This window comes from Gallinula chloropus (assembly GCF_964237585.1).
Source record: "Gallinula chloropus genome assembly, chromosome: Z".
Taxonomy (NCBI): domain Eukaryota; kingdom Metazoa; phylum Chordata; class Aves; order Gruiformes; family Rallidae; genus Gallinula; species Gallinula chloropus.
Genome location: NC_140089.1, coordinates 75,178,754 through 75,322,932, shown reverse-complemented (window position 1 = coordinate 75,322,932; position 144,179 = coordinate 75,178,754). Strand labels below are relative to the sequence as shown.

Genomic DNA, 144,179 nt, shown 5'->3' with positions numbered 1-144,179 from the left:
CAACCAAAATCTGTGTCTGACATTGCCCACAGAACTCATATTTAATATGGGAACTTAACCCAGTGTACAGTTGACTTTGCAAAAAGTCAGATGCTGGTCTCACTGTAAACTGAGAGAACAAAGGAAGGACTCAGTGTTTAAGCAAAACAGCTACCTACCATAGGACATGTGCAGGCCTTGCTGGTGACTTTTTCTTTGATACTGACACACACGCTAAGACACATCGTGGTGAGTATTTCCTCTATGAACAGGGGTCAACGTGTGACACAGCTGGGTGGGGATGGGCTGCAGTTCTGGAGTGTGTCTCTGGTAGTTTTTTTTATTTCAAAGGCAATGCTATAAGGTACAGACAAATTATCCTTTCTTGTCCTGGCTGCAGAACTCTAGAATGACCACTGTCCCACTCAGGGCCACATGTGCAGATGCCATTGATTAAGGGAGCACAAATGAGGCCAACAAGCCACATCTGCTCTGTGGAGCATGGGAGAGGCCGTAGCTCTGAGCTCAGTTCTGTGAGAATCTATTGTATAATAAAACCCATGTGTATTTCTGCAGTGGGGGATAGACATCTAACTGTCCTTGGTGGGACTGGATAGCCATGATCCTTCAGAATACACCAAAAATGGGAGGAACTGGGGCTAGTTATTTTAAAACATTCTGGTGACTCAATCTCTTGGTCTTCTGTATTTTTCAGAAGGTGGCCATGCACTGAAGGTGCCTAACATGCTCCAATTTTTGTGCATTCTAAGGGTCTAGCAGCAAATGTCACTATCCCTTTGATTTACTTTCTCTCCTCTTTCCCTTTTCTGAGTCTCTGTCATAGGAGTTGCTTTAGGTTTTAGTATTACCAGCTGCAAATAAAAGGTAAAAGGAATTGCACTTAGCCTTTTCCTCAAACTTCTAATATAATTCTTAACAGGGATAATGATTAGGGAAATATGAAAAGCAAAGATTATAACCACAAATAATGTAGGCAGGTACTTGGCAAATATCATGCCTGTCTATCTCAAACACCTCCAGCTCTCCTGCTCTTGTCCCCAGATTATTTTAACCAGAGGTATCCAAGTGTTCCAGCTATTTCCTTCCCTAAGAAGGTATGCAGGGGAGAGCCAACTGATAACACAGTGCATGCCACTTGTCAGCCTATAACTAGAACAGCATTTCCAAATACCTTGTTATTAATAACTTCAGCTTACCTGGGTGTTATAAGAAATGCAGAAGTCATACTACGTTCAAAGCTTAGTTTTCAACAACCTGGATATAAACTCCATGTTAAAAGTATCAACTTTTCTAAGAACCAGAAATCAATCAATTCATCATTGTCTTTTCTCTATGAAATCGAGATCTTAAATGATACTGATGATAAACAAGACAGCTGGCAATATCAAACTGCTGTTTCAATTATACTATTACACACCTTCATTTTCTTTTGCTAAATGTTAAACATTCATGGAGTATTGCTACAGTGTTCTGGTTTGTTCCTACTTTTGGCAAAACACCACGGCCATTCCTGAAAGTAACATATGGAGAAAAGGATTGTATTATATCTAATAATTAATGTTTAAAATGTCAAGATTTTGACCAAATCTTGAGTAGGATAATGGGACAATCCAAGAATATAAGGGTTTGTATTGCTTGCATGAATACAATCTGCCTATATTGGCCAAATAATGAACTAATGAAATACCATTTATAGGAAAGTTAAGGAACAGCTAAGCTAGGTCTGAAGAAAATGGAATAACATGCCAACATGGTTATTTGGGTCCCAGTCCAGTGTCTCCAAGTGGTACTGCATTGTATTTGCACCCTTTCATAATTGCTTTCTACGCTTCTGCACAAGCTAAGCAAAGCAAGCAAGCATCATCCCATTGTACGCCTTCAAGCATTTCTTCTACTCAGAGCTGGTAGAAAAAGAGCCTTATTAAGCAAAAAATCAGACTATTAATTAAAAAAGAAATCATAAATCTGCATCCTGGGGTCAGAAAGGAAATGGAGAGACAGTGCCAGACAAACAACAAACCCCTTTATCACAAGTACTAAAATTGCTGCCTCTATTCCCCTCAAATATGGGATGTTTAAAAAGGTTGAGAGAGAAAAAAATATTCTTCCTAAGCAAAATGTCCAGTGCAGCTCTCTAAAATAAAGCAGTCCTAAAGATTAGGAGAGGTCCCTCATCAACAGCTTCTAAAGTACAGAGCTATCTGATACCTCTGTGTATGACACCACCACAAAAGTTACTGAAACTACTGCCAGAAGAGGCCCTCTAGGTCATCTCCCTGCCTATCTGCACTACCTGTGTCACTCAGTGATCCTTGTCTTATTCATTCCTAGTTTCATTGATGGGGATTCAATAGTATCCTAAGCAATTTAATGGAGAGACAGATACTAAATGTACCTAACCCTTAGCACGTATCTCCACTGTTGCAATTTATGCCCACTGCTTCCTATTCTCTACAACATTTTATTCCTTTCCTCTTTTCTGCAAAGATGGAGCTGTATAGTGCCTCAAGGAGTCTTTTCTCCTCCAGACTGAACAACCACTTTTCTTTCCATCCTTCCTGACAGTTGCATTTCAGACAGTTTGACCTGTAACTTTATTGCAGTACTGATCACTCAAGGACAGTATTTCCTGAAAGGATGCAACTCAAATATGCCAAGGTCAGGCAGGTTGCCCAGTGGAGGCAACGAGTTATTAGGCTGGAACCATTCTCATGTGCTGCTGATTCCTCACTTCCAGACTGTCAGTTTATTTTAATCATCTGTTGCATTTCATCATAAGCTTGTTAATGCTTTTCTCAGTGCGTCTGAGGGGCACATAGTAGTCAGATTACGCATCTCCAACTGGGACTCCCCATGGTTCTTTGTGTAGACCCCTAATGCACTCAGAGTTCCAGATGAAGCACTTTGAGGGTTGACAAGTTCCAAATATGTCCTGACCTTCAATGAACCTGGATTTATACCCTGTTTGCGTAAAAGTGCTCAGCAGCAGTCAGGTGGAAAATCTGATCAAAGGATCTGGTTGCATTTTTTTTCTTATCATTTCTCACTGGCATCTTCCCTGCTCTCCAAGAGAACAGTTCAACCTCACTGTTGTGGTTTGTCAAGTTCAACAACTTGTCCTGAAATCCTTGTCCTTTCCCATATTAGCACACTGGCATTTCTCATTTTGGGTAGAGATCAGAGTTGATCACTGCTACCTGTATTAGGTAGTTCTAGTCATGCATGCAGTGAGATCAAAAGGGATGAAGAGGGGAAAGAGAAACACAAGAGAATTATGAGAATGAAGCACAGGTAGTGTTGTGTGAAAATGAAAGCAAAGGATTTGCGGGGGATGTCTGATTCAGCCCTTTGACTGCTCTAAGAGAACAAATAGTAGAGACTACATACACAGAGTATAACCAGAGCCAAAGTATGTAACATCTTTATGTTATTTCAAACACTGCCTTCTGATTCATGTGTTTTAGGCTGTCTGTGCACTTGGAAAATGGGAAGGCTTCCCTTGACTTTGAGATCACTGGGAGAATAGGTGGGTAGAAGATATTTTCACCTGTGTTGCATGGGTGAGATCTTACCTGTGCAATTCTGTGTCCTCGTACGTGACTACAATGCAAAGCCAAGTAAAATGGTTCTGAGACAGACAGCTGCTTTTCCTTGCCACTCAGCTGAACCATAACATTTTCTAGAGGGGAGCCATCCCAAAGGAAAGAAAATATGTTATTATACATTAAAACAGTATTTTACTGTATATACACTATTATACATTAAATACACAGAATCACAGAATCACAAGGTTGGAAGAGAACTTTGAAGATCATAGAGTCCAACCATTCCCATCCTATGCTAAACCATATCCCTAAGTACTTCATCTACCCATTTTTTGGACACATCCAGGGAAGGTGACTCAACCACCTCCCCAGGCAGACTGTTCCAGGCCTTGACAACTCTTTTAGTAAAAATTTTTTTTCTAATATCCAATCTAAACCTGCCCTGGCACAGCTTCATGCCATTTCCCCTTGTCCTATTGCCTGTCATCTGGCTGAAGAGACTATCGCCCACCTCTCTACAACCTCCTTTCAGGTTGTAGGTGGTGATAAGGTCTCCCCTCAGCCTCCTCTTCTCCAGGCTAAACAGCCCCAGCTCCCTCAACCGTTCCTCATAGGATTTGCCCTCCAGCCACTTCACCAAAGTTTGAAGTTTGGCAAGCACATCTGACAGCTCTCTCAGCACCCTGGGGTGAATCCCATCATGTCCCATTGACTTGTTAGTGTCTAACTGGCCAAGTAGGTTGCTAATCATTTCTTTCTTAACCATGGGAATTAAGCAATTCTTCCCCTCTCTGTCAGCCAGTTCCTGAGGATGAGTATTCAGGGAATAACCATCTCTACTATTATAGGCTGAGGTAAAGAAGGAGTTAAGGACATCAGTCTTGTCCTTATCCCTTGTCACTTATGTTACCTCAGCATCCAGTAAGGGATGGAGATTCTCCTTGACCCCCCTCTTACTGTTAATGTACCTATAGAAGGACTTTATATTATCATTTACAGAACTGGCCACTCTGAGTTCCAGTTCAGCTTTAGCCTTTCTGATTTTCTCCCTACATGATCTCACTAAATTCCTATATTCGGCCCAAGACACCTGCCCCTTCTTCCAAAGCTCATATTTTTCCCTCTTTTCCCAAAGATCTTCCTGGATGTCCCTACTCAGCCAAGCTGGCTTCCTTCCTCACCGACTCCTCTTCCAACAGACTGGGACAGCCTGTTCTTGTGCCGCCAAGATTTCCTTCTTGAGGAGCAACCAACCCTCTTGGGCTCCTCTGCCCTTAAGGGCTGCCTCCCATGGCATCTTATTGAGCAGCTTCCTGGACAGACCAAAGTCAGCCCTACGGAAGTCCAAGGTGCTTGTTCTGCTGTCTCCCTTTCTTACTTCTCCCAGCACTAGGAATTCTATCAACTCATGATCACTGTGCCCCAGGCGTCCTCCAACCTTCACATCCCCCACTAGGCCTTCTCTGTTTACAAACAACAAGTGCAGTCAGGGCACCTTCCCTGATGGGTTCATTCACCAGCTGGGTCAGGAATTTGTCTTCCAAACACTCCAGGAACTTGCTAGACTGTTTCCTCTCTGCTGTATTGTACCTCCAGGAGACATCCGGTAAATTGAAGTCCCCAGTAAGGACGAGGGCTGGTGATCGCGAGACTTCTCCCAATTGTTTAAAAAACAACTCATCAGCTTCCTCCTCCTGATCAGGTGGTCTATAGTAGACTCCAATCACTATATTTCCCTGGTTTTGTTTTCCTCTGATCATTACCCAGAGACACTCAACCCTGTCATCACCATACTCCAGCTCCAGGTAGTCAAAACATTCTCTGACATACAGGGCTACCCCACTTCCTCTCCTACCCAGCCTGCCATGCCTGTATAGTTTGTAACCAGCAATTGCAGTACTCCAATCATGTGAATTGTCCCACCACATTTCAGTGATGGCAATCACATCATAGTCTCCCTTAGTAACAAGGGCTTCTAATTCCTCCTGTTTATTGCCCATGCTGCGGGCATTGGTGTAGATGCACTTCATCTGGTCTACTGATCTTGTTATGCTCCTCAGGGAAGCCTTGTTTCCCAAGTGACAGCTGAATACATTACATATATATATACACTGTATATAAATTATTTACATTATTATACATGAAAACCGTGGCTGGAACAAGTTTTTCTCAGGACACCTTAGGACCAGATGTCTTCTCTCTTACAACTCATTTGCTCATGATTTTAACTTGCTTTGTCTTGGTATTTCTGAGGAAATTATTACTTCCAGGTTTTCAAAATAGAAACATTGTTTCCAAAGGTGATGTTACTTAAACCCTCAAGCTTGGTTCTCTGCTACTCCAGATGCTGAACACACTTGGATAAATATATTTATCCTAAAGGCAAATTAAGATCTTCCCATATAGTGGCTACACCATAATAAACACAATCATATATTGTAAGGTTTCTGTACAGCAGGAAATACCCACTGTTTTATGGGCAATTTCAAATTTCTCCTAAAAGAACAATAAACCATGTATCTGAGCTTTCCAGAAAAAGGAAAGGGTCTTGAAAAGCTCTAGCTTTTTGTCATGCAGGAGAAGATCATCCTAGCTTTATGGTGTGACAGCTCTGACAATCCTGACTGACAACAGTTCTACATGTTTGGGAAAACACCTCAAGCTTCATGCTTTTGGAGGGAGGAATATGTTCACAGAACTGAATCAGTTTTGAAGAACTGGTTCATTCCATGAAACTTTGGAAGCTTCCTGAAGCTGTTTAAGGGCAAGACAGACTTTTACTGGGAGTAGAAACCTTTTACCAAGCATGCTCTGACTCTCTTGGTTATGGCTAGAAGGGCTAAATTTAAAGTTCAAGTTGGGCAAGGCAGTGCTGCTGAAGGAAGTTGCATTGGGGAAAAAAAAGCAGAAGCCAAAACCAGATCAGGAATCAAGAAGAGTTCAGAAACAGGACAGAAAACTGTGGAGTCTAATGCACATTCTTCCTTCTAAAATGGAAATGTTTTGGTGTTAAATTTTATTTTCACCATCTCTTAGTCCTCTGTAGTCTAAAGGTAAAGTATATGAAGTGTCTGAGCATCAACCCCTTTGTATATACCTACTGAGTGGAAAAAAGCTAGAATTACGGCTTATGGAAATCATCAGGACACGAAAGAGAGACCTGTATTAGTAGCTAGTGGAGGGCTCTGATGAGCCTTGGAGGAACCATGAAATACTACCTTTGTGCAGGAGTTATCAGAAACTTTCAAGTGCTCCTACACATTTTCTGGCATGCAGAGGCACCTGAAGGGATAAAAGCTATGCAGGTGCCGACATGCAATGGGAGGACATGATCCTTATTGCACCTCTGCCCTGAATTTGTATGCAGGTGAGCAACACTAGTATTAGCTTCTCTGTGCTTTCTCTACTTTTCTGCACTAGGATAGAAAGTGGGATCCGACAGAAGACAAAACAGTCTCTGTTCAGAGTTTCCTGAGTGAGACATCATGAGCTCTAAATTTTCTGGGGGAAAAAAACAGTTCTTCAAAGTCGTCTTCTCCAAAAAACAAGGAGCTTTTTATTCTTCATTGTGGCCAATTTCCTGGGGTGAGTCAGTTGTCAGTTAATGTTAGTGTCAGTGCAGCAAGAAAAAGAAGGGGGAGTGGTGGTGGTGGTGGTGTGTGTACCTGTACTTATCAGCTGTAGTTTAATATGCTGCAACAATACTTGGAGAGCCTCTGCTTATCTACAGCCAAAAAGTGCTCCAGGAGATAAGTATCATTATTTGATGTTTCTGCCAAGCTCTTTCACTTTTCAAGGCAATATGTAGATGCTTGCATTAGTTGTGCTCTACCATGGGGTCAGAGCTATTATCCTGAACATCATGCTCAGAAGTACTTAAGATTTGTCTAATTATACTTCAGATGTTTGAAAGATGGAAGTGGTAGTTGTCCCTAAACTCTGCTTTATGAAACTATCATTTGGCAAATGAAAAGTCCCCCCTTCTTGCATCAAACATTTAGAGAGAGATTAAGGCACTGTTATTTCACAATGTCAACAGTAGCATTACTGTTAATCATGACAGTGAAAAATGATTTCTTAAAAGTCGCCTAAGACTCCTAAAAGTGTTTAAAAGTCTCTCAGAAATAGAATATTCTGTGCAATTTCTTCTCCAGCTTGTGCTGGTTAGCATGCCTGGAAAATAGAGAGTATTGGTGTTTAGCCCAGCAACTAAAAAGTCATGACCTGAGCTCTTAGGGCTTTTTGGAGGTAAGCTGCATGACAAGCTACTGGTGTGCAATGAGTTTTGAACATTCAGATGGCAGTCCTGATCTTGAATATATGGTTTCTTTCCTGGCAGACTATCACAAGGTCTCCATCCCTAGAAACATTTTGTGGAAAGGCAGAAAGCATTTCTAAGTCACCAATCTGAAAGAAAAGTCTCAGTTCAGCTCTATAACAAAATGAAATATAGAACTCAAGGTTTGAGCAATGTGTCTGGATATGGCTTCATGATACAGCTGCAGTGGTTGATATACATGAGCTGATACAGCACTCTGCAGTTGTGTGCATGAAAAAATCGGGTTTCAGAAATTATTTCACACAGTTACTTCTTTGATGTGCTCCACAGAATTGTGGAGTTGCTGAAAGCCACAGAAATCCCACATGTGTATTGAGTAGCAGCTTAATATATAAAATGTCCCGCAGAAGCTAATGGGACAAAGTGGCTTCTGTGGTACTGTAGCTTCCTAACTGAAGGTGTTACTACTTACATGGCAGGGCCTCTCTATTTCAGATGGGTATCAATGGATATGGATTGTAAATTTGGAGTGTCCTCAGAGCTCTAAACGAGGTCCAGACATTTCAAGAAATTCTAAATCCGATGTTAAAAACCTGAACTCCACCTTCTCTAACCAGCTGGGGAAGTAAGTTACATTCCTGTACTGAATCACTCCCTTCAAGGCCTGCCACGATTAGCCCAAAACCAGCTGAGGGATTTCAGCAGATCCCACAGCAATAACCTTCCTTTCATTTCTGTCTCTGGTCTTCTTGGGAAAATCTAGTTAAACTCCCCCACACTTACCAGATTGGGGTTTTTTGTTTGTTAGTTTGTTTTGGGGGTTGGGGTTTTTTGTTTGTGTTTTTTTTTCTTCTTTTCAAGCTAGGGTACAATGCTTATCCTCAAATGCTCAATCAATTCTGAAATAGGACAGTAGTATAATTTTACACTGAAAGCCTAAATTGAAATATTATCCCCTTGTGAAGGCCCAGTCTAAAGAACAAACCACTGGTTGATTGTGCTGAAAAGGCTGTATCCCATCTCCTCTCATTTACAACTTTGAGGCTGATGATGCTACCTTAATCCCTAAGTAGGGCAGCCACAGCCTTCAACAAAAGACTAAGGATAATTTTCTTCTTCAACTTTAAATTAATTTTACACAATTAAAGAGAATTCTTGTCTTTATGGGCAAGAAATTCTTTGCTTTTGGATGACAAGGCCAAATGATGAGGCATTTTGCTGCCTCCAAAACTCCACTCATTATTACTTGGAACCTAGCTTTAGTATCAGAACTAAGCTGTTACATCTTCTAGATCACGTACCTTTGTTTGCGTATCATGTCCCATTCAATACTATTCAAAATATACCATAGAATCAAAGAATGCTTTGGGTTGGAAGAGACCTCAGAGATCATCTAGGTCTAACCCCCCTGTCATGGGCAGGGACACCCTCCGCTAGACCAGGCTGGCCAGAGGAGAATTTTAAGTAGCACCGTCACACCGCACACAGGCTGTTTCTGAAGATCTGAATTATGATGTGTTCACTGTTGAAAGCAATGTGTGTTCTGTTGCTGTGTTATGATTAGCCAGTAACTCAAAGCTAGAGTCAGGGATCCCACCAACTGCAGGCAAAAAAGGCTCTTAGAAAACCCCCTGTTCTACCCCAGGTGTTTGCTGTATATGTATCGTACAAGCAGACTGCTACCAGGCCCTGGAGAAGCTACACCACTCCACATACAGCCCTTGCTCTGAGAAGCCTCTTCAGTCTGTTCCCAGGAAATCCACTGGGATTTTTAGCATCTTTCTCCAGGTCATCCCTTTGTAATGACCTCTACAGAGCTGTCCCCAGCATGATGGAGCTCTTTTTAACACTGTTTAGATACATTCAGGACTCTGAACATCCCATTTCACCCCATCCCACCCCATCCCATGTGTTTTTTCCACCAGTTCCCTTCTCTTCTTTGTGATAGTAAACTGTTTCTGATCACTTCAAAGGCTGTTCCCTCCTTATTTATCAACATTTTTCAGAATCTAAAGGCAGACTAGTTTGAAATACCAGTTTCCATACCTCTTGCTTTACTTTCAGATGAATATTCTGACCTTACAGGCAAGTCAATTCCTTTAACCTACTTGCAAATCCCTTTTTAAAGGTCATCTGTTGGTGCTGTGTTTGTGATTACTGTTCACCGGTATGAGGGAGCTTTTCAAGGGATAAATAATCACCCTATTATAACTAACAGCTATTGTGTTAGCTTACTTTACTGCTGAAAATTGTATTTAATTGTCAGCAATGCATAACTAGCACAGCTATAGAAAACAACACTGAATTCTGTTCTGCCTCATATATCATTGATAAAGCTGTCATCAAAAGCTTTCCTTTTTGACTTTTGTCCCTGGAGTTCATGACTGACCTAATAGGAACTTAAGCTTGGCTTTTAGAAATACTGGTATGTTTGAAGTCATGAGGGGCAGATGGAATGAAAAGAAAATCCCACAGAGCCATTTGCAGAAAGATTTTTCTAATGACAGCTGGATTTTAACCAAGCCATTGTCCTTGTTTCTGAATGTTGACAGCAGCAACACTTAGCAAGTACCTATATCTGCTCAGATGACGACTTAAGGAACAAATGCTGTTGGACTCAGATTCAGCATCAAAAAGAAAGATGTTAGATATTTATTACTCCTTTTTCAGACTAACATCTGTGCTTCACTTCAAGAAAAAAACATAGTAGAAAGAATAAAGCTGTATTAGTAGGAAAAAAATGCAGGGAAAAGGGGATGTGCTTGGGATGGAAACTCAAAAGCATATTCCATAAAGAAGATCTTGTTGTATAAAGGAGAGTGAGTTTTTGCTTAAAATCTCCTTTTCCAAACATTTATTGATAGACATTTGGCTACTGCCATGCAGGCATCTTTCAGGCTGCCTTCAGATGCACAGAACGAAGCTTGGATTTGAGGTCAGGCAATTCATAATTCTTTTTTTTAATTCTTTTGGAATCACAAGGATTATTTATCTCTTCAAACTTGAATGGATCCCTCTTTGGAGCTAATTTGTCTCCTCTTCCCTACCACTTTTCTCTCCTCTTCCCTATCACTTAGGTGTCTTCCTACTTTTAGTCCTTATAATGCATTTTTAGGCCTCCTCTCCTGTCCTTGCTTTCTTATGGAAATGCAAAGCATATCTCTCACTTGCTACTAACTGCAATTTCAATTAAGCCACAATTTGTTGAAACATTTTCTCTTATTTCTTTTCCTTCAATTCAGACTTCTCCCAAAGACTCTCTTAAAAATAAGTGGAAGATAGGATTTACATTAGGGAGTATTAGGATCTATACTGCTGCCCATGAGTTTCACTGACTATTTGTCCTGTTTTGAGCCTTATGCGATACTCTTTAAGGGAATGCTGGTTCCTTGAAATCAGTTCAAACTGAGAGATACAAGAATGCTATCAGAGTGGCTGTGAAAACCTATTTTTTCAGGATCTTTGTATAAACTTTAAACTATTTATATGTTCTAGATATTCACAAAAGATCTTTCAAAAACCTAAGAAACTCAAGAACCTCATTTATTTCATTTGTGTTTACCCTGGTTGTCTCTACAGATAAATGTAATGATTTTGCTGTTCCATAGAATGTTTATAGCCATTTAAAGGTGTTACCAAATTTCTTTCTTGCAATTACACTCATGAGTAAGGAAGGCCACCTCCTTTGCCTAACAATTTGAGAAAATAGGAACTGTGACACAGCCTGAACAAATCTACCCAGCTCCTCTTAACAGTGAAATGAATGGTGCTCATTATATCTAGAGTAAATTGGCAGGACTACAGCAATTTCCATTAACAAGTTTATCCTTGCAATACAGTTAAGCTGATGGAATGTGCATTTTTAAGCTATGTTGCCAAAACAAATTACACTCTGGTATAAAAGTCACTATTGTTTTTTTCTGGTACTGCAAGAGATTGAAACACTTCAGAGCTTAATGATCACAGTCCTTTTCAGATAGAATCATAGAATCATAGAATGGTCTGGGTTGGAAGGGACCCCAAGGATCATAGAGCTCCAACCCCCCTGCCACAGGCAGGGCCACCAACCTCCAGGCCTGGATATACACAAGGCTGCCCAGGGCCCCATCCAACCTGGCCTTGAACACCTCCAGGGATGCGGCATCCAGACCCCTCTGGGCAGCCTGCTCCAACACCTCACCACTCTCTCTGTAAAAAACTTCCCCCTAATATCTAATCTAAACCTTCCCTCCTTTAGCTTTAGTCCATTCCCCCTTGTCCTGCCATTATCTGCTCTTTTAAAAAGTTGAATCCCCTCCTGCTTATAAGCTCCCTTCAGGTACTGGAAGGCTGCAATGAGGTCCCCCCGCAGCCTTCTCTTCTCCAGGCTGAACAAGCCCAGCTCCCTCAGCCTCTCTTTGTAGGGCAGGTGCTCCAGCCCTCTAATCATCGTCACAGACCTCCTCTGAACCCTCTCCAACAGTTCCACATCCTTCTTGTATTGGGGGCCCCAGATCTGGACACAGTACTACAGATGGGGCCTCATGAGGGCAGAGTAGAGAGGGACAATCACCTCCCTGTCCCTGCTGACCACTCCTCTTCTGATGGAGCCCAGGATACCATTGGCCCTACGAGCTGCAAGAGCACACTGCTGGCTCATGTTAAGTTTCTCATCCACCACAATCCCCAAGTCCTTCTCAGCAGGGCTACTCTCAAGAAGCTCTTCTCCCAGTCTGTATCTGTGTCTGGGATTCTTCCGGCCCAAGTGCAACACCTGACACTTGGCAGTGTTGAACCTCATTAGGTTCCCCCGGGCCCATCTTTCCAGCCTGTCAAGATCCCTCTGGATGGCTTCCTTTCCTTCTGAGGTGTCGACCGCACCACTCAGCTTGGTGTCATCCGCAAACGTGCTGAGGGTGCACTCAATTCCATCATCAATGTCATTGATAAAGATGTTAAAGAGAACCAGTCCCAAGACAGACCCCTGGGGGACACTGCTTGTCACCGGCCTCCACCTGGACATAGACCCATTGACCACCACCCTTTGGCTATGGTCTGTTAACCAGTTTCTTATCCAGTGGATGGTCCACCCATCAAATCCACTTCTCTCCAATTTAGAGATAAGGATGTGATGGGGCACTGTGTCAAAGGCTTTGCACAAGTCCAAGTAGATGACATCAGTCACCTTCCCTTTATCTACCGATGCTGTCACTCCATCATAGAAGGTCACCAGATTGGTGAGGCACGACCTTCCCTTGGTGAAGCTGTGCTGGCTGTCCCGGATCACATGCTCTTCCCTCATGTGCTCCAACATGTCGTCCAGGAGGATCTGTTCCATGATCTTCCCAGGCACAGAGGTGAGGCTCACCGGCCTGTAATTCCCTGGGTCTTCCTTGCTCCCATTTTTATAAATGGGAGTGACATGACCTTTTTTTCCAGTCCCCAGGGACCTCTCCTGACAGCCACGACTTTTCAAATACGATGGAGAGCCGCTCAGCAACCACATCAGCCAGCTCCTTCAGGACCCTGGGATGCATGTCAGACATTCAGTCTCATGAGGCGGTCTCGGACTTGCTCTGCTCTTACAGTGGGGGGGGATTTACTCCCCCAGTTCCCACCTTGAGTTCTAGAGATGCAAAGTTTTGGGATTTGAGAATTATGAGAATCCTGGCTGCCAGAGAAGACCGAGGCAAAGAACTTGTTCAGTACCTCAGCCTTCTCCTCACCAGTTGCAGCCAATTCTCCTTTCTCATTTACCAAGGGGGGTACGTTCTCTTTGGCCCGTTTCTTCTGGCCAATGTACCTGTAAAATCCCTTCTTGTTGTTTTTAACATCCCTTGCCGAGTTCAGTTCCATCTGCGCCTTGGCTTTCCTGATCCCATCTCTGCAAGTCCGAACAGCATCCCTGTATTCTTTCCAGGCTACACACCCTTGCTTCCAGAGGTTGTATTTGCCTTTCTTTTCCCTCAGTTTGACCAGCAGGTCCTTGCTTAGCCATGCTGGCCTCCTGCCCCTCCTGCCCACTTTCTTATTCAGAGCGACAGAGAGCCCTTGAGCTCTCAGAAAGGCATCCTTAAAGAGTAGCCAGCTGTCCTCAACATTTCTGTCTCTAAGGGCCACCTCCCAGGAGATCTTGGCCAACAAGTCCTGTTTTATTACAAGAGAGGGAGAATCTGAATTGTTGTTCTGAGAAAAGGCACAGAAAAAGGCAACGTTTGAGGACTTCAGATCAATCGACAACTCTTTTAGCAACCCGTAGTAAGTAATTTGATCTCTTTTCCAGACAATTAGAGTGCAAAACCCAACTCTTTAAAGTTTGACATTTACAACATTTCTAAATCCTGGTTCCTGATGTGTAGCAACGTTTTTTAGGAATAAATAGAAAAATAATGTGTAAATTCCGAAGAATCAGAAGCTGGAGGCTGTTTATCAGGGCAAAACAAACAATTCTCATGCTGAGAAGAACATGCTTGAGTCTTCATGTTCATAACACAGACAACCATTGAGGGAATGTCAGAAAAAAAAGCAGAACTTGCTGAGACATTCATCAGCTGGAAGTTCAGTGTCAGGCCTTGTCATAAAACCTTTACTCAGTGATTATCAGATCAATGTTCCTTTCCATGAACGCTGAGATCCCATGACCTAGGCACTCTATAGAGATTTTGTGAGTAAGAACTACGTTATAAAGTACCTGTTACCCACAAAGATTAAAATTGAGAGTGAGAGCAATTTGCTCAGGGTCATGTAGGAAAGACAACCCATATATCCTAATTAGAGTTGAAGCAAATCCCAAAATGGTCAGTGCTTAAATATAAGACTGATTTCTCCCTCTAGCCATAAAAAAACACAGACAGCAGGGAGGAAATAAAAATATCTGCAAAAGCATAACTGAAATCAGACTTTGCTTATTCAAATATTGAAAAGGTATTGCATATCCTAGTCAGCACCCAAAAAGTGCTAATATGTTAAAGGAACAGAGATAGATTTATTTGATGAATGAAGACCACAGTTTTACTGCAGATACATTTGTGCTGCATAGTCAGGTGTAATATTTTAATGTTTTTACAAGGAAGAATATTAAGACCCTGGTGTCCTCTTTCTGTTGGGGCCAGAATTGCCTTCCCCAGGCAGCCAGCACAGGTGAGTCAAGCTGGCCCAGGCTGTTTTCACACCACCTGACATCACAACCACCACACTAGGAAAACTAAAACTTTCAGTAATGTTTACTACCAAACAAAGGCTATATCTGTATAGTCAAAAATAAAATGTGAAAGAAGTGCTTTTAGAATGAAGATACAAAAGAAACTGTTGTTTCTGAGGAAAACAAAAAATAGAGGAGTATAAATTAAAAATTACCTAACTTCTGCTATAAAGTATTTCCTACATGCATTTTCCTGAAAAAAATCCAAACCCAGATGAAGTTAACCAAACTCATGTGACTAGTATATTTGCACTTTTCTCATTCAAGTCTCAAACTGCTCCTGAGTTCCCAATCTGAGTGCCCACATGCTGCCCTTCTGGAGTGCCCACGTAAGTACCACCACAAACATAGGAAATTGACTCATTGTAGTAGGGTCTGAGGTGCAAAAAGACTTTCCTTTTGTCTTTAAAACCCTCAGGCCTACACTTTCAGCAAATTTTAAGGGGTTCATAGCAACATACTGTATGACAAGCAGGGAAAGAGACCAATAGAAGGATTTTGTGACTAATTAAACAAAAGTATATAATGACCCTGCTTGGTAAATTTTACAGTCTTGAAATCTGCTTGTTTAAAGATAACCTGTGGTTGCAACAAGGAACATTTCAAAAGACAAGCTGCATTTCTTAGAGTGGGATTGACTCATGCTGAAAAAAATCTCAATTCTTTGCTCAGCCTCAGAAGAGAGAACAATGGTGTGGCCTCACAGCTGCTCATGGCAAGAAATTCTGCATCTTAGTGCACAGCACACTTAGAAGAAAAAATAATCGCAATAATTATAATGATGCTATCAGAACAGGGCTGTGGGAAGACTTTGTCCTATGGTAACCTCAGACCTGACACACAAGTCACGAACATTACACGTACTTCTACTGCACGTGCTCCTAAAGAAGAGCTCCAAGCACCGCAGTGAAGAAAAACAGTCTTTACAAAAAACATTATTTTCAAATCCATTTTCCAAGCATAAAGATTGGACCAATAAAGACAAAATTGGGTTTATGCCATGTGCAACTTTGACTGCTTGAGCACTTCATCCTTTTTCCACCCTAAGAATCCCCTGAGCTGGCAAGATCTGAGTATTCAGGAAGAGGCTGCTACCATTTCTTCTTGTGGTGAAGATAGATGACAGCAGATGTGACTTTCATGTCTGCACGTTAGCCTTCTACCTCTGGCTTTCCTGCACGCCTGTGAATGAAACTGTAAAGAAAAATTACGGAGGCTTCTGCCTATTGCTGGAGGATTGTGTGCTGCCCTAAGTATGAAGCTGCGATTTCATATGTACAAAAGCATTTTGTTCTGAAGCTGAAGTTCTAAATTTAGGTCAGTGCTGAGCTAGGCAGTCAAAGAGCCGCTGTGAAGGTGCAAGTTTTGAGAGTTACTGAGGAAATCTTATTGCAGAGGACAAGGAATCCATTCCTGCCTGTTCTTAATGTGACTGCACTGAGTTGTATTTTTCTTAGCTGAAAGTCTGCAGTGTCCCTGTTGGACTGAGATAAAGATTGGAGGCAATTGTCAGAAGTCTCCAGAAGCTTGGTCAAATGCACAGGAATACTGCTGAGACAGGACAAGTTGTGAAAGTCAGCTAAGTACACAAATGTCATACAAGATCCACGACTTTTGGCAGCACTGCTTTTCTCTCTTAATGTTTTCAATTTAGAAACAGACAGGATATTTAGAAATATCCTGTAGCATCTTTACATTTGTTTTTATCTCTCCTACTCACATATACACACACAGATAAAGACAAGACTTGACATTTTTGCAGTAGAGTTTTACTGCAGATGAAAAATTCAATCATTTCTGGAAGGCCTTACCATTCCTAACTTCTCAGAAGATTTGCAGGTGACCCATTACACGTCCTTCAACCCTACTCTGGCAAACAAACTGACGCAATACTTCCCGCTTTAGCCTGGAATTATTAAATGCTTGTAGTGCTGGTTTGTGGAGACAGGGCTGTTGTTATTAAAGTTCAAATTAATGTCTGATTTAACAAGCACAAACAAGATGCTCTCTGTTTAAATTCAGATTTTCAACGCTTGAGGAAAGTTGATCAGCTCTAATACCACTTCCTTCACTATTACCAAGCTGCCTATGTTTCATAGCACAGTATGTCCACTGCAGAACCCTGCTTCCCTTGTCACTGCATCTGTGCACTCAGAAGAAGAAAATACAGTGTTGTTTTCAGTTTACCATTTCTAATCTCACACAGCACCCTCAGATTATTGTTGACAAAGTTTTGACTGTGGGCACCTTTAGTTTGTGCTTTAGTTTGTAATTACAGGCAAAACCAGTTTTCCCTGTGCTTTTATGTTCAAAATGTCTTCAGTGAAATCCAAACACAGCTGCCTTGTTCCACTGTGCTTCTTACAAACCCTTCTGGTCCAAACTGCTGGTAACACCTGAGACCTCCAGTAAGCATTGAAAAGGGAAGAGATGTGGAGAATAGGGAATGGGAATCAAGTAAAAGCTGTAAAAGCTAAAATCTGTTTTAAATAGAGAAACTGAATCTGTGTAGCAAACTATACAAATAAAATTCTTCATTGTTCGCATGCTAAAGCAGGAACTACAGGTAACTAATAAACTGGATGGGAAATTCTCATGGATGAGAGGGAACAGGACAGCTTCCATTGTTAATTTATATGACTGAAATGTAAAACCACCCTTCAACTGGCAGAGCCACTGTATATGGCCTGAGCAGAAGAGATCAACTTCTCTGGAATTACTGAAACCTCACACACCAAGGAATACAGATACCAATCAGTTCACTAATACAAAACCACAGAAGGTGTCAGTGAAGGTACATAATGAGTGCTTATCCTGAAAAATTATAATGAAACACTTTGTAAACATTCAACTTAGTAAGAAACTGTTGTAATGGTAACGAGATGTGTGCTGTCCTAGAAGATGCATGCTGGATGCCTTCTATAGATGCAGAGAAAACACTGTTAGAATTTCCAAATCTCATATAAAACTGCTTTAATCATGAGCTAAGATTAAACAAGATTGAAGATTTTTCAAACAATAGAGAAGATGAATCACTGAATTAGAAGTTCAGACTAGCAGCTGTTATCAGACCTGCTTATGTTCCATTATCACAAGCATTTGTCGGTGAGTTTTATACCTACAGATATACAGAGAGCCATGTATCACAAGTATTATTTAACCAAACCTATATAAATTATTATTAGAAGAAAAATATAAGACTAAAGAATAAGAATAAAAATTAAAAGATTTTGAGGAGGTTATTTATTTTGTAGCAAGCCTCTCCCCCCATCCTGCAGCCAAGCTCAGATAATCAAGAAAGATGAAGTATTTTGCTAAAAGTTTGGTTTACCATAATGAAGAATGAGGATAAACATTAACAGGGGACTAATTAATATAAATTACCTGAAAGTAAAGCAGATTATAGAATAATGTATAGCTATCAGGATAAGATAGAAATGGAAAAGATTTCACAATGGTATTTGGAACAGAAGGAACCCTCTCAGTGTAATAGTTCTTCTGGATGGCTTTAATCTTTCTAGAAGACTGGTTGAGGACAAATTCTGCCACTGACTTGTTTCTAATAAAGCTTGGAAGAACAGGGACATTTCAGAAACTGGAAGTGAGAAAATGTTGAGCCAAAAACACTCATAAAGGATATACTTATCAGGGATAAGAACTAGCTACTTCCCAGATTTCTAAAAGCCACAATCAGTAAGAATCATAGTTGTTTGATGGCTTCTCAAGGGAAAATCATCAGTCACCAGCTTTCCAGGACTGGGTGTTATCCCACATTTACAGAAAGAAGTTTCATTTGAAAATAAATATAACATTACCTTTTTTGGATGAAACAAAATTAGGAGTGTCACAAGTAATAATGCAGGTAAGCAGAGTACATCCACAAGTAAGTTGGGTGAGTTGGATTGCTTCAAACTAGAAATTTAATCTGGTTCAGATGAACAAAAGGAGGGAGAGTTTCCTAGAAAGAGCAAGTCCGAAATGAGCATGGGACCAAGTGGACAAGGAACTCCACGGGAATGTTACAGTGATATAGTGACAGAACAGTAAAGCTGATCTGACAAGGAGGAAGAATTCAGACAGTGGGGAGTAGTAGTATTGCCTCTACATGTAAATTGTTGAGATCGATTTAAAACCAAAACAGTTCTGTAGTCACACATTTTCAAAATTTTTCTAGGAACTGACAGGCTATAGATCTTAAATGTCTTTGGTGGTGGAAATACCTCATGCTTAAGGAATTATTATACTATCATGGGGCCATCCAAAGCAGCCCAAAAGATGGATCCACTCACCTCTCGCTCCCCAAGGATCTGAATGTAGCCAGCAAGCCATTTACAGATAGCCTGAGTACCCATGGTAGTAATAACAACCTTATGGTTTATTCACATTATGATAACCAGAAGGGGATTCAAATGAGACGGGAAAAACAACATAGGCAAAATACTTTGATATCCTTAGATAGTACCTGGTGATTGTGACAGACGAAGACGTGTTTTACTCAAAAGTACAGATCATACATCAGTGAAAACTGGATCACCACAAAGTTCAGAAATGTAAGAGTTTTTAAGCCATTAGGTCATAGATTTTGAAGTTTGAATACAATTGTGCAGAATAAAAACTTTCAGGATATAATGAATCTCCTAACAATTTTTAGCTCAAATACCGCATATGTTGTTTTCACTGTTTGCTGGTCATCTCACAGCGTCTTTATTTTCTCCTCTCTCTCTTCTCCTTGCCCAGTATTCACACAACTACATTTGGTTTTCACTGCTATATGGTGAGACATCCACCACTGGGTAAGTCACCAGGCAAATTTCGTAGCAGCATTCAAGGCATTTTATTACTTCACGTTACCACAAAGAAAACGTGCAGCTATGGGCAACCACAACAGAGTTATTGTGCTCGTCTGATCCCTTCCTGTGAGTCAAAATGAGCCAAACCCCGTGCAACCACAAACTCTTCAAAGTACATCTAAGCATCCACAAGAGGCTCAAAGGATTAACAACATCAACTACACAAGAAAGAAATAACTTCTCTCTCACCATTCCTTTTCTCTTCCCACAGAGGACTTTTGGGATAGCTACAAGATAACATTCACTGAGGCCAAAACAGAAAAACTGATACCATCAAGCTGTCATTCATTTATTTACATGAAAGGCTTATATATCCTTCAGAAAACTTTACGTGTGGGTAGAATGGGTGAGAAAGCAGATGAGTTTGCATTATGGTCAGAAACAGGTTTTCTGAGGAGTATTTCCTTTTATGTGAACTGATCAAATTAATAAGTTCTTGTTTTTTCTTCTGGGATAATGTCTCACAAGCATAAGTAAAGGAAGTAAATATATTTTTTATACAAAACCTATCACTTGCTATGGTCTAAAAAGGCATTTACATTAAATTGAGGGCACGTCTTAATTTCTTCTCTGTGTCTGCCTGGAATAAAAACATATTATACATGTAAAGTTATCAGCTGTTAATTGGAAGGTTATTAAGTGTCTGGGATAGGAGACAGAAGTTGATAGGACAACACAAACAGTTGTCCTAACTGATCAGAAAATCACATGTAGTAGCAAAGAAAAGAGGAGAAAGATGTTGAGTGGGACTGAAAGAAGAGAATCTGCCACATGATTGTGTCATCAGGAAGTAAGACTTAGTGTTTCAATTATGTCAATGGGTTTAACAGGCAAGTTTTGACTTCGTATTTTTCTTTCTGTATCACATCACTGAATTCCCTTATTTGTGACATCAAATACCTTGCCTTTCAAGGCCTTTCATGTTCTAACCCAAGCATAGACAACCTTGCTGACCCTTAAAGCAGAAGGCAAGGAACTGAAAGACATTCACCATATCCCTCAGAGAGCTTAGTGGAGAAAGAGGATAGTTCTACAAAGATGACAGTGGCTCCTGAAGAGACCCACAATTCTATCTGTGGTTTGGGGTTAACCTGGGTCTTAGCATTATCTCACAGTACCAGCTTCAGAAACCTTGCTGATTTTCTCTCACAGAGAGGGGCTGAGAAAAACCAGCAGCCCGTTCCAGCCCATCACTGGTGACATGACACAGACCTAGAATGGAAATTACACTTGAACAACTTGAGAAATGCATGTAGTATGTTTGCTTCCCCAGCACACCTTCACACTCAGTATCATAAGGCTGTTTAAATTTCAATCATAGCTAGTCAAGTAATCATATACTGATTACATATACAGTCATAACTGTCATGTAATCCTGCTACTGCCACTTATAAGAAATTTTGTGGTTTTGTTTCCCTTTTTGCATATAGTTACCAGCTGTCTTATATTTGAAATTTCCAAAGGTGTTTGGAGTTTACATTCATTTTATGCAGTACTTGTGCAGGACCTGTCATAGAGGAGATGGAAGTTCCAGAAGAGAGCTTCCTCAATAATTTAAACACTTTTCTGACTTTTCCATCAGAGTGCCTTACCATGCAAACTAGGAATATTTCCTCATGCAGCCTTCTGCACATATCTCTTATGATTACACTGTACAAAGTATGTGGACACTGGCTCAGTAAAAATTCCTAAGTAGGAGATATTTGCTGTTCTAAAACAGCATCACCACTATTTACACTTCTGTATCCACCCAGTTTCTTTCAGATGCTGTTTCTCTCCTATGGAATACTACTGTTCCTTTCCTTCTGGTCTAAACCTGCCAGAAGAGTTTTGTAGTGGTTGGAAATATCACAAAAATTGGAACAGCTCTGGCAATTTTAAGAGTAGGAAACTTAACATAACACTACCAAAGTGGATCTACACCAGGTCCTTCTGTAACCTCATGATAGAACAAGAAGATTATCCTGGAACAAATTACAAATACATAATATCAGCTGATGCTTATAGGAGCTGGATGCTGTGATTATTGGGATTTGTGCAGAATTATCTTATTAAGCAATTGCATTTCTAGCTCAGGGCAGAGCCTGGCAGCAGAGAGCAAACACCATTATGTCTGCACACAAAGGGGTAGGCCACATCATGCTGAAGCTATGTTGTAGCAATAGAGTGTTGTGAAGGTCTTTATTCTATTACATAAAGGTTTTCATGGCTTCTCACTCTCTTCAATTTCCCTCTGTTATCTTCAGCTTTTGTGCTTATCCCGCGTCTCAGGGCAAACAGAAGGTATTTGGTATTTTGCTTGCAGGCAGTCAGCTCTCCGTCTGGTGCTTACAGAGTGCTGGTAACTTCTGCAAGCCACTTCAGGAGTAGAAATTAAAAAAAAAAAAAATTAAAATTGAAAGAGGGAAATGGATTTTTCCTATTCTCCATTACTGCCTGGATGCTAATAGCTTTGCCCTGCCAGTGTCTGAGAAGCTCCTGGAAGGAAGTGAGTTCCCTCATTGGTTTAATGTAATTTGAGTGCACTCAGTGCCGTGCAAAGGCACTTGACACCTCACAGGAGCAGATGCTAAATGCTCAGTACATTAACCATCTGACTGTTACTCTCAACCTTTTTGATAATTGGGGTTATTTAAAATGCCACTACTGCTGCTCAAATATTGATAACTCTTCTGACCTCTTCTAAAGAATATAAATAACTCATTAATCATCACTTACTTATCTTCTGCAAATAACAATACATGAGACAGTAAGTTATCTTGAGCTTTTTATGTAAACAATATTCTCTATCTGAGAAACTAGCTGTCTGTTACAACCTAATTTGGCAACAAAAAATTATGCCATTTAATGCTTACTAAGTAGCTTTATAAACCTTCCAGTGAGTTCTTCTGAGATTTTCCAAGGAAAAAAGCAACTTTTCACTACTAGACTCAAATTTCTTTCTTATGGTACATGGAAGAAATATTGAGGGCACACTAATAATGTATTTTCAGAAACTTTTCCTTTTCTGTGGAGGAAAAAGCTGACATTGAGGATTTCTTTAATGTTTGGTAAGTATTTGGAGACAGTGGTTTATTGGTATACAAAATATCTATAAACACACCCCTGTGGTATTCAAGAGGGCAGTAGGAATGAAATAAACTCTAATTTTCCCAAATTAGAAGCAGCCAGTCTCTGTTTACCCTCAGCTATGCTTCTGCTTGGAAGGCAACATACAAAACTTGTATTTATGTTGTTTTGTCCAGAACGTACCTTGGAAGCTTTTCTATGTGGACTTTTACTTGGATGAGTATGAAAAATCATGAATCAGGAAAGCCACAAAACCAGTGAAGTTCTCCCACGTTAATCAATGCATCGATGTGTCAATAAACAGATGAGGCTGTGGAAATTTACAGGAATGTGCAGACATTAAAATGTCTGGGAAACTTTAATATGTTAACCTATTGCGCCACCTAGCCTTGCCCGGAGGACATTTCCCCCTGAAGTCTTGTCGCGGATTAGTAGTGTACTGATCAAGAACTGTGTTTAAATATTGAGTACAGACTGAATTATTTCTCTGGGTGAAGCACTCTAGTATGCAGGTGGTATTTTTCTAACGTGTTTCTTGCCATGAAAAGCTTTATTGCTAAATCAGAAAGGTTACCCTTGTAGAAAAAGACTTGATCTGCAAGCCAACACATGTATGTCAGCAGAAAAAAAACCCCATCATACTGCTAAGTGATACGAGTCCAACAGAACTTTTCTCCAGCAGAAGCTGTATCTCCAGAACAGGCTTGCTGGCACAACACTGGGGCTGGAATAGCTGCTGCAGGAATGCCCATAATCCCCTAAAGCATAGACAATACTTGTGAGTGTGCTCATAAACGCCTCTAATGACATATTCTCTGGGCTGTACCTTCCAAAGTCTGCCTCCTCCCTTGTTAATGGCACTATCAGCCACAAAGATCCCAACTCCTGGCACTCCACACAGTGTCTAATTGCTTGGTGCTCTCAGCCCGCTACTCCCGGATGCACTCCTAATGGCTCCTCTTCCACAAGCCAGACTTCCTCAGCCTTGCCTAGACACGCTGCTCACTGCAACGGGCTTTGACACAGAGATTCTTCTACTCAGGAGGACAGGTAGGGAAAAGCTGCATTAAATGTTAGCTGTCAAATCATTGAGCCTAACCATCCAAAGAATCCAAACTACAATGTTCTTTCAGTTGTATACCCAGCCTTTTACACAGTACATTGTGCAATCACATTATACCATCTTATATAGTGAATTTAGGATGGATTTCTGATTTATTAATCACCTTATTCATGCACTAGATAAAAACTGAAGTTTCAAATAGTAGTTACACTATTAATGGTATATAACAAATATTTGAGAATATAAGCTTAGTGAAGAATAGTAGGCTACACCAATGTACCTAAAATTTCAAGATCTTCTGCACTCCAATTTGTTGTTTCTCTAATTTTATGCATCCTAAGCCAGAGTCTAAATTTTGGGGGGAAGAGGAAAGAGATAACTCATAACTTACCAGTGCTGGGTGTTTGGGTTTCTGCCTCTGGCAGTTCCACATAACACTCAGCATTTTTCATTTTTCCATGAAATGCATTAGTTTTGTCATCCTTCTAAAGAAAGGCTTCTGCTTGTTGCTGAGGTACTGTCAGTTACACGGCGTCTGAGAAAACTTACCTCATCTTCTAGAGCTTGACTTTGCTTCGCAGGAACAAGACTCCAAGACTGCTGAACATGCAATCCAAAGCCATGACATGGGACAAAACAGAAAACAGACTTTTCCTGCCCACCCTACCCCCCCCACCCCCTGCCCCCAGCCCCCTTTGTATCATCAAAAGGCTCATGAAGCCCGTTTTTCAATTCATTTTATTGACTACAGTGAACTGACATGTAAGCACATGTAGAGAGGTAGCATTACCATTTGAAGATGCTGCTGTTACTTGTTTATTCAGATTAAAAACTCAGTTGGGCTGGAATTTTCTATGCCAATTCTCTGCTGTAGACAGCTGTGTGGTTTTTTTCTTTTTTTTTGGGTTTTTTTTTTTTTTAACTTCAGTCCAAATGACTTATCAGTTTCTGAGAATGATATTTAAAGGAAATCTGGAGACTATTTAGAGCTGTTCTACTACCCCCGGTGTTTGGTACAGTGGAAATCCCCACACTCATTTGAAATAACTAGCATAGAGGCCTGAAAGCATCTGGCTGCAACAAACAAAATTTAGCCTTTTAGTCCAGATTTCTCTATTCAGTCTACAGTAGACATGTCCTGAAACTGTGTGTAAACTGAATAACTCTCCCATGGGTTAGAACAGCATAGTCTTAATTTGGGAAAGTGGAACACCTATGGAAAAACCATTTTTTTGTAGCAAGCCAACACTTAGCCTGTGAGAAACAGTCCTTTGCCACCGTCTCACTTGTGTTGATATCTGTCAGAGAAGTATGCCTGTACTCCATCAAGTCCTGTCAGTGGCTTGTTGTGTTCCAGAACACAGGAATGGCCTTAGGCTAGTCCCATGCCACCAGGACTTCTGCAGACAAGTAAGCTACCTATCATGTCTTGCTAGCTGCTATCTCCAACTGCAATGCTGGATCTTGCATCTGAAAGTATTGTTGTCCATACATTGTTACAGCCCCAGAGCTCCTTGGTTTTTGTTCTGCAAATGCTGAGAAAAAAAGGGACCTTATCCCACCCTGTTACTTCTTTCTTGCTCCAATGCCTTGTCTGATTCTCCTCTGGTACCCCAGTGTTATCTGTGCTGTGCAACAATGGGTATGAACTAGAGCTCCTTTACTGTTACTGGCTTCAGGGGAATACCCATGATTTCTCCATCAGGTACTGGATGTTAGACTTCATATCTGTTCTTACATCAAAGCGAAGGTCAATATCACAGCAAGAATCCAGAGAATCCTTCTTGTCCTCTTTCTGAATATGCCCAACTCCACTATAAAATCACTTAAAATGACCTGGTGTATCTGGACATAAGAAACAGTGCTGTATATATGACCTGAATAAATGCAGTCTAATGTAACCATAAAGGTCATCAAGTAGCCCTGTTAGCACTGTAACTAATGTTCTGATCACACAGACAGAAATCCTCGACCCCTTTTTCATCATAGCAAACTTTCTCAAAATTAAAAAAAAAAAGGATGTGTCTAGAATATTTGAGCACACAAACTCAGTATATGGCAGCAGAACAACTACTTCGTTTACTCACCTGACACTCAATAGTTTAGTAGTCCAAAGCTCCAAGTACGGACTCCCACGTAAATAAAAATGATGGCTCTAGATGTCTTTTCATCTAGTTTACCACAAGAAGGTAGCAGAGAGTTTCCCCTAAGAAAAACTAATCTGAAACTGTTACTGCCTCTCGAACTGGGGACCCAGAGGATGTTTTCGATCTTAATCTCGTTTGGGAAGAGCCAGTAAACCATGCAGTCATCTAAAGAGGATCTCAGGCAGAAGCTAATTCCCCGCCTGGAATCCCATCTATCTAATCATTAACTTGAAAGTCTTAATACATCTGGCATCTTTTCATACAAATTCCATGAGCACCTTGACTTCATATGTACAGAATTGTTCCAGTGTGAGGAGCATACAGCCTGCACAAATGCTTCCGGGGTGAAAGCTAGGTGAGAGAATTCCCAAGGAGTTAATTTCTCAGTGTATGCAATATATTGCACATACTTGTTGAGGACATCCTCTTTTAAAATGTGAAAGTGCATGGTCCTTTTATAATAGCCTACTGACCAGAGTACTCAGTGCAAAAGTAAGGAGAAGAATTCAATTCTCTGCATCTGAAATAAGATCAAATACATTCTTGAAACACCTCCTAAGAGTGACTAAACACACAGATTTAAGGAGGGTGTAAATGAAGACAGGTACTGCCCTCCAGTTAAGGCTATGTCATTGTTCAGAAAGACACCAGAGCTCATGGGAATTGGAGAGGCGGTCAGTCTATTTGTGCTTCATGTAATCCTATGGGGAAGAATAGTTCTGGGGCATGAGCAGATTGGTATTTATCTACTGAGAGGTGAAACTAAGACTTTTAAAGGTACTTGGAAGCTGCTGGTCTCTAGAGCCAAAGAACCCGAGGGGTAAATAAGTGCCTAAATGGTGTAAGTACTCATTAACTAGTTAGTGATGAATTTATTATTGTGCTCAGCTGAATCCGCATGCATTTTTAATACAACTAGAACATTTTGGTTACTCTGACATCTTTAGTTTCCAAGTAAGTCAGCTTAAAAGATGGGATATTATTATTAAAAGGTTTACAGAAATTTTGATTATATGACATCATTGATAAATACTGTAAACAAGAAGAGTATGGAGAATAATTCTGGTTTGGCTTATGATCTGGGTTTGAATATTTCACAATAACTAAGCTACAGCCTTTCCACTAGACAATTGAGAGAAACTAATATGGAAGATCTACAGAGTAAGTGAATTCTGTGTTCAGAATAAGCATGTCAGTGTCCACTGGGGAAACAGACATTTTGAATAAAACCAGAACTGAAATAATGAAGTGCTATATAAGCATGTGTGTGTTTTTGTGTTATGAAAGTGACTTGAAGTTACATATTTCCTTACATTTCACTGCTTTTTCTTGCTAATTGCTTAACATAGAGACTTTTGTGCAACTATTAGTTAATGGGAAATAACTGAACTGAGTGATTTCTTTAGTAATCCCATAAATTATTTATGCTACTGTGCTTTTGATTTTTTTAGAACAAACCTACATGTGTTACTTATTAGCTGAGATCATACCAGATTATACTGGTATAATATATATATATATTATATACTTCTTGTTGGCAAGTACAATGTGTTGTTTTCACCCTGGCTGGAAGACAGACGCCCCCCAAAGTCACTATCACTCCACTTTTCAGTTGGACAGGAGAGAAAATATATATTGAGAGGCTTAGGGGTCGATGTAAGGGCAGGGAGAGATCATTCTGCAATCAGCATCATGGGCGAAACAAGCTCAACATGGAATAAGAAAAGAAAGCCATCTAATTTATTGCACTACACTGCACACCCAGTGACATCAGAGTCGGGTAATAAGAAGTACAACCAGACCTTAAAGCACCAGCCCCCCCCTCCCCCCCCCCCCCTTTATGGACTCAGCTTAATTCATGATTTCCCTCCCTTCTTTCCCCCAGGTGTCACAGGAAGAGATGGGGAATGGTGTTTCTGTCAGTTTGTCAGGAGTTATTTTCCTTCTTAACTGGAGGGGCATTCCTCACACTCTTCCCCTGCTTCAGCATGGGGTCCCACCCATGGCAGACAATCCTTCACAAACTCCTGCAATGTTGAGTCCCTTTCCATGGGGCTTCAGCTCTTCACCAGCTACCACAGCGTGGGTCACTGCTATGGGGTGCAGTCATTAATCATAGAATGTCTCTCAGTCTCTCAGTCTCTCAGGCCCAGACTACTGCAGCCTGGTCCTCCATGGGGTCACAAGCCCTGCCAGAGAACCTGCCTCAGTGTGTGTCTCTCTCCAAGGGCTGCAGGTCCTGCCAGGAGCTTGTTCCAACACAAGTCACACAGTCATCCATATGTCTCCACCTGCTCCAGGCTGGGGACTCTCCATGGGCTGCTGATGGGCTCTCTGCTCCGCATCATCTTCTATGGGCTGCAAGGAGACAACCTGCTCCACCACAGATTTCTCCATGGGTTGCAAGGGAATCTTTCTCGCTGGCTCCTGGAAGACCTCCTCCCTCCCATTCTTCACTGACCTTGGGGTCTGCAGAGTTTCTTACTTCTCAGTCCCTTCTCTGGTAGCAAAAAGCATCAGCTTGTGGGTTTTTTTTTCTTAAATATGTTATTAAAGAGGTGCTGTGACCACCACCGATGGGCTTGGCCTTGAGCCGGCTGGTGTTTGCTCTGTGGTGCCTGCAGAGAGGTTCTGTCTGCTTGTTGCAGAAGCTGCCCTGCACCCCCTCATCCGCCAGAACCCATCCACACAAAACCACAACACACAGTTATTCCTTGGTCAAAGAGGCATGCCTGGAGGAGAGACTGTTGCTGGAACCACACAAGTTTGTGTACAGTGTATTGCAATTCAACACAAGCTTAGGCCTTGTCCTTTACAATGACTTAGGACAGGAACAATGGAAATGTTTATGCAAAGCTCAAAGCTTCTGTGTGTAGGACACTCAGGATGCACCTGCAAAGACAATTACAGTGTTCCTCCCCTTACATTTAATGAGACAGTTTAGGTTGGCAGTGAGGAACGCTAGCTTCCAAGCTAAGAGGCCTGTAGAGAAGCAAAGAATATTAGCTCAGTCCAACACTAATATGACTATACAGTTTCAGTGACTTTCTTCTGAAGTTGCAGGATGACCAAACTTGCTCCCAGAGGAGCTGTATGAGTATTGCTGAAAACCTCTTGTCTTTCTGGCTACACTAAAATGTACACCTGGAATTGTTCAGTGCAGTTTAGATCAAGAACACTTCACAGTCCTTTGTTCCCAAAGAGTATTTTTTGCAATTACTGACTTTAAATAGAAGTTGTTTGTGGCTAGGAATTAAATCTTGCATGAGGAATACTGTTTATGGAAAACAATGTTTTTCCTTACTTTGGTTTTGGAAGTTGCCACTGTGCAGTCAGAAAGCAGTTACCAGTGGCTGACTACTAAGAAGTAACAATGTCCTGAGTGGAGTTGGAAAGATCTGTCCTGGCTGTTAGTGGTCAACAGCTTTCCTGATAAAACAGAAGATGTCTAGGATTCCCAAATTACCTGACACTATAAGGAATCACAAGGACATCAGAAAACAGGATTAAGATTTAAAAGCATCTTGACAAATTAGGTCAAATGCTATCTTAACAGGGAAAGTGCAAGGTTGTATTCTTAAGCAGAAATAATTGAACAAGCAGGAAAGAGAAGATTTGGCAAGATGAAATGATCTGTGGCTAGCAGAACATCATGGGTGGGTCTTAATTAAGCAACAATCTGCTTCTGAGGAAACAGCAAATACACAGATGGGTAGGAACAGAGTATCATCTGTATGTAAATATACTGTTGATGAGGCTCCTGTTGGGAGTACTTCTTCTTTCAGAACTGGGCTTTAAGAGAGATGTGAATAGAGGTGACGAGGATCAGTGCTTTTTAAACCACTGAAAGAATTGAGCTTGCTTAGCCTAGAGAGGGCTGAAGGAGTCCTAATCTTCAGTATTTCAAAGGCTGCTGCGAAACAGCAGACTGTCTGTAGGCAGACAGTGGGGTAAAAAGACCTAGTAAGATTTTTTTATTATATACGTGAGATCCTTTTACTACTAAGTACAGTTAGGTTCTGGCAAGAGGTCAATGTGGAAGGCAGTTTCTATCAGTGAAAGTTCTAAAGAAAAAATTCTGAGAATCAGGATGTGGGTGTGATTCATTCTGCTTTGGGGCTAAAGATTGCTCCTGTCACACTATGTTATTACAACTGAAGAACTTCAGCCTTTTTCGTACAAATTACTGACTTTAGTAAGAGAGTCAAGATCTCCAGTAAACAGTCTGGGAACTCATATGAATGATTACTAACTAACTGAAATCAGAATCTCTTGAAATACATGTTACTGTTTCTGCATCTCCTTTCAATAACACAGTAAAGGAAAGACTTTCACTGCATTGGTTAATCAGGAACTTTCAACTACCCCAGTTCTCTTGTTTCAAGTCTTTGATTCAGTACCTGACAAAGGAAATTATCTTTTTTGAATTCTGTTTGCAGATTTTCTTTGTTTTCTTTTCCTTTGAAATGGTCCTGTTAACATAGGTAACATTGTTCCAATCATTTACTTTCTTCCTGAAAGACAGAGAAATCAGAAATTTATTTTTTAATTACTCATAAGGGGCACATTTACTGCACCATACAAGTCAGTGTGGCTAAAAATCATTAGTAGTCATTAGTAATACCAGTGATACATTTTGTGAAAGTTGGAAGTAAATTATGTAACATCACAAGCACATTGTGGAAGATAGATCTCAAAAGAAAAAAGTTAAGTTTAAATGCTGAGAGGCTAGAAGAATCTTGTGTGAAAGGAGAAATACTTTATTTTAGGCACAGCTGACACTAAAATATTGAAAATATATAATATAAATAAAGCACTAGTAAAATTTGTATGGCTAAAACTGGGAAAATTAAAATTGAAAAATCAAACCTTGCACCAGCAGCTCTAGCCTTTCTCTTCTCTGCTAGGGAATGGGCTTTTCCCATCCATCCATCCATCCATCCATCCATCCATCCATCCATCCATCCCTTATTTACTTATTAATGAATGCATTTTTTAATTTTCAAATATCATAAAATAATATCTAAAATATTTCCCTGGGATTCCTGTCCAGTTATATTATGTAGCACAGCAAAAAAGTAGAGGCAGTTGTTGGTCTGAAAACCAATAAGTTTAAAAAAAAAAAAAAAGCAAAATTGATATGTTATTACTTCCAATTAATGAAAACTGACTCATGGAGGTTAAATGACACAATTATTTTTCTATTCAGAACACTAATCAAGACAGTATTCCCTCTTAGGCCAGGTTATTTTCTCTCTCTAGCCAAATATCAGCAAATAGGATTTACAAAATATAAAAAAACCCAAACCAGCAAAACCCTGAATACTTTCCCCTGACTTGTTTAGGTCTTTTACCCCAGAATTCTGTGCATGTGAATTCTTAGTGAGTACGACCCTATGTTCTGGGCAGACAGTGTGGACTACTGCTAGCATAAACATTCATATCAACAGTCCCTGTCTGATGAAGACACAAATATATGCAAACTCCCACCCACTTCTCTTCATGTTCCGTGCTTATTTATGTGATACATTTAATCTTCCAAACAGCATTGCTGTTGTTTTACTACCCCAAATTTTGGTGTGTTGCCAGTTTAGATTTCTTACACAAACCCAATAGGACGCTGTAGTTTCCTGAATGGTAATCATTTCAGTACTTGCCTTCCTAAAGCAGAAGTTCTAAACTCTTAACCAAAGCTTTCTTTTGAATGCAAGTTGTAAATATTTGTATCTGGAAAATGCAAAGAAAAAAAAAGACATGACTAAATGATGATAGCCGATGGAGACACAGCCAACAGACAGCAGCTTGTACACATCTCTGGGCTCTGGCTGTATATTTTATAGATAACATTAACATCTTCTGGGTCACTAAAGAACTCCTGGGAGCTGTTTCAGGAATGTCGGGGTGTCTACTGCTGCTTGGAAAAGCTAGCTTCAGAAGGCATTGACTTCTAACAAGGTCTAACAACACCTAATGATTTCTGTCAGCTATTCATGATGAAAGGGTGCTCTTGTCTACAACTGACTCTGATTAGGGAGAATGCTAGAGAGAGGCCTTGTTTAGCGCAACTCACCAGAACTCCATGTGTCTATGCATGCAAATCCATCACACTCAACTGTGCTGAAGCAGGGACTAGCAGCATCTGTGTGCATTGGGTCGAGAAATGGAGACTTCTGTCACAGTGAAGGCAGTAAGCTTGTAACTCCTGGCATCAGAAGGATACCTCCTTCTCTGCCTACAGATCCGCAACTACAAAATAGGCTCTGTGCTCTGGAAGCAGATGGCAGCCTGCAACCTGTTTAACAAAGAGCCACCTGAGCCTAAGCATGCGGAGTGAGTCATAGCAGGAGGGTCCCTGCAATGGGGGGCCAAGGATCTTAACTACTGACCTAGTCTACACCCTAGGGAGGTCTTCTGCTTGCTGGGAGCAGGGATCCAGGACATCATGGAAAGACTGCTTATGCTTCCCTGGCACTGACACTAGTATCCTATCCCAAGTTTCAAGTGAGCACCAAAGATCCTGTGAGTGGAAACACTGAGAGTATCAAGCTTGACTACCTGGCTCTGGAGGTTAGACCCAAGGGTAAAGACTGAGGTGGTACCTCCTCAGTCCTGCCAGTGAAAGGGAAAAGTACTCTTAGTGAGTGGAGAATTATGTGGGTCAATACATGTTTGCACAGCTGATGTCAACAGTAAGGAATCAGCTTTTATGCCCAAGGAATGCTTGCTGAGCATTGAGCACTGCTAGGAGATGAGAGCAACCTAAGTGTCATAAATTAATCTCTTCCAACATGTTGACCATTCTGACAAGAGCTTTAAACTAGGAATGAAAAAGAGAGAGATAAAGAGAGACAGCAAAGGGAAGGTGGACTGGGTTTGCAATCAAAAGGTACCTGCCCTAAGCTTATGCAAATAAATAAAGAAGCTGAAAAAAGAACATTATGGGGGAAGGTTTCATACTTTGTGAGGGGAATTATCGCACTTGGGTTCCCACCTGAAGTGATGCTACACTAATGATCAAACAGGAGGCATTAGAAAGCTCTGTGTGCTGATACAAGGCTATGATTCTGCCTTTAATAAGCTGCAAGAAGACTGTAATACTGTATTCAGCTTTGGGCACTCCAGTTCAAGATAGATGTTAAGAAACAGAAGATAAGGTAGAGGGTACCAAGATTGTCAGTGGCCTAGAAAACATGAACTAGAAGCCTAGTTAGTTTCTTGAAAAGGAGGTTCCTTAATCACCTAAAGGCAATATATAACTACCTGAAAGACAGTTACAAAGGAAACAGACAACTCTGCTTGGTGGTGGCAGATGGCAATAGTCACAACTTGTGTTTTGGGATTCTCAGGTTGACTATGAGGAAAACTTTGCCCCTAAGAAAGGAAGCAGAACACCACAACAGGCCACATAGGATGATACTGAGATTGCCTTTTTTGGAGGCTTTCAAGACTTACCAGGCAGGTGAAGTCTTCCTTGAAACAGGAGATCTGTTATGGCCCCTGTTGGTGTCAAGGATGAGCAATTTAGATCACTTAAAGAACCATAACCAAATGTATCAGCAAAAGTGGTTTTATTGAAATATGATGTCATAAAACTGTGACTTAACAAGTTTGATGGCAAGGTTCATTTTACGACTTACAGCACAAAGGATATAACAATGATTCAAAGTTACCAAAACAGAATCAAAGTTGCCAATACAAAAATCTTAGGGCACTATAGTACCAGGTTACATGTTGATATTGGTCAACTGCCAAAGATCTGCATTTGGTGGGAAGTCTCTTTGCCTTGAGGATCAGCCTTCAGAGGTGTCCCACCCAGCTCAAGGAGGTAACACCATAGAGCCACCTGCTTAGTGGGGTGAGTCCAAAGAAAGCTCTCCCAGGCTGTCATATTTATGGAATAAAGTGGTTGTCTTGTAGTCAGGTTACATGAGATGGGAAAATTATTCATGTGACTCCTTGTGCCTACATCACAGGATCAGTGTTCAAAGCTCATATGCATGGATGCTCACTGTGTCACTGTTTCTTCATGGGTTTTCAGACAACAGATTGGAACTAGAGAAGTTCTTGGCTTGGTTACAACTTAGGCCTTCACCTCCTTTGGAGCTTGTATCCAGCTACTGCTACTTTGGTTAAGGCGTTGAGCACACCTCTCACACTTGGTCGGTTTGCTTGTGTATGTTTAGTCAAGTGCAGAGATTCTGAAAGAAGAATATACATAATTTGAAATAAAGCAGTTAATTATGGGCTAACACACTGCAGGGCTGTCTAGGGTTTAATATAAAACAGAATTGGTAAACTTCCAATAACCTTTTCTAATCACACCATCTAAAAACATTAGAGGAAAGACCTATTAAAAACAGAGAATTTTTAATAAGCCTAAAGGAAATAAATGTAAAAAATAAAAAAGCCAAAACTTTGTCATCCAACTTTAGACAGCTGTGATTTGCATTTTCAGTAAAAGTAAGCAGTTACATGACCTTTCAAGTGCATAATCCTCTGAGTTCTGACGCAACAGTTAAGTGTCTAGTTTTAGTGCCTCTGGACTGGCATAAGGGCAATGAAAAATAAGTTAAAAGTTAAGTTTACATGACTCACACAACATGCACGGGAAATAGATGTAATTCTCAAGAATAAGAGTCTGAGGAATGAAACTATCCTTGACTACAAATCATTTGCTTGACTAGAAAGCACAAACATCACGAGGAAACAGAAAACTGACTGAAGAAGCAGGGTGTTACTCAACAGAGGGAAACACAAGACACCAATGCAACCCAGCGAAGCGGAGAACAATTGCAGTAACTGGACAGCAAAAGGGTCAAGGTGATGAAGTGGATCACATGCAACACTATGGTGTTAGAAAAAAAGAAGCAAACTATGTATCAAGAAGTATAAACACCTTCCCAGACCACATCCTTCTGAGGAAAAATCAACCAAGCTTTAGCAATTTGAGACAATCCAAAGGAGAACAAAGAAAACAGTGCCTTAATGCATACACTATGTTTAACCTGCAAATATAGCTTAGGAAAAAGAAAGTAAGACAGTAGACCTCTTTTATGTAAAGGTGCTGTAAACTAGAGAAGCTTTCACCACAAACACACAGGAAAATATAAATAACAGGCTTAAATAAAACTTGCTCATATTCTGATGGAAGCAGTGACCCAGGCAGCTTGCAGCACGCTGTACCTCTCTGAATGTCTTACTTTGACCTGTCTAATGGGGAACCATAGCCAAAGGGCAGGTCAAAATATGCAGTGAAGTCCTGATCTCACTTCTTGCCTTTATAGTCCTACAATTTTAGGACTACAGAGTTTGACTTTGTGAGCCATAACTGTCCTTAACGAGGGATTTTGTTGGACAGCTGCAAGCAAAATGGTGGCACAGCACCGGACCAGTTACGGCCTCGACCCTGAGCCCAGCTGCAAGCACGATGCTGCCCCCTCACCCCATCTGCCTCGGTGGCCAGAACAACCTTCCCCAGAACCACACCAAGGAGACACAGGAACCCAGGGGCAATGGGACCAGAGGCATAGGTATCTTGGATACTTTACTCCTATCTCAAGTTTCCGACCAGCTCGGGAGTGGGAGAATGGATGAGGTGTGCGTTTGAGCAAAGTGCTCATCCTCTGCTCCCCAGGGTCCTCTCGAGCTAACCCGGCCTGTCCGCCTCTCCCGGCTTGGCCATCCCGGAGTCGACTCCTGTCCCCGGCTGACCCAGGACCTGCAGACGCTCCTCACCCTGGGGGCACCAGAGCGGACCGGCCTTCCCCGCCTGACCCCTCCTCCGCCGGCGCCGGCTCCTGCTCCATCACGGAGGCGGGAGGGCCCGCGCCCAGCCTTTGGGAGGGCAGCCAAGGAACCGGCCACGTTTCCCGGAGCGGAGGGAGCGGGGGGAGGACACACATTCCCGAGAAGCTGCTCACCCGGCCTCCGCGAGTTGGGAGGAGATGCCGCCCTGCCCGGGAGAGGGACGGCCGTGCGGTAACTTTTCCCGGCAGTGACCGGAGGGGAGTGGTCGGCGGGTCCCGCTGGTCGCCCGGCAGGGACCTGTCGCTTCCCTGTTCCAGAGGGAGCTGCTCCGCGGCTGCAGGTGAGTTAGGCGGTCTCTCCCTGTCGCGGCAGTCCCTTGTTTCCTCAGTATTCCCTCCTTCTCCCCTCTTCCCGAGGTCGGACCCCGGCCAACCGCGCTGAGAGGGGCTCAGTCCGCCCCGCTGAGGAAAACCCACCTTCTCCACGCCGGCGCTTTTTTGGAAACGTTCTGTGAAGTTTTTACTTTGACTTCTGGTGTCTGTTAAGTCCTCTTCGCCCTTTGCCAGCCCGCCCCCACCTTTAAAACCCCGTTTTTCCAGGCGTCCCTCGGCGCGGAGGGTGTGGGAAGACGGGGAGCTGACCCCCAGGCGCTGCTGTCCTAGTACTGCCCGTCCATCCTCCGGAAACGCACTGCCCCGGCAGCACCATCGCTTACCGTGACTTTAAGGCGCGTTGTGACAGCCCCTCTCCCGCTTCTCAGCTGCCGAGATGCCACTGCTTAACTGCAGCATAAAAGCTGCTGGCAAAAGTTGCTGAGTTGAGGTACGCTGCTGTGTGAGGATGCTGCTCCCGCCGGGTGAAGGTGTTGACCTGCTCAGAAAGCCAAGCACAGACTTTTAAATCCAGCGCCACACAGAGAAAAAGCGGGTCCTGCTTTCTTTTAAGCAGATGTAATCTGTCGCTTAATCTCAAAACGATGGGAATAAGTGACAAAATATCATAAGTTCCAGTGTGGTTCCAGTATTCTTTAGAGTTTGGCTTTTTTGGCATAACCTTTTTTTAATTTTATTTTATTTTTTAATATAAATATTGCATGCCTGGGTCAGTTCCTATTCCAGCAGAGTAAACCAATAAATCCCAACAGAATTAAAACTAGATTGTGCCTTAAAACATGATAACAATTCTTTGTGTTGGTATGCGTCATGCCACTACATTATGTGATTCCATCCCTACAATTGTTAATATTTGCTTTCTAATGGGGCAGGAGTAGTCTTAACACACTTTATTCACTACTTTACATTTTTAGAACCCATTTAGTTGGGGTTTTTGTTTGAATTCTAGCCTACAAGGGATCATGAAATGCATATTGTTTTCCTGTTTTGGCATAGCTCTTTAGAAAGTCAACACCATTCATCAAAGCGCTTTCTGTTCATCAAGAAACAGGATATAAAGCTGTCCCTAAGTGATCAAATTATTATCAGCCTCTCAGACCTTAAATATAGAAATTAATTTGTTCCATGTGCAGTTTTTACAAATTCTTGGTCACCCACTAGATGAAAAAAAAACTTATTAGGAACTTTCAGTGTCTTTGCAGAAAAAGTATGTATGTGTGTAAGTGTTATTGAAACCTCCTTTAAAGTTGCATGGGAGAAGAAAGCTTGAGTACAAGGACTAAAGGAAAGTTTCATCAGCTTTAGAATTGGGTCTTAGCTGTTCATTTTTTCAGAATTCAGAATTGTTGGAAATTAACTTTTCTACAAACATTGTGATGTTTATTTTGAAGAGGATGCGATTTAGTTGTAGGATGCTTTGGCAAATGCCACTTAACCAGCACAGTAAGTTTCCTATTCCCTGCCTCAGATAAAGCTGTCTCAGTTGGATGCCAACTCTGCACTGCTCATTTTGCAAGGGTTTTCGTATCGGGAATTGCAGGACTCAGGAGAGCGGAGGCACAATTCAGTGTAGAGTCTTTGACCAAGCATTCTGGATAGTTTTGGCACTTGCCTAGTTATCTGTTTAGGAGGGAAAAGAAAAGCTTCCAGAGGACAAGTTAGTCTCCTTATGGCCTGGCTTACTTTCCTGGGGTGCCTATTTCTGTGGAAAGAATTTATCAGGTTTTGACACTAACCCCATCAGTTATGCTAGTGACCTTGTATTGTATGGTACAAATTTGAATTGTAATTCTTGTCCTCATCTGTCTATGAAGTAGAGGGAACAAAGACATAATATGAAATATATGGTATGTATCCAATATAGTATTATAATTAATGCATTTACCTTGCTGGCATTCCTCTTCCACATCTGGCGTGGGAAAATTTGTGTGATCAACAGTGTTTATGATTTGGTGTCCCAGTGTAATACTTTTTCTTTAAAGTTTTCTCGATCCTAGCAGCTGAAAATGTTTATTTTCCTAGCTTCTGCACATGCTTTGTTCTATTTGAGAGTGTGGGTTGCGACTGGCAGCTGTTTAAAATAAGCAAAGCAAAGGACACTGAGAAAGGAAAGCTGTATGAAGTATGATTTGGAAATATCTGGCTTTAGGAAGACTGATATAAACCAGCTTAACTCTATGGTCAACTAAGGCTAGATGTTCATAGAAGGGACTTCTTTTTCTTAGGCACATGGGTATTCCAGCAGTATGTGCACCGTATAACTCCACTTCCCAGCCAATAGACCTTGCATGCTGAGTCTGATCTTAAAAGAGGTTTCAGATAATTTTGATGCTTTAGTGCTTTTGAAGAGAAATTTGATCAAATGTTTACCTTAGGCATGTTTACCAGATGAATATTGGAAATGTCTTTTTCCTCTCATTCGTGTCATCACAAAAGCATTGTCCTGGAGTAAGCCAGACTTTTGCTATGAAGGGGAAATAGTTTACCTGGAGACATTTATTTAAACTATTTGCAATCTACCTTCTGAAGAAGATTTCATCTCTTCCCAAGGTAATTTGCTCCTATGCTGTCTCACTTCTTGAGTAATTACTCATTAATTGTCATGTCTCTGAACAATTCTTGTTGCTGCAATTGCCATCAGGTCTCCAAAATGGTTCTGTTCTATTCATGTATCTACCAGTACTGATTAATTTCATGTTAGGCTGAGGTGTCCTCAGTCCAAAACATCTGTTTTGTCACACCCCAGGTTACATTTTTTCCAAAGGGAGGTATTACAAGTAGGCTATACAATCATGAATTACAAAAATCTATCGCTGATTCAGGCTACTGACTGACAAGACTAAGCACGTCTGCTTTACTTCTCCCACAGGTGTTGAAATTTTAAAAGGTGAAAGAATATAAGGTAAAATGAAAACAATTTTGTTCAGGTAACTTCTATGGCTGTTACAGATAGATCATTGAGGTCATCCTCAACCTATGGTTTAGTATTATCCCCCATTTACTAGATCATTTCACAGTGTGTCCCAATAACCAGACTCATCACAGAAACCAGAACCGTAGCTGCCATTGTTAATGATGGCAAAGAATAAGAGCTTAGGGGAGTGATTGTTCTTTCTATTTGGCTCTTATGAGACCATAATTAAATTATTGTGCCCAGTTTTGGGCTCATGTTATGAAGCAGACTGATGGAATGGACTGAATCACACTAGGAGGCTTTGGAGGCTGGAGCAAATGTAGGGGTCACAGAAATCATTGAGTTTGCTTAGCCTTGAGAAGAAAAAGGGAAGGGCAGGTCTGACTGCAGCCCTTGCCTAAGCAATTGGAAGTTACTAAGAATAACAGAGCTAAGCATCTTCAAAACTCAGTTGGAGAAAGCGTTCTGTGATTCTGAGAAATGCTATTGCAAAATTATCTTATTGACAGAAGTAACTAGAAAGGAAGAAGTATTCAAATTGTGTGTCTACCATCCATATTCAAAGCCATTAGCATGACAGCTTCTTGTTCTTACCTGTAATTCATGGAAGCAAAGTACACAGGCATTCCAGGTTGGAGCCTGGTGACAAAACATGACTACTCTTAGTCAAAAAAAAAAAAAAAAAGCTAAGCAGCGATTCATTTTCAGATGAAAAACTGTGGTATACTGGTGATGTCTTTTCAGACTGGCCAATTTTAACCAAGGTATTCACCAGCACAATGGTTGTGATTGTCACTTTTCTTGTGGCATTTGATAGTTGCTTACTATTTTTTCAGAGGTAGTACTTTGCCTCTTTCAGGGTGATGGATTACTTAAATACTTTAAAACCTTCCTGGCTTCCTGTCTTCATTCCCTTTGTTGTTCAATTATTTCCACATTTGGCAAGGATATAGTTTATCTGTTATGATCATGTTGTTGAGGTGTTTTTAAATTAAATTTATAAGGTATTTTGTCTGTTTTGATTCTATTTAATCTTTGTAATAAAGGCATAGCTTTTTAAATTATGGTTTTATATAAGTACTTAATTATTGATAATGTAGAATAAGTGCCTGATATTAGTCAGCAGTAATCACAGTATGTTATTAATTTGCTAGTCATAGACAGAAGTTTCTGGATAAAGATGATTTATTTCAAAATATTACTTATATTTTAAGGACCCTATTTATTTTTTCATTTATTTAAATTTATTTCATATTCTCTTTTATTGGAGAATTCCAGATCATTTCCCATTAAAACTGGTTTGATACACCTGTGGTACATATTATCACAATTTATTATACAGTATTAAGCTGAATAGTGAAAAGCAATGTAGCTGTCCGAAGTATATTTATACTCGGATAGTCATTTATTATATTACATTGTCCTTTAGTAGCATACAGCATTCATACTATGCCACAGTGATCTAGACTGTGATAGTAGTGAAATGAGAGTGTAAATGACTGAAGAGAGTTAAATCAGATATTTATTTCAATGTGGTAGTTGAGAATGCTTCTTAAGAGCAGAAGAGAGTTTGGATTTGTTTTCCAGATAGTCTAACTTGCCATGACTTGCACAATACTGTTCCGCTGTATTTAATATTGGGTTTAAGTGATACATGACAAATCGGTCAAATAGCTTTCTGTCCAACCCCAAAGATGTCTGCAAAATCGGAAGTCCTGTGAGGTCACATTTCATGACGCTGATATAGTTAAGGCAGGAGCTACACTTCTGAAAGTAACTTGTCACCTGTTTAATAAATTGGTCTTGCAGCAGAGTCTGAATTCCCTTGACTTCAAATGCAGTTTTATTTTCTTTTTTTTTTTCCTTGAAAAAGGGCATTAAAAATTTGGCTTTATGTGTCGATATCCATTTCATATAATTCAAAAGAATAGCAACCTACTGAAGTGTTACCAGAAGTTTTAATATAATTTGCCTTGGAAAGATTTATTTTTGTGTCACTTATTTGTCACTCACTGCATTATAACAAAGAGCTACCCTACCGTGTTTATTCTAGACAAAACATACCAAATTATTTCCCCTTTTAGATGATCAGATGATAAAATAATATAGACTCATCGACCTATAGAATGGTTTGGGCTGGAAGAGACCTCAAACCCAACACCTCCTGCCCTGGGCAGGGACATCCCCCACTAGAGCAGGTTGCCCAAAGCCCCATCCGACCTGGCTTTGAACTTAGAAACTCTTTAAAGAAGCAGATTTCCCTAAGTTGGTGCTGGGAACAGTCTGCAAATTGTACGTGAATTAGGCCAAGGTTCTCAAAAATATTTAGATTCCTTACTCATGCTGGGTTTTGTGTGTCCAGATACTTTTGAGTCTATTGAAATAGTTGCAAGAAAGACTGCAGAAGCCTATAGATTAGGCAAGATAACACTCACCTTTTAAATATGGAGGCTTCCATTTGTGCTCACAGGCAAAAAGCTGGGGCATGCTGCAGCAAGTGTGTTGTTGAGTGTTGAGCCCTGGGTTGCAGTGCTTCATGCAGGGTCTTTCTGCATTTTCTGATGTTTAAAAACATGAAAAACAGGTTGAAATATTTTCTTTTGATCCTCTGGAGAAATTCAGAGCTTCTCTAAACTAGTCAGGTTAAAGCAGGGTCATTAAACTTAAGTGTTTCTAGCTCTGAGGTATTTAATTGGACGATGTCTGCTAGGAAGAAATTCTGGAGTGAATTCCTGGCCCTTCTGAAATCAGGAAATACTCTGTCATTGGCTTTAGCAGGGACAGAAGGTCATTCTGGTTATCTGTCCAGCAGTTTCAAATTCTGTTAGGGAAGCAGTGGTAGAAGACTCTCTTTATCAGCATTCTACACAGCTCCAGAAATGTAAAAAGTGGAAATGAAAACTTAAAGATAACTTATCCATAGTCCTGTTCCTGTTTGGACTCCTGTATCCTCTGTGCCTGCACGCTTTTAACTATGCTGCTGCTCCCATCTACATGGGGGAGTTTGATGGTGACTCACGTCTTATGACATCTGATATATACAAACAGTCCTCAAGGACTGGGCTGTGCAAGTCAAAGAGGGTTATATCCTGTCACAATATGAGTGTAAAAGCTGTAAAAGGAATGCTAGATAGACCTATGTGGTGCTTGAGATGACAGTCCTAGGGATGGCACTTGCTAAGATTGATGTGTGTCTAACTAAATCCTCCAGTCCTGGCTGCTCGCAAATGGCAAGACCATGCTTGCCAATGTCTACTGGGTTCATCAGTCAGGATCTACGCGGAGTAGAAACCACAGTTCCTTCTGTGGTACCTGTTTTCCACCTTTGCTGCTTTTTTAACTCTTTAGGATAGGTATCTTGTTACTTGTGCAAGAGGAAAGCCAAAATACATCAGGACAAACTGGAATATTTTTAATATTCCTTAGAAATAAGTGAAGATAAAACTTTAAAGCTATTTTGTGTTTTATTTGTTTAGATTAAATTGAACTTTTTGAACGTGGTGTATTTTTCCTTATGCTGTAATCATGTTCTAAAAACAAGAGGTTTTTTTCATTCCATATCTTTCTTTGTCCATTCTTCCTGCATTTCTCTTAAACTGCTTGGAGTCTGTGTGGTTGGGTTTGTATTTATTAATTCTTAAATATGGTAATACTATCTGGAATATTGTCTGGCATGCATTTCTTGTAAGAGAAACAAATAAATAGCAATTACTTCTTTTCTTCTAAGTCTTGTGCAGGAAAAGGTGGATGAATGATGAATCATTTCATGGTTCTGGCAGTACTGCTTCCTCTGAGGACTTGCTACTCTACCTACTTGCAGCAAGGTAAATGTCTGAACATTTTCTTTTTTGTTTGGAAGCAGTCTACATGAACTGAAGCTTTGGAGTTGCTCATTTGTAAGTCTCTTGTAATTAAGCAATATATTACACACTTAATCAAAATATTCTCTTAGGTAAGGTGATGAAGCAACTTGTATAGTTACCTTTTGTAACCCCATCATGCAAAATTGCCTTTTGAATCAATAACTTGCAATGAAGTGAAGCCAGAGTGTATTGATTTATTTGCCCCCCCTCTGTCTCATGTTTTTGATCTATACTCTCTCATTTTCAAATAATGTATTTCCTCTTTAACAACTTTGAAGTTTTTCTACCTTTCACTTTCTCTTCTTTGATTGTCTCACCTATGAAAATTTTAGGACTTCTGTTGGCTCTTTTCTGATTGTGCCACAAGATTCCAGGGTCAGATTTTTACTTCTTAGACATCATCTGATACAAAGAAAAGTGCAAATATGCATATTCAGAAGGAACAAGGCTGACTAGAGGGTAATTCTTCAGAATGCTGTGTATTTTAAGGTAAAAGCCCTGCTTGCACACTTGCTGCCAATAGCATTGGGCATGACTCAAAAGAAAAAAGGAATTTTTAATTGACTTTCCTGTGACTTCTCCTAAGAATACAGAACTTTCCAGACTGTTAAGTCTGCACTATAGAAGCTGTATAGCCTTAATTAAATAGATGAAAGAAGGAGAGAGGGTGGTTCTTTCCTATAAAGTTGCTATCATATTGAAGGGGTAATAAAAAGTTTCAGACATTTTTTGCTTCTATGCAACCTTGAAATTCTTGTGTTGATGCTCCATTCACCCCGCATACTAGTTCCTCAATTTTGAGACTCAATTACCAATGCCCCTAGAATGGCAGAACTTTGTAATGCAGGCAAGTCCAAACAGTTACTGTATTACAGTAACTTGGTCACTTGTTTTTACATGCAGTTCTTAATGAAAAAAATAATTACTGTCTGTTGTTAATCATAGAATGGTTTAGGTTGGAAGGAACCTCAAAGACCATCTAGTCCCAACCTGCCTGCTGTGGACAGGGACACCCTCTGTTAGACCAGATTGCCCAAAGCCCCACCCAACCTGGCCTTAGACACTGCCAGGGAGGGGACAGCCACAGCTTCTCTGGGCAGCCTTTGCCAGGGCCTCACCACCCTTACAGGGAAGAACTTCTTAATGTCTAAATTAAATCTACCCTCTTTATTTTAAACCATTACCCCTTGTCCTATCAGTACACTCCCTGATAAAGAGTCCCTCTCCAGCTTTCCTGTCTGCCCCTTCAGGTACTGAAAGGCTGCAATACAGACTCCCCAGAGCCTTCTCTTCTCCAGGCTGAACAAGCCCAATGCAGCCTGTCTTCATAGGGGAGGTGTTCCAGCCTTCTGATCATTTTGTGGCCCTCCTCAGTACTCACCACAACAGCTCCATGTCCTTATGTTTGGTAGCTATGGGCTGGATGCTGTACTCCAAGTGGGGTGTCACAGGAGGGATAGAATCACCTCCCTTGAGCAGCTGGTCACACCCATGATATGGTTGACTTTCTTGCCTGCAAGTATGGTCTCATGCACAAACACCCCCTAAGCCTTGCCCTGTTGGTGGGAACAAGGTCCAGCATGGCACCTCTCCTCATTAGCTGCTCTGTCACTTGGGGAAAGAAGTTATTATCAATGCAATCTAGGAATCTCCTGGATTTCTTATGTCCTTCTGTGCTGTCCTTCTAACAGATAGTGATAAGACGAGGGGCAGGATAGGTTTAAACTAGAGAAGGGTAGGTTTAGATTAGACATTAGAAAGAAGTTCTTCACTATGAGGGTGGTGAAACACGGTAACAGATTACCCAGAGAGGTGGTGGAGGCCCCATTCCTGGAGGCATTTGAGGTCAGGCTTGACAAAGCTCTAAGTGACCTGAGGTAAGGGACACCTGAAGTGTGTATGCTTCCTGCAGTGGACTAGGTGACCTATAAAGTCCCTTCCAACCTTCACATTCTATGATTCTATATTGGATGACTGAAATCCCCCATGAAGATCAGGGCTGGGCACAACTTTTGTGGGCAGATCTGATGCCTGTCTCTCCCCTGGGAGAAACATCTAGGCATGTTCTGGAGCCTGAAGTCTGCACTGCAGCTTCTCCCTTCAGCATCTCTATCTGTGTGGGGGCATTGACCACCTCTGGAGTAGATGGTGCAGAACCCCCAGCTGCAGCTGCAGCCTTTGGTCCCAGATGAGTGCTCACCATCTGCCTTGAAGTTCAGGTAGGATGGGTGACCTTGACTTGTCACTGCACTGTGCCATACGCTGGGTTATATGTACCTTAGGTCTCTCCTTCGAAGAGGTATCCTGCTATGCCAATTGCCACTCCACACCCTCTTTGTCAGCTTTGTTTGCTTGCACTCCCTAGGTAGTTGGGAGATGGCCACTGTGTCTCTCTGCCAGTGTCCAGGCTGTCTCAGCATGTCCCAAAAGAGCTGCCAGCTCCTGGGGGCTGTCTTTGCTCCCCTGGCATTTCCCAGCCTCAGGAAACCCCCCTGTGTGCAAGATCTCTGCTCTGCTGCAGGCTGGGCTGGCTCCCGAGCATCTCTGTCAGCGCCTGACTCATAAAGCTATTCATAAAGTCCTGAGTTAGCTTTCAAGTTAAAACACGTCTTAAGATGCCATGATATTTAACTTTGCTAGGAGGGGAAGATTATATCTGTGAAGACTACAAATATTTCTATGGGTGTAAATTACACTACAAAAGTCTTTAAGTGTCAATTTGTATGTTAGTGGTCTTCAAGATCTTGGATATATCTTTACCTGTATTGGTTCTTCAGTTTGTTAGTACTGCATGTAAACCTTGATTGGTGAACTAGACTGCTTTACACCAGGCTCTGGAAAAAACAGAATTATGTGAGGTGTGATGTGTCATCTACCTAGAAGGAGAGAGTGGAGGGGCGCTTGTACAGATGAAGAAAAAAACAAAATAATGAGAGCTTTGGTTTTTTTGTGAAATTAATTAAATGTGACAGGTGAAAACATTCTCTATGGTGAGAAAAAGGATGAGATTTTAATTTGGAGAAAAGAGGGAGATACAGATAAGAGTGCCAAGCTCCTCATCATTGTAATAGATATACTTGTGTCACTTGCAAATAGAATTGGCTAGGATAGAGGAAAAGAGGAATAGAGGAAAAGCAGAAAAGAAATTCAGAAGATAGGCATGGGTTTCTTTTAATGGTGCACCCTGAAAAAGGAAGGGATTTCTGCCAACCCAATGGCTTTTCTCTTGGGTGTATTTGTTTCCTTTTCCTAGGAGTGTTACTTTGTGCCTGTCCATTTCATTGAGAGACTAGCTGTCTTGGAAAGTCTGTAGAATGTGGGGAGACAAAGTGTTTCTTCCCAGAATTGTGTAAGAGACTCTGCTTCCACTGTGAGTTTTACGGCTCAATTTATTGCTTTGGTTGTTCTGCATCTTTACCTGGTCAGTCCTTGACAGTGAGACTAACAGTATTTTTGTTTTCCAGTAAAGTGTAAAATTGCTGTTCCCTCATAATTTGTGCAAGTGAAATTTATCCCCAGGCTTTCTGCTTTGTTTATTCAGTTCCAGACATCTACTAGTTGTCATCAGTGCTGGGTTTCCTTAGGGTAGTATGAAACTGATGGCCATTATTTTTCAAAAGCAACTGTCAAGCAGCAGGAATGTTTTTTAAGGACTGTGTCATAACCATACACTAAATGGAAATTTTACTTCTGCACCTGAAACATTTTTGCAATTACCTTACAGTCTACACTAATGCTGTCAAATTCTGCTTTAGCTTAATTTTCACATATTTGTCTTTTCCCAGTAATTATATATTAAAGTTGCAGTGAGAATTCATAGAAGATACATATACATATATGTATGTCTATGTGTCTTTGTGGTGGTTTGGCCTTGGCTAGAGGCCAAATGCTCCACCAAAGTCACTTTATCAGTCCACTTTTCAGCTGGACAGGAGAGAAAATATATATTCAGAGGCACAGGAATCGAGATACGGACAGGGAGAGATCATTCCACAGTTAGTGGCATGGGCAAAACAGGCTCAACACAGCATGAAGGAAAGAAAGCTCTCTAATTCATGACACTGCCCCACACACCCAGTGACACCATAGTTGGGTAATAAGTGCCACCAGATCTTACAGCACCTCCCCCTACCTCCTTAGCAGACTTCACTTTAATCTTTATACTCCCTTTTCTCCCCTCCCCCCCTGCCCCCGATTGTGACACAGGAAGGGGCAGGGACTGGGGGACTGGGGTTTCAGTCAGTTCCTCACAAGCTGTTTTCCTTCTCCAGATCTCAAAACACCTCTACTTCCCCCCACCTTCTCCCTTCTTAGCAGACTTTACTTCAGTCATGATTTCACTCCCTTCTTCCGCCACATCCCAGTACAGGGATGAGCAGGGAATGGGGAATGGGAGTTTCAGTTCCTCCCCAGTTGTTTACCTTCTTAGCCAGGGGAGGTATTCCTCACAGCCTTCCCCTGCTGCTCCATGGGGTCCCACTCTCTCATCACCCATGGGCTGCAGGGGGTCAGCCTGCTTCGCTTTGTTATTCTCCATGGACTGCAGGGGAACCTCTCTCTAGCACCTGGAGTGCCTTATCCCCCCGTGCTCCTTCTTCCCTGGCCTTGGTGTCTGCACGGTTTTCTCGCATCTTCTTACTCCCTTCTCTGGTGGCAAAATGCACCTGCTATCATTATTTTTCTCCTAAATGTGATTCTCAGAGGTGCTGTGACCATCATCAATTGGCTCAGCCTTGGTCAACAGCAACTCTGGCCTTGAATTGGCCAACGTTTACTCTCTGGGGCCTGCAGAGAGCCTCTTGCTGCTTCTTGCAGAAGCCGCCTCAGCAGCACCCCCTTCTCCACCAGGACCCAGCTACACAAAACTGCAAAGGTCTTCCTCAAAAACTTTTAGGATACCACAATCCTGTTTCTGAGGCCAAGTGAACCCCAATTTCTTCCTTTAAACATACCTGAAGAAGTTTATGCTAGTAGTTTCCTCTAGTTGGAAAGTATATGGTTTTCATTTTACTTTGGCTTCGAGAGCCTTTCAAAATGGAACGGATTAAAAATATACCAACAGTTTGTACACGATTTGCTTAAAGAGAAACAGTCCTTTCAACAGTTTTTTATAAGTTGTTACTAATATATAATATAAGCTTTCTTCCATTTAGTCTTTAATTATAGGCTGGACTTGTATGAACAACTAATCCGTGTCAGTGTCTGTATTCTTGGAACCAGTAAGTATGCTTATAAAGGGTTATTTACGTCCTTCAATTGATCAGGGATCGTTAAAACTGCAGCTTCTCTTAAGCCTTTCATTTACTACATTTGTCACCGTATGTAGGGAAACTGCTGCACAGAATTCAGGGCAGAACAGGATAAATTGCAAAATGGATTGGATATCTGATTGATGCAAGAAGTATCTACTGGAATATAGATTCCTGAATGCTTGCGTTTCTGCCAGTAATATGCTGTAAAAGTCTTGGGTACTCATGGGATTGGAGGGTGAAGCACTGCTGAGAGAGATGACTGGAGTTGGAAGTTATGTGAGAAGTCTCTCTGACCACCTGATCAGGAGGAGGAAGCTGATGAGTTGTTTTTTAAACAACTGGGAGAAGTCTCGCGATCACCAGCCCTCGTCCTTACTGGGGACTTCAATTTACCGGATGTCTCCTGGAGGTACAATACAGCAGAGAGGAAACAGTCTAGCAAGTTCCTGGAGTGTTTGGAAGACAAATTCCTGACCCAGCTGGTGAATGAACCCATCAGGGAAGGTGCCCTGCTGCACTTGTTGTTTGTAAACAGAGAAGGCCTAGTGGGGGATGTGAAGGTTGGAGGACGCCTGGGGCACAGTGATCATGAGTTGATAGAATTCTTAATGCTGGGAGAAGTAAGAAAGGGAGACACCAGAACAAGCACCTTAGACTTCTGTAGGGCTGACTTTGGTCTGTTCAGAAAGCTGCTCAATAAGATTCCATGGGAGGCAGCCCTTGAGGGCAGAGGAACCCAAGAGGGTTGGTTGCTCCTCAAGAAGGAAATCTTGGCGGCACAAGAACAGGCTGTCCCAGTCTGTTGGAAGGGAGTCAGCAAGGAAGGAAGCCAGCTTGGCTGAGTAGGGACATCCAGGAAGATCTTTGGGAAAAGAGGGAAAAAGATGAGCTTTGGAAGAAGGGGCAGGTGTCTTGGGCCGACTGTAGGAATTAGTGAGATCATGTAGGGAGAAAGTCAGAAGGGCTAAAGCTGAACTGAAACTCAGAGTGGCCAGTTCTGTAAAAGATAATAAAAAGTCCTTCTATAGGTACAATAACAGTAAGAGGGGGGTCAAGGAGAATCTCCAGCCCTTACTGGATGCTGAGGTAACATTAGTGACAAGGGATAAGGACAAGGCTGAGATCCTTAATTCTTTCTTTACCTCAGTATATAATAGTAAAGATGGATATTCCCTGAGTACTCATCCTCAGGATCTGGCTGACAGAGAGGGGGAGAATTGCATGATTCCCATGGTTAAGGAGGAAATGATTAGCGACCTACTTGGCCAGTTAGATACTTAGAAGTCAATGGGACATGATGGGATTCACCCGAGGGTGCTGAGAGAACTGTCAGATGTGCTTGCCAAACCCCTTTCCATCATCTATCAGCAATCCTGGCAGACTGGGGAAGTTCCACTTGACTGGAGGCTGGCAGATGTGACACCGATATATAAGAACAGCTGGAAGGAGGATCCGGGGAACTACAGGCTTGTCAGTCTGACCTCAGTCCCTGGGAAGATCATGGAGAGGGTCACCTTGGGAACTATCATGCAGCACATGCATGATGGCCAGGGGATCAGGCCCAGTCAACATGGGTTTACAAAAGGTAGATCCTGTCAAACTAACCTGATCACCTTCTATGACAAGGGGACCTGCTTAATGGACAAGGGGAAGGCTGTGGATGTGGTCTACCTGGACTTCAGTAAAGCCTTTGACACAGTTTCTCACAGCATTCTGACTGAGAAACTGGCTGCCACTGGCCTTGACAGGTGGACCCTCAGCTAGGTTAAAAACTGGCTGGGTGGCCGGGCCCAAAGGGTGGTGGTGAATGGAACCAAATCCAACTGGAAGCCAGTCACGAGTGGCGTCCCCCAGGGCTCAGTCCTGGGTCCAGTCTTATTCAACATCTTTATCAATGACCTCGATGAAGGGTTTGGCCAGTCAGCCTCACCTCTGTCCCAGAAAAGGTAATGGAACAGCTTTTTCTGGATGCCATCTCCAAGCAATTGGAAGAGAAGAAGGTCATGAGGAGTAGTCAGCATGGATTCACCAATGGGAGATTGTGCTTGACCAATCTCATAGCTTTCTAGGATCTCATAACAGGCTGGGTAGATGGAGGGAGAGCAGTGGATGCCATCTACCTTGACTTCAGCAGGGCCTTTGACACTGTCTCCCATGACACCCTGATAGCAAAGCTGACAGAGCATGGGATAGATGAGTGGACAGAGAGGTGGGTTGAGAATTGGCTGTTGGACCGAGCCCAGAGGGTTGTGATTCGAGGAGCAGAATCTGACTGGAGGCCTGTGACTAGCGGTGTTCCCCAGGGCTCGGTGTTGGGTCCAGTTCTGTTTAATATCTTCATTGACGACCTTGATGAGGGAAGAGCATCCACCCTCAGCAAGTGCCCAATGATACAAAGCTGGGAGGAGTGGCTGACACGCAGGAACACTGCGCTGCCATCCAGAGAGACCTGGACAGGCTGGAGAGCTGGGCAGGGAGAAACCAGATGAAGTTCAACAAAAGCAAGTGTAGAGTCTGGCACCTGGGAAGGAACAACCATTTGTATCATTACAGGCTGGGGGATGACCTGCTGGAGAAGAGCTCAGTGGAGAAGGACCTGGGGGTCCTGGTAGATGACAGGTTGGCCATGAGCCAGCAGTGTGCCCTGGTGGCTAAGAGACCAATGGGATCCTGGGGTGCATCCAGAGGAGTATAGCCAGCGGGTTGAAGGAGGTGATCCTCCCCCTCTACTCTGCCCTGGTCAGGTCCCACCTGGAGTATTGTGTCCAGTTCTGGGCTCCTTGGATTAAAAAGGACAGAGATCTCCTGGAGAGAGTCCAAAGAAGGGCCACGAAGATGATTAGGGGCCTGGAACATCTCCCCTATGAGGATAGGCTGAGTAAGTTGGGACTGTTCAGGCTTGAGAAGAGAAGACTAAGGGGGGACCTAATTAAAGTTTATAATTATCTGAAGCAGGGGATGCAGGGGGAATCAGCCAGCCCCTTTTCAGTGCTCTGTGGGGATAGGACAAGGGGCAATGGCTGCAAGTTGGAGCACAGGAAGTTCCGCACCAACATGTGGAAGAACTTTTTCACAGTGAGGGTGACAGAGCCCTGGGACAGGCTGCCCAGGGAGGTGGTGGAGTCTCCTTCTCTGGAGATATTCAAGACCCGTCTGGACACCTATCTGAGTGATATGTCCTAGGGAGCTGCTTTGGCAGGGGGGTTGGACCAGATAATCTCTCGAGGTCCCTTCCAACCCCTACAATTCTGTGATTCTGTGATTCTATGATTGAATGCTCCCTCAGTAAGTTTGCAGATGACACTAAACTAGGAGGAAGTGTTGATCTGCCTGAGGGTAGGGAGGCTCTTCAGAGGGATCTGAACAGACTGGACTGATGGGCTGAGACCAACAGGATGAAGTTTAACATGGCCCAGTGTAGAGTGCTGCACATGGGACATAACAACCCCATGCAGTGCTACAGGCTTGGGGGAGACTGGCTGGAGAGCTGTCAGGCAGAGAAGGACCTGGCGGTGTTAGTTGACTGCAGGCTGAGTATGAGCCAGCAGTGTGCCCAGGCAGCCAAGAAGGCCAATAGCATCTTGGGTTGTATCAAAAACAGTGTGGCCAGTAGGTCTAGGGAGGTGATTGTGCCCCTGTACTCGGCATTGGTGAGGCCACACCTTGAGTGCTGTGTCCAGTTCTTGAGGTCCTCGAGTGAGTGCAGAGAAGGGCAACCAGGCTGGTGAAGGGGCCGGAGGGCAAATCCTATGAGGAGCGGCTGAGGGAGCTGGGGCTGTTTAGCCTGGAGAAGAGGAGGCTGAGGGGAGACCTTATCACCACCTACAACTACCTGAAGGGAGGTTGTAAAGAGGTGGTCTCTTCAGCCAGGTGACAGGAGATGGGACAAGGGAAATGGCATGAAGCTGTGCCAGGGCAGGGTCAGATTGGATATTAGAAAAAGAATTTTTACTGAAAGAGTTGTCAGCGGCTGGAACAGGCTGCCCAGGGAGGAAGTTGAGTGACCTTCCCTGGATGTGTTTAAAAAAAGGGTTGATGAGGTACTTAGGGATATGGTTTAGCACAGGATGGGAATGGTTGGACTTGATGATCTTCAAAGGTCTCTTCCAACCTTCTGATTCTGTGATTCTGTGACATGTCACTAAGGACTGTGGCTGTAGTGGGGCAGGAAGTCCCAGAATGAGTTCTGTTTTATTAAGTCATAAAGTTAATTCTGTGATTTCTGTGTTCTGATAGTATAAGCATTCTGACCCTGGTAGTTTTTTTTTTCTTTCTGATGAGCAGAAGCCATTTAGAAAGCAGCTGTGACAAGAGAAAAAGCCTAGTTACTTGATCACTCAGTTCACCGCCTTCATCAATAACCAGATCATGTTTAGGGCTGGAGTTTTTATGTTTGTTATGGGGGGTTTGTTTATTTTTCATGAAGGAGAAAAGATACAGATCAGTGGGCACCATATTCCATCTTTTCTAAGAGTTAAGATTTTTTGGGAGAGATGACAGCACCTCAGAAGAGGTGTTGCCCCAGCAGTGGATTCAGTACCTGCTGTGCAATAAGCGAATGCTACACACAGAGCCAAGATATTTATTTATTCCATGCCTGCACAGAGGTAGGTGCTAGGTGGCGATTCCACAAGACTAGCACACTACACAAAAGAACTACAATGTATTCATGCTATTATGTCATTAGAAAAACACGCCTAAATTTCTGCTATAGGTTACTATATTTACTATTTTTATATATATTTATTTACTATATTACTCACTCATGGTACCAAGTACTGTATCATCTTCTAGCAGTTAAGCGTGTTTAAATTAGCACACACACTCCTGGAGGGTGTGGGGAGTAATTTGTGTAGTCTTTCAGTTGAGTCTGATCTCCCTTTGCCCCCTTTAACTCCTGCCCAGTTACCACAGGTCTGTTGACTTTGGGCTCCCTTGACAATCATCCAGCTTTCTGTTCCTTTCTGGTGCAGTATGTTCCCCTTTTGTCAGTCTTTCAGTTGTTCTTCTTCAAGGATCATTAGCAAGGCATGCACTGTTTGTACAAAGTAATTGGGTTTACATAATAAAGCTCACTATCATTGGTCTTCCTTAGAAGGCAAATGCGGTAATTTTAGCCCTAACTCAACATAGTGTCACTATAATCTAGCATTAGCCAAAACATACGGTTTTGCTTAATGTACAGGGGATCATGCATAAGGTGATGGGTGGTTTTCAGCAGGCTGGTGTTCTTCAGTGGCCTTTCCTGACACTGAAAGGGACTTCAGTCTGACTTTCAAACTTTGTTTTATTTTGGTAATTAACTCCAGACCCACAAAAGGAGGGAGGTGCCATTATAACTAGGTGTCTGATGCTGGCAGAAAAATCCACAGCCCTGGCTAAAGTACCTAAGCTCTCCGTGGAGCAACCAAGAATATGCCTAATAATAGGCTATCATCTGAGCTAACTAGTGGAGGGAAACTCTTAACCTATCCTGCTCAAATAATTGATTTGCATTAACTGATTTAACCAGTTTAAATTGAGCCTAGATTTCTGCCCTAATGATGAGAAGGCTTTCTGGGAGCTGAGATTTCTCGGGATTCAGTCCCTAGTAATAAATTTCGTTGTTCTTCTTCATAAGAATGGATGGGTTGGATTGATATTCCAGTTAAGTGTCTAGTAAGTTGAGGTCATAAAGAAATTAAATAGCATAGCCAGTCATGGTGAGGGGCTATTGAGTCGATTCAGGCACCTCATTCTAGTCTGCTGATGCCTTCAGATGTAAGATTATCTTTGCTTTTGATATTAACAGCATGGTTCTTGATCATGTTTTTTTTCTGTCAGAGCTACCTGGTGTGGAACCTATCTGACCTCTGAGATAGGTAAGTTACAAAGCAGATCTGAAACAACAACCTAAAGATTAATATTTTCTGTGTCCTTTTTGTGCTCCTAGAATCCCTTGTGTTTCCAGTAACGTACCTTAACATTTCCAAGGATTTGGCTCTTCAGCAGCTCCTGGTAGAATGGGATGTTGGCAAGTCAGCACATGATGCTGAACTGGGAATGTCATTTGAAATACAAGTCCGTCGAGCAGATGAAAATACTACTGTGTGGACAGTAAGTTTATTTTTTAAGATGATATGTTAGTCATTTACAATATAAAGGAAGCTAAAAGAAAATCAAATCTTCAAATGTATATGCAGATTGCTTTGCTGTGTATAGATTTATGATTTAAAAGTTAGTATTTATGAAATTGTACTAGATGTGCCTCCACATTTCACTTGGTGCCAGACTTGATCAATTGTGGTGCCCAGTTTTTGGGTGGAAAAAAACACTGACTCAGATGAAGAAGTTATTTCCACCTGTGCAGAAAGTAGCCTTGCATAGTATTATTGAAAGAAGAGTTGGAGGTCTGATTTTGAAGGCCTCTGTGTCAAGGCCTCCCTTATCAAGATGCGGGTCCCCTAAGCAGCTTCCCAGAAACCTCCCTTCCATTGCTCCTAAAGGCAGGGGTTGGTTGGGGTTTTTTTTGTGTAGCATGATGACTAACTACCCTTCACTGGGGACTAAGAATGAGTCACATTGCTGCAACTCCTGTCACCTTATGAACCAAAGAACAGTCTCAGTGTGAGCGAAGTCTTTTAAGCCCTGTGCTTGACCGTGTTAGCAGTTACTTTATACCCCTCTCTTACAGTTAAGGAGGAAGTAATGATGTCTCTTTTGCAAAGTCTCTGTCCTGGTAGTTTTCCTTAACATCTAAACCAGCCAAATTTTCTGCAGAGGTGGAGAACACCCAAATCATAGGCTTAGGCCTGCTTCTGGTCTTTTACCCAGTTGGTGACTTCAGTGTGAGAACTTTTGTCTCTACAGAAAATTTTCTCTCCTCTGGATCTGAAAAAATCTTTTGGGAACTAAATGCATGTTTTAGGGCTATTATAACCTACTATGAGTCATCTACTGATTGAACTGTGAAGGAATATGAAATGCACATGTCAAGACTTAGTAAAACTGGAAAACAGTTCTAGCTCATTTAAAGTTGCTGCATGTGAGAAAGCACATAAAGTAGAGAAGGGCTTATTTTTCTGAAACTGGAATTCAATAAAATAATTGTTGAGAATTACAGTTTAGCCTGATCTGCCAAGTTGATAATATTTTGTCTGTGGGATTTGAAGAACCACATCTTCACTGCAGAAAGCTCTATGCAGTTCAAATTTTGATTACTTTGATACATTGGGTGGAATTTTTAACACCCCATGATTGGATCTAACCCTGAAGTCCTAAATTAGGGCCATACAGCTGCAGGCAACTAAGTGTTTTTTTAAGTATCCTTCCAACAAACTCATGCTAACTTGCTAGAAGCGTTTCCCAAATCCAAGGATGTAGTCTGTTCTGTTATACATAATAGATACAGCAAGCAAAAGAAACGGAGTGGTTTGGATATCACTGCCACACAGGAATGTATTTGTTTCTGTGATTTTCTGAAGAAAGTGCACTGGTAAAGAACCTGTGAATCTGCACAAAGAACAAACAGTCTTATAACTTCCAAAGTAGTCACTACATTCCTCAGTATGGTAACTGAGAAATTAAATTGTAAAGTGATTGCAGAGTTTTTCTCAGACTGGTGGTATTATGAAAGTGCAGGTATTGCTGATGGAAAGCAGCAATGGAGAGCAATCCTCTAGTTGTCAATGCGGCCTAGAGCTTTCATACAGCTCATATAAGCAGCTCGGATCTATATGTTGAGAATCTGGTACGGTTGCTTTAATAAGTACTGAAATCTATGTTCTGTTCTATAATGTGCTCATAATAGGTGATTAGCAGAGCCACTTCTTCCTGCTTCTTATGGGCTCTCATGCCAGGAGAGATTTACACTTGGGGTACATTTTCATCTGTCTGTCTATGTGACTACACCCTGGCTAGTTTGAGTTGTCAGTTGTTAGTTGCTTCTCTTAGAGAGCAGCAGACCATTTCAGAATTTTTGCTATTTGTCTGTACTTACGCAATTCAATATAAAAATGTTTGCCACGTGACAGAGCATTTAGCTCTTGTGATTTTTTTGGACTACATTTTATATTTTGTACCACCTTCTGTTACCTTTATGGAGGTCTAACAGTTTTGGACATATGTTTTCACGTTTCTTACATGTGCACATTACATTGATAAAACATTTTTGGGAAATCAGCAGTTATCTTTCATACTCTCTCTGTCACCGATGGTGGTACTGTACTCAGAAGCTTTGCCTCAGAACTGCAGTGAGATACAATCTGCATAAATCCTTACTGGCCAGTGCAGATTCCTGCTGTAATTCAGAGCCAGAGATAGGTAACGGAGAGCGTTAGGCAAGGTGCATTTGCAGGCAGCAGCATCTTTGCTTGTTATTACTTGTGTTACAGCAGGCACAAATAATCCAAAGTGTCTGAGAGTGAATCGATTTCATGAGGAGCATTCATGACTCATGACTATGCTGTCAGAATTGAGTAGTCTTGCTGGCATATCACTCACTCTACTGCTAGTGCAGATTTGTAGGCAGTTACTTAACATGCTGGTATGTAGAGTGAGATCACATGTAGCAAGGGGGATTTCAGAGATTGATTTTTCAGAAGTGTTTTCCTCCTTTGTGCTTTCTCCCTCTCTCACAGCTTTTGGTTGTGTTTCCAAAGTGTCTACACCCTGCTGTGTTTTCAATACTTTGCCTTACTGACCTTTGTAGGAGTTTCAAAACGTCACTCTTGATAGATCTGGGAAGTCTCTTCACTGGATATGGTATTCAGATTTACCTTTGGAATGTCTGCCACACTCGGTGAGAATCAGGAGCAAAGCAGAATCATCAGAAGTCTGGAGTCAGTGGAGTCTGTGGGAGACTGTCTTGGGTAAGCAAAACAAGACTTTGCAAAGTCGGTTTTATTTTGTTTTCCCAGTACAAAGTTAGACTGTGATTCACCACCAGTGGCTCTAACATGAAGACATTTTGAACACACTCACCTCTAACCACTTAAGCACCAGACAACTATTTCCCCAGCAGTAACAGCAATAATAGGAATGGCTTCTGCCATTGTTTTAATTGATGGACTGTCTTCCTAAGCTAGTAGACCAAATGTTTTAGAGCTTTTCTTGCCCACACATTAAAACAATGCAGTACATTGAGTGGCATGGGATGTTGGGTACCCTCTAGCTTAGCCTGTGACCATGTCAGATGCAGACCTGGCACAGACTAAGAGAGAGGAGGCACATAGCTGTGGCTACATCGTCTGATGAATGTATTGCTTTTGTCTGGGGTGTAAAACTTCAATTAGCATTAAAGCAGAAGAGAGGGGAGTAAGCCAGCTCCTTATGTCACTTGGAATGACTTTCTGTGAATTACATGAGCGTAAACAGGCAGGGAAACAGTAATAGAATTAATAATATTACAAATCCTCCCTCTCACCCCCCTTTCCTTTTTTTCAGATTACAATGTCTTCCTAGAACGGCTTAGTTTCCAGAAAATTCAGATTAATCAGAAAATATAACTCCTTTAGAAAAAAATGGCTACAGGGATTTTGTAAAGAAACACTATTCTTGTTTGGAGCAGCAAGGGCTTTTAGTTATGCAATGGTAGTAGAAGAGTCATAGGTCTGTATACTTGGATTGTGGAACACAAATTGCGTGTCTCCCCCACCTTATGTAACGGGAAATGGGATGCTACTTTGTCACAAACTGATCCTCATTACAGACCAGATTTAGAGCTCTCTGAAAGATAGCAACCCTAGACTTTGGCAGGTTTTTGGATCAGACTCTTGAGAGTAGGTTTGTGCTGGTTACCTCCAACTTGTGCAAAAAGTCACTTAAATCCCACTAGTTTTTGCATCCAGCAAGGAGTCCAGCATTGAAAGCTATAGGAGTCTCATTCCAAGCTGGTTGTCACCTTACTGATCTAATGTGTTCAATGTTGACTCCTGTTTTTCTAGCTCCCTTCTTATAATCTTCAGAGCAGGCTATTTTAGCTGTAAGCATCAGCCTATTCATGGGTGCAGGAGGTAGTGTTCATCTGTAAATGCAGTTCTTGTACATAGGCTCTTTGTTTCCTATAGTGAAAAGCCATAAGATGGATTTAGTCTCTTAGGTCATTGGTTGGACTACTTTATATGTTTTTGGGTTTAAGATGTACGTATGATTACATGTGACGTCAATCTCTGTGTGGGGAAGAAGAGTTAATAAAAGTCCACAAAACCATAGCATAACATTAGCAGATTCTTGTGTAAATGCTCAGTTACGTGTTCTGGTGGAAGGCTGCTCCCATGTGCAGATATTGAAACTGTTTATTGTGTATTAATTTGCAGGTCTGGACACTACAGATGACAGTGGACCACAAATCTTTCCAAATGAAAAATTTGTAGAGGAAGGGTCTGATATCACTTTTTGTTGCATTGCAAGGAAAGGTGAAATCATTGAAGATTTTTTTCTTACGCTAAAAGATGGTGTTTTCAAACACACAAGAATTCAAGGTCAAGTCAGCCTTCTCACTGTGAAAAATGTGTCACATGAAGATCCTCACATTACTGCCTGGTGTAAAGGGTCTCTCAGTGAAGACAAACACTATGTTAATGAAATGTTGTCCGTGGGTAGTAAGTGAATGCTTTATTTTCCTATTCTATTTTCCTGTTGTTATTAAGTCAAGAGTGGCTGTGGGAAATGGGAAGAGAAGAAAAAAAAAGCTTGCTCTAAATTGTCACATTGTCTTGCCACGTCCAGCTGAACTCTGTTTAACGTCTGACTTCAGAGCTGTACACTTTCAGAGAGAAAGCGGTAAAGAGTAACATTGAATGTGTTCAGATTAATCACAGAATTACAAAGTTGGAAAAGTCCTTTAAGATCATCAAGTCCAACCATTCCCATCCTAAGCTAAACCATATCCCTAAGTACCTCATCAACCCTTTTTTTAAACACATCCAGGGAAGGTCACTCAACCCCCTCCCTGGGCAGCCTGTTTCAGGCCCTGACAACTCTTTCGTAACATCTAATCTGAACCTGCCCTGGTGCAGCTTTGTCCCATTTCTCCTTGTCCTATCTCCTGTCACCTGGCTGAAGAGACCATCGCCCACCTCTCTACAACCTCCCTTCAGGTAGTTGTAGGTGGTGATAAGGTCTCCCCTCAGCCTCCTCTTCTCCAGGCTAAACAGCCCCAGCTCCCTCAGCCGCTCCTCATAGGATTTGCCCTCCAGCCCCTTCACCAGCCTGGTTGCCCTTCTCTGCACTCGCTCAGGGACCTCAAGAACTGCACACAGTACTCAAGGTGTGGCCTCACCAATGCTGAGTACAGCCCATGTGTAGGACTCTATACTTCACATCAATCTCATTAATTGATCCTGGGACATGTGCATGGTTTTTAAAAATATCTATCCATTTAGGAGTTCCGTTTCATTGTCTGTATGCATGAGATAAGAACTCATCACAGTCCCCCTTTTGAAGGCTAGTAGCAATTTATACAGATAGAAAACAATACAGATAGAAAACAATACAGATTCAATTAATCAAATGAACAAATGTATGAATATAACAAAGTAATAATAAACAAGTTTCTAGATTGCAGTTATGGTTTTTTCCTGATTTTCTCTGCAGAGTGGTCAATGAATAAGTAATAACAGCTGTAGTAAAACAGACTGTACGAATCCATTATTTCTAGTTTGTTAGCATAGTAAAAAGGTGGATGATTTTTGCCTTGACTGCCATGCTGTTGGCGTTATTTTTTTCTTGCTATTCCCTCTGACAAGGACCACCGGATACACCTACTGATTTTTCCTGCCAGACCCAAGACATGAAAATAGTAACATGCACTTGGGACCAAGGAGGAAACACCTATCTTTATGGACGTCATTTACCAAAATACACCTTATCTGACGAGTAAGTCTCATCATTGCAACTCAAGCCTGTGCTGTACAGAACAGTCACGTTCTTTCCTTCAAAATATGTCAGAAGGGTTTGGTTTGGTTTTGGGTTTGGTTTTGGTTTTTTTAAAAAATTAGCTGTCTTCCTCTTTCCAGCTCACTCATCAGCTTATTTAACAAAGCTTGAGCAGTGCAGAGCTGCTCTGAATTAGACTACCTTAATGTCAGACCAGGGTCTACTTGATAAAGCTTGTTCTAACTATCCTTTTCAGTTAAATTGTTCAGGTATCTTTCAGTAGGTATGAAGACATCCTGCAATTAGGATATAGATAATTTAAAAGTACAGCATAATTAATGGATAACATACACCAGATAACTAGGATTTAATCAGATGTTAGCTGAGTATTAGTGTGTTCACAGTCCATTGATATTAATGCTGACTCAAACTGATGATTCCCAGGTAACCCTCAATTATCCTGATTATCTTCCTTTATTCTTTTTATTTAGGATTTTATGACTTTACATGATAATATTTTCATTCTTGAGTCTTTGTGCTACCGATAATGCTATCTCAAGAATCCTACTTCTGTCTATAATTTCTATAATTTCAGTTTGGATTTTTTTTTGATTGGTTGGTTGGTTTGTTTGTGGAGTTTTTTTTTTGGTAAAAATCTCTCCGTAGACTTTCTCACAACTCTCTCTTAGCAGTCTGAGTCAAGGTTACACCTATGTGGTGTATCAGATCTGACCCTTGGCTCCTTGCTACAGAGACATCTAAATGGAGAGGAGAGGGGCATTACTGCAGTCCTGCTTGCTGATGATGCCTCATCACCACAACAAACTTGGAACAGAAGGTCTCAGCAGGAGGCAGGTCATTGCATATACCTTCATGGTCTCTGCATCATTCACTTCCATTAGGGTATTATGATTGTGATTTTTAAAATGGAAGGTTAGAGATGCACTTAAAATTATCGCTTCATTTAAAAGCATAAAGGTATTATGTGAGTGATTTAATTCTTGGCAAGTCCCCAGGTTAGAATTTCTATGAGGAAATCACTAAAAGCAATCTAGCTGTATCATGAAAGGATAAAGTAAACTCGGCCATATCTTAAAAGATTAAAGTAAAGAGACTTTGAAGAAAACATATTCATTCAGCTTCAGGCTAGGGGAAAGAACTGGATGGCTTGTTATGGACCCCTTCAACCTTATTTTTTATGATTCTGTATTCTACCTAGTTGGAAATCAAAAATTTCAACATCTATGTCAATTTATGGAAAAATGTCTTTCTTTCTTTTCCCTCCTCCCTCTCCCTCTCTGATAGGTTCTCCCAAAAAACAGTTCCATGCACAGCAAGTTGTGCTGGACAGTGCTCATGTTCTTGGGATATAGGCCAGCAGAGGATCTTTAATATTACAGTGACTGTGGAAAACCCACTGGGAAAGGAAACAGCCATGGATGCTTTTGATGTAACTCACAGAAGTAAGGTGTTCTCTTTATGTTTGTTGAGGGTTTTTTTGGGAGGGTTTTGTTTGGGTTGGGGTTTTTTTGGTATTTTTTTCTGCAGGCCTTGTTCTCCTTCTGATCAGTGCCCCACTTCGAAGTATGGATGTCCTTGATTTTTATTGTCACAGTTTTTATTAGTTATATATGTGCTATAGTTAGTAATATATTAGTTATCTATGTGGTACAGTTAGTAATCTGCTGCATGAAGACAGCTTTGCAAAGTTATGTTAATAGTAGAAAATGACTTCACGCTAAAGTTCAGATTTGGTTATTGAAATCACCCCTTAGTGCTTCAAAATCTGCTGCTTTGCTGAAGGTGTTTCATTGTATAAGAACCAACACAATATGTGAAGTTCAAGAAAAATATCTGCATAGGGTACTTGGGAATTCTGTCCTTTCTGCAAAACATTATTGCTGATGTTAATGTCTTTCCAAAATAAAATGGAGATGCACATTTTGGGAAGTGGATAAATAAAATTACTAACACCTCTCTGAATGAGATGTGATACAAGTGTAAGCAACTGTTGCCAGGAAAGAGGTGATAGTGCTACCTGCCTTGGTGTTCTTATAGGGGATGGTAACATCTGCTGTGCTACTATGAGGGAGGAAGAGTAGTTCTTCAGTGGTGAAATAAAATAGGTTGTCTTGTGAGCAGTAAATGATGGCTGTGGTTCCTTCTTCTCTATTAGTTGTATCCTTTATCACAGCATGCCCCAGGTACCCATAAGCTGGTACCTACTCTTGCCTTAACACAGCAGGTATTTTCAGTGTCTCCAGCAGTATTTCTGGTTCTTGTGTCCACTGGCCTCACCACACCCACTCCCATGTTCCCAAGGCCCTGTGGCCACCTTTCCTCTTTGAAGTAGCAGGAGGAAGCATGATCTGCTTAGTTGTGAAGCTGACAGGCTGATGGTGTAATTAACTGCTGTATTCTGGCAGCACTTCCTTTCTCACAGGCACTGATTACAATTTTGCTAGGTGTGCTTTTTTGTATGACTTGTAGGAACACATGTTAAATCCCCATCTTTGTTACATTTGTCTTGGAGAGGCATGAGAGTTCTAAAAGTTGATGATTTGATTGGGGGTGTAAGAAATATAGCAGGAATGAAGTGGAGGAGTATACTCGCTGCTTGTAGTGAGACAGCACAGTATTATAAATGAAGTTTTCATGGAAAATGTGGCTAATACAAGTTATATTCAATGTACTAGCTACATCAAATTTAACTACAATTTTATTTTTCCAACTCTAGTGATTGTTGCAAATTAAATAAATTATGTGTAGTATTTATGATGACTTAGCATTTTAAAGAGTGATTGCTGTAAAGTCTGTTATGCTTTCTCTGACCCTGGACATATTTACAGTAGAGTTTGCCTTGCTTAAAGGATGCCAGCAAGTGAAGGAGAGCTAAAGTCTATTGTTTCCAGTTCTGCATGTCTTAGCTGGGACCTTCTGTGCCAAACACAAGCTCCTTTGAATCTGGAAGTCCTTGAATTGTAATTCATGGTCCATGAAGTTCTAGGACAAAGGCCAAACATACCACTCACATACCCATATCTTGTTCCTTTCAATTAGGCTGATAACACAGGAGAGCTTGAGATCTGCTGCTCTGGCAGAATAGTGCTTACATAGCAGTAAAGGATCTCGGAAGTCTTTTGGAAAAGTGGGATTGGCACTGTTTACCAGAGAGCAACTACTGACAGGAGTCAGTGTATGGGCTGTGAATAAAGTTTGGTGAAGAGGCTGGATTCTGGGTGCAAATGTGGCGAATGTTACTCACTGTGCTACATCAGGAGCCCCTGACAGGCCCTGGACTGGAGATTTTTACTGGACTTGTAATAAAAGTTTCTGACTGTTTCTTTTGTTCGTGGTCAGCACAAGGGTTTCTTTACTTACATTCTGAAGTTAATTTTTACCAATTTATATCTGCTTCTCCTGGTCTGGCAGAAAAATCTGTACTTCTTATTTGCTTGTACTACTCAGCGAAAATACCTTAAAATACTTTTTCATATATTTTATGTTTCACAAGAACTAACTCAGATTTTCCATTGGCAGTTTATCCTGCTGCACCTTTCCAGCTGTGGGAAGAATGCACAGATACAGAAATCACATTATATTGGAAACATCAAAACAAAGGAATTGAACTCTTTTGTCAGACTGAAGTGCTCCAACCCAATGGGAAAATAGAACTGGTATGAAATTTGAATTTCATACACAAAAACATAGCGAGTTTCTTTTTGACATGAGATTAAAAAATAATTCCCCAGCAATACGAATGCGCTGTAGATCCTGGGAGAGTGTCAACGTGTCTGCTTTCTGGATTTGATTGCTCCCAAGCCCTGCCCTGATGGTCCATGTGGGCAGCCATTGCTGGCACCAGTTCATACTACCAGCACTTCTTATGCTGCTGTTGCAGTGTACAGTGTGACTGGTCTGCACATGTGGCTTGCTCCTCTGCTGGATGGGTTCTGAGATCCACTGAAGTAAATGAAAATACTTCTGGGCTTTATAATTGCTGTTAGCTGTTATTAATGTTAGTTTGTTATGGTTTTATGACTCATCATTTCACACACACGGCGTGGAGAGGTATGTTGAAGGGTTTGTTTGTAGTAGTCCCATAGCTTGCGGTGTATTGCTGACTGTACTTAATGGTAGTGTGTCTGGTCTCTAGTGAGGGAACCCCAGAATATTTTTTTTCCCACATTCTTCCATATCACAGAATCACAGAATCATAGGAGTTGGAAGGGACCTCAAGAGATCACCAGGTCCACCCCCCCTGCCAGAGGAGGCTCCCCAGCTCATATAGCACAGACAGGCGTCCAGACAGGTCTTGTTTATCTCCAGAGATGAAGACTCCACTAGTCCCTGGGCAGCCTGTCCCAGGGCTCTGTCACCCTCACTGTGACGAAGTTCTTCTGCATATTGGTGCAGAATCTCCTGTGCTCCAAAATCCTTGATGATTATTTGAGCAGGCTCATTGTCTTCTCCCACCTCTTTCACAAATGGTGAGGCTGACTGAATCTTTGCACGCGTTCCTTTTGTTTTGAAGGGGCTTGCCTCTTCTGCATTAAAAAGGCATTATGAAGATCAGGATCGGTCTGTGTTCTGCCTTAAGTACTGCTCAAGAGCTGTTAGATCAAATGGCTGCAGCAGTTGGCCATTACAGGAGACAGTTTAGAGGAGAGGCTTAAAAGCATGCTTAATTTATCTGACTCTTGGTCACCCTGTCTCTCAAGAGGGAGTGGGGGAAAAGGTTGGGGGAAAAATGGAAAGAAAATGTAGCTGTAGATGCTGTGCATAGATCTGGAACAGCGTCCCACTTACATGAACTCAGTAGGAGACCCAGACTCTGTGGAAGTAAAATCTCAGTAAATTCCCCCCTTGATGTAAAGAGAAGACATTTGACAGCTTGCAAGTAACTCCTACTCAGACAGTTACACAGAGATGGCTTGAAGACCTCTTTTTAGATCTCCCAGGCTTTTCATCTTGTGCATATAGACTTTTTCATTTTTTCCCCTCAACTATTGTTCCATAAACATCTTTCCCAAGTCAAACTTAACTGGCTAGATCTAGAGGAGGAGCTATTTTTTTCAGAGAAAATCCTCTTGCCGGTGAAGCTGAACTGAGCTCTGACTGTTCTCTGTTTCTGTCGTGCAGCGCAACAGTTCAAACACGCATCTCCACTACGGCAGCATCACCCTGGGTGGACTGCAGCCTTTCACTGAGTACACACTTAGAGTGCGCTGTGGAGCAGCTAAGCATTTCTGGATGTGGAGTGAATGGAGTGAAACCCTAACCATCAGAACAAAGGAAGCAAGTATGTCCAGCCTATTGAGAAGATTGAAGGGTATTCTTTGCTTGCCACCTCTGCTGTTTGTTGTTACTCTTCGGCTGTGTACCTAAAGCCTGTTGTATGCATGAAAGTAGCAGTACTCTAAGGGAACTTTAAGAAGGTGCCTTCTTAAACAACAGCTCTTATCTTACATGCAGTATCAGCCATCTCATCCACTGCAGGCAGTGGGAGGAAGCCCAGGTGGCTGGAAGGATGGACAGACTGAGTTTTAGTGTTCTGTGAGGGCTGGAGAAACGGTGCAGAGGTGGGAACAAGCACCTGGGAACTGCGTATAAAGAAAGATTTTCAGGGGGAAATGAACCACACATTCATTCAGAAAAAGGAATGAAAGGACAAAGAGGTTAAAGGATAATGTTTTGGCAAGACCTGGGAGTGATGGAGGGAAAGAGATTTGGGAGTGGAATTGCTTCAGATCAGAGGAAGCAATTCACAGAACCATAAAATACCAGGTTGGAAGGGGCCTCATGGATCATCCAACCTTTCCTGGCAAAAGAAATGAAACAGTTTATCCTTGCTGCATCTAGACCATCTTTGTTCTCCTGTGTTTACTGCAGGTCCATCAGGAAAACTGGACATCTGGAGAGAAATTACACCAGTTCGGGGGGGGCGGAATGTGACCTTGTTCTGGAAGGTAAGACATCAGTACAGCAACAAAACCCTTCATAAATGGGTTGGAAAATTCTCCCATGAACTCTAACGAGTTTTTGTGCACTTCATAGCAATTCAGTATGAAAATGTCTTTTAAGAATCTGAAGCAAATATTAGATATTACACGAGACATATTTCAGAGTGTGTGCAGCTGTATGATGGAGCGTGGGCCTGGCATTTCAGACATACACTTCTGTGATTCTAAGTATTGCAACGAGACAAATACCATTACTGAGATGTCTTCATTTCTACTTCAACAAGTATATGTATGCATGTGTGGAAACAAGTGTTTATTTTCTTACAGAAATAATATGTCTGATTACTTTATTCAAAGTTCTAAATGCCCCTTTCATTTTCTTTTTTTGTCAACGTTTACTAAGTGCTTGATGTCTACCCCATAATTTTTTCCCAGCAAGGACCGAGTTTTCGAGCAAACGGAAGAATTATTTCATATGAAGTAACCTGGAAAAAAGTAGAAGACGGCTCAGAGCCAGAAAGCATTTCTTCCTTATCAGTCTACAACAGCACCAGCATTTCCATTGATAACCATTCCTACAGAATCAGTGTCATGGCAAAGAACTATGTTGGTTATTCACTTCCTTCAGTATTGATCATCCCTAGAGATACAGGTAACAGTAGGAGTATTTTCAGTTAGATTTCTATTTTGAGAGTTTTGTTTCTACCTATTTTAAGTGAAATGATAATTTATTATCTTGGGAGTACAAATTAACCTTGCCTGTTAACTCAGATCACTGCTATGTGGAAGTTAATATTGTATTTTTGCCTACAGGGCAGTAATTATGTATATTAAACGTAAGTACTTTGATCCATCCCTTACAACAGAAAGTTGGGGGATTTTTTTTCTGTAAAGAGAGTCTCCATAGAGGACAACACATTTAATTTACCCTTAAATTAGGATCTCAGACCTGTGGCAGGTGCCATGAGGGTGCAGTCAGTGCTTTGCAAGGGACTCTTGTGACTTTCTGTTGGTGACTCCAGGTTTCTGCAATTGAGTTCTTTTTATTAATATTTAAACAATAATAATAATAATTACTGGATTTTTTTTGATCTGTCAGCTTTCAGCATACAACTAGATCAGCTTTCAGCATGGGAAAGATCTCATATGTCTGATATTTAAGGAACACAACTGTTTTATTATTGTTTTAACATCCTAGCATAGGAATTATACTGAACTTCATTTGTGAATCTAAGGTGTCACGGACAAAAATAACAGAGATTCTGTTTTTTTTATTCCTAGGCATCAAAGAGGTTAAAGAAGAACAGGTTAATGGTACAGATGATGGCATTTTTCTTTCCTGGGAGCCCAGACATACATATGACAGTTACATTATTGACTGGTACAACTTTCCAATGTTACAGCCTTGTGATTTGCAGTGGAAGAGATTTGTACCCAACACTTCCAGTGCTCTGATCAATTCAGGTGAAAGTCAAACAATTTTTCTTTCTGGTGTCTGGGCAGCAATTTTTTAGTCTGTGTGCATTAATTGAATTAATGAGACAAATCCTGTGGAATACTGAAGTCTGTGTAGTGCAGGTCTAATTCTTCCAAGGCATGTGGCATCGTGTTTTGCCTAGCAAATGAGTTGGACACCACAACTGTGCCAGCACCATTAAGCCTTGAAAGTCAGCATAGTACTTCAGAAAAAAAACTTTTCTGAGTAGCTTGTAGTAACATCTTGAAGGATGATGCTGAGATTAAGGAAGGAATCAAAAATCTTTTAGCAGTAGAGATGGAGTTTTGCCTTATGTGTAACGTGGGTGTGAAGTTTAGACTCAGGAAATTTAACACCCACTGTACAGTGAGATGTGTAGTACTGTCAGTGTGCTACAGGTACAGGAAGAGTTATGTGTTTTTCTACCCCACTGGTGGCCGTTAGAACCACATCCTTTCTGGCTGTGTGAAAGTGCTCTGATACACATCCACAGCTGCAGGAACACAGCCTTCCTGGAGTCTCTCTGGCTGAGAGTTCACTTTGGAATGGAATGTGTTTGAACAAAATTTGAACAATTCAATATGTAACAAAGACACTGCACTTCAGTGCATACAAACACATGGCATCCTCCATCCTTACTGAAGGACAGTGGGGCACACATGGAAAAAAATGTCGAGTTCTTCAGTGAATTGCACTTGGATGATCTAAGCGGGGGTGTATGTCAGTTAGGATAACATGGACTCTTGATGCATGGGTGTCTGCATTAAAGTCTGAAACATTACCTTTGCTTGTGCCAGAAATGGAAGTGAAATTACCTTACTCTGATGTATGCAGAGCCCTCATCTTGAATACTCCAGAGCAACAAAAATATACTAACCAGCTCCCTCAGCTCTCTCAGACAGAATTTTCAGTTCAGTTCACATATACACTAAGAACTGGTTTACCTCTTATCTCCTTCAGTTTCTTTAAAAGCCCAACGGTACACAAAGATTTCTAATGGATTATAGATTCTGTAGAAAGTATTTCAGTAAAAGCAAAATCAAAAGACAAACCATAACCTTATTTTTGTAATCAATTCAACTATTTTTTTAGCTGCTTTTGTTCCGGGGGTGAGATACAACTTCCGTATCTATGGATCTGTTGCTGATTCCACCGTCTTACTGGAGAAGAAGACTGGTTATCTCAAGGAGCTACGTAAGTTGGCAATACATTTAGAGTTTGTGTATCTGCTGCATTCATATGTCACAACAGAAGAATTCCAGAGCTTTCCTCTTGCAATGATCTAAAAACATTTTTGCAGTCTTATTTCTGCTTCGTCAGTGAGGCATTTAAATGCTGTATAACAAAGTGCAAGACCCTGCATTGAGATTATTTGTCTAGTGCAGCAACCAGGTAGAGTCCTACCTGCTAATTAGAGTAGCAGAACAGAGTTGTGATTAGCAGTCTTTCTTTCACTGCTTTCTGTATAATGTGGACTGTGTGAAGGGTCTGTGGAGTTGACAACTTTATCGGAGCGCTTTGGCTTTGTTCAGATTTTAAGTGCAAGCAAGATATAAACAGAAATGCCACACGGGAATTCAGGCATTTTTCAAGTGAGAAGATAAACATTCTTTAAAAATAATGGCAAGTTTAACTTGTATTTTCTTTCTTCCAGCTCCTCTGCCTGACCCTACTGTGGAAAAAATTGAACTGTCTTTCAATGAAGTAACACTGTCTTGGGATTCTTACAATGTAAATGAATCTCAGCCTGGTTTCGTAAGAGGATACCATGTTTATGTGTCACCTATAGAAGGGGACTGCAATTTGAAAGGGTCAAAAAAACATGTTCTTCCAGGTAACTGAGCTCTGGGATTTAGGAATTTGTCTTGTTATACTGGTGAAAAACTTTGTGTCTGTTGCTGATACTGAAGCCTCTCAGAAAGTTCTCATTAGGCAGGCAGATTGGCTCATTAGGAAACATACGGATTTCAAGGCTTGGTGCTTTTGATTCCTCTCTAATGCTTGAGGTGCTAATGGGTGGAAGTGTGTCCTGGCTTTATGGAGATTTAGCTCAGGTCCTGTTGTCTGTAGCTCCTTTTAATTCCAGTGTGAGCTCCAGAAATGTTTCTCACAGTACTGTAGGGAAGGAGTCAAGTTTCTGCCTTGTGATCCCAGAGATCTGGGTGAATTTCAAAAACATCTGTTTGTGGTCTACTTGGATGAGAGTCTTAAGAAACAAGTTAGTTTTACTAAGATTTGGGGTATTTTAGAAACAGATGGGATACAATTTATTTCCTTCAGAATTGGAGCACTGTGTAAATTCCCCATTTAAATGCTTTTATAGTGAAAGTATTTGTGGCTGTGCTCCACAGTGGAGTTCCTTCAGCAGAGCTGAGCACAAAGCCACATTCAAGCTTTTATATCTGATCTTCTTGCTCTATACTCAAAGCTGCTCTGGATGACTTTGCTCCATTATAATTTTCAGATATTACCAAAAATGTTCAAGCACATTTTTTTTAAAAAAAAATTTCCCCCTTGCTTCTTCTTCCAGGTGTGTCATGTCTCGTGTCAGATCCTTCTGCTGATTAGACTAGTACCAGGCTGAGAGAGACAGCTTGAACTGAAAGAGGGTTTTGTAGGAGTTCCTGCAAGAAGTAAACTAACCATACAAATACTAGAATTATTCAATAATCCCTGTTAGACTTTAAAAGGTTTAAATCAAAGATTGCCTGCTTTCCAGTTTGTCTGAGCTAGCAGACGAGGGCTGTGACTTGGAACAGGAGGAATAACCTCACCCTCTGGTCTTGAGTTGCAAATAGAGGCACAGAAGAAGTTTTTTATCAGGCAGAGATTCCTTGCTTTTACTTATCTCCAGACAACTTGATGCAAGCCTCAGGGCTGCAGGATTCTGCCAAAAAAGGAAATGGAAAACCCCAAATTATTCTGTTAAGAAAGCTCTAGTAAAAGGAAAGTAAAACAAACAGTTGCAGCTTTCGAAAACAGGTTAGTATGTGGTCTGCCAGAGGATGGGCAAGGCTGTGGTCAGTCCAGTTAGAAAGGATGTGACTTCAGCCCAGTGGCCATGAGTCAGGATGCATTATCCTGCTCAGAAGAAAGTGTGCAAATTACAGGGAAAGCAGGTTGCATTTGTTCTGTTGTTTTATCAGTCTCAGTTTAGCTGATTTGTAATACTTTGAGGCAACTTTCTTGCAGCATTTCAGTGCTTAAGGGTCTGATACAGAAAGCTGGAGAGAGACTTTCTACCGGGGCCTGTAGCAACAGGAGAAGGGGTAACGGGTTTAAACTAAAAGAGGGCAGATTTAGATTCGCTATGAGGAAGAAATTCTTCCCTGTGAAGGAGGTGAGACCCTGGCACAGGCTGCCCAGAGAAGCTGTGGCTGCCCCCTCCCTGGCAGTGTTCAAGGCCAGGCTGGATGGGGCTTTGGGCAATCTGGTCTAGTAGAGGGTGTTCCTGCCCATGTCAGGAGTGGGACTAGATGGGCTTTGAGGTCCTTTTCACCCCAAACCAGTCTGTGACTCTGTGATTCTTATCTGTTTAATTTTAGATGATTCAGTACTATGTAAATACATGATTGAAAACCCAGAAGAAAGGAGATACACCGTGAAACACCTATTGCCAAACACAAAATACAAACTTGCAGTTAAAGCATATTCAGGTGGAGGAGAGACTCCCATCATTAACTTTATATACATAGATACACCATTAAACTGTGAGTATTGATTGTGGAAATTTTGTCTTCTAGCAGAGGGATGATTTAAAAGGCTAGAATAGTCCTCTTTTCTCACGGGAGAACATTTAAGTTGCTGTAACATCCCTGAAAAATATAATGTGCAGTTTGTGGGGGGTGGAGGTGGAGGGGTATGAAAGGGTCAAGCACTGGCTTATGCCAGGAGACTTCACGTTTTAGGCTAACCAGCATAACATTGTCTGAACCCTCATGACACACTCAGAGGCAGTTCTGCTCTCGTACACCCCTGTTCGAGCTCCTGTTAGCCAGCCTTCACTCGTGCAGGCACAGCCATTTGTATGGCCACTCAGGGGATCAAAACTGGGGCTAAATTAACCCAGAAAACACAAAAGGAGAATTTACTTTCCCTGCCGTGGTGTGTGTTGGGGCATGCAGCCTGCCTGGCACAGGGCAGGTCACTGACCAGAGCAGAGGGAGTGCCAGCACTGACTTGGTGCTTCAGCCTGCTTATCCGGGCCTCAGCTGTTTGTGTAGAACATAGCACAAGGCTGTGTTTTCCAGCTAGAGGGAAATACTGGGTTTCTTGTGTCAGGACAAATCCTCGGAGAGCATGGACACTAGCGTGTTGTCTGTCTTGCAGTAGCCCGTCCGTATGGGAGGTACAGATGTCCTATCACGGTCTCTCAGTGTCATCTTTTGGGACCTGAGACAAAAAACCTAAACCAAATCATTGAATGAAGGTTATCATTGTCTTAACTTTTGGAAATTTACCCTTATAGTTAAGACACCAATATGGGGGCAAATTAAAAGCAATCTAGTAATGGTTCAGTGTTGGTAAAGGAAATCAAGGCCCAAAGACCTACAGCTGTGTTCCACGACTGCCACCCTGGCAACCACTAAACTGCAGCGCTACTGCTGAGCTACTGGCAGGCATCCCACCTGGGCCTGATGCTAGTTGTGTCCCAGAAACTCACTGTATATGGATGTTAGCAGGTGGGAAGTTGAAAACAAACCTTTAAAGTATTTTTCTTCCACAGCAAACATGCTGTACCTCGTGGCGCTGCTGGTGATCGTCCCGGCACTAGCAGCAGCTCTGTGCCGCTGGAAGCTGAAGTGGTGAGTTACACCGTGTTTGTCTCTCGTGGACAGAGAACGTAACCAGCACAATTTATAAACCACAGCTGCAGCTTGTTGTTTCCAGCCTGTTGTAAGGCCTTATTCATTTTTTCCTCTGTGTGGATGTTGTAAGAATTTGGCTTGTGGCATTTCTGAGACATTCATCATCTGCTACTCTTTCTGTACACATCTATGTGTGGCTTCTGCTGGTAGAATATGCTTTGGAGACAGGAGAAAAACTTAAGTTTGTTTTGCTTTCTTATTTCCAGGGTGAAGGAGCACTGCTGTCCTGTAATACCTAGTCCTAACAAGAGCAAAGTGCTCTCATTTCAAGAGTTCAAGGTAAGATCACTGAAAATCTAGTATTTTGAATTGTTCATTTCTTTGGTCAGCAAAGTTTCAGAATAATGTTTTTCTTTTGTTGACCACATTTAAAAATGAGTGATAGCCATTATACAGAAATTAATATGATTTAAAATCATAATTAAGAGGAAAAATTCTCCTTCTGATATTCAGTAACTCCAGAGGGATCGGTTTGTATTCCACAGTCTGTTACTGCAAAAAGTGAAAGCATAATTGGAGAATAGATTAATTCTTTTGGTACGGGAGGCGATTCTTCCAGTATTACTGTCCAAAGGCCAGCACTGCCTGAACACAACAGGCCAGATGATACCGTATTTGGCTGTGGCTGGTGAACTGCATCTGCCCACTCCTCCTGCCCCACACAGAATCCCACTATGGCAGGGGTTGGAAGGGACCTCTGGAGACCATCTAAAGCAGGATCCCCTGGAGCAGGTTGCACAGGATCATGTCCAGGAGGGTTTTCAATGTCTTCAGAGAAGGAGAGTCCACAGCCTCTCTGGGCAGCCTGTCCCTATGCTCTGTCACCCTCACAATGTCCCAGTCTGGACCCATTACCCCTTGTCCTGTCCCTGGGCACCACTGAGAAGAGTCTGGCCCCATCCTCTTGCCAACTACCCATTTGATATTTATATGCATTAGTTGGATCCCTTCTCAGTCTTCTCTTCCCGAGGCTGAGCAGACCCAGCTCCCTCATCACAGAGTTGCACCAGTTCCCTCATCACCTCTGCAGTCCTCCCCTGGACTCTCTCCAGTAGTTCTGAAGTCTGTCTTGAACTGGGGAGCCCAGAGCTGGACACAGCGCTCCAGGTGTGGCCTCGCCAGGGCAGAGGGCGGAGCAGAGGGATGCTTACAGAGTGCTGCTGCTGGTTTTGGTGCTGGTGTTGGCACCAGAGGGAGAAGCCTGTACAACCCAACTGCTGCGCTGCTCCTTCCTTTCAGTTGCTTGTGATTCAGAGTAAAAACTGCACACATCAAAAACCTGGCAAAGTTAGAGGGACATGGTTTCTTCTTCAACTGTAGTCATAATGAACTTAAGAAAGAAATATCTAAATACTCTGATCAATTCCACATAAAATACAGCCTCCACTGGACATTCTGTACATATGTTTCTTTTAAATTGATCAATTTGAAAAAATCAAAACAAAACAAAACAAGACAGCTTTAGAAGTGCTTGAAGTGATTTCCCCCTTTGCTTTAGCCTGGCCTTCTTTTATTGAGTTATTTTTTTGTTTGTTTTATGATTCTCTTGGAGGTTGGTTCTGAGAAAGTGTTGAAAATAAGCGACTGCATTCCTGACGTGCTGGCAGTGGACAGTAAGGCTGAAGCCCAGAAATTACATCCATGGAGCCAGCCAACAGAAGATAAGATCAATGATCACAGTTCTTCCTGGATTTGCCCTGATGAAAAAGAAGAGCGCCAGTTTACAGCCTCACCTGCACCTCAGACTCATACCTGGTTTGAAAATTTTGCTTATTCTTCTCATCTTGCAGCTGAATCTGATCCCTATCAAAAACTGGAGACACTAGAAGCTAGCAAGCCAGAACTGTCAGCAGTGCAGTACCAGCCACACTACTACTTTGATATTTTTAATGAAGATGCTGCCTCAACACCTAGAGAAACACCTGGCAGGAAGACCAGCCTGAGATACGTTTCACAGACAGATGCGCATTGCCTAGGGAGGAAGCTTTGATGTACTCTCCTCCATCGAATCCACCCAGTGTTTGGTTACACAATATAAACATGCATTTCTAAAACCACACCAACACTCCTTTTGAGGAAGGCTTTCACAAGTCCAGCTGCCCTGCTTCCTTTAATGCCACAAAGCTCATTTCAGGACTAGTTTAAATATACCGGCTTGCACGCAGGAACGATGCTCGCTATGGCTTCACCACGAGTTACAGGCACTGTGTAAGGTCTAGAGGCTGTTTAGTGGCCTGTATTATGTAAGGGCTCGATCACAGCAGTCTCTCAGAGCCTGACGTGAATAGCTGCTCATTGTTGCAGAGACTAAAAATTTACTCAGAGTGTTGAGGATCAAGTTAAAGAAGCATGTCAGTGGTTGTGCTCAAGTTGTTGTGTGTCTCACTCCCAATACTCTGTGGGGTGCACTCTGTGGCCACCCCGGCCCGTGGGCAGTGTGGAGCTGTGCACGGAGCATTACCCAGCTCTGGAGTCTGCCTCTGCCCCTAACAGAGGGCATAGGGTCTATTGTCTCTCTGAAAATGATCAGATCTTGAGGAGTGCTCACCTGTGCTCCAAGGATCACCCTTGTGTGTACTGCACCCGCCTTCTAACAACACTGTGAAAGAGCACAGATCACAGGCTTGCTTCTGGGGATAAGGCTTCTCACACTCCTGCCTTCTCTGCCTGGAAGAAAGGCCCCTTGAAATCCTAAACAAAATCCTCTTGAATAAACAAAGAAACAAGGGGAAAGGAACTGTATTTCCAGCAGAGGTGTTGCCATGGCCCTGTCCCTCCACAGGTGCCAGCAAACTTAAAATCCTTTTGGCATAGACCTCTGCACTGAGGTAGCAAACCCCAAACCACCAGGTAAGCAGGCACAGTAGTCACAGGTGTGGGCAAACATTTGTGACCAGCCTACAAAAATAAATTATTTTTATTTTAACTCTCAATAGGCAGAATTTTAACTCTCAAAAGACAAGTTTTGTCTTTTTAATTTGAAACATTAACAAATTTTACATTTGTAATAGAATAGTTGGAATTATACCTAAAACCTCATCAGATTAACCTCTGTGGAAAAGGAACCTTTTGATTTTGCTCAATTACGATGCTGTTGGGTATCTTTCACAAGTAAAAGGATTCTACTGAAGACACAGAATATGCCATTCTCAAAAGGGAAAAAAAAAAAAGTGACGTGTGTTTTACAATTTGATCTTCAGCTGGTCTGTTAAAATGCAGTTACTGGTCTTCCCTGTGTTTAACTAAACACACTTCCTAAGAAGTGAGCAGCTGCAGGCAGAAACGAGTTCTGATACTGAACCTCATCTACGTGCTGTGCTGTCACTTACAGGTAGCAGTGTTCTGGCCTCGAGCTGTGCTGCAGCAGGGAAACCCACACTACTTGACGTAGACTTTGGTTGAGACAAACATTGCCTGAAGCAGGAAGAAGTCCTGAGGCAGGGAAAGGTGAGGGATGGACAGACTGACAGACAACTAACTGGGGTTAGAGGTATCCTGTCAGGGCCATGTCCGTGTGTGGGTTGCACACAGGTTTACCTGAAGTAGAAAGGGAAAATAAAGCAGTGTGGTCCTTCAGCCAGCAGAGGAAGGGAACACATCCTGTCACATTTAGCTGTACTGACAGAGAAGTGGGAGGTACCAGAGGCTGAAGCTGTTGGATGGGATGATGGGGATGGCCCATTTCCTCCCTCTGTGCTACATTCCCCTCCCTGAGTTAAGGTAGTCTGAGTTTGAAAAAGATGTTCTAAGTTGTGGAGATACTGTGGCAGCAAAGTGTTACATCACAGCATGTGCAGTTATGTAGTTTAAAAACTCTGCTGCTGGACAAGAAGAGACCTGATTTGTCACTCCTGAAATGAAGCTTCCTTGGCTGTGCATTTCAGAAAAAGGCCTGCCTGCTTACAAAGGTCTGAAAAGTGTCCTGGCTCAAGTGTTACACACCTGGAGTGTTCTGATACAGAAGCCAGTAAAAAAAATTCAGGCTATTCCACAAAGGATTTAAGTTTCAACACGCTGCAGCTCCTGGTGCCAAAGGACAGCTCTAACAAGGCACCGATTCCTACTTTTGAAAAGGCTGCTGCACCCATGGGGTGAGTTCCCACTGCAGCATCCCTGACTCTTCCCGGGAGATCCTGTGTGGGTCTGGCTGCCAGGTGGAGCGATGACACCATGGCTGCACCCTGGCTCCTCACTACCTTCAACCCTTCTGCTCCCTGGGGCATGAAAACACTTGTGGAACAGCACAGGGAGGGAGCACTCTGCGAGGGCTGAGCCAGAGGGCACGGTCTGGGCACTGGGAATGAAGTTCAGAAAACTATCTTTGCATGGACGGGGAGGCCTGTGTAACTTACATTTTTTCCCCAAGACATCTGTCTCACAGTAGTGGCTGAATGAGTTCAAAACTGTAAACTTAGGTCTTCTCTTGTTTGCAATTCAGCTCTCACATCTGCTGTTGAAATGCTAACACATAAACCATCACATAAAGTTATTCTCAGTATCTGTATGCTACATTTTTAAAATAAAAATGGTGTGCAAACTATTAAAGAGTCTTCTCTTTTATAAGACATCTTACAAAGCATTCATGTAAAGCTTATTTTTGGACAAGTTTATTTGGAAAGCTTCAGGTGGTTCTAGCCAATTAACAACTTTATAAGTTCTAACCCACTTCTAGTGCCGAGAGGTACATATGAGACCAGAGCAACTACAAGAAGTTTAAGTACGTTTTATTAACAATGCATCCCTTTGATAAGGTTACGTTTCCGGAGGCTCTTAATGCCCATCAACATGAACTGTACACACTATACAAAAAAAAGCCAGAAAAAACCCCACAAACACAAAGAAAAAAAAAATCATCAAGGTGGGCAATACTATTTTGGGACAAGCCTCTGTTTAAATTATACACAGCTCAATGCAATATTCTTACGGAAAATATATAAATACTTTTTCTTTTTTATGTTACAGGTATACAATATAAATCAGATTTCAATGTCTGTTCAGTGACCTACAAACACTAGAATCTCCAAATATGTAGCAGCGTATTACTAAATAAAAAAAAAGACCACACGGGACAGGGAGACCAAGTCTTGAGATTTTCCTTGATCCCCTCCCTCCTTGATGATTAATTTCAATAATCTCTTGTAACGCAGTTTTAGGGATGCTGACAGCCCAGTATTGGAATAATTTTCTCAATTAAATCTACAAAACATCTGCCTTTGCCCCACTTAGACATTGTATCTTGCGCTAAAACGCCCTATTCAGTGGCCAAATGGCATGTTAAACTTTTTGGCATAAATCACATTTCTTAAATGAAATAGTGTATTTTACAAAGCAACTCAAGCAAAATGTGCAATTTCTGCATGCTGTGGCAATCCTATGTTACAAAAATAGTACAAAAAAAATCCCCATTCTTTACTGAACATAGAAATCTGTTGGAAACAAAGAGATGCAGGGAACCAGAATTAGGAATTAAGTGACAATCAAGGATATGGGGGTGGGGGGTGGTGGTATCTCTGGCAAATTACAAACAATATTTCTAGCATGTTCCCGAAGGTCTTCTACAGTTCTCAGGGTTTACTCTCACCTAGTTTACCTTTAATAAGCATGATTACAGAAGCGCAACTTAGTTATGGGACCTGGTTCCAGCTGGCTCCAAGTCAGGGGAGTTCTGCACAGCCCCCTGGTATGTGAGCACATAGCTCAGCGACGCTCCCAAGCCTGGCAAGAGTTCTCCCACTGCGATGCTCAGCCTGAGCTCATGTTCACCTACACACAGAGCAACGCGAGTGCTCCACAGGCCAGAAAGCCAAATGCTAAGTCCAGGTTGCAAACTAAGCGGCAGCAGCAACTCCACAGGCTCTCCCTAGGCTTACGGCCCCTTCCTCAAAGGGCTGCCTTTCCCTTCAGGCACCTTCCAACAGCGCTACAGGGTCTTTCAGCCTGTCGCTGCAAATTACAACTCTCCTTCAAGACCACTACAAACATTCCAAGACCACTACACACGTTTCAAAACAAACAAAAAGGACAAGCAGAGGTCTCACTGCCCTTGTGCCACGTTTGTAAGGGCAGCTTACCTCAGCATGACAAGCCACTGTGCCCTACGCTACCTGATACTTTAACAGTTCACTGTGTCTTGGGAAAAAGCAACAACCAACCCCCCACGAGAGTGCTTTTAGGGCACCTGTGTCAGCCCAACCCAAAAGGAGACCCGCAGCACCCAGCCTTGCCCTCCTCCCCACTCAGTGGGAGAACCAGGCCCTCGGGGTAGTAACCCTGGGCCCTTCCCTTGGCTCTCTGTCCCCCTTCCACCAACAGTGAATGCAGAGTAAATAAACCTGCCAGCCCAAACGCGACTAGTTTGTCAGCCAGCCCATCCTCCCCAAAGAGGGTCTCACCCTTTGTGTCAGCACGTTCCATCAGTCAGGAGCTTGCTGTGACACAGCAACCAAGCCTGTGGCCCTATGCAGCCCAAGGGAATGCTGCATGCTTTGCTCTGTACTCCACAGCATCATCGACTGCTCTGAGTGGGAAAGCGCAAAGCGGGTGATCTGCCAGCTCCCCTTCCCAGGGGGGTGGAGGGAGTCTTGGTTAATATAAGCACAGTTTATATTTACTACTACTTTCTTCCAAAATTTCATCAGGAAGCTAATAACCCCCCCAGTAGGTACTTTGAAAGGGGTATTTTAAAGAGAAAACCTATAGAATTAGAAATTCACAGTCTAATACCAGGCCAATGTCAAATTCCTTCAGTAACAGTATCTCTTCATTTGCCAATTATAATGAAACACTAATGTGAGCTTAATGTAAATACGTAAATTAATTCTAGAAATGTTGCATGTTATGTACAGTACAGACTTTACATCCTTGATGCACACTTGTTGAAATCTACTGACACTCATACACTTTCAGAAAGAAAACAAACAAACACGTTGTATAACTGAATTTGCAGTCATAGTTTGTACGTCAAGTTTCTGTCACGGATCCCCACAAAAGCGAGTATTTCAGCACACATAAGCATTTCAGGGTAAGAGATTCTTTCAAAAGTACATTGACATTGCTTTTGCTTACCTTTCATAATCAGAGGTGCTTTCTACATTAAGTGCTATGGGTTAAACTGGTAACAAGTGAACAAAGTGTTTATTTTTTTGTTTTTCTTTTTTTTTTTGTTTTGTTTTGTGGTTTTTTTTTTTAAATACACATGATAAAACTTGTTTAATTTGCTTTAACTGCAGAAAAATAACGTGGAGTTATTACAACAAATCTCTCATATTCTAGCCTGAGGTAGTGTTTGGAACTACTGTATAAGATACGCTATCCCCATTTTTTTTTTGGGAAAACTACATTATTTCCTTTGGAGTTTACACCACTATTTGGTCTACTGTGATTGACATTTTGGTTATACAGAAGTATTTATTTCTGATGACCAGAGAAGTCCAATAGTTACCAGCGTGGTATGTTTTCAGAGCATTTCAAACATGCCTTGATACACAGACATTATTATTTGTGTCACTGATCACAGAAGCATTAAATCAGTTTCTTTTTGCTCCTCCTTTCAGTGGGAACTCACGAAAAGATAAATCTTACGAACTAAATTTGACCATGAGCAGCAACATAGAGTCTGCTTTACCAGAAGTGACGGTACGCAGTGCACATAAGAACTCACTGAAGTGACAGCTGCAAAGCCGTGCTTATGTGGCAAGGTGAAATTTCCAAGAACAACAAATAAATTCTACGTTTCACTAGGAATCATGTTTTACTGTTCACATGACTACTTATTGAAATCCCCAGTAGCAGAGCTAGTAAGAACAGAGTTATGAGCATCAGGATAAATTTCACTTATCTTAAGTATTAATCTGACAATTATAAAAAAACCGTAGAAGTGAATGGATAAAAATACGTTCTACTTAGTACAGTCCAGCTGAATTATTCAACTATATCAAAATCAAAGGGTAATCCCCTCTCTATTACAGGCATTCTAACAAAGGTGACCATGCTACTGTATATACACATTTGCATATATTTATATTACCTTTGTGTAAAGGCTTCTGAATCTTTAGATCCATGGTAAAAGTGATGGGCATTCTTACCTTTTTTTTTCCTCTAAACTTGCACTCATTCATTTAGGAACCTAGCTAGTAATGTGATAGAGGCAACTACTTCAGTCATTAACAGTCAATAATTAATATTATTTAACTTTTGCAACAAGCCTAAAATACAATACTGCTGCTCCCAAATGTGGTACTTAAGGCGTTTCACTACAATTATTAGCACTATCAGATACTTGATCAGTCATCAATTGAAAATTCAAAGAAGCCTTTGTTTTTATAAAAGGCTATTTCCATGGAACTTCAAAAACACTCCTATTACGTATTCTCCCAAAAGCAGCAATGATTAAATGTCTTCAAGTTTAGTTTATACAATATTCACCTATCTGATAAAAATCATGCTTTTTAAAGGATTTTAGGTAAGAGTAAGACCAACATTCGTACTATATGGGCATGAGTGTAGAAACTGCAAACGCATGCATATAATTCAGGGAAAACAATTTGATTATGGCATTTTAAGTTCAAATGATTTGTTATTTTTCAAATAAAACTGTAGTGAAAATCCTTAACTAGTTCAGATAAGATACATGTATGTAAATGCAATGAAATTGGAGAGACTGCTAATAAAATGACTTACAGCTATAACAACATTAAAATAACTTAAAAGGAAACCTCAGAGTCACAGAGGTCTTTCTGTCTGAAGCTACAAACCCCAAGTAGTGTTATATACAGTACAAAAAACAACATAAAAGAGCTAACATTAATCCCCTGGTGTCCATGACTACAGCATGGATCCCCATTGCTGGCAATGGAATGCACCCTCCTTTCTCCGATTCCTGGTATCCAGGTTAAAAAGCAAGGCATTGTTCTGCTTTCCTGGAACAGAATCGGAATTCAATCAAAAAAAAAGTTGTCTGCATGTTGTCCTACTGCTTTTAATTTATGGTAGAAAAATTAAATGAAAACTTGTGGAGGTGTTCAGTGCTCGGCTCTTGCATATACTGGTAATAACTATTATTAAAACTATGGTAACGTTTAATAACTCCCCAAAGGGCTCAAAAGACTGGGGTGATAATTGGTTGAGGAAGAAAAAGTTTTCAGTTCAGTCTTCAGGTACCAGTAGCTTCTGGAACAGTCTAGAAGATGATGCTCCAAAGCTTTGTTTATCCAGTCAGTCGGAGGTTGTCTGAGGACTTCAGAAAGTCTATATGCAATGCACTGCACGAGACAGAGGTCAGGATTCAGCTGATGCATCAATTATAGGCTGTTTTATTGGTGTTGCTAAAATAGCCTCTGCTTCTTCGTGCATCTAAAAGAGAAGGACAGACAAAGTATTAATGTAGTATAAAGTATTAATGTACTGTAGAGCCAATATAAAATAGATCCCTTTAAGATGCATCTGAAGACGTTCAGGACACAAAACCTGCACCCAGCTGGCATGCTTCGGTGCCTTCAGCGTATCTGAGCCCCCCACTCACCTGTAAGAACTGTACGTCCTGAAACAGCTCCTGAATAAACCTTCGAGATGGAAGTCGAAACGTACAGTGTGCTAACAAGTAGGACACCTCAGAGTACAGGCAAATGTCATCGAATGCTTGGGGATACTTCTCCTTAATTCTGAAAAAGAGGAAAAGTTTTGTAAGCCTTGAACAGACCTCCATCCTGTTTTAAAAAACTGGTCAATTAGATTTTGGTCATCATTAACAAAGCAGAACCCTTTTAGTAGTAGACATTATAATTTCTAGCTCTGATGAAGCAAGAAAATGAGAACGGACAGCACGTATCATGCTTGAAGAAATGTGTATTGAGATGAAACAGAATACGTATTTGAAAGTTTTACAGAATTGCAGAGAACACCTAGTCTTAAAACAACAGATGTAGAAAGAAAACGGTATATCAAAGAACTGGCATCCACATGTACAGCACGAATAAATATCTACAGAAAAGCTAACTTAGTTACATTTTAAAAACTGAAATAAGCATTTTTTTTTTTAGCAGTTGCATGTCAGTTTCCAATGTCACATGCCCAGAAACCCAGAAGTTTTATTACAACATTTCCTCCCTGGATTTACATTCCAGTATTTTAATGTAATTTTTTTTCTATAAACTAATTCTAATAGTTGTACTCCTGCTCAAAGCAGATTTGTGTTTCTCAAGAAGTTAATTGCAGTTTGCTACTCTGCTTACTTGATCACATTATTTGGTACAAATAACAAAGGATTATAGTTTCTTTTTTTAACAAATATTACTACAGCTGAATTACTGATTTTAAATATCAGAAAAATAAGGAATTAAGGACAGGGCAAAAATATTAAAAAGAAAACACTTTCCTCAGCTTTTATGTTACATTTAATCATTCAATGCTATCTGCTTGACAACTGTTTTGAGAAGCCAGAAACGGGGTTAATCACTATCCTGGAGATATTAAGGAACACAAAAAAATAAAACTATGAGCTTACGTCAGGAGGCCAGTTTCGTGGCCCTTTGTTCCTACTGAACTGCTCAGATTGATTACTAAACGCAAGACTTCTTTCCGCAGAAGTATTCTGCACACAGGTGTATCGTCTGGGATTGATTTTACTCCTGGAAAAACAAAATAAACAGTATAAACAGAAGAGCCTTTGATAGTGCTAGTCTTATGCCAAATCAGTCTGTTCTAGCATCCCATAAACACACACTCAAGTATTTATGCATGTATTCAGAACTAGCAACAATTTCCACTGAAATTAAAACTTAAGGGGTACTAAGTTCAGGAATTTTTATACAGAAGTATTTTTAAAGGTGAACTACCATTTCATAAATAGAAAGGCCTGTGAGATTCAATTACAGTGCTGTCTGTACCCATAAATCATGTTGCAAACATGAGTGAGTAGTTACCTGGGCTGTGTGTCAGATGCTGGAGAAGTCAGCAACCACTTACCTCATAAGAAGTTACGACAACTTAAAACATGAAAAAAAGCCTAAAGAAACATCTTTCTCTTTACAGAGCCTTGGTAGTTTTTATTTTTTAAAAACTAACATCAGCATGGAAAAACGATAATAAATTTGTTTGTAATGTCAGGTACAGAGTTGTTTAATAACCTGCAGAAATTCTCTACAGGAAAGGGAGAAAGTTTAAAAACAGTGTTTATAAGTATGTTCTCCCATTTGCCATTGTAAGAATTGCACAGAAGAGGTCAAAAACACTCGTGTCCACTTATCTCTTGTGCAGACATTGTGGATGGAGATCTTCAAGGCTGACAGCCAAGGCAAGTCATAGATCAGCAAGACAGCCCTGTTTTGGCTACAGAATGTGGAGTAAGCAGATAACATGTTTCTAAACAGAATCATGAAGGACACAGTCCCCAGACTGAGACCTTTTGCTTCATTTTCTGTGAAATGAGCATTAGAGTGAACACCCCAAAATATGATAATGAGCAAAAGGGAGTATACGCTAAACATACAAGACTGCAGTACTTGACTCTCCACCCAAATCACGTTAAACATCACCCCATGGAGGAGACAGCAAAGACTGGGGTATAAAGCGTGGTGAAAAAGATTCCCCCTGGGAGGGAAGAGAAGAAATTGAAGATGCCAAAGAAGCAGTCAATGGATTGTGCTCCTTCTCCTGCATCTGAGACAGGGACATCTTCTTGGTAAGTGTTATCATTTCCTCTTTTTGGTGAAGAATACCCAGCACAGCACTTTACCGGCATTATAAATATCATCATCTGTTAGCACTCTTGGGGTAACGGCATTAATCAACAGCAATTCTGAACTCTTTCTACCTGTTTCCACTCTGTGAACTGTCTCAGTGAAAGGCCTGCGGGGGCTCTGACAGGCAAACGTTGACTCTAGTACATGTTACACACACAATCCTTTAGACATAAACTGCTGACCAAGTCAGGGACTCAAACTGGACCCAGCCACAGCCAGGGTCCTCCCCGGAGTTTAGAGAGCAAGGGGGTCCCTCCTGAACCTTGTGACTCAGCAGGAGGGCCTCCCTCAGCCACACATCAAATTCTCACCCTTAACCATGGACAACACAACTACCTTTCTGGATAACAAAGAAATAATCCAAAGTGTGGGGTTTTTTTGGTTGTTTTATTCTTGCTCTTTTATGGGTTGTTTGGTGTTTTTAAACAATGAGCATTACTTTGTTGTAGTATGTAAAAATGAAATGTTATTTTTCCACAATACCTAAAAAAATACCTCAAGGCTTATAGTCTCTAATAATCATAGGGTTTCTGTCCTGGTTTCGGTCAGGATGGAGTTAACTTCTTTTGTAGCAGCGGATGGAATGCTGTGTTTGAGAGTTAAAATGAAAGCTGTGCTGATAACACCCTGATGGTTTTAGTTGCTGTCAGACAGTCAAGGACTTTCTCAGCTCTTCATATTTCTCTAGTAATGAGAAAGGAGGGGATGAAGCCAGGACAGGTGACCCGAACTGGCCAAAGAGAGTATTCCATGCCAATTACGTCCTGCTGGTTCAACGGGGGGCTGGTGGGAGGAAGGCCGAGGGCGGCTCCGGGACACGCGGTTTTTGGGGCACGGTCAGGTTCCGGGATGGCTCTGGGTGGCACGGCCTGAGCTGTGGGTTCGGTGAGAAACTGCATTGTGTATCAACAGCTTCATATATTTCTTTCTCTAAAGTCCTGTTAGCATTGCTATATTTTATCTTTCTGCTATTTTAGTAAACTATCCTTATCCCAACCCACGGGCCTTTTAGTTTCTTGGTTTTGGGGTTATTTGCCCCTTCCCCTTCCTTTTCCCTTCCCTTACCTCTCACCCTCCCTCCCCCTCCCCCTTCCCCTGCTCTTTTCCTTTAAGGAGCAGACAGCTGCCTGGATCCCAGCTCTCAGCTGGGGTAAAACCACGACAGTTTCATACTTACCTAGTAAAAGCTCTGTACTCTTGGTGCTGCTAGCTGAACCATGGGATACAGCATCACTACAGCCTGAAATTCCAGAAAATTTGGAGGAATGCACATCTAAGTGATTATGTATGGTCTGCCCACACCAGTCAGTATATGGAATGTCTGAAAAATCTGACATGACACACATAAACAAGACGTTGCATCTTTGTTATTTGCACTTTTCCTCACTTTAAATGCTTTACTCACTTCTGACCAATAGCATGTGAGAGACCAATGCACTGTACATACAAGCCAGCTGGAAACTGGATGTTAGACTTTGGACAAATCATACTCCAAACACCTAAGAATAACTTCTTTTTTCATCTTAAAATATTTGAGTGAAAATAATAAACTCTGAGAAACCGACAGCCTAAAAACTGTAATCACATATAGAGTTCTTACAGATATATCTATGCTCTATTTTACATAGTATCATAAAGAAGCTCTTGCATATGCCCAAATTTTTCGCTCATACAATTATCACAGGTGTTGCAGAAAGGGCTCTGACTTCACCAGCAGAAGATTTGAGAGGCAAGGTTCTTCTAGGAGGTTTCACTCCAGAAGTAGAATGCCTTTAACATTTTGTAAATAAAGAGATTAATATAAAATTCAAGTTCTAAATTCTTGTGCAGTTAACAGAACCAAGAAACACATAGGTCTGGAGGGGCTTTTGGAGATACCCTTTTTCAACCCCTTGCTCAGAGAAGGGCTCCCCTCAAAAATGAGGTCAAGTTCCACTGCCAGGGTTTCCCTTTATGCTCAATAGTAATCTCTATTCCCACTGTATGTTCCGTAGCCTCCTGTCCTTTGTCTGTGTGCCTCTGCCAAAAGCCTGGCTCTGCTGCTCTTGTAACACCTTTATGCTATTTGAAGACTGCAACTGGGATTTTATTTGCCATCCCTTCCCAGCACTGTACTCAAGTTCATACTTAACTCTCTGGGCCAATCCTCACACTTCATCCTCCTCCATGTAACACTGTTGCAAAACAGTGAGAATTCCTACTAAGTATCCATTACTGGATTATATTTTTATTACAGACATTGCAAAAAGGTGTGTACCTGCAAGCTCTGCAGAGAAAAGTTAGAAAAAAATAATTGACACTGATTTGAATTAAAAATATCAAGAAAGATACTAAATCCCAAGGATTACAGCTCAACTTCAACAGACTCCTCACGGCCTGTTGACTACAGTAAGTCTCATGGTTTTGGCTGGAAGGGACCTCAAAGATCTCCAAGTCCCAAAACTCACCCATTCCTCCCAACCCCTGCCACAGGCAGGGAAACCCTTCATTAGCCCAGGCCGCCTAATGCTACATCCAGCCTGGCCTTGAACACTGCCAGGGAGGGGCAGCCACAGCCTCTCTGAGCACAGGGTCTCACCAACTTCACAGGGAAGAATTTCTTCCTAAATATCTAATCTAAATCTGCCCGCTTTTTATTTAAAGCCATCACCCCTGTCTTATCGTTACGCTCCCTGATGTCCCTCTCCAGCTTCAGATACTGGAAGGCTGCCCTAAGGTGCCCCAAAACCTGTCTTGTCAACAGGCTGTACCATAAAAGAAAACAAAGGAAATATGCTCAGACTTGAAGTCGCACATTACATTAACTTGACAGCAAGTGTCACTTTTTACAACATGGTAAGTGCAAAATAAGGTTTAAAATTTCGTATTTTGATTAGGTCTTTGAAATCCTAAAAAAAAAAAATAATCATGCAGGCACGTAGTCATAGTTATACCACTAGAAATTACAAAGATGGTAACGACCACAGAAATAACGACCACTGGCTGCACAGTGAGTTTATTGAGAACTAATTCAAGGTCAGTAGGAAAAAAAGCCTTTCAGAAAAACAAAATTCAGTATTTTGATTCTGTTTTATCACACGTATCCACAAGGAACACTAACCTGTACGACTGTATGAAGAGTTCACTTTGCTGCTAGGTTGATACCCCAGTATTTGAATGCAGACACAGTAAAGGCAGTTCTCATCTGTGTGCTCCTGTAGCCCCGTATCCTCTGTATTTTCTAAAAACTGAGACGCATCCAAGCGGCTGGCGTTCATTATTTCTGTGAGGCTGATCTGCTGTCGGAGCATCTGAAAAGGGCTTTTGACTACATCACTTGAACCTGATGGAAGACCTGAAGATAGCCAATAAGACATAGTAAAAAACCCAAAACCAATCAATCAACCAGCATTATTTCAACTAAATTTCCCTTTTTAAGCTGGTGAGGATGTGTGTGCACAGACAAGATTTTTTTTTGAGTAGCCAAGCACCCAGGATTGTTAGCACTGGGGAAACTGACATCACATTTTAGTCTCAGCTTATCACATATGAAAAAAAAAATTTGCAAAGTAATGCCTCTACTGTTAAACACATACTCTAAGGAGGTATGTGGTAAATCCTGATATTAAATCAACATTAGTGTACACAAGTAACACTGATGTGTTACCAATCTTCATAGTACCAGCTCAGACCAGTACAATATACCGGCTGTTTAAATGACACATGCACCAATAAACAGAAACACAATTTACAAACCCCTATGACTTTGTACCTGTAACAGGGATAAAGTAGAGTCAACAATGCAGGAACGAGCTGAAGACATTTTAGTGACATACTCTTACTTGGGTGGAAAATACCAGCAAATGCTTCTTTTCTGTTACTCTACTGAAAAGGCACATAATCACATCCTATAGATTTCTGAGTACCCTGGTGTAAAAAGGAAGTACATTCCAGGACAAGCCAGGCACTACAGAACACTTGCAATTCTCTTGTACCATGTCCCATCACCTCTGCTGATCAGCTGTCACAGAAACATCACAGGTGTGTATTTCAGAAAGTAGATTTTGTCCTTCTAACAGCTTTATTGTTTTCCATGAATTCACACATAATCAAAGGGAAATAAAACTTAACAGCGTAATATGCATATGGCTTACCTATTTTGTCTTAGCATATATTTTATTATTTACTTCAATGCAGTATCATTACCAGTCTTTGATTACCATATGAGCTAATGCTAACCAAAGATATGTAGGCTCTCCTTTGTTTAGTACAGTGGGACCAAGATCGTGTTGCTCTGAAGCAAGACCACATTCTCTAAAACTAATAAAACATGGATTTAGTGGCCTGCTATCCTGATTTCAGAGCACAGTTCTCAAAATTTAACAGCTAAAGTAATGTTTTCTGTAAAGAAAAAGAAAAAAAAACCCCAACTTGTCAACCCACATAATGTACTAATAAACAACGGGCAGGTACAGGAGAGGAACAAAACCAGTACCTCCAGCATCAGGTGCAAAGACCCTAGCTCCACGGTCATCAAATGGAGGTGTGGTTTTCTTCTGGAAATATGGAGTTTCCTTTACCTGAAATAAGACAAAATAATGTTTTAACTTAGATAATATACTTATGTGAGGTTACATAAAGACAATATAATTTAATCCTACAATGACATATATATTCACTCACAAAGTAATACTTATTTAAGATCAAGGTAGGAGGTATTTAACTGCATGGTATTTAACTGCATGATTATGCACATCATTTATGGTTGGCTAATGAACATATCCATTACTTAGGCTAAAGAAGTATTAACAATTGTCCACTGACTATGCTAATTTAGTATAAAACATAGCTGTCAACTAAAAACCTTATGACAGCCTATTTTTGCTACCATTGTTTACCACTCTTCTAACCTAAACGGTGTCATTATTTGCCTTATATGAAACCAGCAAGGACTTTATGTAAAAAGGGTTAAAAATGGAACTCAAGGGATGTATTTTGGTGAACAAGAAAGTGCCACAATCCATTTTTCCTAGATCTGGTAATTTCAGATTATTATTAATCATTCCTTTCTCTACATACAATCTATTCTGATGAAAATGCAAATGAACCCAGTAAGTTATTGCATACATACCTGAAATATTTCATTGATATCCACTGGGAGAGCGAGGCCAATGTAATCATCAGAACTACCATATGTAGCATTAGAAACCATGGAGCGAACAGAGGAGGAACGCTGAAGTGTGTTTTGGTTAATAGGACTCAGTAAGTCTTCTTTATCTAATGAAGCGTAACTTAAAGCTTTCATGAACCTGTAACATTGAAATAATAAATCTTGGTAAATCTCTAGTTTTGACACATTAGAAGGAAGGATTGCTGACACATGACTATCCTCATTTTTCTACTGTAGAACCCAGAACTTGTTACTCTGTCCAATTAGTCATAGGCTTGTTGTTTCTTCTGTCTCATGGTCTACTGCCTGGTTTGGAAGTTCCCTGGGTAATTTTTTTTCTTTGAATGTCCTGAGGATAGGACACGAAAGAGAAGAATGGAACTTCTGCATGAAGGGATGACAACCCCTACCATGCTTCAAAGATTTATAGCCCAGACAAGGTCAGTAAAGATTTAGGCTTTTCAACTACTAACTGCCTCATTTTTGAATTGTACCTGCACATGGAATGTACCTTCCCTGGACATTCACAAACTCTCTGCTGAACAGGCAGATCCTTGCAAACACAATGTTGGAGCCTGTGAAGGCACCAACAATGCAAGCAAAAACCTGCTATTTTAGTAAACTATCCTTATCCCAACCCATGGGCCTTTTGGTTTCTTGGTTTTGGGGTTGTTATTTGCCCCTTCCTTTTCCCTTCCCTTGCTTCATTCCCCCCGCCCCCCGCCCCCTTCCCTGCTCTTTCCCTTTAAAGAGCAGGCAGCTGCGTGGATCTCGGCTCTCAAGCCGGGGTAAAACCACGACAGCAAGGCACACTGTTTTCCTGTTGCTCTAATGGAACCACCCATTAGGTTAGACAAGAATGGAGGCAGAATCTGCTCAACTTAAACACACAAAGAATAAAAATAAATGCAGTGAGCAGAGCTGACTGACAAGCAGCCCAGGGAAGAATGAACAAGAGATAGGTTAGGAAAATGAGACTGGAAATAGGAAGCTTAATAACAAGTTCTCAGTGCTGATCAGAGTCCTAATGGAAATTCCCATCTGACAATCTGTCATTTTACTTCTCACGGAGGATAAAAATATATATATGTTTTCTGCTAATCAGCCAATGTAGATGGTTTATATGCAGTTGATTAAGACTTCCTAATAAAAAGACTCAAACCTCAGGAACAGTAAATTTTTATTATACTACTGCAAATTGTTACGTGTTTGTAGGTCAAGTATGATAAACATTTGATTTCTTGACTTTCTGCCTTAGAAACAGTTTTCTAGCATTGTTTTAGATGGGCAATTACAGTATCTTGTTATCCCTAAGAAGTTAACAGATTTATTCTGAGATAAAATAATAGTTTGACATTGACATTATTAGGCAATGGGAATGTACAGAACACAAATTACAGGATATCAATATTCTTGCTACTAATTGTGACCAATGCTAATGAGAGTAGCAGGGGGCTTACAATTAAAAGTCAAGACATACTTCAAAAAGATGAGAGAAAACAGTCCCAAGTTGCACCAAGGAATGAATAGATTTGATATTAGGAACAACTTCTTCACTGAAAGGGTCGTCAACACTGGAAATGACTTCCCAGGGAAGTGGTTGAGTGACCATTCCTGGAGGTATTCAAAAGATGTGTATATGTGGTGCTTAGCTTAACACAGCCAATCCTACCTCTTAAACTATGTCACTAATGGTTGGACTCGATCTTCAAGGTCTTTTCCACCCTAAAGGATTCTAGGATTTGAAAGCCCAGTAAGCTACCAATTACACCCGTTTACTTCATAACATGGCGTTCTACAATTACTCCGAATATAAAATCAAATACAGAAGTATTAATCCTCAACATTTACCCTTGTTTTTCCTGGGAAAGTTAGCAGTTACATCATCAGTAGTAATAAGCACCATTAAGTTTTCATGAAAGCATGTCTCCAGGTGATACACTCAGAGCCACGACCAGTATTAAGAGATAAGCATACTGACACTTTTTGGTTGGTCTTTAGAAACAGAGGTGGCAAATTGAGCCTCATGAAATAATTTACACAAACAAATAAGGTTTTCAACCTTTTAAAGAAAAAGAACAACCAGAAATGCCACAAAATTCAGTCTACAGGTGTTAGTTGCAATGAACTCATGAATTTTTCAATTAAGCATGAATCTAAGATTTTTTTCTAACACCTAACATAAATATAGCATGCTAAATGTATAGTACACAAAGTACTTGTTTCCAACTTATTACTTAAAGAACAGCTAAGGACATTATTTAGCTGGAAGTAGTAAACACTATGGAATTAAAAGGACCCTAATTATTGAATGCAGAGATGCTACTGTAGCTGATAAGAAAGACACATATGCTAGCTACATCATAGTCTTTCCAACCAACTGTATTAGTAACCAAAACAATATGGCATTTTTTTGTAATATATACATCTGCAATTTTTTTAACCCTCTTAGGGAATATGTGCATTCCAGTCATCTTGGTTCAATGTGATATGGCTCATCTCAAGTCCCTGACCCTAAGCACTGATATGAGAGATCAAAGAACAGTTAAGCACCACGAATACTGCTAGAATTACATTGAATGCAGAGTCTTGTTGCAAACTGAAATTTGATGCAGCCAGGATGCTTTGCATATCAAGGGCATGACTGCAAGGATTGGTACAAAATTACTACAGCCACAACAGCACCTGTACTGCCACTGAAACAACACTGATTTGTTCCCCCATTAGCACAGGAAGCCAGTGAAGAGCAAGGAATAGCACTTGTCATTTCCAGGATAGTGCCACTTAAGAACTGGATCATCTGTATCAGCACACACAGTCTACTTCTAACCTAATCGAAAAAAGGGAACAAAACTTATCTTTCTGGCCTCTTTGCAGAGTCATGTGAAAATAACAACATATGAATGTTAGCTTAAGCAGGACAGAATGCATAGCTTTGAAAAGGCACTATACAGTCATGTGGCTATGTGTAGTACAGACTGAGGACGGGGCATTTGCTGTTCTGTACAGTAAGATGATGTCTAACGCACTGGTAGCTTTTCCCCTTTATCTCATCCAAGAGAAGACGTTTAGGTAAGAAGACATGTGAAAATCAGTGATGTGAAAATCCAATGCACTCACTAAAAGAGGATTCGAACAGAAAAATTTGGTAGAACTTTTAGGAGAAAGTTGTTAAGCACTGACTCTAGCTGCTGGGAACAGTGTCGGTGTTGTGAGCTAGATGTGTTATGTAACTATCTAATTAGTCTTCAGAACATGTAATATTACTCAAAATAGAGGTGACACTGCCATCTAAAAATAAGCACTGAGTAAAATCGTTGCTCTGTTGTAGACAAAGCCAAACTGATATTCCTATCAGTGGTACCAGTATATTACATCACTGGCCACAATACTGCAGTGAACACAAATACAGTTCAGGATGGGCATGAGTCCCCATCCTGAAACCTCACCTTGTGACATCAATCAAATTCTCTTCTGATATATGGCTCTGACTACAGGTGCAATTTTTTGTGACTAACTTCTGTAGTGTTAGTATCCTAACTGAATTTAAATATTAAAAAAGTTAAAAAGGAAGCAAATGTCATAAAACGAACCAATCATTTTCTTTTGTCACTAGCAGGATCAAATGGGCCGAGCAAAGCTATGAAAGCTGGGCTTCTATAACAGCACTTAAAAGCTGAGAATTCCCATTCTATTATATTAACCTCATATCAACATTCCTTTCAGTGAAGTCATGAATCATCGTGCAACAACTGTCATTGTTAGGTACACTTCGAATAAAATACTAGAATGATACTCTTCTTATTTAACTGCTCTCACAGCTTTGTAGTAAGAAATGATGACATAATAATCTCTTACCGGCTTGGGGTGAGCCGAGAATCCAGGCTGCCAGACTTCATGGTAATAGTGTCAGTAAACAGCACGTCCTTTGCTGGAGATGCCAGGGCTTCCGAGTGAGACAGTGAGGGATGCATCCTCTGCTGCTGTAAGCGTTTTAGTGTGGCATAGCCAAAGGCATCTCGAGAACTTGTGTAGCTGAAGTTGTAGTCAGCAAAGCTCTTTATCGTAGCAAAAGAGGGAGCTTTGAGAGACTGGGCTCTTCGGGGAAGTGTATGAGAAGATCCTGGCAGCACCAGGGATACAGAGTTGGATTTTGAGAGGGGCAGGTGGTTAGACTGAGGTGTTGAACAGTGACTTGGTTTGACCGTTTTTGTGCTCACTACGGTACTCAAACTTCCGCAGTCAGTATCTACGTTTGTAGTGTCCACACCTACAGTCTCCCTTGAAGGGCTAGAGCTCATTGAACTTATGCCACTTGTTGTGGTATCTGTATTAAAACTTAAGCTACGACTCTTGAAATGTGTTTGTGTAGTACCATCTCCTATAAGCCTTTCTCTGCTTGTATTTTCCCGGTGAATTTCATTTCCAAGACTTTTTGGCAGCTTCAGATCATTTTCTCCAATGCTTGGAGTACTATCAGTATATTCCATGTGCTTAATTCCAACAAAAGAAGTTTCTAATCGTAAAGTCTGGATTTTAGGAACTTTGATGAACTCTTCACCAGGAGGAAAGTCTACACTACTGGAAGGTTCTGTTACTGTACGATTTCGTCTCAGGCCTGACTTACTGTCAGATGATGTCAGCTTTCCTCCTTTTGAGTCACTGCTGCTTCTGTGTTTTTTATTGGGTAGAGTAAGAGAGTTTAGAATACGATTTTTCACAAGCCTACTAGAAGAAAAAAAAGGAAAGGGACTACGGTCTTTGTCCTTTGAAGGTCCAGGCCTGTCATAAAATATTTGTTCTGCATCTTCAGTAATATCTAAGAAGAATGTACTGGTGGAAGTACTACCAAAACGGTCATCCTCCATTATGAACATACCTGAAATTATAGAGACACTGTCACTGCCAAAGGGCATTTTTCGTCGCATACAGACTATGTTACTAAAAAGCAAGCAATTCTATAGAAGCCAGTATGGAGACTACGCTATTTACCACAGATGTAATTCAACATTTTTTCTGCAGAACTTCTAAGTACACATTAAGTATCTTGAGGAGTAGCTGAGCTGAAGGTCTCACTGCTTCAAGTGAAATGCATGCTACCTTATTTCAGCACCAATCCAGCTACTGAGATTACAACTGATGTGCTCATTTAGTATCTAAATATATTTCTGGATTTAAATTCTAAATATCTGTAGCAAAATTAAAATGTATTACATACCCAAAAGATACAAGAATTTAAATACAGGAACACTCTGCGTGTGTATATATACACACACAGAATACAGGTATTTATGTTCTTGTCCTTTGAGGACAAACAAGCAAATGTGTCTTTATACATAACCTTGGACATTTCTGCAGAGTACATAATAGTACAATAGCAAGCAAGCTGCCATGACTTGACATAAAAACTAGTAACTTAACCTGATGTTAAAAATTCTTTTACATCAAATGTAAAAATCTAAGATCCTGTTCTCTTCCCTCTCACTTGTCTACATCTCTCTGAACATACACATAACTGTCCCCTTGCTTGAGAAACTATTCTATTCTTTCTCCCAATAGCACCTTCACACTATTTGCCTGAACCTCATCTTGCCAAAAGGTTAACGCCAAAACATTGTTTTGTGGTGGGTTTGGTTGGTTGTTCTTACTTACTCGAAGGAGCAGATTCGCTTTCACTGTTATGCCTGGAACTGGTGGACTCAGAGTTCAAACTAAGAGTGCTGGGTATAGAAGAAAGTTCATTGCAAAGCTGTTCCATATCATCAGGGACCACTGGCCATGGCTGCCTACGACTGTGTCTCACTGCATCCCAGTTGTGATGTTTCAAAATATCACATCCTTGTTTAGTTTTGGCAATAAGACCAAGCACGTAGACACAGGTTCTGTATTTAATGCATACATAGAAAAAAAGAGCAACAATGATAACTTCTAATTTAACCAAAATTCATTATTGTTTGAAAGAAAACAGTTTCAAAGCAATTCAGTAGGAACTTCACAAAACTGCCAAGTAGCTTTTTCTTAATTTTTATTTGCAAAAAAAGCTTAAGAAAGGCACTAAAATATCTGAGAACAATATGTTATTCAAAACCAAAACCTAATTGTTACAAGAGCCTCATCATCATAACGTTGAAAAGTACCTTGTTGTAAATAAACTACAAACATTACTGCGGTAGCAACATTAGTCAAAAGGCCATCTAATTATGCTTTTAAAGACTGAAAAAAGGTACTAAATGAAAATGATAGTAAAATAAATTGATTTAAACAGTTAGCTAGCAAATATTTTATTTTTTTAAAGAGAAAAGTATTATGTCTCTTTTTTCATAGATTTCATTTGCTTACTGCTTGTTGCTGCTGACTTACTATACAATTCTGTGACTGTATAGGACTGAGATTGATACTCTGTCATAAATGATCTTTAATAACTAGTTTCCAAAAAGGGGCAAAACTACATTCCAGTAAAGTAAGTAAGGCTACATGAAAGCCTATGGCAATTACCACCTGTAAAACGCATGTATAAATGAGATACACATACCCTCTAACAGAGAGAACCTCACAGTGCTGGGCAAGTGCCATTATATCAGGAATTACATTCTCCTCTTGAAGCAAGTTAAGACCCCAATTTGATGATCCAATATTGCCCTGGAATAGAAGTTTGTAAAGTAAGTTTTGATTTTTATAGGTTCTGCAGCACTGTTGGAGTAGAGCTTTTAACATTTTTGTTTGTTGGTAGCAGTGTTTCAAGGAGTATCTTCTCACAGCAGATAAGAGATTTGAGCACCCTTTTTTGTATTTCCTCGTTATGGAAATAAGTAAAAGGACTTTCAGCTATGAAGAATAACTAAAACTGCTCGTGGTTAACTACTGTTTGTTCTTCATTTTACCAATTCTGGTACAGCCAGCAAAATGACCTTGGTTTATTCTTTTTACATCCCTCTTCCAGGCATTTTATTACATACCTACAACATCTTCCAGTAATAGTCACCTCGGGCAAATGTTCCAAAAAAAACTTCGGTGAGGACAAGAAAGCAGCAGATGACAGTTGAGATGGGAAAGCAAATTTAGAGATGTAGCTTGGGTAGGCACAGAGACTAGGTTTTCACTGACCCCAAGTACCAGTGGTGTCATGACCTTATGTATTCACACGCATCAACAGTGGCAGACAATTTGCTTCTGGAAACAATGAATTTTGGATCACGGGAGTAAATACATTGAAATCAAACCACAGCAACTTCTAACTACTTGTTCCGTACTAATGTTGTTGCTACATGTGCCATTCTGTTCCCTTTATTTGTTAAAAAAGAAAAAAGACAAAGTGACTATTAACATAATTCAGAATGAAAAAGGTGCAGTGAACCATTTTCAACTGCAAGTCCAGTTAGGTGACAGATCACCAACTTGGAAGAAACCCAAACCCACACACATTTTATGACAAAATCCTTAATTAAAGATTTTACGGTATTTTTCTTAGTTATGTCAGAATCAAGACTCATAACAGAAATCAAAACAGCTGTAAAAAGTTTGTAAATCTATTACTAACCAAGGCCCAAAGGGCTGCTTTCAGCTGCTTAATTCCTTCCCATTTATCCAGCATTGGGGAACGAACAGTGTAACTGAGATCGGTAACAATACTCTGAAGGAGAAAAACAAGAAAAAAACCCCTCTCAGTTGAAAATGAAACAAAGACCTCAGTCAAACAGGTTCTCTTGCATTTTTAATTAAAAAAAAAACAAACCTCAAGCCCTAATTTAAACTATGCACCCTAAAATGACAGTGGTAGTCTTGGAATAACACATATAAATTAACCGCAGTGGTAATGCACGTAGAAAATTTTAATGTAACCACTGATTGCATTAAGTTAATTCAGATTTTATAAAGATAACAGATTAATGAGACTACCACAATGTAATACGTAGGTTTTCACTTGAGCCTTTCAACTATATTAAATTCATTACGTCAACTTGCAAAACAGCATTAAAAGTGGATTAATTTAAGCAACTATGAACTGATTTAGAGTTTGTTTTCTTAGCTTTTCAGGATCTTAAAATAGGATTTTATTCCCTCATCTCCTTGTTTTTGTATGCATAAAAGGATAGGCAGTTTTACTTATCAATACACAATTCATATACAGACTATTGGTGAGTTGCTTTACATTGTAAGATTTTGCTAGCCATTTTAAGAAAAATGTTTCTGACTGATATTTCTTCTGATATATCTGCTTCTCTGATATTTCAGAGTCAGAAAGGAATTTTGTGATAACAGATTGCAATTACTGTCTTCACAACTTTTTGGGCCCACATATGTTCAGACTTTCATGACTCAACTTACTTGGCAATGACTGTTTAAATCTCATCTCTTTGTAAGGGTTACAGTACTTACTAAAATCTTTCAAGTTACAAACAGTTAGTATCTTCACCTGTGACTCCAACAGATGACAGCCTGTTTTATGGTGCACGAGTTGGCCATAAAGGTGAACTGGCAGATAGACATGTGGTCGCTGCAATCTGGCAGAATAGAAACATGTTTTCACAGGAATACACACATTTTGTTTTAACATGTACTGTACTTCAGTGTAATCCAATGAGTTACTGTATTTTTTTTTTCAAAGACGATTCTAAGCGAGAAGGGAGGAGTAGTTTCAACTCCAATAGAGCTTTGCCTTTCATGTCTTCTCCCTGCTTATACAAACCACAGCTCTACATAATCTTCTTGTGAAGAGTGACCTTGCTTCTGGAGACTGCAATTTCTTACTTCCCGTGAGCTCCATGAGAAGTCCCCTGTTCAGCCAAGCTGATCTGCTGCCTTGCTTGACTGACTGACAACACAATGGGATTGCCTGCTTCAGTGCTTTTAAAAGATGGTTCTTAACAACTGACCAGCACTCACTGACTCCTAAGTCCTCAAAATCAGATTCCCAGGGCACTCTGCTAAAAAATTCCCTGAGTTTGCTCTCCTGAAGTTCACAATTGCAACTCTTCTGTCCTGTTTTCCTCACTACACTGAAAATTTTAAGCTCAACCATTTCATATATCACTGTGGCCAAGTCAGCCACCCACCATCGCAACTTCCAAGAGTCCTTCACTACTCACAAACAGGAAGTCTAGGATGTCATCCCTCCTAGCTGTCTCACTGAGTACTAGTGAGAAGGAGCCATCTCCTACAAAAATTAAGAACTCCCAAGACCTGATCATCACAGCAGAAGGGTATTCCTAGCTAATGTCTGGGAGGTTGATAACTCCCAAAAAGACAAGGGCAACCAATCCAGAAATTTCTCCTAATTGCCTATAGAATAACTCATCAGAACTAATATGCAGGTTGAGTGATCACAGACTCACAAGCTTAGAAAAGACCTTTAAGATCATCAAGTCCAACCACTCCCATCCTATGCTAAACCACATCCCTAAGTACCTCATCTACCCTTTTTTTGAACACATCCAGGGATGGTGACTCAACCCCTCCCTGGACAGCCTGTTCCAGCCCCCGACAACTCTTTCAGTAAAAAATTTTTTTCTAATGTCCAATCTAAACCTGCTCTGGCACAGCTTCATGCCCTTTCCCCTTGTCCCATCTCCTGTCACCTGGCTGAAGAGACCATCGCCCACCTCTCTACAACCTCCCTTCAGGTAGTTGTAGGTGGTGATAAGGTCTCCCCTCAGCCTCTTCTTCTCCAGCCTAAACAGCCCCTGGTCCCTCAGCCGTTCCTCACAGGATTTGCCCTCCAGCCCCTTCCCCAGCCTGGCTGCCCTTCTCTGGACTCGCTCCAGGACCTCAATGACGTTCTTATGGTGAGGAGCCCAGAACTGCACACAGTACTCGAGGTACTCAAGCCAGGATGCTGTTGGCCTTCTTGGCCACCAGGGCACACTGCTGGCTCATACTCAGTCGCAGTCAACAGACAACCCCAGGTCTTTCTCTGCATGACAATGATCAGTAGCAAACATCCTCTACATCACCTTCTTTGTTTCCTCTTTCCTTAATCCTCACCCAGAGGCTCTCAACCATATCACCACTAACTGCTGCCCTGAAGCTGTACAATCAAACCTCTCCCTTACACATAAGAGTCACTCCTCCCCCTCACTTGCCCTGCCTATCCTTCCTCCACCACACCAACACAAAGGATATCACAGCTCTGGGAACTGACCAATGCTTCCAGTTTATCCTGTTTTTCATACTGCATGTGTTGATATACAAGCATTTCAGATATGCTCCTAAGCCCTCCATGTTCCCAGGAGCCAAGTAAGTGCTCCCACTAGCATTGCTAGCCTCAGGTGATGTCATATCAACCCTTGGCTCACCCACCACAATACTGGTGGTATCCTCTTCCCCTGCCGATTTCAGCTTAAAGCTCTGTCAAGCAGCTCTGCCAGTTAATGCTCAAAGATGCATTTTTCCCAACCTTACCTCTGGTTGCTCCGACGAACGTAGTTATCACCATCAACAGGTTTGCGGTATGTTGTAAGTGCTTCGTTAAGCTGTTCTTCAATCAGTTCAACATACTTTAAATTATATTCCTAAAAAGTAGACAAAGGTTGACACAATATATTTAGTGGTTTATGGATATATTAGAGTACTTCGTAAGGAAGGAATAATTAAAGTGCTCCTTAATGAAGGCTGTATTTCTTTATGTGGGGCTCAACAAAATTACTGCACCTCATAGATGCAATGAGTTTGCAGAGTTGACAATAGATTCCATAATTATTTCAGTGAACTTTTTACAAAGGAAAAAAAGAAATACTTCACATATGATTTTAACCTGAGTAAACTCAACAGGCCACCATGTATTTCAGTATTCCTAGAGAAGTGACAGCTCTTAAGTTAGTAAAAAAATTGCCAACAGGATTGAGATGAAGGACTTAATCAACTATGAAAACAAAATAATGTATGAAGAGTTTTTTTCTAATCATGACAATGATGCGGTTTTCTTAATGGCTTATTGTGCCTATTTACTTCCTAAAAGGAAACACTATTCCTATCTTCAAAAGCTCTAGATTTAAGTTTAATTAGCAACAACCAGAAATAACAGGTATCTTGAATACATTCCTTTACGCACTTCTCTAGATAGGACCTTACACAACGATCCATTTTAGAAAGTCACTACACTTCTAAAATATTTGATGAAACATGAAAATTATACAAAATGCCTGCATAAATCACACAAGAGGATCTATGGAACTTCAAGTCCGTGTCAGCCTTTTCCAGCAAAATCTTAAGTCACCGAGGTAACAAATCTATCTGCATTAGCAATACACATATATACATATGCAGTATTTTTAAGAATCTGTAACCTTTAAACCTGCATATTCCCACCATCCTCCCCTCCTAATATCAAGCACATTTTTTATTCCTGGTATTACCTTTTGCCACTTTTCCATTTGTTTTGTTACATAACCTCTTTCGTTTAGATAAGAAAACCCCTTTGGGATGGACAGAAATCTGTAAAGTAACATCAGACAGTTAGTAATCCACTTAAATCACACAATTTGATAACCAAACACTTGTTTCCATAGTGTAAAGTCATATAGTATATTCAATATTTACCTTAGTAGGAGAAGCAAACCCTTGTCTCCAAGATGAGAAAGAGCAGGTTTCATTTGGATAAGGGCATGAAGATTGGCCTGAAGTAATTATAAAGCATAAGGAGTATATGAGTACTATACAACTCTGAAAACTACAATTGTAACAATCTGCCAGCAATGAAGTAGTAAGTTTGTCACAAAACAACTACCAAACACCACTAACGTAATTAATTTTAGGTACCTTCTGTCACGAAATACATATTATTTCACAAAAAGTACAATGATCAACGTAACTGAATTAGCGATACTTAAAAGTAAGCATAATGATGAAGTTTACGTTTGCTTGTCATTAATACTGTAGTATTTTCTTGCAAGGGAGGGAGGGTAAGAGTTTCTCTAAGCTACTATGAATTCCACAAATGATAAGAAAGGAAACCACCAGTAGCTTCTTGCATACTTTTCTGTGTTACTCAGGGAGGAGGTGGGGAACAGTTTACAGAGTAGCACGCCAAATAGATGTGGAAAAGGGAAAGGATGCTCACCTTGTCTTCACATGCCTCATCTAGAATATCAAGTGCCTCGGAAGAAATAGTTTTATTTTTATCATGTAACTGGGTCACCAGTAACTCAATCCCCCAGTTGCTGAAGAACTCTACATTTGCTCTCAGTAATACCCGTAAGTGTTTTGTTGCGTACAACCTGCAGCTCTGTAAAAATAAGGAAAATGTTTTTTTCTAATGTAGTCAATGTTCTATCACTTTTAACAATACATTTCAATTACCATATTTTACAGCAAGTTGCTGTGATGCACACCTCGTGTTAAAGCTGCAATCTATTAGAGAACTATTTCTATCTTATGAAACAGGAAATTTGAGCCTGAGTCACAAATAATCTGGTCACTACAAGCCCCCTTGGAAAGCCCTTATCAATCAGTCATTCAATATAATAGCATCACACAAACTCATCAAGATTAGCAGAAAAAATACCTTGTAATTGGCAAAGAAACTGCATATACTTTCATGGATGCAACAGTTTGAAAGAAAGTTCAACAAGCAAATATTAGAACCTCTGGGGAAACTATTTTAATATTTTTAATTGGTTCTCAAAAGTATCTGATCTTAAAAACTTCTCAGAAAACCTTTTAAATAGAAGAATATTATTTTATGTAATAAGACAGTTTTCCAACACTAAGTTTACCACTATGACTTTCTCCGAGTGACAGCAGAATGAATTTATGTACCCTGAATGTTCCTGTACTGCTGTTCAAAACTTGGCTGAATAAACAGCATAAACTCATTAACACAACTTTCTACTAGAAAGAATACACCGAAAATAATCAAGAAGCAGGCTTAATCTGCAAGAATTTGCAGCATTCTAGAGCAAGCACAAAACAGCCCTGACATCTTAGTACAAAAGCTGTTAGCTACATTTAGATAAGCAGAGCTGGGAAAGACAAAATCAGGTGCCCACATAGTTTTTCAGGTCTTCACTCCCTACACCTTTAAGGCTATGATAGCTATAAAGAAGTAAACTTTCTGGGTTAAAAAGTAAATTATCTGCATTCAGATGCACATGAGTATCTGTAGTTCGAGAGATAAGTGAATTGGTCCAGTTTGGACAGCACTACCTAGGGTTAAATATTTTCTAGATTCTTCTTTTGCCTCCAGAAACACTTGGCAAGCAGGACTGGATGCAATCCTGTGCAGCCTGCTCTATGTGATCCTGCTTTAGCAAGAGGGTGGGACTAGGCATTTCCAGAAGTCGCTCCTGGCCCCTGTGACTTCAAAGAAAATGAGAGTAGGAACACATAGAGTCATTTCAAAAACCTCGTCTCCTTATTTCAACGGCAAATGCCACGTGCTCATTTCAACTTACTCAAAATACAGAGGCTTATTTTTGGAAGGATGACAACACACCTATCAAGAAAGAGTGCTGAACAGTGATTCTCAACTCCCACCTAGGCTGCACAACCATTCTGAACTGGCTTGCATCCTACTACTGGCATGCCTTGTATGTGTAACAGACAGCAGCATATTTATTAAAGATGAAAACAAGAGCTATTATGCCAAAATTATAATTTTATCTAGATGTTCAGCCTACAGAGTAACACAATAACCTGAAAACAGAATCCAGTGTCACGTAGTTCAAGTGTTAAAATCTGTCTATAAGGAATTGTTGCTACTGCTGTAATTACACTGACTGCGATACAGAGGACAAAAGACAGCAATGTTCACTTCCTGACATACTCTACAAATAGGACTTCATCTGTCCCGATAGCTCTACAGAAACACAACAGTTTTTATTATCTGATTGGGGAAGAAAAAGATAAGAAGGAACTCCTGACTGACGGGACAACAAAACAGCAAATGAAATTCACTATGGATAAATTTGAAACCATGAGTTAAAGTGAAAAAAACATCCAAGCTTTACACACACCACAGGTTTGGAGCCAGCTGTTTCCAGCCAGGGGAAAGATCCTAGGGTTAGTACCACTTAGCTTGGTGGAAGCATTAGATAGAAGTTTAAAACCACTGGAAGTAAACCGAAAAAGGGGTCATCATTGTGACTACGTAAATACACTGGGTGTTACCTTTGACACTGCATACAGTTCTTGCTTTCCTACCATCATCAGAAAGAAGAACAGTTAAGGAGGTGTAAAGAACAGCTGAACTAGGTTTTATGTAACTGAAGGTATGGAAAAAGGTCTTTACAACAAGAAATGACTCAAAAGACTAAGATTTTAAAACCTCAGACCTAGGGCTGCAAAATCATTGCATGCATTTCCCAGATCAGAAGGGTGAAGCCCAGCACTGTTTTTCTAGATGAAGCAAAATGCTAGGACGTATTTACTTTTGATAAGAACCGACAGAAAACCAGTGTAGAAAATATCTAAGGAAACAAACATTCCCTTCTTTCACTCATGCATGAACTACATGAAAAACATAGATAAAGCCCTATACTGTGTCAGAATTTTGCTTCTCCATTTCTATGGGTCTTGAAGACATTTATTAGTAAAAGGAAGCCAGAGGGCACTATGCTCATATGATTCCACGTGGCTCAGCATAGATGCGAATAGATGTAGGATGTGTATTCCTTAGCCACCTATGAAGATAAAATTTTAGGTCATGAACTTGAGGACACACTGACTACTGTGCTATTGGTACCATGAACTTGCAGAGAAGCAGCTGAGGCAGTATTAATTTGCTTCAGCATGACTGAAAAGCACATCTGCAAGTAGGTTAACATGTGCTTCTGTTTCACTCTGTTGATGCTTTCATTGTATATAGCCATGCCACAAAGCTAGTCTCCCCTCCTAATGCTAAACAGGCTACAGATACTATTTTTCCTTGTTCAGAGACATTAACAAGTGGCTAGCAAACTTGTTTTGTACCTCTGGGTAACTAAAAGGTTTATGTAGCTATAACCTCAGTTAACCCAATAAAAAGAACATCTTCAGTTTTTGAATTAAGAAATGTCTTAAAGATTTAAAATTCCTAAAGGGAATAAACCTTAAAGGGGCTCTCTCCTTGGGGGGAACAAAGGGAGCCGTATCTCATCTGGACCCTACCCACAGAGAGCTCTGCTGTATCGCTAGCACCCAGGTCAGGGACATCACTATGCACCTCTTTAAACTGGTACAACCCTCCAACTGCTACTCACATTTGGTATTCCAGGTTGGCAGTGATGAAGTGGCAAAGAGAAGCCAGAGAGCTATGAAAAGGGACTTCAGGGCATTGGGATGATTGGTTAGAGGTGCAGGAGCACAGGTGGTGTTTTCTTCCATCCCTTATGAAGCAGGGAAAAACACTGAGAGAAGCAAGAAAACACACCCGACTGACTCGTGGCCAAGAGGCTGGTGCCATCAGTGGAATTTTTGGGTTTTTGATCACGGGATGGTTTATTTGGCACTGGGATTGCTGGCAGCAGATGGGATCCACCTGTCCCAAAGGGGGACAAGGATCCTAGCCCAGGAGTTGGCAGGCTTTGTGGAGAGGGCTTTAAACTGGATCTGAAGTAGGAACAGGGTAAAGCCAGTCTGGCTAGAAGTGAGGCACTGTGCCAGAGTCACGGGTGTGATCAAAAGTCCAGTTGAAGTGTGTCTACATGGCTGGTGATAAAATATTGGATGGCATGCTACCATCAGAGGTGCTGAGTGTGAGTGAGTTCCTGAAGTCTGCTCCAAGAGGTGCTGCATACATTGAAGCATATCTGAAGTGCTTCTACACCAATGCATGTAGCATGAGGAACAAGCAAGAAGAGCTAGAAGTCCTGGCTTGGTTCCAGAGGTATGGCATCACTGGCTTAGGTGAAAACTGGCAACATGTGTGTGTGGCAACAGATGGGTACAGGCTCTTCAGAAGAGACAGGCAGGGCAGGAAAGGTGGGTGGGGGGTACTGTACATAACGGAAGGGCTGGACTGCATGGAGCTGTCAGTTGGCAATGACACCATTGAGAGTCTCTGTGTAGGGATTAAGGGACAAACAAATAAAGGTAGATGTTGTAGTGGAAGTTAATATAGAGCAGCCGAAACAATGACATTGACAAGTCAATTCTTCAAGGGGCAGCTGGTGAAGAGCTAGAGCCCTGTGGTAAAGGACTCACGTTGGAGAAGTTCGTGAAGGACTGTCTCCCATGGGTGGGACCCCACGGCGCAGCAGGGGAGAATGAATGCCCCCTCCCAGCCAAGGAGGAAACCAACTTGCGGGGAACTGACTGAAGCCCCCATTTTCCCAGTCCCTGGCCCTACCCATGACACAATGTGGGGGAAGAAGGGAGCAAAATCATGACTAAAGGGAAGTCTGCTAAGAACGGACGGAAGGAGGATCCGGGGAACTACAGGCCTGTCAGCCTGATCTCAGTCCCAAGGAAGATCATGGAGAGGGTCATCTTGGGAGCTATCATGCAGCACATGCATGATGGCCAGGCGATCAGGCCCAGTCAACATGGGTTTACAAAAGGTAGATCCTGTCAAACTAACCTGATCGCCTTCTATGACAAGGTGACTTGCTTAATGGACAAGGGGAAGGCTGTGGATGTGGTCTACCTGCACTTCAGTAAAGCCTTTGACATGGTTTCTCACAGCATTCTGACTGAGAAACTGGCTGCCACTGGCCTTGACAAGTGGACCCTCAGCTGGGTTAAAAACTGGCTGGATGGCCGGGCCCAAAGGGTGGTGGTGAATGGAACCAAATCCAGCTGGAGGCCGGTCACAAGTGGCATCCCCCAGGGCTCAGTCCTGGGTCCAGTTTTGTTCAACATCTTTATAAATGACCTTGATGAAGGGATTGAATGTTCCCTCAGTAAGTTTGCAGATGACACTAAGTCGGGAGGAAGTGTTGATCTGCCTGAGGGTAGGGAGGCTCTTCAGAGGGATCTGGACAGACTGGACCAATGGGCTGAGACCAACAGGATGAAGTTTAACATGGCCCAGTGAAGAGTGCTGCACCTGGGACACAACAGCCCCATGCAGCGCTACAGGCTTGGGGGAGACTGGCTGGAGACCTGTCAGGAAGAGAAGGATCTGGGGGTGTTGGTTGACTGCAGGGTAATATGAGCCAGCAGTGTGCCCAGGCAGCCAAGGCGGCCAACGGCATCTTGGGTTGTATCAAAAACAGTGTGGCCAGTAGGTCTAGGGAGGTGATTGTGCCCCTTTACTCGGAACTGGTGAGGCCACACCTTGAGTGCTGTGTCCAGTTCTGGGCTCCCCACCATAAAAAGGACATTGAGGTCCTTGAGCAAATGCAGAGAAGGGCAACCAGGCTGGTGGGCAATCCTATGAGGAACGGCTGAGGGAGCTGGGGATGTTTAGCCTGGAGAAGAGGAGGCTGAGGGGAGACCTTATCACCACCTACAACTACCTGAAGGGAGGTTGTAGAGAGGTGGGCAATGGTCTCTTCAGCCAGGTGACAGGAGATGGGACAAGGGGAAATGGCATGAAGCTGTGCCAGGGCAGGTTTAGATTGGATATTAGAAAAAAATTTTTTACTGAAAGAGTTGTCAGGGGCTGGAACAGGCTGCCCAGGGAGGGGGTTGAGTCACCATCCCTGTATGTATTTAAAAAAAGGGTAGATGAGGTACTTAGGGATATGGTTTAGCATAGGATGGGAATGGTTGGACTTGATGATCTTAAAGGTCTTTTCCAACCTTGTGATTCTGTGATTCTGTGAAGGGAGAGGTGGGGGGAAGGTGCTTTAAGATCTGGTCACACTTCTCATTATCCAACTCCGGTTTCACTGTGTGTGTAGTATAATAAATTAAGAGTTTTCTCTTTCCTTCACTCTGGGTTGAGTTTGCTTTGCCCACGTCGTTGACTACAGGATGGTATCTCCCTGTCCGTATCTTGACTCCTAAGCCTCTCAATATATATTTTCTCTCCAGTCCAACTAAAAAAGGGGAATGACATTGGTGGGCATCTGGCCTCCAGCCAGGCCTAAACCACCACATTTCCTTAGATAATGCTGCCAGCTCCACACATGAACCTAAGACTAGGAAACAGAAGTATTAAAATTCAGTAGCCATAGGCTACTAAATGTACGCCAAGACCTTAAAACATTATGAATGTGAGAAGGTATCGGTATACCTGTCAAGAAAGATCTCTAACTTTAAAACTAAGTGTGTAGGTTTGAGCTCCAAAGTTTGTGTTCCTAGTTTCTGAGCTTGTAGCGCGTCTTTCTACTTCCAGCGTCTGTCAAGGTCTGGTGTTAACATCAGCAATCAGATCATGATCTCTAATCCTTCCTTTTCACAAAAAGAACAGAACTGATGAGGGCAAACCTAGGGGGAGGCCTTCCCAGCTTTCTTAATTTCTAAGGTGTGTAGTGTGATATCTATCCTAGTCACAGGAAGTTCAGGAACTGTTTACTACCTATTGTTCTTTAGATGAATTACAAATAGGTGGAAATTGTATCTTCAGTTATCATCACTAAAAGGAGCAGCAGCGGTTATGTGCTTTCTGGCTCTGTATACACTTGGAATATTATGTTCAGACAGTTTATCTATGCTGCACGTCAAGACATTCTGCTTAGAGTTAACTATACTTGTATGAGTTGAAAACATTCTGTTTCCACCTGCCCTCCTTCCTACCCCTCCCACCTCCAGCCCCCTCCCCAAGATTAAAAAAGTTGAAAATCATGGTTTTTTATAAAGACATTTGGATGGAGATTATTCCATTCCTACCCATGTAAAATTTCTGGTCTAAGTATTGGATGCTTGTAAACACATAACTCTTCATACCTTAGATACCAGAATCAATAAATGTTTCCCAAAATTTAAACCACAAACTCTTAATTCATTACAAATGCCTCAAAATTTTAATGGAGCTGTGTAGTTTGTTGAAGAGATTGCAACAGCATGGATGAACCTTTTTATAATTGTTAATTTGGAAGAAATAGGAATTCTGGAGTGCTCTTCACCCAGTTATAGCCCGTTTATAAAGGTAAAAATAGCTGGAAGGTGGTGGAATGGGCAAGTACCTACTGACACAAAAAGTTCCACAACAAATTGCTCTTAACAGAGAGTCACCTAACGAGCTTTTTAGTTCAACAAAGATATAGGCATGTGTCTTCACAGCACAGAAATTTGTTTGCTTGCTCAGATTAGGCACAACATTTTTGGATTAAAGTCAAAGTCATCACTTCATTGAACGATTACTTTAAAACTATTTGGTAGGGAGCTTCACACTGTTCTTTCAAAGAAACATTCCTTCAACCCCAGCCATCTTCATTATTTTCAGGCCCCACTTCACCCATAAGAATCATATATTTGATAGTCTCAGAGAAATATCCTCCACTTCTTTCTTTTCCCCTCCTCTTCCAGAACACAAGCCATTTAAAGATAGTGTCTATCTGATTTCCTCTTGTATCTTCTCTCAAATATATTAATTCCTTTGTCGCTTGACAGGGCAGAAAACAATGAAAACTTTCTCAGATTTCAACTTACCATCATTTCCCTGACATCAATGTTTGCTTGTCTACTATGTTAGTGATTGATTTCTCTTTTCTTAGAAGTTTAGGAATGTCCCCTCCCAAGACTATGCAAGTCTGTGTTTTATTTCCACACATACTCATTGATTCAGGAGTACAAATCCCAATGCCTATTTCTTAACCATCATCTTGTTCTGGAACTACATAGCATCTACTCAGTTCCATCACAGTAATGTCAATCATTACCAAAACAGTATCTACCACTGGAAGGTTAACCTTTCTATTACTGCTAGGAACAGACATTTCTGTTTGTGATAACAATACCTTCATGACTGATTTAGAATGTCCACTGACCCTGACAATAACATTACACTTGCTGTATGCATTTAAAGACTTTTAGCCTCCTTCATACAGGAGAAAAACCTCTATTTGAATGACTTGACTTATTCAGCACAAATGCAATACACGCGTGAAGTCCACAGCAAATTCAGAAGCTACATGAGTTTCATTTCTCTGAATATAACCCCCCAATAGGTAAAAAAAAAAATCATACACCTTGAACAACAAAATAAATATCTAGTGGCACAGAAACTGAATCAAACTTACATCGGTTGCTGCAGTCAGGATTTTAGAAAGGATGACTCTTGCTAATCCATCTCTGCTATAATCCAAGCTAGAAACAGTCAATTTTAACAAGTGATCCTGGTTCTTCAAAGAACAAAGATTAAGAAGACTGGGGGCAGGGCAGGGGCGGGTAGAGGAAGAGAAGGGAATAAATTATAAATTAGTATTTGAACCCTCTCAAACCCATTTATTTATTCAATCAATAATTTAAACCTAATTACTTTGGATTAGATTTTAAATTCTATAAATGCAGAATACAGAACTAAGTTCTCATATGAAATGGAGTAACTTTGAACTGTTACAGCTGATAGTCAAATGGGGACCAAATAATCCATTGAAGGACAAAAAGCCGAAACCAGTATTTTTTGAAATTGCTTTGTACAAATTCTGTCAGCAAGCTTTAAATAGTGATTATGAGTACAAAGAAATAATGTTTATAAAGCTCTCTGAGCAGTTCCTCATCGCAAAACATTCTGTGTATAAAGCTTGCTGCAAGGTTAGTCGTATTAACCGTCTAGGTTTTATTGTAACCCACATTTTTCCAAAGGCAGTAAAAAACCCTCATTATAATAATGAAAGCAATTTGATTAAAAAATAAGTCCACCAAAACACCTGTATTTTCACTTAAATATTGCCATTTTTAAAATAAAGTGGTATGTACCACTAGCCAGTTTACTCCCAAAGGAATCTAAGTTTATTAGTACCTGAAGAAATTTTGAATTTTACTCAAATACACTGAAGTTTGTATACAACATGCTTCAGAATATTTCACAGTGTCATGACTGACAGTTCTTGGCTGTTTGCCTCTTTTAGGTTTTCCTGGAGTTCTGTTTTTGGTTTTTCTGTTTTTTCAGTACAGTATCATCCTTCTTGATACTGATTTCTTTTGGATAGGTGTGGCCAGTAAAAAGTAACATTTTGTGATACAATCACCCATATCTGTTAAGCAGACAGATCCTTTCTTAAAAAGAACACTGAACCCCTCTCAGTACTGGGGATCTTTTACTTGAAAGTAAATCACAAAGAACTTTAACACTTTCAGCTTTAGAGACAGTTGTCCTCAGGCACAGTTTACAACTCTTACCACTACTGCACCTGTAAACAATCCAAATAGAATAAAAACACTCACCACTGGAACACATTACATTTTTCAAGCATTTTCACTCCATGAGGGTGACAAGAGAGAGTACCGAAAAAAAGAAAGTAGTGCTGGCTAAGGGTATTCAGTAACCCATTGTTTTGCAGACTACGTTCAGGTTTCATTCCTGATGAAGAGTTGAGCCAATGTACAATATCTTTAACCAATTCCTCCAGGTAACCTTGTCCATCCTAACAACACAAAGTAAGTAACATTTACTAACAGAACTGTCTCTCCTTTACTGAATTACATTAATTCTTAAAATGTACAAACACACTACAGATACAAAATAGAAATGCTAGTTGGCAAACAGAATTCAGACTAAAGAAAAAGGTTCAAGGCAAATAGGAGTTTAGTTTGGAGACATTCTAGGACTGATTCTATTTCTTCTGGGATAATGACTTGTTCAATGACACTTTCCTCTGGCCTGAGGCATAAAAAGTCTTTAGCACACAAGAATGTAGAGCAAAGAAGGATATACATAGCAAGAACTAAAAAACCCCAAACCCTAAGTTGTATTTAATAAAATTAAACACAGTAATCTTCCTCAGTGTCTCATCTGGACACTAAGATATTAAATTATATTTCTTATCTACAGCAATCGTTTTAGTTTCACGCGTTGAGTGTACAGAAGTCTTTACTAAAATTGTTTTCTCTGACATACAGCAGCACTACTCACTTTACCTCCTGTCTTCCAGTAAAAAATTTCTTACCTCTTCTGATTCAAGAAGAAACTCAGTAAACTGACAACCCACAACAGTGAGCTGCTTAGCCTTGGGAAACTCCAGATCCAGGTTGGCATACAGTTTACTGCTAGGCTTGTAAAAATACAATAATCTCCTTACAAACCTATGGAAAGCAAATAAGAATTTGCTCTGTTTCAGTATATCAAGGAACAGTCTCATGGTACAAAATGATGCTGGCATAAAAGGTATGTTAACACTACGTTCGCGTATTGGCAAGAAATTTTTGAAAGTTAATAAAGTAGCAGGTAGCAGTAACGAGTTGATACTATCCAGAATTATAAAAGAGCTAAAAACGAATCTGTGATGTGAGTTTTCATTAGCTGTAATAGTTAATGCTACTGTGAAAAGCACGTTTTTCTGTTCTGCCAATGAAAGGCCATATTTATTCAGCAACAGCATTCTGATTCACCTAACTTACGTATTTTCAAGGCATAACACAATCATCACAAATGCAGAATCACTCAAAACTTTTGAAATCATGGTGAGCAATACAGATTGAGTTCTGCATTGCAGGAAAAAAAATATCCTCAAAGAGACAGAATGTTTGGTCTCAAGTGAGGCATGACAAGCATTAAAACTTCAATGAAGAATTGCAGTTTTAGTTAAAAAACTGAGAGCAAAACCACTGTCCTCAACTCCACCACAGGTGCATTTATAAAGGAAATCGGAGGACTTCCTTAAATTTAGCAATATATTAATATATATGTGTATACTTAAGTGCTTATATATGTATGAGTATACACATTAATGGTGTCTTTATGAAATGAAGGAAACTACATCAACGAGATCTGGAATTTAACTTTAACATCCATAAGATTACCACAAAAACACTTAACAGGAAAAAAAATTTAAGAAATCAACTTATGGAAGCGCCAATGTACTTTATACTTCAAGACCAGAAGCGGTTGAAAACTTTTATGATCAGTGGTGAAAGCAGTGAGATTCAGGGCTTAGTTATAATTAAACGAAAGCAACAGTATCCTATAGCCATGAAAGCACCTAACCAACAAACCTGCAAAAAGAATCAACAAACAGTAGAAGCTTTACACTAACTCAACCCTACATTTTGCCAGTTTATCTGAAATTAAATTAGTTAGGCACTGAACAATGCTTGAATGCAGCAAAAAACTGAAGTGAACACAGACACTGTCCCAGATAGGTAGGTATATAATCATACACCTGTAGACCCAGTCTCTCAAAATCCATCAAGTTCTCACTTCAAACACTAATCTATGACATACCACAGAGGTTATTAACCATGAAATAGGATGTTTCCAAAGCTGGTATGATTACTGGAAAGTGAGTAAATATATGATGTATCCATGCGCAGGAAAGAAACCATTAAAACTTAAGAACCTGTTTATTTAAAGCAAGTATCACAACCTAATTATCTAAATATTGATTATTACTGCTTACCTATAAAATTTTAGGATTGTTACCTATCCAGATTTGCTGCAGTATTAAAAAATTTTTTCAAAATTTCTTTCAAAGGAAGTCTATGCAAGTTTTACATACCTGTGCAACTGTTCATCTTTATAGTTCCTTAGATTTACATTTGGCCACTAGAAAAACAGCAGATATAGTATTAAATGAAACTTGTACATCAGACCTTGATTAGTCACTAAAATATACTCATTTCTATTAAAGTTGCATTAACCTAATAATTTGAAAAGTAATTTTTCTTGCATTTAAAGTTACCTATAAATAAACCTTTATTTTATTGAACAGCACACAGTTACTACTCCAAGAATGGGTCAACTTTTTTTTTTTCTAGAGACAGGGAATGTAGGTCACAAGTTATGTGTACATGGCCAAAATTTTAATGAAAACAGCAAACTATAAAAATCTAATGAAAAATAAAATATTTTGCTCAGCTTCTCTGCAAATACCAGAATATGATATGCATAATAGGGAAATAATTTTTGCTGTTGTTTTCACATTTAACCAGATTAAAGAAAACCCCAAAACCATTATTCCGTTGCAGCTCACTTAAATATTGGTTATTTAAACAGCATTTAAACAACTTCATAAGATGTTTTAAGAAGGATCACATGAAATCATATACTCTTCCGGATCTATCCTTTCTTCCTATTACATTTTCCTGTTTTTACAGCCATCTGTTGTCTCTGTGGTTTCAGATTTATTTTTTAGCTACTAATGAAGGTAATTTTTGGAAGGGATGGAAAAGAGTGTATCAAATATTCTTCCTTCCAAAATAAAGAGACAAAATTCTACATTTCTAATTGCTACACCAACATTATGATATAGAGCACACTAATGACCAGTGAAACTGACTCCACTAGTAATAGTGCCAGACAAAATATGTCTTTGACATGAAAGCTTCAAAGTTGCAGTCCCTCCATCTTGACTACTGTCATTCTTGTTGCTCTTTTAGCAGCTTAGACAGCAAGCTGAGGAAGCAGAAAAAGGCAGTAAGGGACCACATGAAATGCTAGTAGTGAGGTCATTAGAAAGCTGATGCTACACAGCCATAAGGCAGAGACAAGGGGACAGAGTAGCCACATGTTGACTGTGAAATCCAAACAGTGGAATCTGGATCTTCCTCATTCAAGGACTAAAGATGGATCACTCTGATAACACTGTCTTAGTTTATGCTGGAGTTGTGCAGTTTAACAGGAACTGAAGTGGTTAAACTAGAAAACACACAAGTTATTCACTCTAGAAGAAAGTAGTCTCTGATTTTGAAAGATTAGCAACTGTTTAACAGAAAAGCTAGAAAATATACTGCTGGGGAGGTATGAGATCGAACAGAAACTGGCAGTTTGACCTAACTTTATCAGTGCCTGAAAAAATGCGCAGAAAGAGTTTGGGCTTGGGTTTTTTTTGTTTGCTTTGGAATTTTTTTAATATTACCTTGATACTGATTGTCACAATTAATTTTTCTGCACTTTCACTATCTTTGTAACAACACAGTAAAGAAGACAGTAAGACAGTGTTACTTGGGGATAACAACAGAAGGATCACTTTGACTAGAGTGATTCTGGCTTGAAGACTACAGTGAGTACTCAGTTTTCTTTCTTACAGAAAGTTTTCTGCTTAAAAAAAGAGCCTCTTAAAAGGTACACATATTTAAGAAAACGCCCACCCTGTCTGAGATAGTTAGTTTAACAAATCTGTAACGAACTTGATGCTATGGGAGCATTTATATTAGTTCAAAACATAGGACACAACTTCATACCACTGAAGTTTTCATCTGGAGCTCAGTCTAAGCAGCTGAAGTTTGATCTATATCCCAGCTCCAGCCTTAAGTCTTCAGCTCATGTTATATAAAAAAATTCTGTTACGAAACTTAACAAGTCAGTATCCCTGTGTAGTCTAAATCATCATCAGCTTTAAAGTCATTACAGCTAATTCTATCAAGTCTATTTCTATACAAAGAAAGTTATATAAAATTTAAATCATACTTATTAGTGTAGTGTATTTCCCCATTTAGTTTAAGGGTTGTATACAAAAGGAGAGTGTATCAGCACTAAACTTGTGAGCCAAAGCTCACATGTGAATGGAGACTTAAAAAGTATTAAAAAACATGTCCTTAGGCTCACCTTCAGTATGGTCCCTACTAGATTCCAATCCCATTCCAGGTTCTCTTTATGATTGAGAACTTGGCTGTCTCGAAGGTTCATTACAAGTGCTTCTTCTGTATCCTAGAGTACAATCATGAAAAGCTACAGTAAGCTTCCTTGCATCATTTTTTTCAGTCTTGCCACACAATGTACTTACTGTTCATGTAACAATCATTAAAAGGACTACGCTCCACAGTATTACACATTCAAGAGTAAGTTGGTTATAGCTATGCTTTAACTATAGTTAATGGTTAGACTACTGCATTAAGAACCTAATGAGAGATAACAATTGTCCTAAGAAACATTACAAATTATTGTAATCTCACTCCCCAATTTCTCTAAGTACAATACAGTATCCATAAGCTAACTACAATACAAATTAAATGAAAAAGATACTACAGAGAAATTACATAAATGGCCCTGAAATAGATGAGAGGGTAAGACCTGCAGGGAAGTACCCAAGTTTCCAAAGTACAAATTCAGTTTTGGAAAAAAACCAAAACAAAACCAAATCCAACACGAAAAGTAATACCTTTAAAATAAAGATGTCTTTCTGCACACGGTACTGATCCCTTTTTTGGTGCGTTGAGATCGCTTTCTGAATAATATGATCTAGATGGAGGCTGTAAGGTTTAGGTCCTCTTTTCTTCATCTCGTGAAAACGTTTTAAGCAGTTGAGTGCAGCACTTGCTCGTCTAATAGAAAAAAATACTATAATCAGTATTTGGCAACTGTTACTCAAGTAAGAGCACACGTGCTCTACCTTCAGTAATTAAACATGGCTCAAGAAAAAAACAGTAATTCCAAAAGAAATAAAAGGAAAATAATTGTCTTGATACAAATCTTCACACATCCATAGCCTTGCACTGAAATTATGCTGAAAATTATCTTTTGGAATTTCTAGTACTGAAGAATGAGCCTTACTGATACATTTTCTTCTACTCTGCACTTAGTGGTGTCTATCACAGTTCAAAGACTTTATAAAATTTGAAGTTAATAAAATATTGTAACACATCACAGTAGGTCAACATTCTGCTGTAAAGTTGAGTTGAGTGTGCTAGCTTCAACTTTGATAACAAAATATTTCTTGTAAATTCTTTTTTTTTTTTCTCCCCAGAAGGTGGCAGGAGTATCAGTACAATACTTCCTGCTCTTAATATCTAAACACTGCAGCAACAGTGTGTAAGAAGTTTTCCAGGAAAAGATATAAAGTAATAGAAATGACAGCTGACAAGGGCAGAAATAGTTAATTACAAAAGAGTGGTTGCAGAAAAAAAAAATCCGCTAAGCAAATAAAATAAGGAAGTCTAAAAAACGAGGAGGTAAATCCACTTTTCTTCCCCACTAAAAAAATTTCTCATTGGGTAGGAGAGTGTTTTTATTCTATACTATCTTCTAAGTGACCAAATTCAAAGGTGTTATGTAGTTTACATCAATTTAATAAGTTAGTTTTTCAGACTATGAAACAACACAGAATGCTGACCAAAAACAAGATCCCCAAATAAAGAAATACTTCTGCAAAATTACTTTCTTTCAACCAAGGCAGGAATTCTTACTACAAATGTGAAAAATGCAAGAAAAGTGCAAGTAGTCCATAAACGTATCCCTTCTTCTCTTCATCCTCCTCTTACTCCACAGCTTTCACCAAGTGAAATATCCTGAGACAGAGTTTAAGGTATGTCTTTTCTGAAATGTAACTATTTTCACATATCAAAATCTTCTACTGAGGTCCTGGAAAGTTTCAAAACTAAAAAGCAGACAACTGTGTTTCTTGGAAGCACTCTACAAGCAGCATTTATCATTTCACAACAGCAGTTCAGAAAGGTTCTGTAATTTATCACAGACTACATAAAGAAAGACCAAATAGAAATTTATGACATATTTATCAGAATACTGTTCTAACAAGGCAGATCAGGAATGGGAAGAGTAATTAACAAAAATGTCTCCTAAACTTTTCAATTGGAAAAAAGCTCCACACATTCAACTTGAATGGTGTTCTATGAAAAAAATATAAGAACACTGTTACAGAAACATTTTAAAGACATATGAATCTACCAAGTTATATGGCTTCTTTCACCAGAAGGTTTAAATTGTGTGAAGTACCCAGGAGACAGTATCTTATGACAAAGACATTCACAGGTTAAATAGTAAGATGAGTAGATTTACAGGGAAATTATAAAAATAAAATAGCCACAGATTATTAGAATCTCAAAAAAAGCAATAAGATGCTTCTATAAACATTTTCTTTCTATCAGATGCCTAAATATATCTCATTTGATCCATGACTGCAAACAGTTCCCTAATACTGCTTAACCACATGCCATTGCAGGATGCTGCACGAAAATTAAAATTTCTGTTCTTTCTTGTATTTAAATGGAACTGGAAGAAACGGAAATATTCTGAAGAAAAAAAGGTTTAAAAACGCAAAAAGACAGGTCTATGCCAATATTACACTTTTTACTCTTGCTCACACTATTAATGCTACACTGATTTGGTCTATTACTTTACTATTTAATTAGCTAAACAGCAACAGGAGAAAAAAACTGATGCAGGCTTTTTTGGTTTTGAAAACATAGTTGTATTGAAATGCAAGAAAAAAAAGTGTGAGATGAGGAGGTCAAACACACAGAACACCTCGGATGTTCCCTGGTCAAACAGTGCTTTCCAGTTCATTCTAAGAAAAAAAAAATATAGGTAAAACCCTTGCAATCTCTGCAAACGTGTTCTGAAATCTATCATCAAAACTTCCTTTCCAAATTTCTAAATTGTTACTGTAAACACTTCTGGAATGATGCATTGGAAACTATTTCCCCAGTAAATGTGCAAAGCATTTCTATCTGTATGTGTTTGTTTGCTTTCAAATAAAAAGAGCAGTGGTTCCAGCCACCAGAAAACTTCTAATGTACATTTTCACTCATCTATCACAGGAAAAGGAGATTCAAATATTTTTGCTTTGAGGTGGAACTTAGAATTCTTACAGTCTTTTCTCTTTCATGATGTCAAAAGATGCTGCCATATTCATTAGCGTTGGTAAGCAGTGCAGATGATGGCTGTGAGAATGAGGAAGAATTGTGTTTGCCTAAAAACAAAAGGCCAGTTAGAATAACTCATCACCACCTTTTCAGACATCTCCTTAGGACCAACATTTGAACAGTTCAACACTTTTCACAAGACTTTCACAAATGCACGACAACAAAATTATCTTTTATAAGTCAGAGCCATAATTACATTTTGAATATCTGATGTAACTAATGAACTGAAATACCATTCAAAGTAACTAAAAACCAATTTAGATTTCAAAGCCTTCTAGTCTGTATTGTTTTCACTTGTGGAATTTTAAAGGTAACATGCAAAAGCTAGTAAAGTATCAGATATCCTTAAGTCATGTGTATCAAATACTAAAAAAACTCAAGTCTAAAATACAATTAGAGCTGTTAATTTCTATTTAAAACTGTCTGCACACACAAATAATTACTAATAGTGTAACTTTCTACATTGCAAAGCATTTGTTTTTATTTTGGGACACAAGTAATTCTGCAAATATTTTTGGAAACTAAAGAAAAATGATGATAAATAAATTACTTCATTCTCTTAAAAGTAAAGTACAAATATTTGTTCAGTATTCTTATAAACAGGCATCTGTGACTAATGAATCATCTCTTCAGAAAACAAAAAAAACCCTTATGTTTTGCAGAATACTCACGTGTTACTAACAGTTACTCCCATTCAAAAGTATTCCAGAAACCAGAAAAATAGCATACATTACATTAGATTCCTCTTTTTAAACTACATGGTTGACTGAATACTCATGAAATTCCCCCAATTATTTAACGAAAAATCACTAAAGGGACTAGAGAACAGCTACTGAGCTGAGCTGTTGTAAATCACCGCAGTAATAAGTAAACCTGTATCTGAAGACTGTGAACTTGTCTTTTTCTGAGCATTAATCACCACTGAAATAAGTCATCTGAAAATGCAGACTATGTCTGATAACTCATATTCAAATTTTTGTATGCCATTGTTGTATTTCATAATTTTACCATCTCTAATAAGGGAAAACAAGGTGCAAGGCGACTAATCAAGAAATGCTCTGCTCCATATGCTAGTCTTGTCATGAAGAAAGGGTATGAAAATACAGACAACTGTTTTCAAGAAAGCTAAATCATAGCACTTCATGTATGACTAATGGCTCCTCAGGAGACGAAAAAGTAGCTCTGAAGTGTATATGTAAATAGTAATATCATCTCTATACCAAAATGGTTTAGGTTAAGAGAAAGAAGCTACTGCAAAATATATGTTAGGTGGAGGGAGAAAGAACAAAGCTAGGTCCCTTCAGCTACCCACAGCAGTGCTGACAAAGCACTTCACTAAGTTGCAGTTGCCTGAATGAATAATATCAGGTGCCACAAACACATCAAGATGAACATGAAAAAAAGCTTCACCCACCCAGCGTGCAAGGCAGAAAGCTAAACACACTGCCAGAGGGGCACCAACATTCTGAGAAAAGCAAAAATCTGCAACAGTCCTTTCCCAAAGCACAGTAACTGATGGATGAGTTTGCAGGACTCCACAATAAAAATGCAACTGGCTACTGAGGCAAGGAAATACACAGGCGGGAGTTGGAGAGCTGAGGAACATCCCTGGAGGAGAAAGCCCACCACTTTCAAGATTTTCCGAACTGTCTTCCTATTGATTCATACTGTTTTAATATATGAAGTGCCAAAAGATGTAATGGAAGTTTTGATGATTACTAGATGTTCCAAGTTCACAACAAAAATTCAAAGCTGTTAATAGGAAACATCTATTTACAACTGGCTACTAGCAATACTTAATCTCAGCAAAACGTTTTACTTACCATATGCAAAAGTTCTCCTAAAAGGATAGTTGCTCTAACAGATACATGGTCATCACTACTTGTGATCACTTCAACCAGACCCTTTGAGAAGTTAAAAAATGATTACGATATTATTCTAATGTTTACAGGAAAAAAAAGTAGCAAGCATCCATTCAAATGTAAAGTCATTACTTACCTCTAGAAGTCCATTGGTAATAAAAGCTGAGAGCACTAAAGCCAAATAATTATCCATAAGATCAGGCCTACAGAGAAAAAAGTATGGAAACAGTTTAGGAAGTTCATTTCTTACTGTGCCTACAAGAAAACAAACACTTTGTCAACATCATCACAAAATAAAAAGAAGGGTTTAGACCAAGTTCATTAAATTCTCACCTTGACCTGGCTCGATGGGGTAATATAGTTTTAGCTTCAGCAGCTACAAAGCCATCAGAAAGTCTCCAGCAGTCCTGAAACCTCCCTGGATCTAGAAGAGGAAAATACGGACAGATACAATAGTAATTATGACATCAGATTTAATGTTATTTTAACAGTTGTCAGTATGTAAATAGTAGTTCTTGCCAACAAATGTTATCTCACGTTTCAAATTAAAGAAAATTTTGTCAGAATAGATCTCTAACAAATCATCTAATCCATACTCCTAAACAAAGGCTAATTTAAAAGCTTGGATCTGGATGTCATAAAGTCACAAGTTTGTGAGACAGAATTATTTGTTTACTTATAAACATGGAACAAGGATTAAGTTTTTATTATTGACAGCATGGCAAAACATTTGCAACCAGAGTTGGGAGAAGAGAATTGCTAGAACATTAAAGACTCAAAATTGCTTCTTTTGCTCTGACACTTTTTAACTGTGAGGTCAAAGAGAGGATTAGGTTTACAGAGTAGCAATTCTATAGAAGTAATTGCTCTGCTATGTATAAATACATGGATTAGATAGTAAGAAGAAATTCTTCACTCTGAGGGAGGCTGTTCCCCTTCAGCAATGGAGGATGATGGTGGAGCAGATATCCACCTGCAGCCCATGTAAGACCCAACACTGGAGCAGCTGGATGCCCAAAGGAGGCTGTAACCCCATGGGAAGCCTCTGCAAGAGCAGGCTTCTGGCAGGACCTGGGGCCCTGTGGAGAGAGTAGCCCACACTGGAGCAGCTGGTGAAGAAGTACTGCCCGTGGGAAGGGCTCACATTGGAGAAGTTCATGGGGAACTGTCTCCTGTGGGTGGCACCCCACGCTGGAGCACTCCCCTGAGGAGGATGGACTGACTGTAATCCCCATTCCCTGGTCACCTGTGCCACTTGAGGTGAGTCAGGGAAAAATCAGAAGTTAAACCCAAGAAGAAGCAAAGGGTGGGGGAAGGTTTGAATTTTGGTTGCTTGTTTCTTAATGTATTATTTCTCTTTATCCCATTTTGATTTGATTGGTTATTAATTAAAAGGCCTCCCTGCCCACAGCGCTGGGGGTTACGACTAGATGATCTTTAAGATTGCTTCCAACCTAATGCATTCTATGATTCTACTTGGTGAATGATCCTTCCTTGTCCGTATCTCATGCCACAAGCCTTTCATTGTATCTTCTCTCTCCTGTCCAGTCAAGGAGGGGAGTGATAGAGCAGCTCTGGTGGGCACCTGGCCTTCAGCCAGGGTCAGCCCACCACAGTGTAAATGCTCCATTGTGCTGCACTGTCCATCTTTTGTAAAACTTAACAGTCGTTAAGGTATTTTAAACAGGACTTAGCTCATCCAATGAATTCAATAATAAAACAGCTAACATTGACATATTAATAATTTACAATATGGAGGATCCAGTAAAAGGTTCAAATTTGTAGAAGAGCTTCACAGACAGAACTCTTACGTAAACTGCTTCTAAATACTTACCTACACTAAGTAGTGCCTCAATAAATTCTTCTGCGATAACAGGGAGAGGAAGACGAAATATGTCATAGAGAACTTCAAGCAGACCTCGCTACAAAACAAAAATTGTGACTGGAGTTTTATACGTTTTCATAAATTGTCCTTCCCTAGTAACACAGAATATGAGATACCTATAGAACTACTGTATTCATTTCAGTTTCTTTTTCTGATAACAGGCTGTTGTGGTTTTGTGTAGCGGGGTTCTGGTGGAGGAAGGGGAGCTGCAGCTAGAAGCTTCCCCTAGGCCTAGAAGTGTAAACATCAGCAAGACTCCAGGCCGAACCTGCCACTGACCTAGGCCAAGCTCACCAGCAATGGTCAATGCCCCTCATCCCTCCACCCGCTAAGAAGGAAAACAACTCAAACAACTTGTGAGGAGCTGACCTAAACCCCTCTCCCCATCCAACCCCCATCCCCCCACCCTGCCATACCATCCTGGGGGAAGGAACAGAGGAATCATGAATATAGTTGAGTCCATGAAGAAGGGAGGGGTGTGGGAAGGTGTTCTAAGATCTGGTTGTACTTCTCATCTGGTTTCTGTGTGTGTAGTGTGATGTAATGAATTACATGCTTTTTTTTTTTTTTTAGTCTGTGATGATTCCTTTTTGGCCATGACACTGATCATGGAATGATCTCTCCCCGTCCTTATGCTTATTTTAAAGAACTGAAACAAAAACAAAGCAGCCAGCCATGCAGATGAGCAGAGGGCTGGAGCACCTTCCCTGTAGAGACAAGCTGAGAGAGTTGGGTTTGTTCAGCCTTGAGAAGGGTCTGGGGAGACCTTCAAGGAGCATCCTAGTACCTAAAGGAGCCTACAGGAAAGCTGGAGAGGGACTCGAGTGATAGGACCTTAAAATGGACCATTAGCCCCTCAAAATGAAGGAGGGTAATTTTAGATTAGATATAATCTAATTCTTCCCTGTGAGAGTGGTGAGGCCCTGGCACAGGCTACCCAGAGAAACTGTGGCTGCTCTCCCCCTGGCAGTGTTCAAGGCCAGGTTGGATGGACTTTTGGGTCCAGTGGTGGCTGTCCCTGCCTATGGCAGAGGCTGGGCCTAGATGATCTTTATGGGCCCTCCAACCCAAACAGTGCTGTAAATATCTGAATCTGGAGAAGTGAAGAACGGACTTTTTTACTTTAGAACTCTGCCTTATTCTCACTAAGAATTCTACAGACACTCAGGCTACATGGACAACATTTTCTTTTTTTAAGTTTCTTGCTGTCACTATCAGCTTTTTTTAAATAGACAACTGGGAAGAAGCATTATTATTTCTCTCTGTCTCAACTCTGATTATTATGCTTTAAACTCATAACTACAGCTAAAGTGAACTTGTTTTGACTTGTGACCAGATAAATTTATATACATTTCTTCTCCGTTCTCTCCTTTTCTCCCCTCAGACACAAAGGGTGTGCTTCTATTATACAATTCCTTTGAGAACAGAATTATAGACTTTCACTTGGGGGTGAAAAACTCATAACAGACAGTGATCTCATAAATGGAGTCCATGCTTAAGCCACTGGACTGTTAAATTAATATGTGAATTCATATTTTATAATAATTCTAAAATTCATTATTATTCCTATATTAGTCCTAAGTATTTGCCACCTACCCGTATTTCCATATTTGGTATACAGAGTACCCCAATAAGAGACTGAATCCCAGAATTTCCAGGTTTGCACAGGCTGATAATACCTAGAAAACATTATAGTATTACCTTACCAAACAAAAAAGTATTGGATGCATTTTTAAAACTTGGTTTACAGTTTGTGTACAAGCACAGATCAGAAACTACATTTTCACCTTTATAGTGTCATCTCCTTTCCAAACAATAACACGTAACAAGACTTTCCAATGAGGAAATAAAGTTTTGTGATTAAATGCAATAGCTACTTTTACCCCTTCTACTATGAACAGTATTTTCAAATTCTGCGGAAAAGTGAAATTTACACAAAAAAGTGGTAGAAAGAAATGATAAAACTGTCAGTAAAGAATGAAACTTAAAATCTGAGATCTATGTAATCTTAGCAAACCTGTGAGAAGTTCCTACACCAAAGCTGTACCTTAGCCTAACAAATCATTCTGTTCCTTTTAAACACAGGTGAATTCTGCGCAGCTAGTTTAGATGTACTTGGAGTAACATTCTGTGCACTGTTTTAAACCATGTTTTCCCAAGAGGCCAGCACCCATCTCCCAAGGTTTCAACATGATAGATTTAACTTTACATAAATTGGAAGAGCCTCTCTTATAATTTGGTCCTTTTAAACTCATAGAATAAGAATACAGTATAATATTTTAATATTAAGACTTCAAATTGTTTCTAAATGTTAAAGAATACCACCTAAAGCTTCCACATTTTTCAGCCTCAGTTTACAGTATTTTCATTAAAAATGCAGCTGCAAAGACTGTAACTGTAAGCACTTCCTTGACCTCTTCATTACAGAGTAAGTTAAAACTTACAGAAACATGCTATCCAGAAAAGAAACCCTGTTTCTTTAAATAAAGAATCCAGGTCTACATATTTTTGTTTTGCACACTGTACATAAATCTAAACTGTTTTTCTTTAAAAGTTACTAAAAAAATAAAAAAATTCATCTACTCACCTACTTATTTTCAGTACTACCTACTTAATTTTAATGCCATATGCATTACATGAACTTGAATTCAAGTCCTCAATCTCAAAACTTCCATGTCACTGAAACTTGAGGTATACATATGGCCACAGACATACTAAAGGCATTTAAGTGTTACACAGTGCACTTCAGCGGTCTTTTCCAAGAGCAGATAGTGTCCACATCCCAACTGCCATGCAGAAATAGATCTAGGTGCATGCAGTCATTGCTGCAAGCCCCAGTTTTACTTCCAAGTGTATTACCGCAAATGAGGATAAAGGACATAGTTATCAGCTCTGAAGAACAACCCAATCTGGAAAATGAGAGTTGAATAGGAGAACACAGCAGACAGTACTGAGGGGCAAAAAAAAACCCCACCAAAAAGCCAAACCAAAATGAAACTACACCCCAAACATGGTTTAAGCTACACGTCCTTTGGGAAGGCAGTGTAAGGATACTGTTGTACTAAACATTTATATTAGTCTCCGGCATTACAAGTAACATAAAATCTCAACATAACAAGTAACAGCAAGTGCCATGGCAAGTAACATATTCCAAGACAATTGCCTATTCAGATGCTTGAGCTTTCAGACATGTCTGAGTAAGGGAAGATGCAGGAACACTCCTGTAAGAAACTGCTTCCTAGAATTTTCAAAGACTCAAAGCTGTCAAAGACTTCTCAAGCTTCCCTCCCAAACAGATGAATACACATGAGAAGCTTTTGAAGGATACTTGGATATTAAACCCAGCTTAGCAATAACTCCCAGAACATTAAGATGAACAAGGTTTTTCTTATACAGTCTGAATCTCTCCTAAATACAGCCTGTAAAAATCCTACTCAGTTTTGGAATATAGTCACATCAACTGATTTAGTTTATTTGGAAGACACCATAGTGACTAAAGAATGAGCACTTCCTAAGGCAGCCTCTTTATGTCAGGTATTGTAATATTTCAGAATTTAGAAAAATGCAAAAACCTGCTTTCTTCTATTCTTCTACATGAAAAATCCCAAACTATGTCCATCTGCAATGTCTCTTCAGCTACTGCACCTGGTGAATGTATGTCCTAATGAAACTATTCTATTGGCACCTCTTCACACAGACAAGATTTATTTCCTACAGTGACAGAATCATCTCAAAGGTGAATTCCTACAATACGATGTTATTTTCAACATCCTCTCACCATCAAATGCCAAGTACAAGTGTAACTTATAGTGTACTCTCTACCAGGTGGGGGAACACTGTGACTTTCTACAGAGTTAAAGAAAAGTATGTATGCATGCTCCAAATTACATCAGACAGAACACATCTTCGTAGCATTGAAGGAAGGCACCAACAAAAATAAGACACATCAAGTTAGACGCATTTTGTGTTTAAACAAGTCTCTCTTTTCCCCTTCCAAACACCCAGCTTTAAACAAACCTCAAACAAACAAAAGAAGAATCTTACCTGCCCATGATCGAAATGCTGCTACTATCCCCATTTTACTAGCTAGGAACCGTGCTTCTCTGTCCTCCCTGTCATTATAACAGCAAATATCACAATACAGTTAATTACTATAAAACAATGTTACTAACATAGCAAGAAAAAGTAGTTACCTGAAATTTTCAGATGGGGGACAAACCCCAATGAAATTTTATGCATTCAGTAATATTTATGCAGTATCTATATATACACACACAAAGATTAGAATTTTAAGTATTGTTACTTTTCATTTTGCAGGGGAGTTTTCATGGTAAGAAGATAAAAATCAAAGTAAACACTTGCATGTGGTCAAATTAATCAGTCTGTGCCTTCACTGGCAGCAAGTCTATAGCTGGGACCAGAAGATTTGGACCATACTCAACAACCCAGACCTGAGCATATAATGCCACTGGATAATTAAAACCACCTGAATAATCCAAGTTGGAAAGAACCCTAAGAGGTCTCTAGTCCAAACTCCTGCACAAAGCAGCTGTCAGCTCTGAGACCAGACCAGGTTTTATACTCAAGGCTTTAACCAGTTTGGTGTCAGAGTTTCAAGGATGAAGGCAATAGGGCTTTTCCAGACAGCCTATTCCAACACTTGGCTGACCTCACAGAAAAATTCCCCCACCCTTGTATCAAATTGAAACCTGTCTTGATTCAATTTCTGTTGCTTCTTGTCCTCCCACCTTCCACCACCACTAAGGGCCATCCATGGCTACATCTTGTTGATCATGTCTTCACATGTATTAGAGGCTGCTATTCAGGGAGGGTATCCCCCAACCTCTTCTTATCCAGGCTATACAAGCCCTTTTAAGTCTTAAATGCTTAACAGTACTTTAGGAAGTTGCATTCTAATCTTATATTTCAAGCATCTTAGTATTAGTCATTTGCCATTGCTTTTATTTTCACTTTGTAAAGAAAAACAGCTGAAATCCAATACCATGAATACAACTGATAACACAAATAGCAGCCCTAACACTTACTTGAGTTGTCCTTCTGCTGTGTCTGGATTATGCCTGTAGTGAAAATCTGTGTAAGGAGCTAAAATTCGCTGAACAAAAGAAAGACAAGCATTACTTTCACATGAAAGTACAGTTTTAATGCCTTTTGGCCCTTTCTTGGTCCCACTCCAATCTGTCATGTAATTTCTCCTTTCTAGATCATTATGCTTAGTCTAAAATGTCATACATTAAATTTTTTGCACTAACACACAGGGTGAAATCTGAGACTAAATATTTTCATTGATAATACATTTAATTTCTGTCACTAAAATCAAACTGAACCCACCTCTAATTCTACATCTGCTCGCACATACTGTCGGGTCTTTGGATGATTAATGAGGTGCAAAACTGTAGTTATCAGAGCTTCATTTATTCTACTTAGCTGACAATCAATCACATTTTTCAAGATAGTACTTAAACCACCCCGAAGGGCCACCACTTCTGGATTCTGAAGTGCTAGAGGAAGAAAAAACCAAGAAAAAACAAGTCACTTTGGCTTTTAATGGAACTGACATTCGTAATCAATTGAGATTTTCATCATGAAGAAAAATACTACTCAATCACCATTGTGCAGCAATTCCCAATTTATTTCCAACCGATTTTCCATACAGAAGCTTCTGGATTTCCCTGGTAAAAAGTTTTGTGCTTCACTTGGCTGACATAGATAAAAATATTTATACTAGAATATAAAGGTGTAACTGATTATTCCTTTAAATCCAAAGTTGGTCTTGAAAAACACCACTGGATTTATTTCTCATTGATTGGTCTAAAAAACCCCACAAAAAAGCCCCTTTAAAAGTCAGTACCAATACGTTGACAATAGGGAGTTTGCATAAATTGCAGACAGTCTTCCCATGGACACAAATACTGACTTCCAGAAGCCAGCTAACTACAGTACCCACAGTAAAAGAAAAAATAAAAAAAAAGAAGACGCTGTTTCGCTGTTCACTGACCACTTATACATTTGTCAGCATCTCACGTAAGGAATTCTCCTTACTTCAAATCCATTAGGTTCAGAAAGGTCAACTGTAACAGCGAAATGTTTTTAAGGTAAACCAAAAATTTGCAAGTCTTAAATGAAAGAACAGCACCTGAAATCTTCTGGTACTTTAAGAGATTTTAAGTTAAAGTGATTTCGTTTTATATCAAACTAATGACTAAAATCTATGAAGCTGACATTAACAACATTTAACGCCCAATTCATTATTTAACAAATAGCCTTAATTATCTGAGTACAATCTACTTAATACAACCCACAGAATAGAATCTCTTAAGACAACTGATGACAACTATGTCAAAATTTTTCTTAATTAGCTTTCAGTTATCTTACCTAGTTCACAGATAATGGCTATACATGCTCGAACCATTCTGTCTCTTTCTTGAAGACCATCATTTCCAACTGCTATCAAAGAATTAGTAATAGAACTGGGGAACAATGAAGCATTCACAGTGATCATCTGCCAAAAATGAAAGAAAAAGCCCTCTGGTTTCTTCATAATATTTCTCTAAATATACTCACAGATTCACCATCATTCTGTTTCCTAGATACAACCAGACGGTTGTATTTGGCACATCTTCAAAATTATTGCTTTTGTTCTTGAAATTCTTTGTCAATTTACCACTCTTACTGCTTCAGTTTATTTTTATCTTATTTCATCATAATACAAGAAGGTTAAAGAGATGACTGTTGCAGAGAGAACCATGGCTAGCTTTTTCATCTCCCCCCCCCCCACCCCCCCCCAAGAACTGCTTTTATCAACAAAAAATGCTATCCAATAACAAAAGTTAGATTACAAACTCTTCTAGAAGATTCATGATATTGCAACATTCTTCAATACCTATTGAACTGTTTAATTAGCCAAGGCTATAAACTCATTTTATAGCAACGTTAGATTGCTTCAGACTACAAGGAAGGACAGTCAACAAAGAAGCTGATATAGTATTTGAAAGGCAACTGTCAGTAGCACCTTAACATCTTGCACACTACTTGTTCTTCCTTGAACTGCAGTGTAATTCAACTTCATCATGAGTTACATAGCTATGGGAGCAAAAACAGACACACCTTATTCAAATTTTCATCTTTGCTTTTCAGTTTACCAAGACCCACATGCATTCTTCAGTTAAAGAAAAATAAAAATCTCAATACATTTTGACACAGAAGAACAAATTTTAATAAACAGCATTCATTTGCTCTACTGCAGAGGTCCTGCACCATGGAAATCCTCAGCTACTAATTTAGCACAATGAGAATTCATATCAGGTTAAGGAGCAAGACCCTCTGCACACACTGAAGGCACAAAAAGCCACACTTCAAAACAACAAACCAATACTAGAACTCTTCTCCCTCCACCAACCTTTGACTACAAAGGCTTAGTTGCTGTGAATATTTTTTCATGGTTTGTGAAAAGAAAATATACATACCCACTTTACTATGGAATATCACTAAACAGGCCTACTGCTAAGGAGGAAGTAGCTTTTTTGTCTGACTGCTCAAAAAGGGAACAACATAATGTGCTACAGACCACTCAGCCATGTCATATTTTTTCTGCTAGTAAATACAAGTGAGATGTAAAAAGCCCTACGCCTCATTATCCATTAAAACACCTAAAATCTTACTGTTAGTTTTCTAAGGTTTTGTTTAATATCCCTTATATTTCCAACAAAAGCAACCTTATCTTCCTTATTTTTCCACAATTGTTTTGCCCTGTATTAATTTTACAGCTTCCTTAGATGCTTAAAGATATTTCTTCAGAAGGGATTGACCATTTTACCTTATTTGCAGCGGATGTCAAAATGAGAAGAGTTCAACCATTATGAGAAATACCTTGAACACTTTAACAAGTTTATTTTTAAGACATGTTTTTTGAGAAACTTCTTGCCATACATAAAATGTTGTCACCCACAAAACAGGAAGCTTTAAGATAGGACTCTAAAGAAAAAAAACAAACTTCCCCACCCACTCAGTCTTTCACTTTTACAATGGTATGAAATAACAAGAATTAGCAACAGAACTGGTGTGTTCCAGTCAACTCTACAAAATTACAACCTCTTTTTTCTACTGACAGACACGTACTTAGTGTAAGAACACAAGTAGTTTTTTATTGTTGTTCAGCTTCATGGTTTTCTTTGGTTTTAAGACATGAGAAAGATATCTTTAAGGTTCAATTCCAAGTACACTTTTAGAACAAATAAAAACTACATTTGCTCGTTCTGCTCTAGGTATTTAAATGCAGTTCTAAAAACCAATGACAGGAGATGCGTAGATGCAAGGTTATTTACAAGCAACTATGATGCAATAATACACAAAAACTATGACTTTGTCTTTAAAAATTCCTTTTAAAAAGAAGAGGAAGAAAGATTTATGTTCATATTGTATCTAATCCTGACTTGTACTTTGAAAATAAAGCATACTGCCTACAAAATTATTTTTATAAAACAGATCTTATTGTCTTCTATTAGATGGAAACCCACTTTTAGAAACAACTTTATGCATATCTTCTCATGGCTCAAGACACTGCTAAATTGCAAAGCTCTAAATAGGAAATGGAGAGGTGACTATAGTCAAGAGGCAGTGAGAACACAAAGCCTTAAAAAAAAAAAAAACCCAAACCAAGATTTTAAATGCTTTAAGTTCTTTTTCTTTTCCTCTTCATATGCTATTTTAACCTGCACATTTTTCAACAAGTTCGTAATTAAATGCTTTTTATAAATATATAGAAATAGGATTAACATTTTCTGGTTTCTGTCCTACTTTATTAAAGGGAAGAAAGCAAGAAAATGTTTTGAAGTTTTGTATCTATGCTATTCTCATACGAGAATTTTTGATATCAAAAGTGAGGATAAGATCTGTGTCCAGAATTTGGATCTGCAAACAATAGTTCTGTGATGTCAGTGAAACACAGTTCAGCTCTTTCATGTCTCTAAGTTATGCATCAACTCTTGCGTAAAGGTCTTGGGACCCTTTTAGGAAACCTGGTATCAAACCTCTGCATCTGAGACACTGAGGGAGATGAAGAGAGACGGGGAAAAGGCAAGAGCAGGGTAACAACATGTGTAAAAAAACACAACAAATTCCACACACATACATCCCATGCACAGCATCCTTGTACGATGATGAAGGGGAAAAACACTGGTGGCTATCTGTATCTTTTTTTTAGTGCTTATCTTTAAGGATCATTTTTTAAAATCAAACTAATGGATTTATTTCTTCTGTATTCCCTTGTTTCTTTCAAGAAAAACAGACGTCTGCTCAAATAGGAAATACTCAAAAAAGCCCAAGAATGAGGAAAAATTTCTGACCAGAATATTACTAATTCATTTTAAAAAGCTATTTCCATTTCATTTTCTGATCTAAGTTATTATGTTGAAATTCTGAAACTCTTTTTTTAAAGCAGACTAGTAAAGAACTTAAACTGCTACTTCCTCAAGGATCCATTGTTTCTGTTTTTTGTATGTTTGGTGTTTACACTCTAAAATTTTCTTCCTGGTACAACTGTCTATCAAACATATTATCTCTTCTGTAAGACAGAAACCAAGTGAGCTTATAAGAAATACACAGTTGCATATTTTTAACCTAAGTATATATACAAATAAAATACAAATAAATGTATGTAATACACTAACCAGAATAGAGACACACAATACTACCGTGGAAACATTCTTCCAGTAACTACTTCAAACTTCATTTCTGGTACTTTTTCTTAAGATGTTGTTGTGCCTTTGCCCCAGCCATCAGCTGAGCACCATGCAGCTGCTTGCTGCTCACCCAGTGCCTTGACATTGTTCTCATCCTATATCCCACACACAGCACTACACTAGCTACTACAAAGAAAATTAACTAGCCCAATGCAGAACTAATCCTCAGTGGAAGAATACAAGCCTTCAGTAGCTTCTCTAGGATGAGCTTGAAAATTCTGCTACTGTATCTTCAAGTGTCATGGGTACACAGTACAGTAACCACTGGAGACCAGCTATGTCTTACTGACTATCTGAGAAAAGAACTATGGATAGCATCAACCTCTATAGCTAAAGCAATAAAGCCAGAAGCATTCCTTAAACTGACTATTCCAGCAATAACAATTTGTCTCATTTCTCAAATAGCAGAAAGTCTCCCATCTTGAATTCACAGTTTAAACATACTACAAAGTTTCATTAGCTGAAACTTAATAACATGGTTCTTATACCCTTGCATTCATCATTTGATAAGCATTTTTCCAGATCTTACCCAGTATGATCCTTAAAGGAAAATTAACAGATTTTTTCAGCCCTCTCAAGATTATCAGTGGTAACAGATTAAAATCAAAGTGACTCTCAACAATACCCTTCCTTTTCTCTTTCCAATTACCAACTATAATTTCTTCATTTATAGCAAGGACAGGTATTAGACACTGTGTGAAAAAACTGCTTATGGAAAATGCTGGTAGTCAGCACAACTGATTGGCATATCTGATAATTCCTTATATATTTAGATGTTACCTTTCTGACTAATCGAAGTGCTTGCGTTCTTTCTACTTCATTACTCTGCTGTATGTCAATGCACCTAAAAAGTTAAAAAAAACAAAACACGTTTATGACAACAGTTTCACCTTAACTGTTAACAACTTGCGTTAATATTTATACAATTGAATAAAACCGAAGAAACAAAATGACAACAGATTGTTTAAAAATTCTCGGTTGATGCAGACTGGGTCAGGGATGAATTAAGCCATCTGGACATCCATAAATCCACAGGTCCTGAGAGGATGCACCCAAGGGTGATGAGGGAACTGGAGGAAGTCATTGCTATACCACTGTCCATCACCTTTCCTAAATCCTGGGAAATAGGAGAGGTGTCTGAGGACTGGAGGAAAGCAAATGTTACTCTGGTCTTCAAAAAGAGCAAGAAGGAGGACCCACGTAACTACAGGCCAGTCAGCCTCACTTCCATCACTGGAAAGGTGGTGGAAAGACTTATCCTTGGTGCTGTCTGTGGCACATCAAGGATAAGAGGGTTGTTAGGAGCAGTCAGCATGGTTTTACCAAGGGGAAGTCATGTTTGACTGATCTAAGAGCCTTTTAAAAGGATAAAACCATGTGGATAGATGATGGTAAGGCAGTAGATGTGGTCTACCTTGACCTCAGTAAAGCATCTGACACCATCTCCCACAGGATCCTCATGGCTAAACTGAGGAAGTGTGGTCTGGAAGGTCAAGTAGAGAGGTGGATTGAGAGCTGGTTGAAGGGAAGAAGCCATCAAGTTTTGATCAATAAGACAAAGTCTAGTGGGGAGGCTGTATTTAGTGGAGTCCCCCAGGGGCCAGTACTGGTACCTGTACTATTGATGACCTGCATAAGGGAGTGGAGTGTACAGTCTGCAAGTTTGCTGACAACACAAAACTGGGAGGGGTGGCTGACACACCAGAGGGCTGGAGAGCTGGGCAGGGAGAAGTTTAATGAGATTTAACAAGGGCAAGTGTAGGGTCTTGCATCTGGGGAAGAACAACCCCATATACCAGGATAGGCTGGGGACTGGCCTGCTGGAGAGCAGTGTAGGTGAGGGATCTGGGTCCTGGTGGACAGCAGGATGACCACAAGCCATCAATGTGCCCTCGTGGCTACGCAGGCCAATGGCATCCTGGGGTGTATTAGAACGGGTGTGGTTAGTAGGTCAAGAGAGGTCCTTCTCCCATCTGGTGAGACCGCATCTGGAATATTGTGTCCAGTTCTGGCCCCCTCAGTTCAAGAATGAAATGGAACTCCTTGAACGCGTCCAATGCAGGGACACCAAGATGAAGGGGGTGGAACACCTTTATGAGGCAAGGCTGAGGGAGCTGGGTCTCTTTAGGTTGGAGAAGAGGAAGCTGAGGGGTCACCTTATTAATGTTTATAAATATCTAAAGGGTGAGAGGCAGAAGGATGGAGCCAGGCTCTTCTCAGTGATGGCCAGCAATAGGACAAGGGGCAACAGGTGCAAGCTGGAGCACAGGAAGGTCCATAAGAAAAACTTTTTCACTATGAGGGTGAGGAAGCACTGGAGCAGACTGCTCAGAGAGGTTGTGGAATCTCCTTCTCTGGAGACATTCAAACCCTGCCTGGATTCATGCCTGGTGATTTAGTCTACGCGATCCTGCTCTGGCAGTGGGGGTGGACTAGATGCTCTCCAGAGGTCCCTTCCAACTCCTGATCTATATCAGTATATTAAATCCAATAAGATCTTAACAAGGGAAGCATTAGAAACACTAATGTTTACATCCACTCATAATGCTGATCTTACTATCTCATTTTTTTGTTCGCCCTTTGTTATTTTTTCTGTTGAGTCATAGGTTATACTTAAATTGCAAATTCTTGGGCATTTTAGTCCTGATTGTAGTAGAGCCTCTGAAGCATTATGATACCAAGAATCACAACAGCTTCCATAAAACATCTTAAGACATGGAAATTACTGATATTTCAACCTTATAATTAAGGATTAATGGCATTTACGATTAAAAACATCCACCATCTAAAAAAAGCGGTCATAATATCATATATTAGGACAGCATTTTATTTGGATTATCAGATGCTGTGATGTATCATCCTATTTTTAAAGGACATTTATACTGAAGAAAAAGGGCTTTTATAAAACTATGTATGAAGAACAAAAGAGGATATGAAAACACTTTTTCTTACCTGCATCAATCATGAAAAAATTATTTACATTTGTATAAATTTACAAGAAAGAAGAATAGAAAAATTACCTGGCTATCAAGTAATCCACTTTCAACTTTAGCACCTTCTGAAGAACACTGGAGTCTCGAATCAGATAGCGGAGGGCTCGCAATCCTGCTGCTCGCACCTCTTTTGCTTCATTTAGTAAAGCTAACCTCAGACTACAATGAAGAAAACAAGGAAGACAACTATTAAGCATCAGGCAGACTTCACCATCTTACATGCATCCACTATCTACCCATTTAACGTAAAATCTGAATTTAAAAAATAAGTGTTCTGCATAAATTTTCTGCCTTCGAGATTATTAACCTGCAGAGCATAGAAGGCAAAACGTCCTTCACCCTGCCAACAGATGTAGACAAAACGTTAATCTGGCAAAGCCACAAACCAACACTTTTCCCCCCAAAGAATAGCTTGCACATACATGAAGTGATACATGACCAAGATCTGTATACAATTTGTTACTGAGAAAACAGCTGAGCACAATATTAGTCTAAAAAAATGAATAGGTAGAGAGAATTTCCTCCTCTGCTAGACTGCCAACCCTGCACGAGTCCTCAAAACAATGTCTTCACCCCTAAAAGAGATAAATTTGCACATTAAGTAATTACATGCACCACTCAAAGATGTTATGGCACCACATTATGTTTACATGAAGTATGTAAGATTTAGAACTTCAGCAACTTGCATGGCAGATTTTTACAGATTTCATTTTAACATATAACCGAAACATACTTTTCTTCAGACAAATTTTAAAAGCACTTTGTTTGCACCAAGGTGAGCTTTCCTAAACATAACCATCAGCAGAATTTAATTTCCTAAGCTGTCTAGGTAAAAAGAGACACCCAGGGCCTCCAGACGTGTATTCTGAAGTATTAAGTGACATGCTTATTTTGAAGGCCTTCAAAAAGTTCCCCAAACCAGTCAGACCCAAAAGTCAAACCCCAACCTCACAGCAATGTATTTTAGTAGGAATCTTTCAGTGGACATCTAAGAATGTAAGTAGTTCAGCCAATGAACTTCTACCTATACAAATAGCTTATTTTTTCTTGTCTTATGCTATTATCATGTCATGCATGATAATCAGCTACTCCAAGGTCAAAGTATCTTGTGAATCTTTCTGCAGATGAATTGGTTTGTGTGAAAGTCATCTACAGGAACCTACTTCCAAGTGATACCTAGACAAAGCAGAAAGGCTGTACTATTATATACAAATCAACATGATCTGATTATTACTTCCAGCACAATGTAGGGAATTACCTCAGAAAGATCATCTTTGTTATAATACCCAATATGTTTCCCCACATAGATTGCCACTTTACTTTAAATTGAGCTAGAAGAAACAGATGCTTGATACTGTGAGGTTAAAAAATATTTTCTCTAAAAAACTTGTACTAGCAAAGAGATTAATTTCAAAAGTAATTCAAAAAAAGCAAACAAATAACTTCTCAATTACACTGAATAGACAGGTAATAGGTATTCTTCAGATCATAAATCAGGTTTTGTTGTTAGTTCTGCAGCTTTGCTGAAATGGAAGTCTGAGGAATGTGCATTTAAGATTCTATTCTACTCAATGGTATTCTTCTATGTGGACTTTTACCTCACAGTTTACACATGGTTTGTATATACTAGTTAAAGGAAACTCTGCTGAAGTGTTTTAAGTCAGAAGTTACCCATTACTTATGCAAACAATGTTTTTGCTGTCCATGACATTTCTTATTAATATGGACAAATACCGATCCCCCTCCCCAAGCCCACCAAGTACATGACTTTTGTATTTGAGATGAAATCTTTTCTTGAATGGCAGACCAAAAGGATGCTTTAGACTAACAGCTTCTCAGAAGTAATCAATGCTTTGAAAGCTTGTTCTACAACTCGCAATAGGAGCATATTCTTAATTTAAGAACTGGCAATAGTGAAGCCACTACAAAAGACAACACTATCAGCATTCAAAAGCAGAAGGTACCAAAATAGGATGCATCGCCATCTTTAACTAGAAAGAATGCAACCAATATGTATAGCTCATTAGAATGATATAGACCTCAAATACCATCAAAATCCGTAGAGGTCTAATGAAAGCTATGACATATAGAAGTGTACAAGGCTGAACAAAAATACCTCCATTAAAACTAAAAGCTAAGCAAAAAACCCTGACGGGCCAATGACTGAACTGCAAAAAACAGAGAGAAGCTTAACCTTATAAAAACAATGAGGATCTGCTACAGAAGGTAGAAAAACAGCCATATGTAGGAAAACCTATGTCTATGTGTCTATGTTTACACGTTCTGACTTCAGTTGTACTACAAGAAAACTTGAAAAATTAAATCAGACCTGCTGGATAATTCAAAATAAAAAGCAGGAATGAAGCAAATAAGACACCAACAGAATGAAGACAGTATGAATAAAATGCTTATTTCTTTGTCATTGCTTTTGAGATCTGTATGAGGATACCTATCCTAAAGTCTTTTTCATCATACAAAATACAAGTTAGACTAAGAAGTGAAAACGATGGAAGAACTGGAGGAAATCTATTTGTAAGCACTGTCAGTGGCCCACCAAGTTTCACATCTCAGTGTTTGGGAATAATATTAACGTGAACAATCTGAATGTTATAAATATTAATGGTCAAGATGGAGAATAGGTGATAAAGACGTCTATGCAAAAAAGATTCTGAGGGGCATTCATAGGACTATTTATGATCTCTAAATAAAATCACCTTAAAATAAAACTGGGCAGCAATATGCAGCACTCAGTAGAGTTATACAACCTATATTGTACAGACTTCAGACAAGTTATTACAATAATAAACAGGCACAAGGTGTTGCTGAAGATTGAATTATGGGATATAAAGATGATATAAAGCCATGTAAATTAATTTCATAAATCAAAAGCTGAAAAGATAAATTCAAAGAGCAGAGGTGAGTATGAGATTCACAGCTTTTTGCCTGATTTTTATCCAGGTTCACAATCTTCTTTTATAGGTAGCATTTAATATCAGTTCTTGATTTGGAGGAAGCAGTGGGAGTAAAAATACAGAGTGCAATACAGTTTATATTAGTAAGAGTGGGATGGGGTTATGAAAAGACTCCAAGGGAAATTACAAACTGTACATACGCCAAATAAAAAGATAGCAAAGAAAGGTTGTTAGATTAACAAATGCACATCAGGTTAGAAACTGTGTTATATATAAACCTATACTACACAATTTTAAGATAGCAATCAGATCAAGAAAATTATTTTTATATCAGCATGCCACATGCATCTGTAGCTGAAAGCCCCCCAAAAATTTTTGTGTAAAAGAGCAATAAAATACTGGGGCGAGTTTTAAGTGTCACTGCCAAAGTGAGTAACTTCCTAAGACAGCAAGAAGGTTGATAAAAATTAAGACTGATTACAATAACTAAGAAAGGATGGAATAAAAAAGGTACCTATTAAAGAATTACTTTCACACCTTTTTATAAAGCATCTCATCCACTTACTACAGAAAGATGACCGTGATTTGACAAATCTGTGATTCAGCCCAGCAATTATGAGTCCTTTGAATTTTGCTTATGGTCAAAGCCTCTTGGTACGTTTCTCTAAGACCTCAGAAGCTTGAGGCCTAGCAACATTTCATTTTCTTCATGGCTCAAGGCTTCCTATCATTTGTGAAAGGTATGGAGCTCTGGGAACCTGGAATACCCATCTACACTGGGAATGACAGTGAAATGTGTCACTTATCTCCCTCCACTAGCAGGAAGAAACTAGAATCAGGCACCTCGACTGACAAAATTCTAAAAAGAGAAGGAGCTTTAAAGACTATATTTTAAACTTCAAAATAATCGCAATTATTGCAGACTGCAACTTTCATTTGGGTAAAAATTATACCAAGGTTACTGACCCCAAAACTAGAACTTCATAGGAAATCTATAATTATTCTTGAAATAACAGGTCTCTTTACAGTCTATAAAGCTTTAAGGTTAGCCATTCATACTTCACAAATGCAGAAAACTCAAAGTATTTATTGCATCCAAATATCTTTTTATGTTTTCAAAGAAAAGCAAGTCTATTCTGTTGAGCAGAAAGGTTGCCTATGGAAACCTGAAATAACACTGGGAACACCAACAGAGCAAATTACAGAATTTGCATTTTATTTGCAAAGAAATATGTAATTAACCTATTTGAAGCTTATTTCCAAAATTAAAATGTTATTTGTAGGTTACTCAGAATGGCTGTATGCTGTATAGCAAAATAACATACAAATAATAACGCAGAATGCCTGTAACTGTAGAGCAGAAGTCTTAAATTCACCGGAAAAGTCTGTTTCATTAATACAATCCATCCTATAAAAATATTTCTCAAAAAACAACAATAAAGCTGATTAACATTTTTAAGATGTAAATATTTTAGTGGTACCTTCAAGTTTGAGAACTAACACTACAACAGAACAACCTACATAAAAATGCTTCTCTCTGAGGAACCTTTGGACCAACCAAAGTAATGACACTAACCAAGATTATTTTCTAGCTACATGTCCTTTTCTAAGAAGGCTTTTTTTGCATTTTCCTAAGAAGGGGGCCAATTTTTTTTCCCCCCTGTGTCTGCTGAGAACAGACTTTTTCCTTTCTTGCTTATCAATACCCAAAATTGTGTTTGGATCAGTAGACCTTCATGCAAACTTGTTTCTATAAAAACATTAGGAACAAAACCTTTTAAAGTCTGCTTTTAAAATAACTGGTAAAGAACACTGAATTTTGAAGTTATACTCTTAAATGATATTTAGTCTCATCATAAAGCACTATAATGGATTATATAAAAAAAGACCAGAAAATAACCTACAAAGTTTACCACAAAATATGCGTTCACAGAAATATACTATTTTTTTAGTTCTAGCAAGGAAAATCAGTTCTATTTAAGAAAGCTTTAGAATATTTCCACAAGAAATTACCCGAGTTTTCCCAACATCTTACTTCTCAAAGCTGGCTTTCGTAAGTCAGATAACTAGATTGAAATACCAAAGTCGTATTAAATACGAGATTTTAATTGTTTCTGCCACCAATGCTGAGCTTCAGGGCAAATGTAGCAATGTCTAGGTTAAAAAAGAAGGTCTGAGAAAATCATGGAGTTACTTCTGACTGTCAGAAATGGCAACAATATAGGAAAAGTCCACTTGAAAGTACCTACACAGAGCACTTCAGTAGCAGGGAAAGCAAAGTACTTTCTGCAAGTGCTGAAACATTTACAGGTATTATGTTTATGAGGAACACAACATTAGAGGTTTTTTCCACCTCTTTGCCTGAAAGAGAATAATGTATATCACTCATTAAAATATTTCTAAAGGTATATTTTTGCATTGTGAAATTTCAAACATACTAGCAATAAAAAATACTAGCTTGAAAGTACAAATAAAAGTTTGTTTAATGGCACCCAGAACAATAAGGCTACCTTACTATTGCTCTAGTTGTTCTCCTTACTACTTACCATATTATGATGCTGTCATATGTAAAACCTAGCTTTTCTTCAGCATGGCCAGTATTACAAAGAAGCTGAAAGTAAACAAAAAACATCTGTTATTTTTAACTCTTTAAAAATGACTATGTAAAACTGTGTATTTTTGGCAAAGCTTTCAAAGAAACTTGAGGAATTTCATTCATGGCAAAGGGAGGGTTATCAACTTCAGACTTCCTGTGAATTTCTGCTGTCAGTATTCTGTTCCTATACAAGGCAGACATACCAAAATCTGTGGCTTCTGATACTAGACCAAACCTTGCACAATTGTGTAAGCTGCCTACCAATCAAGGTTTTCAGCTATGGATTGCTCCTTTTAAGTTCTTTCTGGAAGAATCACTAGTTGGGCAATTTGTTCTCTCTGCTTGTATTACCAAGACTGAAGTCAAAGCACATCTGCATTCAAAAGGGGGCTTGGGTGAGTTTTGGAGCAAAGACTGGTGCTGTTGGTTCACTGCCACATTCTGCCACAGCAGTATGGGCACAGAAATAAAGTCAGAAGGTGTTGCCAATGGCAAGTGTCCATAGCTGTCCCTTGGCCTGGCCTGACATTGATTCCATAGAACTTCTATTTCTGGAAAAATCAGAATTTACACACATGAAAGACACCTATAAAGGTCACAAATTCTGAATGTTTCATCCATATGCATGCATTTTGAACACAAGACTGAAGATTTACAAGTACAGTTTTTACCCCCAAAACCAATCTCAAAAGGAGCAATCCAGTGCGTGATGATGTTTCAGCCTCTTAAGGAAAACAGTGTTTTCTCTTAACAGCTGATGGTCTCCTTTGCAAGAGCGACAAAGAAATTCCTATTAGCCTCGTTTAGTATCCCTAGCTAAAATTACAAAATAATTATAGCATCCAAATTCCAAAGCACTTCTCCAAGCACTTCCAAAAATTCAAGTGACTAATACTGATTGCCATAGTTTTGCACTTTGTCCTCTTTTTGAAACAGACACATTCAGTTCTGAGCCGGTGCAGTATTAACAGTTTCTCATCAGTGAGGAATTCAGTGTTTGTGCTAACTAGTGAAGACCCCTGAAAGTACTAAGTTACATAAAACCCTGTCCCGCATTCTTTGTATATGTTTACTGCTAGCACTAAGAAATTTATAATAAACTCAACAGTTAACATAGGGGTACTGGAAGCTGAAATACTCAACTTGTTCCACGCTCTCTTTCTACCGTTCACCTCCACGTGAAAAATCAACGTGTTGTACAGAAATTCTGGTTTTAAGTAAATGTATTTTATTAGCATAATGATTTGTATTCAAAACTTAGGTTTATGTTCAATAAGTGAAAGTTCATCCAGAGATCACATTACATTTTAAGAAATTATTTTTCATATTTTGAGAAAAATGCAGTGATAATGCTGAAATAAAATTTTAATGAGACATTAAGAAACTGGCCTGAATCAGATCCACATTTGTGCTCATATTAAGTTACTTGAAACTTTGCATTTTTCTTAACGGTAGCTGCAATAACCACAGATGATTATAAAAACATAAGGAAAGTTGTTATATAATCTCGTTCCCCCACCTTTCAAATCTAAATGATAACAAAACTAGACAATTGGTGTATTAACTAGTTATGACAGTATGTCACTTCCTAGCATCAATCTATTTTTATGCCATGCTGTCGGACTGCCTAAGGCCACCACTGCTGCTTTAGCATTTCTATTGACATCTTATGAACTGTAAAAATTGGCTGGTAGAGTGTAAGCAAAACAGTGTGAGAAGACAGTGAGTAAAACCAGTTCATTGTTCAGATTCAGACAAGTACATCAATAGTTGTTTAGGCTTATCATTTATACATCTAAATGTCTCCACATCATTCTGTTCCAGACACAAATGAGAAAAACTAATTTAACATGTCAAATTATCCTCAGCAGTCCTTCTTTCCCCTTCAAAAAAATCCACAGAATTATAATTCTAAGGTAGGAAAAAACAGTTCTGAGAATGCTGGTATTGTGTGCACTCATGCACTTCTGAGGCAAGTCTCCAAACTTACCATCAGTTTGCATCTTGGGCAGTTCCAAGATGAAACTAAAGTAGATGATGTGTTCCAGGAACCCACCTAACTTGCTGTAATTGCTAAAGAGCATTCAGTTCACTAGACCAGCCCAGGGCTACTTGTAAGTAACCATTCTTACCAAATGCATGTAGTGTGGTTATTAGCTCCCCAATACCAACTGTTTTCCTCTCTAAACATGCTTTCATTGTGCACAAATCTCACTCATTTAGAAAGAAATTTGAACACACCTTGAAATTAAAACTTGTCATGTAATCCTACAATACTTACAACATTTGTTAAGTTTAACCAATGTATGGACACAAGTTTTTGCATACAATGATAATTATTTAAATGTCTGATGGCATCTGTGCAGGCACATGAAATAATTCTCTCAGAACAAGCAGATAAAATTGGTTAAAATATCAAGTACAAGATTAGTCACTGAAGCTTATACTCATTCTACCACATCACCATTACTTATTTATTAGCTTTACTTGCAATTTACATATGGCAGTGTGCTGACAGGATTTCCAGCTAGAAAAGAATTTAAAAGTTAGTCAGCAAAATCAGAATTCAAAAATGTCTCAGTGACTTGAAAGGGGTGCCTAAATTCAATCTAATAAAAGGACCAACATATTATATTCTTCAGGGTACCACACATTAAAAGACACATGAAAACTGAAAGGAGCCCAACAGAGAAATACAAGATGCCCAGAAAACATCCAGAATGTTAAATGCAAAAAATAAATTCCAAAAGGAAAGCAAGATCTGTAAATTACAGCTATAAACTAAATGAGTTAATGTGAGGTCATTTCAGAAGGAAAAAGAAAAAAGGAAATTTTACTTTTGGAAATACTAATATAACTGCATTATGTTGGATATTAAGAGACCTCTTTTCTCCACCTCACTGGCTGCTCTCCAAACTGGATGAACAACAAAATTTGGGTGCCACATTATATAAGTAGACCAACTGGTAAATTGAAGGAGAAAAATGCACACAGCAGCTAGAAAATACACCCATGAAGGCTGAGACATTAGATTTATTTAGTCTACGGAAAAAAAACCTGGCAAAAGTAAGCTTGGGTTAATACATGTTTAAAAGGGGGGAAAAAGTTATGAAAGTTACTATAAAGAAGATACTGTTTAGCTGGTCTCAATGCTTTGGATATTTGCTCAGTTATAAATGTCTGGTCTTAAATATGCTAACAGGAAAACTTTGCCACTTCTCATTTCACCTTCAAACAACTTTAAGGTAGTCTGATTCTGGCTCAAAGGCTGTGATTTTTGTAGATGGCTGAATTCCCAACAGAGTCAAGTAACTGTGTTATGCTTGACTGTAATATTAATAATTAACATGCATATTGCAGGCAGTCTCAGAACTATACATCACTGTAGTTCACTGAAGTGGCGGATTACCACATCATGTAAATGCCTGGAATTCTGCAAATACGCTTTACATTTTTCATGTATAGATCATATAAAAACATAGGTATATATGTTTTATACATCACAATAAATTTTACACAGAGCACACTTTGCTTCTTAGAACTGCTGGTAAGACAACTCTAAAGTTACTTTCTTTAAATAATAGCAATGAATGGGAATAACACAGACACTTTAAGGATATGATTTCAAATTAAGACAAAATGGTACTTACTCTAGGCCAGACAGTGACTAACTTACAGTGAAGGGTTTTTTCATGTTTACTGTCAGCTATGAGTTTTTCATGCTACTTGGATGAGTCATAGCAATATGAGTAACACATCAACATGTCTTGGAAACAGTAGCTCAAAACAACAAAACCACAGCAGGTCAACAGCATACACAAGCTGAGTGCACACTGAGACCATTCAAATTTATATTTGCAGACCAGTCCCAGCAGTTACTAGGTAAAAAGCAATTATTATACCATCATTTTGGAAATACTATTTGAACTATCACTGGTAATATGTATGAGTAAACTACCTAGTAGATCCTAGTCTTAAGAGAAGCCTCTACTGAAACTGCATTCGGGATTTAGACCCGTTAGCTGTCCACGTTTGCCCCACAGCTGAACGTCTCTATGCAGAGGTTTTGTTCCCTTCTGCTACATATGTCTCCATAAGATTTGAAGTTTCATCCATAGTAGTTTAGCTACTTGGATGGATGATGCAGTCAGTCCACACTACATTCAGATTATGAGATACCTGCCCATTCTGCAAAGGACAGCTGACACTAAAACGACAGACTATGAACCAGAGACAGAATCCACAAAAGCCTCTGTAGGCT

General features: G+C 40.0%; 2 protein-coding genes across 3 annotated transcripts; one reads left to right on the top strand and one right to left on the bottom strand.

Annotated features, from left to right (window-relative positions):
* Window positions 1-42,925: 42,925 nt before the first annotated feature.
* On the top strand, window positions 42,926-74,674 carry OSMR (oncostatin M receptor). Its single transcript, XM_084278866.1, has 17 exons — window positions 42,926-43,010; window positions 54,234-54,397; window positions 56,991-57,150; window positions 58,597-58,881; window positions 60,028-60,157; window positions 61,463-61,620; window positions 63,698-63,834; window positions 65,300-65,459; window positions 66,050-66,126; window positions 66,556-66,772; window positions 67,402-67,584; window positions 68,690-68,791; window positions 69,252-69,431; window positions 71,143-71,307; window positions 72,324-72,402; window positions 72,672-72,744; window positions 74,018-74,674. The coding sequence occupies exons 1-17, from the start codon at window positions 42,938-42,940 to the stop codon at window positions 74,453-74,455; spliced, it is 2,781 nt and encodes a 926-aa protein (XP_084134992.1). The 5' UTR covers window positions 42,926-42,937; the 3' UTR covers window positions 74,456-74,674.
* Window positions 74,675-81,741: 7,067 nt separating this feature from the next.
* On the bottom strand, window positions 81,742-125,752 carry RICTOR (RPTOR independent companion of MTOR complex 2; the record flags this gene model as incomplete). Of its 2 annotated transcripts, none has more annotated exons than XM_084278727.1 (29): window positions 125,704-125,752; window positions 123,256-123,338; window positions 121,609-121,696; window positions 120,108-120,198; window positions 119,911-119,977; window positions 119,736-119,816; window positions 117,859-117,959; window positions 115,413-115,575; window positions 114,860-114,961; window positions 112,812-112,858; window positions 111,264-111,399; window positions 110,542-110,741; window positions 109,395-109,521; window positions 101,408-101,572; window positions 100,888-100,964; window positions 100,704-100,782; window positions 99,751-99,860; window positions 97,766-97,853; window positions 96,890-96,982; window positions 95,885-95,991; window positions 95,005-95,234; window positions 93,211-94,231; window positions 89,314-89,491; window positions 88,678-88,762; window positions 87,310-87,537; window positions 85,381-85,533; window positions 82,967-83,090; window positions 81,986-82,124; window positions 81,742-81,816 (listed from the first exon to the last, which is right to left on the bottom strand). In XM_084278727.1, the coding sequence occupies exons 1-29, from the start codon at window positions 125,735-125,737 to the stop codon at window positions 81,742-81,744; spliced, it is 4,272 nt and encodes a 1,423-aa protein (XP_084134853.1). In that variant the 5' UTR covers window positions 125,738-125,752. The 2 variants fall into 2 exon arrangements, with proteins under 2 accessions (XP_084134853.1, XP_084134854.1); XM_084278728.1 differs by having other exon boundaries at window positions 87,310-87,423.
* Window positions 125,753-144,179: the final 18,427 nt, after the last annotated feature.

What these genes read in the sequence shown, in the direction of transcription:
- OSMR (XM_084278866.1), top strand. Translation starts at nt 42,938, where the DNA reads ATGATGAATCATTTCATGGTTCTGGCAGTACTGCTTCCTCTGAGGACT. An exon ending in GATCATCCCTAGAGATACAG is followed by an intron (nt 66,773 to 67,401) that starts GTAACAGTAGGA and finishes TTTTATTCCTAG; the next exon opens with GCATCAAAGAGGTTAAAGAA. An exon ending in TGGTTATCTCAAGGAGCTAC is followed by an intron (nt 68,792 to 69,251) that starts GTAAGTTGGCAA and finishes TCTTTCTTCCAG; the next exon opens with CTCCTCTGCCTGACCCTACT.